This window comes from Wyeomyia smithii, chromosome 3 (assembly GCF_029784165.1).
Source record: "Wyeomyia smithii strain HCP4-BCI-WySm-NY-G18 chromosome 3, ASM2978416v1, whole genome shotgun sequence".
In the NCBI taxonomy this organism is placed as follows: Eukaryota; Metazoa; Arthropoda; class Insecta; order Diptera; family Culicidae; genus Wyeomyia; species Wyeomyia smithii.
Window position 1 is genome coordinate 276,138,941 of NC_073696.1, and position 144,179 is coordinate 276,283,119.

A 144,179-nucleotide genomic window follows, 5' to 3' on the forward strand; every position below is an offset into this window, starting at 1 on the left:
GGAACGTTCAAATAGTACGATATCACATTTAAATCATGTTGAGGCCAAATATATTGATCAAAGCAGGTATAGTGTTGAATAGTCTTTGAATTTCTTTTCTTTTCAAAACTCTTGAACAGCATATCAAATTGTTATGAAGTTTGTTATGTGTAAGTCTCATTGTAAGTCAATGAGAGATGACTCATTTGTATGACACTAGTTATGTTCAAATAAGTCGTGTAATACATGAGATAATAGACTTTCGTTGTTTTAACAATTTAATACATAACGGTTGCTTAAGTTTGATAACAATCAAATGAAAAGGGAACGTATAGGGCAGCCAAACTTTGAAACCACGTGTTCAATCATAATTCATCAGTTAAGCATTACCTAGCCCGTTCATCTAATAGCAATATTGTTCAAATCGGTTGTGTAGTTTCTAAGATAATAAAGTTTCGTGTTTTTCACATTTCGATACATTACAGACTAAGTTACAGTCCGATTACAGCAAAATTCAATAAGGTGTTATGAGGCAGCTAGACTTTTCATTTGACACTAATTTTGTGAAAATCGGTTCAACCATCTCTGAGAAACATGAGGGAGATGAAATAGTCTCTAGAACACGTTTTTTTCCATAACTTTTGAACCTCATGTTCAATCTTCATAAAATTCAAAAGTTAAGGGTTTTTCAGGTAGCCCGTTCATTTGAAACCAAATCAAATCGGTTGTGTAGTTTCTGAGATATTAATGTTTCATGATATTTACATTTTGATACATAACCTCTAAACAAGAAATCAGATTACAATAAAATTGAATAGGGTCTTATAGGGCAACTAGACCTTTCATTTGCAATTAATTTCATTGAAATCGGTTCAGCCATCTCTGAGAAAATCGAGTGAGATTGGGAGGACGTTACACACACATATACACACACACATACAGAAAATGCTCAGCTCGTCGAACTGAGTCGAGCGATATACGACATTCGGCCCTTTGGAGCACTTTTATACCATTAGTTTTTGCAGTGATTGCTATACCTTTGTAGGAGAAAGGCAAAAAGTGAAATGATAGAAATGACTTTTAATTTCAACTTCAATCCCGAGCAAGGCCGCAAGCATTGAAATAGTACAATATCAAATTTAAATGATGTTGAGGCCACATATTTTGATTGTAGCTATAGTTTTAAACAGTCTCCGGGTTACGTTTCTTTCTTTAACTTTCAAACCACATGTTTAAACATTATGAAATTCATTGTTTAAGGGTTCAAAAGCCCATTAATTTGAATTCAACTATTTTCATAGCTTCTGAGATATAAGAGCGATTTTCACATTTTGACGCAGCGCTAAAACTAAAAGTTTGATTACAATGAAATTCAATAGAATTTTATTCGGCACCAAGATAGAAGGAATCGGTCAGACCATCTATGAGAAAAGTGAGTGCGAAAAAAAGGTGCACATACACACGTACATATCTACTCACAAATATATACACCTATACATGCATACATGCAGAAAATGCTCGATTCGTCGAACTGAGTCGAGTAGTATATGACATTCGGCCATTTTGATCACTTTTCTACCTTTTAATTAGCCAGTGATCGTTAGGAGAAAGTCAATATGTTTACTTTCATTATGTGATTTCACATTTTTATGAACAACGGACAGAGTTACAATCCGATTACAATGGAATTAAAAAGCAACTTATGGGGCAACTAGACCTTTCATTTGACACTAATTTTGTGAAAATCGGTTCAGCCATCTCTGAGAAAAATGAGTGAGTTTAAACAACCTCAGGATAACTTTTCTTTACATAACTTTTTAATCACTACGAAATTCAAAAGTTAAGGGTTCTGGAGACAGCCCGATCATTTGAAACCAATTTTATTAAAATCGGTTGTGTGGTTTCTGAGATATTGATGTTTCGTGATTTTTACATTTTGATACATAACCTCTAAACTAAAAATCCGATTACAATGAAATTCAATAGCAACCTATGGCGCTACTAGACCTTTCATTTGCAATTAATTTTATGAAAATCGGTCCAGCCATCTCTGAGAAAAGTGAGTGAGAAAAAAAAGTTGCACATACACACACACACACACACACACATACACACATACATACATACATACATACAGAAAATGCTCAGTTCGTCGAAGGGGTCGAGTGGTATATGACATTCGGCCATTGGGACCGCTTTTATACCTTTGGTTTTTCCAGTGATTGCTATACCTTTCTAGGAGAAAGGCAAAAAGGGATATCAAACTGTCATAGAAATATTTTTTGCTTCTTAAATCATTTACATGCCAAGTTTGGTTCCATTTACTTGATTAGTTTTCAAGTTATGCGGAAATTCGTGTTTCATTTGTATAAGAGCCCTTCCTTCTAGAGAAGGAAGGAGTATTAAACTATCATAATCTGGCTCCAAAAACCCCTACGTACAAATTTTCACTCTCTCTCTCTCTCTATCAACCTACAGGGGATAGTCAAAATAAGTAGGATAGGCAAAATTTTGATGAAATTTGAAATACTATAGCTTTGCTAAACGTTATTCGATTTTAATAATTCGAACACCATTGAACTGGAAAACTTTTGAAGTTTCATTTTCTGACCCCAGATCTGGCCTAGGTCATCGGATATAGGAAATATTCCTGAGTTCCGGTAGGCATGTCAAACCTGCTAATTTTTGGATGGAATTGGTAATGGGTTACCTGATAAAAATGCCCATTTGCATCATTGGCATAGATGACAAAATCATTTCTGAAGCGAATGGTTCATCAAGATCCGAAATCGGCCAAGAACTCATCGAGAAATGGCTATTTTTCATCCGGAAGTCCTCAGAGGAACCTTTAGTAGGGGACATTTACGTTTTTGCACCAAATATAGCGTGTTACACCTCTATCTTCAGGATTTTTTATCAGGAATCTTTTAAAAGACATATATCTGAATATAGGCTGCATTGGCCACTTCCGGAACGACCTGGAGGCCCCGAAGGAACCCGTAGTGGGAGAATTCACATTTCTGCATCAAAATATAGCATGCGACACCTCTATCTTCAGGATTTTTCATCAGGAATCATCCAAAAGACATTTCTTTTAAATACAGATTACGTTGGCCACTCTCGGACGATCTAGATGCCCCGGAGGAACCCGGAATGGGGACATTTACATTTCTGCATTAAATAAAGCGTGCGACAGCTCTATCTTCAGGATTTTTCATCAGGAATCATCAAAATAACATATTTTTGAATTCAGACTGCATTGGTCACTACCGGCACAACCTGAATACCCCGGAGGAACCCTGATGAAAAATCTTGCAGCTCTATGCGCACGCTTTATTTGATGCAGAAATGTAAATGTCCCCATTTCGGGTTCCTCCGGGCATCCGGATCTTCCTTCGGGGCATTCAGGTTGTTCCGGAAGTGGCCAATGCAGCCTATATTAGGAAATATTTTTTTTGTAAGATTCCTGATGAAAAATCCTGATGATAGGAGTGTCGCACGCTTTATTTGATGCAATAATGTAAATGTCCCCATTTCCGGGTTCCTCCGGGGTATCCGGATCATCCCGGGAGTGGCCAACGTAATCTGTATTCAAAAATATGTCTTCTTGATGGTTCCTGATGAAAAGTCTTGAAGGTAGAAGCGTCGCACGCTTTATTTGATGCAAAAATGTAAATGTCCCAATTCCGGGTTCCTCCGGGGAATCTGGATCGTTCCGGGAGTGGCCAATGCAGCCTATATTCAGATATATGTCTTTTAAAAGATTCCTGATAAAAAATCTTGAAGATAGAGGTGTAACACGCTATATTTGGTGCAAAAACGTAAATGTCCCCTACTAAAGGTTCCTCTGAGGACTTCCGGATGAAAAATAGCCATTTCTCGATGAGTTCTTGGCCGATTCCGGATCTTGATGAACCATTCGCTTCGGAAATGATTTTGTCATCTATGCCAATGATGCAAATGAGCATTTCTATCAGGTAACCCATTACCAAATCCATCCAAAAATTAGCAGGTTTGACATGCCTACCGGAACTCAGGAATATTTCCTATATCCGGTGACCTAGGCCAGATCTGGGGTCAGAAAATGAAACTTCAAAAGTTTTCCAGTTCAATGGTGTTCGAATTATTAAAATCGAATAACGTTTAGCAAAGCTATAGCATTTCAAATTTCATCAAAATTTTGCCTATCCTACTTATTTTGACTATCCCCTGTATCTATCTCTCTATCTCTCTCTCCCTCTATCTATCTTTCTCTCTTTCTCTCTCTCTCTCTCTATCTATCTCTCCCTCTTTCTATCTATCTCTCTATTTCTCCCTCTCTCCTCTCTCTCTTTCTCCGGGACCATGTTCAAGATCGGGAATCTGCTCCGAAATGGCCACTTCGGACAACTTATCATATGAACTCAAAATGAATGAAAATCAGCTCCTGGAGTGGTTTCATGGATTTTGATCCGAAGATCCGAAATTACAAGAACCAGATGTGTTCACTGGTTCATGTCGGCTTCGGATTCTAAAAGTAGACAAATTTTCCGATCTTTTGCCAGGTCAAGATCAAAAATCGGTCAAGAAATGAAAAAGCGAGAAGCATTTCCACTAGTTAGGAGCATTCCATAAGTTTCAGCTGGCTGAGTTGAGATTATCCTTGCTTTTTTTAAGCAATAAAGTCTGAAAAGATACCCGGGTATCCTGCCGAGTACATAACGGTTAACCAGTTTGAAAATATATCAACGACTCCATTTGAACCCCAAATATGCAAATAGCCCCCGTGGTTTTGTGGTTAGCGGTGTCGGTCGGCTAGCTCTCCCACACGGTTGTGATATCGGGTTCGATTCCCGATCGAGTCCAGAATCTTTTCGAGCTGAAAATTTTCTCGACTTAGCACTGGGGCACAATGTATCGTTGTACTTATCCTACACATGCAAAATGTGCCAAAAACAATATCGATAACGAATTCTCTCAACTAATCTAGTTGATCGATACCGCTATCAGCTCCAAGGCTAAGCGTGCGATATTGTATATGCAACCCAACAAATCTAAATCCGAGTCACCTAATCGAAGATTTTTTTTCTTCAACTATAATTTATTTGACACGGCACAAATACAAATAATGTTTAACGGCGCCAATTATATCTGGTGTCTTACTCTCTAAAGTATCTTAATAACTAAAAGCAATTTTTTTTTATCCTCGCTGCCGACTACGAGCTGAAATTAAATCTAACTTAAAGCTAGAATTTCGGGATTTTGAGTTCCCTGGTGTACGAAAACAACTGGAGAACAGAAAAATGTAAACAGTTGATTCGTAGTATCAAGTAATGCATTCAAAAAGTAGACGTGAAGACCGCACAACGCTCTTGTTCCGGCATCCTTAGAAAGCTTCGTCAGAAGACCGGAAAAATAAACCACTTTTTCTTCAAGTTCATCCATCTTTTTTTGACAGCAGTAGTAAAAAAATCCAAATTCTTAGTTGTCACCGATTAGAATAGATCACAACGTGAGGCAGCAAGCTACGGGTAGATTCAACAGGGCGCTTGGGCGCTTGAGAGGATTATCCTGGCAAGTACCTAAATCTATGTCCAGAAGGACAGGTCCACTCTGGATGCTATTTTTTCGTCACCAAGATGGCTGAGGTAGCACTCCAGCATAAGAGAAGAAGTATTTGTTTTTGCGCAATCGTTACGCTCACCTTGGAGAAGCGTTCAACAGCGCCAGGACTCCATAGCGCTTGCACTCAGGAACATCTATGTCCCGGTATCGCTGTACATGATTCTGGAAAACTTACAGCACGGAGCAGGGTCAGCAGTACGTCCCAATAACCGCAAGAGTACCGTGTTGAAGCTAAAGTTCCCTGCAGGGGTTGTGATCGTCGGCTTTGCGGACGACTTAACGCTGAAGGTCTACGGCAAGTCAATCTCTGAAACTCTTGGGGATTATGTTGTACGACGCAATCTGCATCTTGTTCGGCATGATGCCTATCGAAATATGGACTCTAACGAGTGCAGAATATGTACTACAACATTAGTTACTTACCTGATGGTGAAGCTTGTTTTTCTCCTAACAGAAAAGATTTGACTTTCGTTGGACAATTTCTCACCAACCTGTTAGATTATTCGACGACAAAAAAAAAAAAACAACAAAAAAGGATGCTTACATCTGAAATAGTTTTTAATGCATTGTTTTCCACTTTGGTCTATATTTACACTGAACAGCCAATGCTCTGCTCACTGGCTTTGATTCTGTGACTAGAAATTTTACTGCGTTTATTCTTGTTTTTTTTTTTTGCATATATAATATATAGATCAACTAACGGTTCTTTACCACATTTCTTTCCTCTGTTGCTTATGTTCATATGTTTTAGTTAGTTTGTTTTTTGTTTGTTTTGCTTTCACTTTCATCAAGTACAAATTAAATAATTTAGCTAGATTAGTTTCAAAGTTTCCTTTTTTGTGGTTTGCCGTTTGTTTGTTTAGCTTACTTTTTTGTTGTATTCATCCTGATATTCACGTTTTTCTTACGCGCTAACTTGTCCTTACACTAAATTTGCTCATTCTGGATGAATGGATTGTTTTGTTGTTCTGGTTTTCTTTTTTTTTCTCATTCGCAGCTCGTATTCACTCTGTTTTATTTTCTTTTTTAATTTGCAATATCAAATTAACGCCTATTAATTTCACGTAACTGGTAAGATTTGATTCCGTGCCGTCCGTATTTCTTGTTTTCTCGAGCCAAGCGGCAAATTGATCGTATTTCCAATTTACGACGATTATCGGAAATGAAAATTCAGCGCCCAGCTCGGTTATATAGACATATGTACAACTTTTTTGTTTGACTATAGTTACTAAACTGTATTTATTCTCTCGTTGGAGAACGCTTAAAATTTATATTAGTGTTCTGGGTTCATCGTTGGCCGCTTGCATAAATTAGTGGCCTTTAATCGGTCTATGAAAAAAATTTAATAGCATTTTTCCGGGGTTGTGTAAATGAAAAAATGAGCTTCCGATCATGGCCACCGAAATTTGGGTTGTTTTTTTCGAGCGCTCTGCTGTCAATCGATTTGATTAAATATTCACGAATGAGTGGAATAATGAAATTTTCAACAACTTATTGTTGGCACCTCTACGAAAGAATGGTCGGTCAGTAAAACATGGCGAGCGGCTCCACTAGTGGCTGCCACTGCTGAACGTTGACTGCGCTCGGATGCTTCCCGGAAGCGCTCGGAATGCAGTGAATCGCTCAGCAGTCGGGGGGGAAGGGTTACAGTTGATCCTACATTAATTATGTCTGGTACTGGAGCATCGGTGCGGACAGATTCGGGTGATGTGAGCTGTTCATTCGGAGCGCCGATAGGCTCTTGTTGTACCATTCATCCTCGGCGGACATGCCTGGAAAGGAATAGGGGAAAGAGAGATAAAGAAAGATATATTTTTTTCTTAGTAAATTAAAAAAACTTCATGACGATGTCACTTTTTTTTTTTTAATTGCTCAGCAACCTTCGCTTGGAAAGTGTCGCATTTATTTACAGCTGCTACCGTCATTAATTTTCTTTATAATTGCAGATCTGAAGTATTGATTCAATATTGGAAATACCAGGATTTGCAACTCTACAGGATACCGCCATCAGTATTCAAGAGATTTGAAGATTCCAAGAGATCCAGAGCTATTCAAGATTTGCTGCTCTACAGGATACAGGAATCAGAGTTTTCAAGGGGTTCGAAGGTTTCGAAAGATCAACGACAATTCAAGTACACCAAGAAATTTAAAGATCAAGATTTCATTTATTATAACAGCTAAGTATAAAACTTAATTTATTATATTTGTATCCATTTGCATTTTTTGTTGCCCTACCATAGTGTGCTCTTTTACACACAATGGAAGTGGATGAAAAAAATTTGGCCGATCCTGTTTCTATTACACCTAAACCTCCTGACCCTTTTTCCACTGTTTCCTCAATTCCCTCACGCGTTAAACTGTATCCAGACGGATCGACTGGTCATTTGTTGTTTATTTCCGACCAAATTAAAGCCCTTAAACATCATTCAGATATCTAAAGATTTAGAGTCTCATTTCAAGTCTATCATTGAAATTTCTAAGTTCAGACCTAACAAATTGAGAGTTGTGGTTAAAGACCTTACTCAAGCTAATAAAATTGCTACTTCGGAGTTTTTCACCCTGGATTATCATGTTTATGTTCCCGCTCGAGATGTAGAAATTGACGGTGTTGTTACCGATTCCAGCTTATCCAGTGAATTTCTTTTAAAAGACGGTGTTGGATATTTCAAGAACACTTCCATTCCAACGGTTAAAATTCTCGATTGTCAACAATTGAGATCCGTGTCCTTTGTAGAAGGGAAGAAAATATATTCCCCCTCAGATTCATTTCGTGTCACATTCGCTGGATCTGCTTTACCATCTCACATCTCGATTCACAATGTCCTTGTACCCGTTCGCCTGTATATTCCACGAGTCATGAACTGCACCAATTGCAAACAGTTAGGCCATACTTCTGCCTACTGTTGCAATAAAAGTCGATGCGGTAAATGTGGGGGTAACCATCTTGATGACTCTTGCAATCAAGAAAATAATAATTGTTATTACTGTGGTGAAACTAAACATGAACTCTCGAATTGTTCCTTATTCATTCAACATAAAATTAAAATGAAACGATCTCTTAAAGACCGCGCTAAACGCAGTTATTCTGATCTCCTTGAGCAATCGGAAACAAATTCTCTTATTTCTTCTAATATTTATGATTTATTGTCCTCTGATGAGACGGACTGCGATGTTCCTCTTGCTGGTCCTTCTTTTTCAAACCCTGGTTGGTCTAGAAAAAGGAAAAATCTTTCTTCCCCAAAACTTCCCAACAAGGGGCCTAAAATATCACTTAATAGAAATGGTAATGTTCCCAAATCTAATCACGATACTGAAAAATCAAATCAAACTTCCTCTAGAATTTTAAATTTAAAGTCAACACAAGAGTTTCCACCACTAACACCCAAAAACTGTGATAGCTCATTCACACCTTCAAATAAACAAACAAAATCAGGAATTCTGAAATTTTCTCATGTAATAAACTGGATTCTTGAATCATTAAACATACCGGACCCTTTCAGCAAATTTATTCATTCATTACTCCCTGTTTTCAAAACATTTTTAAAGCAGCTTACCTCTCAATGGCCCCTCATTTCTACTTCAATAACCTTCGATGACTAACTTATCGTCTGAGACTAATGATTTTATACATATTTTACAATGGAATTGCAGAAGTATCATACCAAAACTTGATTCATTCAAAGCTATGATTAATAATTTGAAATGTGATGTGTTTTCTATTTGTGAAACATGGCTCACTTCAGATATCAATCTCAATTTCAATAATTACAACATCGTACGATTAGATCGAGATATTCCTTATGGAGGTGTACTTTTAGGGTTTAAAAAGTGTTATTCTTTTTATAAAATTAATTTACCTTCAATTCAAGGCATCGAATATGTAGCTTGTCAAATTAACATACAAGACAAAGATCTCTGCATTGCTTCTGTATATATCCCTCCTAAAGCACTAATTAGACAACAAATGCTTTCTGATATTGTCGAACTTCTACCCTCACCCCGTTTAATATTGGGAGATTTTAACTCTCATGGTGTAGCTTGGGGTTCATGTTACAACGATAACCGCTCCACTTTGATTTTTAATCTTTGTGACAATTTTAATATGACTGTTTTGAACAATGGAGATATGACACGTGTTCCGAAACCACCGGCTCGTCCATTGGATTTATCATTATGTTCAACGTCATTACGGTTAGATTGTAGCTGGAAGGTTGTCTATGATCCCCATGGTAGTGATCATTTACCAATTTTAATTTCAATTAATAATGGGTCAAATAGTACTCGACCAATTGACATTCCGTATGACCTTACATTAAATATTGATTGGGAAATTTATAAATTAAAAATTACAGAAGCTTTAGAGGCATTGCAACACCTTCCACTTCTTGAAAAATATGATTCATTTGCGAGTTTAATTTTAAATTCTGCAATACTAGCCCAAAGGAAAAAATATCTTGGCGTTTCAACTAAAAGACGACCTCCTACTCCTTGGTGGGACAAAGAGTGCTCAAAAATTTATGTTAAAAAATCAAACGCGTATAAGATTTTCCGGAAAAAAGGAAAAATCGAAGACTTTGTACGATACATGAAGTTAGAATCCATGTTTAAAAACTTGATCAAAGCTAAAAAACGTGGTTATTGGCGACGATTCGTTAATGAGCTTTCCAGAGAAACATCTATGAATACTCTTTGGAACACTGCTAGAAGAATGAGAAATCGAGTAGTGGGTAATGAAAATGAAGAATATTCAAATCAATGGATATTAAATTTTGCAAAAAAAGTATGTCCAGACACTGTTCCTGTTCAAAAAATTATTCGTGACAATTTTTCTGAACAATCGGTGATGGAACTACCATTTTCTATTACTGAACTGTCTATCGCTCTTCTCTCTTCCAATAATAATGCCCCTGGTCTGGATAAAATAAAATTTTATTTACTGAAAAATTTACCTGACATTGCTAAAAAAATGTTGTTAGATTTATACAATAATTTTTTTGAACTAAACATCATTCCACATGATTGGAGACAAGTAAAGGTGATTGCTATCCAAAAACCTAGAAAACCTGCTTCTAATCATAACTCATATCGTCCAATTGCGATGCTTTCTTGTATTCGTAAATTGTTTGAAAAAATGATTTTATATCGTTTAGACCATTGGGTTGAAAGTAATAATTTATTATCACATACCCAGTTTGGCTTCCGTAGAACTAAAGGAACAAATGATTGTCTCGCATTACTTTCAACAGAAATCCAGATTGCATTTGCTCAAAAAGAACAAATGGCTTCTGTATTCTTAGACATTAAGGGAGCCTTTGATTCTGTTTCTATAGATGTTCTTTCTGATAAACTTCATCAAAAAGGACTTCCTCCTAAATTTAATAATTTTTTATACAATCTACTATCAGAAAAACATATGCATTTCTCTCATGGTAGTTTGTCAGCGTTTAGACTTAGCTACATGGGTCTTCCACAAGGCTCATGTTTAAGTCCACTGCTCTACAATTTTTATGTGAGTGAAATTGATGACTGTTTGGTAAATTGCACTATCAGACAATTTGCAGATGATAGTGTGATTTCTGCCACAGGTCCCAGGGCATCCGATTAACAAAGATCTTTACAAGATACCTTGAACAACTTATCCAATTGGGCAATACAACTAGGTATAGACTTTTCAGTTGAAAAAACTGAATATGTAGTTTTTTCTAGAAAACATGAGCCAGCTCAGCTCCAACTTATGTTAGTGGGTGAACCCATTACTCAAGTTTTAGTTCATAAATATCTTGGCGTATGGTTCGACTCAAAATGCACTTGGAAAAGTCATATTCGATATTTAATACAGAAATTTCAACAAAGAGTTAATTTTTTGCGCACAGTAACTGGATCATGGTGGGGATGATAATAAATAACTTTGAAAGACTTGTTGAACTTCAATCTCAAACTCGTTTTATGACTGTTTATTTCAATTACATGTCTCAAAATATCAACCCTTCTTCATTTCCTTCAAATAATATTTACTCATTAGATACCTTTGATTCTACCCTATTTTTTGATACATCAATGTTAAATGAAATTCGTAGTATGCCTGATCAACTACGTATACAACAGATTCCAAATCTATTTCGTGAAAAATATCAAAATATAAACTGTAATAATTCATTTTATACCGATGGTTCTTTTCTCAACGGATCTACTGGTTTCGGTGTTTATAACAATAATTTATCCGTCGCTTACAAACTCGAAAGCCCTGCTTCTGTTTATGTCGCAGAGCTGGCTGCTATTCAGTACACATTAAGTTTTGTTGAAAATTTGCCTAAAGACAATTACTTCATCTTTACGGACAGCCTCAGTGCTATTGAAGCTCTCCGATCGATAAAAAGTATAAAGAGTTCTTCGTATTTTTTGAATAAAATACGCGACCATTTGAGTACTTTATCCGAAATCGCATCACAGGTTACATTAGTATGGATCCCTTCTCATTCTTTAATTGAGGGCAATGAGACGGCAGATTCATTAGCTAAGATCGGTACGGTACATGGTGACATTTATGAAAGACCTATTGAATTCAATGAATTTTTTAGTTCTATACGTCGAGAGTCGCTCATGAACTGGCAAAACTCTTGGGACAATGGAGATCTAGGAAGATGGTGTCATTCAATTATTCCTAAAGTTTCTTTAAAACCTTGGTTCCACAAATTGGACGTAAGTCGTGATTCATTTGTATGATGTCTCAGCTTATGTCCAATCATTACTGGTTTAATGCTCACCTTCGTCGTATAGGACTCACAGAGGATCACCTTTGCACCTGTGGCGAGGGTTACCACGATATTGAACATGTTGTTTGGTCATGTCCGTTATATCGTGAAGCTAGATCCAATTTAGAAAATTCTTATAAAGCTCGGAATAAACAACCAAATGTCCCTGTTCGTGATGTCTTAGCAATTTTAGATTTCCCATATATGCGTCTGCTATATTCCTTCCTTAAATCAATTGATGTTCCTATTTAGTACACTTTTGTTTTCATTTCAGATTCTATTTACGCGCTTAACCAGGAATAAGACGTTCCCGAAAATATATTTGGCTCTTGAAGCTGCAGGAACCATACTTATCAAGATTGTGTTTTATGATTTGTAACTTATTTATAATTGTATTATTGTATATGAAAAGATGAGAGGGTTTTTATGCCTGTTTGAGGAGAAATATTTATTAATTTTACTCAAGCAGGCTTTTCCCTACTCCAATAATTATTTCGGCCCCGTTATGCTCTCTGCGATTGGGCCTTTATCTTATTACATTTAATTAGATGTCACTTTTGGGCCTGGCCAAATGGGTAATTTTTAAAATTTACCGGTGATCATCAACTTCGTCTAGAACCACTGTTAAAAACTGGTAAGTAGACTGTTATAAATATAGAAAATCTAATGTGCTACCAATAGAATCAACAAGATTGGTGGTTCGGTATAAACGCTCATAGTGCAAGATTAGGAAACCGTAACCGATTTCACGCTTGAAGCAAATCATTTGAAAGGTGTCGAACAACCTGTCCTTTAACGCCATACGCCACGAGTGGCCAAACGTCGTCAGCAACAAATGACACGCGGCAGGCAGGCGCAGAATCGTGCCGTCAATTTATTATACATTACCGCCCTGCGGAAATGACGAATTTTCCTCAAGACGAAACGAGATGATGTTCTGTGTGGTTCCCAACGAGCAACGTTCCGGACATCAAAACGGTAGCGTGTTTCGCTGCTTCTTCTACTTTTTTTTCGTCTGTGTGTGGATCGAAAGTCTCCGAGCAGCATCTTACCTTCGAGCCAATATCTTCGGGTGCAAATATCGAATTTCCTTCCAGTTTATACATTTATTTATTTCGTGCGCGCTCTGGACCGACTGGAAGCCGATAACATCAGGAAGAGAGATGGTGTTTATCCCGTTTTTGCACCTGACTTGCGGCCCGGATTCCGGGTCGTCAGCAATCTTTATAAAGGGCTAAAGGAAACACGAGCGGAAGCAAACAAATCGAGCTTCGCTACTACCGCCAGCAGAAGGGAAGGGAAGGCGGTGTGAAGAGGTATAACTTTTCGCAATGCACTACAATCGCGTTTGAGAGGTGTAGAGGAAAGGATGAAACAGCAGAATGCTTGTTGCATTTGTGTGCCACATTTTCGGCTGGGAGGCAGGCGATGACAGAAGTTTCTTCATTGCAACTTTCATTTTGGAACACTACGCCGCCAGTGCCTGGAGTTCGTGTTGCGCAAAACTCTGGCACTAATTCAATTAACAATATATATTCGAAGAAGATGAAGCTCGGAAATAGTTTTCTTGCAAGATGCTGGATGCGGGATTGTGATGCGGGCGCACGGTCACCGGTAACAGCGTGCTGTACTTTACTTACCCATGGAATCCTGGCGAACGCCAACTGAGCCCATGTTGGAGCTGTGCGTCATCGAGAATGGCTGCGTCATGCCAGGATATGAAGAGGCACCCATCTGGAAGAGATCCTGTTTGGAATGGGAATAAACGAAGGTGTAGGCGATTAGTAGTCGAAATTAAAGTCACCAACCGTCAAATGAACCGTCGCCCCTGTCACGTGAAATGGCCAACCAACGAACAGGGTCAATAACGCGTGAACAGTGGCTGCCTGGCTGGCGTGCAGAAAAACCAACCGTAAACCGATTCTCACCTGCGGATATCGATTGATTGAGTTTGGATGGGGATACGGTTGATAACCTCGGGACACGCTGTAGCCCTGTATGTTGCGCATCATCCCGTTGCAGGACGGTATCACCGAGGGGGCGAGCGCTTTCTGTAATTGCTTTTCTTGCTTGCGATATTTGGCCCGGCGGTTCTGAAACCAGACCTGGAATGTACGGAAGAGATAGAGGTGAACTGATGAGAGACAGTGAGAAAGCTAGTGGAGGGGATGGAACGAAGAAAAAAATATCCAAATTAACCGTGAAATTACTTTCTACGGTGGCAGACTAGGTTTGATGGGGCTATAATTTCGCTAGCAGACGCTGTGAAGATTCAATTTTACCATCTTCCGAGCATTGTATTCGTTGTTTGTATTTTCATGTATTCCAGTCACTAAATGTTTTCTAGCTTTTTAAAGTTTTGTTTGAAAATTATAGGCAAAAATGTAGACTTCATCAGACTCAATCGATTTGGATTGTAGTAAATGATGGGTCTCGTAACCACAAAACGTTCTGTTAATTAAATACCTTAAAAACTATACCATGTTCTTGTTCATTACCTCAATTGTCATGCTAAATATGGTATTGAAAAAGTGACTATGGCAGAATTATTAAAATGAGGTGTACCACTGAAAAAGATGTCTTGTAAAACACTACCATATCCACATATCCATCTGTTTATATATACCTAGTTTATTTTTGAAGTGGGACACTTCTTTGTTTACTATACTGGGATGCATTCTGTAAAATTGGAAATGAAACGGGCAAATGTTGCGTCAGATTTCAAACGTTGATTACAGCATAACCACATGATGGATAATAATAACCAATATATTGTTGAATAGATAAAATGTATAACAATTTTTTAATATGCTAATTATCACTCTAATTTCATTGCTAAGCGGTAAAATTGATGAAAAATTTCAATAACAAATTTACGCGAATAATGAACCAATTACATGCGAGCATTCCTAGCACAGACGACGTGAATGGACACCATCCGTTCCCTGTGATATTCCCTGTATCAATTTCGAAATAAAAATTGACAGAGTCTCCCCGTCCCAATAGGTCAATTTATTTTTGTTTCCATGAGCTTAGACTAATATGATGTCTCAAAGGTGAAAGGTTTCTTAAAAGTTTGAAACAATACCCATCCTTGAACAATTTCTAAACCTGCGTGTAAGGTTCTGAAGAACCTAATAAAAACTGATGTCTTGAAAGAAAACATGCCGGTAAAAGCAACAGTACCAGTGGAGTAAAGAACCGCAGGTCTCTCGTCGTCTATGATTGCAGTGGTACTCTTCTATTCGTACATTTCAGCGGCACACTTCTATTCGTACTGCAGCGGTACTATTCGTATTGCAGTGGTACACTTTTGTTCGTACATTTCTATTCGTATGCAACTGAGGAAAAACTGCAATGCTACTGTTGATGGTGATTGAAAGTTTATCTCATAAATATGAATACCATAAATTACTCAAAAAGAATTGTAAATTTTTGCAACGAACATTTATTTAATTTTATCTTCGATATTCACTAAATAATCGTGACCGGATAGTATCGAAAGAGTAAATTCCTAAATATATACATTTATAGAAGAGTAAGAGCCTGCGAATGCTTGTGATTTTTTTGTTTATTTAGTAAGATTCGTACATATTTTCTTTTACATTTCAAAGAAGTTAGATGATATATGATCATTCTAAGCTTTACCATAATAAACGTAATTTTCCTGTCTTCGTAATACAGCGAATGTAGTTGTAGGAAAATGAAAAAAATTGTCAAGCAAAAAAAAAAGTGTATTTGTGGATTGCTACGATATTTTGCTGGAACTTGTCAATAATTTTGTTTAAAATATTTTCTTCTGTTTGCCAATTGATGAACCTTTGCAAAGGCTTCCATATTATTGTGAAAGTAAGATCCATACTATAGATTTGATTTAATTAGAGTTAAATAAGACAAAACCATTCATTATGATAACGTAAGTATTATTGGATTTGGTTTTTGAGGATATAGAGTTAATTCTGACTTTGACGCATTACGAGAAGTTCTTTGTGCTTTGTGCCTTGTCATATACATATATTTTGCACAAAAAAATACTACAGGCATAATATCGCAAATATAAATGATATTCTTTCGAGTGTTGTTGAATATATTCCAAAAATTGATTTCCAGGGAGGCTGAAAATAAAAATACGTACAGTCGCTGAGCAAACACATTGATTCTGTTTGCAGACTCTGTATATTTTGTAACACAAAATCCCCTAATTACAGTGTTTAGTCCCACGTCACCATTTCATACAACCCTAGGGCTGTATACCTTGTAGTATTTCTCAAACTTGACGAATTCTTTCGCAGTTCAGTCTAACAGTGCTATAATATATGTAAAAGAATTCAACAGACATTTTTTCATTTGGGTAATGATTTGGAGACAACCATCAACCCTTGGGAATTCCAATTAATTTGTTGTATAGTTCTGTATCAAACTAAAAATGTCATCGGTGTGTACGCATAGTCGACTATAAGCCACTCGAATTGGATGTCGACCTGCCGTCGAACGCGGTAACCTCTCCCAAAAAAACTGATTTCCTCGGCTGATCGAAAACATGAGCTGCAGGAAAACAGAGATACTTCACACTTTCCTACCTTTTTCCTATCTGAACCGACAGCGTCTCGAAAATATTCAATTTTAAATGCTCATTAAGCAGTCTATTTTCAATGGATTTCGACCTTGCAGCATTCCATTGGAAAATTAGTAACGCGTATACTAAAATGCGAAAATAGTCACTTCTGGTTTCTGAAAAAGAGCCTATAATGATCAAATACCACCCAATATGGGTATTTCCGTCATCGGGATGGTACACAGACACCATAAATCGAGCTCAGATACCACTTTGAAATCGAAACGTGTGCAAATCGAATGGGAATTACCGTGCTCACTATGATGGTCACTTCTTCAGTTTTCACTGTAAAATGAGTTCTGGAGCTCGGAAAGCTACGATGCAAGTTTATTCAAAGACACTGATTTATGCGATGCTTCACCACTTGTTGTAGTCTAGCAGCTATCCGAAACTTGAATAAGCAATAGAAGTATCTAAGGGAAAAACATAAAAATGCTGCAACGTAGCCTGGCCAGACTTCAATAAACAGTTTTGTTTAATTTGATCCGCGATTGTTTGTTCAATGTCGAATTCGTTTTTACGGCAGGACTATCCCGACCCGGACTGCTCTTTGCAGCTGAAAAAAAAACACTTTCCGAGCAGTTGCAATGGTGTGCGTAATACCAGAGGTAACTGTCACTTTTGTTTTGGTCATTATCGCCATTGTCTATTATCGCATTTGTGCTACTGTACGAAAAATTTACTAATTTACTGAAAAATGACAAAGTAACAAAATAAAATAAATAAAATTCAACCTGATGTTTGACACGCGAAGAACGATAATCAAAGCAATCCGATTTTGACACGTTTTTTTTTTATATTGACACATACGTGTGAATGTGTTGGTGTCTTCAAAACTGCACTCTGTTGCTTGTGCGGACTGTCTGGGACAGAAAAAGGGTAGTCCGGGATAGTCCGGAAAATGTAAAAAAAAACAGTGATAGGACAAAGTGTAGTCCGCGGGGTAGCTACACCGCAAAAAAATCACTGGAGGGTTGTGTGCAAAGCCACGACCGCAAGGTGGAAGTAGAATACTTTTACGAAAAAGATAACCCGGATGCTTGCGTGTCAGTCATTTTTTTTTTTAATAAATAAATGTTGACTAATCAGATCAATCGAATTTTGCGCTTCAACAAGGATTGACCATTTTCAATATAATAGTAAGTTGCTGGTCATGATTGGGGCTTGACAATTTTTAAATTTTGGCTATGCGAAAAATTAATTTTTATGCAGATAATGAAAATTTTCGGATGTCTTGCTCATGGCTGAAGGAAAAGAGAATTCAGTTCGTTCAAAGACACGGAGATAAAGTAAAATTTATAACTATTACAAATTTAAAAATGTAAATTAACTCAAGAGAAAATATTGACTCTTCAATCATCAGCTTTTTTTCATCCTGAAAAGGACAATTTGTTGTTCAATTCAATATCGGATAAGTTACCGATCACATCTTGGCGTTATCACTGACAGCGCGAGTTGAGTATTTCTTGTGATAAAATAAATAGTGAAAAGCTTATTTAACACTCAAAACTAGACGGCTCACGTGTTGTCAAAATGAGTCAACTTTCCATTGAATGCATTTACTAGTGCCCGCTATCGCACAGAGACTGCATTTTACTAAAGTGCCTCACTGCATCAGCTGCTATCGATACTGATACCCGCTGCAACTGCTACGCTATCCGTAGCCATGCCACAGTTGTGGCCGCTATACGCTACCATTGGTATCCGCTGTCCCTGCATCAGCTGACCCAGCTGCTATCGATGCTGAGATCCGCTGCACCTAGTGCGCTATCCATTGCTATGCCACAGCTGTGGCCGCTATCCGCTATCGCTGGTATCCACTGCACTGCTACTGCTGCTGCTGAGGGGGGCCTGCTGTTGTCGATATCTAGAACTATTATGAGCGGCTTCGGCTGAAACAGGCTCTTATATAGGCCAAATAGCATATTTTAAAATTGCAAGGTATATGATTCTGTCGACCGTGCTTGGGAAACAATCATATAACGACCAATCAGAGGTCGAATATTTCGTTTTGACAAGGCTTGACTATTTTCAACAGTACAATAGTTTGAATAATAAAATTACAATTATCTTCATCTGGAAAGAATCTTAGAAGATTTTCCAATCTATTGCTGCAAGAACGAAGGAAATCCATTGAGTACTAACCGATTTATTAGCATTTGAAATTGAACATTTTTTTCACTTTTTTCGGTTTTAGATTTTCATTTCACATCCCTATGTAGCCGAACTTCCTGAAAGAAGTATTCTACTTCAAAAGAAAACGACATAAGTTGCTATGCTACGTTACGACGTTGTTATACTTTTTACTCCGTTACTGCGATTGAAAATTACCTGAGCTACAGACAATGTCAAAATGGGCTGCGTGCACTGTCCACCATTACCGCTCGTGAAAAGCTGGATGAGATAACTTCTCGGCTTGTTTTCGCTTGATATAAAACATGAGCCATGCGAGCCCAAACTCTGTCTGTTTCATTATTGATCGCCACACGGATAAGTTGAGCTGGGCGCAACAGATTTTCCACAATGGCGAACATGACAGGTTAGTTTCTGTTCTACAGAGAAACAAATAATTTACAAGTGCCTTCCAGTTCTAGCCATAGCGGAGAATCAGCCGTAGAACACATTCAGGAATTGGATTGTGTGTTGTTTTTCAAGCTGCGGCTACGGATAGTGTTTTTAGTTAGCAAAAAACAATAATTGTGTAATATTGTGATGACTACTGGATTCTGGTGGTAAGGTCAAAGGTTCCAGATCGACTTTAACTGTCCTACAGTATGGTCGCATTTTACCAACAGCTCGATGCTAAGTCTTAGACTACCGAGAGTTATTGAAATTTTGTTTTTCGCTTTCAACAGGCAATCTTCTTGAAAGACTACCTGTTGAAACGCAAAGTAATAAATTTGTTTTTAACGTTAACGAGTGTTTAGTGAGTAAATTTGGTTTGAGATATTTCTAATTAAATTCTATAGTGAAGTGAAAGTGTAGTGAAGTTTTCCAGTTATGCCTGGAAAAAATAAAAAAGCTCGCTTTGATGCGGCTTCAAGGAAACGTGAGGCATCTCCTCCAAGTGACACTGAAATTTCAACTAACAGGTATGATATTCTTTCTTTCGTTGAGGATCAAGAAATCCAAACTTCTCATACTGAGCATAAAGCCGTTATGAAGAAGGTTAAAGTTCCACCTATGGTGGTATTTGTAGCAAATTTTAAAGCATTTCGATCAGAGCTTTCATCGTTTCTGTCGGATGTGAAAGTTAATTTTCAAATTGGCCGCCAAGGCGAAATTCGTATTTTGGCCGAATCTCTTGATGGCCATAAACATCTTTCACAGTATTTGACTGAAAAGATGTATAAATTTTGTTCTTTTGATGCCAAAAATGAGAGACCGTTTGAGGCTGTTTTGAAAGGTCTTTCAAATGACCAAACTATTGAGGAAATTAAAGAATGTTTGTCAGAATCACTTGGTTTTGCTCCCAACCAAGTAATTTTGATGAAACGAGAGGCAAATGCCAAAATTAATCAAACTGGAATACACCAGGAAAATTACTTAGTACATTTTGATCGTATCAAAGTAAATAATTTGAAATGTTTGGAAAAAGCACGTGTTTTATTTAACGTGCGAATAAAGTGGGAAAATTTCGAAAGACATGGAGAAATCCATAATCTTACTCAATGTCGGAATTGTCAAGCCTATGGTCATGGAACTCGAAACTGCCATATGGCAGCAAAATGTATGATTTGTGGTGACACTGGTCACACGAAAGATATCTGCCCCGTGAAAGAGACCACTAATAGTTTCAAATGTGTAAATTGTGGGGGAAATCACAAATCTAATTTCTTTAATTGTCCTGTAAGGTCAAAAATTATTGCTTCCAGACAACGTAGGAATTCTAAGCAACCTGTTGTCAATGTGGGTATACAAAAGACTTTCAATACTGTTCAGGCATCACCAGCACTTTTATTAGCAGGTGTGTCTGTAGGTAATAATTTAAATTCAGATAACAAATTTCAGACAAAAAATCCTGTTCAGGCAACACCAGGCTGTTCATATGCCAGTGTCCTTACAGGTAATATTTCAAATTTAAACAGTACCAAACCATTCGTGTTTGGTGCTGAAAAGTCAGCCAGTATTGATTTAGGTAGTCCAACTCCAGAAAAGATTGAACACCTACAACAATCCATGCTGCAGCTAATGTCCGTTTTGTTGAACTGTAACTCGATGTACGAGGCTGTTCAAGAAGGTATAAAATTTACAACTAATATTGTTATGAAATTGAAATTCAGCAATGATTTTAAATAATGCTGTAAATTTTCTAAATTGGAATGCTCGCTCTTTAAAAGCGAAAGAAGATGAATTTTTCAATTTTTTAACAGTCCACGATGTGCATATTACAGTTGTGACTGAAACGCTTTTAAAGCCAAATATTAAACAAAAAAAGAACCCAAGTTATATAGTTCATAGGTTTGATAGAATTGATGTTGCCGGTGGTGGAGTTGCAATAGTTATCCACCGTCGAATAAAACATCGTGTTTTACCCCATCTTGAAACCAAAGTTATCGAGAGTTTGGGAATTGAAATTGAAACAAGTATTGGCATTTTATTTATAGCCGCAGTGTATTTGCCTTTTCAATGCACTGGTGAGCGAAAAAATTATTTCAAGGGAGATTTGCAAAAACTCACAAGAAATAAATCTAAATTTTGTATCATCGGTGATTTTAATGCGAAACATCGATCTTGGAATAATGCTCAAAGCAATTCCAATGGAAACATATTGTTTAATGATTGCTCGGCTGGATTTTATTCAGTTTTATTTCCAAATGGTCCTACATGTTATTCTTCTATTAGGAATCCATCTACAATTGATTTGGTACTAACAAATCAAAGTCATTCATGCAGTGATTTATTAACTCATGCTGACTTTGATTCTGATCATCTTCCCATAACATTTTCTATTTCCCATGAAACTATTTTAAATCCCACTAGATCTGTGTTAAATTATCACAATACTAATTGGGATAGATATCGTTCTACGATCGAAGAAAATTTGAATGATGATATTATTTTACAAAATAGTGCTGACATTGACAGAGCATTAGAAAATTTTAGCAGCTTTATACTCAATGCCCGGAATTTATCAGTTCCTAAGGCTCGAGTGAAATTTAATGCACCAATTATTGACAGTGAACTTCAACTTCTTATACGTTTGAAGAACATACGGAGACGTCAATACCAAAGATCTCGTGATCCTGCTTTGAAAATTATTTTTCAAGAATTACAAAAGGAAATTAAACATAGATTCACTCTCTTGCGAAATGAGAATTTCATGAGAGAAGTTGAACAACTAAAACCTCATTCAAAACCTTTCTGGAAACTTTCGAAAGTTCTTAAAAAACCTTCGAAGCCCATTCCAGTCCTTAAAGATGGTGATTGAATTTTTCTAACGAATGAACAAAAATCTCAAAAACTTGCTCAGCAGTTTGAGAGCGTTCATAACTCCAATTTGAACGTAGTAAGTCCTATTGAAAATGAAGTAAACCAAAAGTATGATCAGATCACCACCCAAGAATTTCTTTCTGAAGAGGTATTGGAAAAAAACTTGACTGAGGTGCGAACTATTCTCGAAAAATTCAAAAACATGAAAGCACCAGGAGATGATGGGATTTTCTATATCCTTATTAAAAGACTTCCCGAAAACTCTTTAAATTTTTTGGTAAAAATTTTTAACAGATGCTTTGCATTAGCACATTTTCCTACGAAGTGGAAAAATGCCAAAGTCACTCCAATTTTAAAACCCGAAAAGATTCCAGCTGAGGCATCAAGTTATCGACCAATTAGTTTACTTCCCTCTATTAGCAAACTTTTTGAAAGAATAATTCTTAATAGAATGATAACACATATTAATGAGAACTCAATTTTTGCAAATGAGCAGTTTGGTTTTCGCCATGGGCATTCCACTACTCATCAGTTACTTAGAGTAACAAATATGATTCGAACTAATAAATCTGAAGGCTATTCGACTGGAGCAGCTCTACTAGATATAGAAAAGGCATTCGACAGTGTTTGGCATGAAGGTTTAACCCGTAAAGACCCGGGACGGAAATTATATTTTGAAAATGCTCTTTCTCAGCACTGGAACGGCCGATTTGGGAAAAGTTGGACTTTTATTCAAGGGGAATAGTTGCTCTAAGTTTTGGTAAAGATGTCACCTCTCTGGACCCCTCCCCGTTTTCGTAAGACGCAAATATGTCTGTGATTTTTTCTAATTTTTCAAACAAATTGAGCAAACACTGGGAATTTTCATACGTATCAATTGCTCCATGTATCAAATCATGTCAGGTGGATGAAATATGGTATGTAAGAGTAAATTTTGGAGTTTCTAAATTATTTCAGTACAAAATCACAAAACTACGTATTTTCATAAAAGTTCAAATAAGAAAATCGTTCTTCAAATTTTAAGCCCAACATTTTTGAAATAAGGTCTCCTGAATCAATATGCGATGAAATATTTATTTTAGCATGCAAATGAGAGCATGCATTTTGAGAAAAACGAGTTTAAATTCACTAAAGTACGTATTTTCTATATTCTATATTTCTATATTTCTAGAGTAACGTCTTCTGAATCCAAAGATGCTGAAAGATTCATTCTAGCATGCACAGATTTAGAGAAAAACGAGTTTGAATTCACTAAAGTACGAGTTCTTATGAAAACTTGATTTTCTCCAAATCTGTGCATGCTAGAAAAAATCTTTCACTATTTTTGGATTCAGGAGACGTCACTCTGAAAATATAGAGCTTGAAAATTGAAGAGCTAAGTTGAAACCTACCGTGGGAGACTGGTAAAATCAGGTTTCCATGAAAATACGTATTTTGGTGAATTTAAACTGGTTTTTCTCAAAATGTTTGCATGCTAAAATAAATTTTTCATCGCGTATGGATTCAGGAGATTTAACCGCAAAAATGTAGAGCTTAAAATTTGAAGAACGGTTTTGTTGTTTGATTTTTCATAAAAATACGTAGTTTTGTAAATTTGTACTGAAATAATTTGGAAACTCCAATATTCACTCCTACATAACATATTTCATCCACCTGACATGATTTGATACATGGAGCAATTGATACGTATGAAAATTCCCAGTGTTTACTCAACTGTTTGAAAAATTTGAAAAAAAACACAGACATATTTGCGTCTCACGAAAACAGGGAGGGGTCCAGAGGGGTTGCACCTTTACCAAAACTTAGAGCAACTATTCCCCTTGAATAAAATTCCACGTTTTCCAAAATCGGCCGTTCCAGTGCTGAGCACGAGCATTTTCAAAAAACAAGTTTCGTCCCGGGTCTTTACGGGTTAATAGCGAAAATGTCAAATTTCAGTTTTCCGCTTTACCTTACAAAAATGATTCAAAGTTATTTAACTGACCGCACTCTTCAGGTTAACTATCTAAATGGTAAATCTAATAGATTGCCTGTTAGAGCTGGTGTGCCTCAGGGGAGTATCTTGGGCCCAATCTTATATAACATTTTTACTTCTGATCTTCCTGATTTACCACCAGGCTGTGAGAAATCTCTGTTTTGTGACGATACAAGCATTTCCGCAAAGGGAAAAAGCCTTCGTGTTATATGCAGTCGGCTACAAAAAAGTTTAGATATATTTTCTTCATACTTGCAGAAATGGAAGATTTCCCCTAATGCTTCTAAAACACAGTTAATTATTTTTCCTCATAAGCCAAGAGTTTCATTTCTCAAACCCACCCATAACCACGTTATTAAGATGAACGGTGTGGTCTTAAATTGGTCTGATCAAGTTAAATACTTAGGGCTAATTTATGATAAGAATCTTACTTTCAAGGAGCACATTGAAAATATCCAGTCAAAGTGCAATAAGTATATCAAATGTTTATATCCTCTTATCAACAGGAATTCTAGACTTTGTCTCAAGAATAAACTGTTAATTTACAAACAAATTTTTAGGCCAGCAATGTTATATGCAGTTCCCATCTGGACAAGTTGTTGTACAACCAGAAAGAAGACACTTCAAAGGATTCAGAATAAACTTTTGAAAATGATTTTGAAGCGTCCTCCCTGGTTTAGCACGAACGAGCTACATAGGCTCACTAATGTAGAAACATTAGAAAATATGTCAAGCCAAATTATCAACAAATTCCGACAAAAATCATTGCAATCCTCAATTGCAACGATTAGCTCACTTTATAGTCAGTAAGATAGTTTTAAGTTTATTTTAAGTTTTGTTTTATTCCTTTTTTTTCTCCTTGACAAGTATGTTTAATAATTTTCCTACAATTACATTAACTTAACTGCGAAAGCTAATAACATTCAATAATATAAAAAAAGCGTACAAATACATATATATATATATATATATATATATATATATATATATATATATATATATATATATATATATATATATATATATATATATATATATATATATATATATATATATATATATATATATATATATATATATATATATAATAGTGTTGAAATGTCACCATTTGTGGCAGAACACACAATAATAATTCTGAATAGATATTAGTACATAAATAAATCATTACAAACATTCCCCCCTATTAAAAAAAAAATCACAGGAGGGTTGTGTGCAAAGCCACGACCGCAAGGATGAAGTAGAATACTTTTACAAGAAAAGCCGGCTGCTTGCGTGGCAGTCATTTTTTAATTTGTTCAATTCGATATCAGATAATATACCGATCACATCTTGGCGTCATCACTGACAGTGCAAATAAAGTATTCCTTGTGATAAAATAAACAGTGAAAAGCTGATTTAACACTCAAAACTAGACGGCTCATGTGTTGTCAGGATGAGTCAACTTCTCATTGAATGCATTTACTAGTGCCCGCTATCGCACAGAGACTGCATTTCACTAAAGTGTCTCACTGCATCAGCTGCTATCGATGCTGAGATCCGCTGCAACTAGTGCACTATCCATTGCCATGCCACAGCTGTGGCCGCTATCCGCCTGGTATCCACTGCACTGCTACTGCTGCTGCTAAGGGGAGACTGCTGTTGTCGCTGTCTAGAACTATTATGAGCGGCTTCGACTGAAACAGGCTCTTATATAGGGATGAAAAACCTATCGATAGTTATCGATAGTAATAGGAAAACATCGATAACTATCGATAGCCATTTCAGTCGGTAATTCCCATCCTTACTCTTATACAGCAAATAGCAAATTTAAAATGGCAAGGTCTATGATTCTGTCGACCGTGCTTGGAAAGCAATCATATTAACGACTAATCAGATCAGTCAAATTTCGCGCTTCAACAAGGATTGACCATTCTCAATAATATAGTTGCTTGTCATGATTTGGACTTGATAATTTTTGAATTTTGATTATGCGAAAAATTAATTTTTATGCTGATAATGAAGGCTTTTCGGATATTGTGCTCATGAATGAAGGAAAAGATAATTCAGTGCGTTCTGAGACACGGAGATGAAGCCGAATATATATGTTCCAAATTTCTTGAAAGTGTAAATTGATTTAAGAGAAAATATTAACTCCTCAATTAGGTTTTTATTTCATCCTGAAAAGGACAATTTGTTGTTTAATTCAATGTTTGATAAGATGCCGATCACATCTTTGCGTTATCACTGGCAGTGCGAATAAAGTATTCCTTGGGGGAAAATAAACACTGAAAAGCTTTCCAGAACGTTCTTTTCATTGGATGCATTTACTAGTGTGCCTGCTATCGCTCAGAGACAGCATTTCACTAAAATGCCACACTGCATCAGCTGGCCCTGCTTATATTGATGCTGAGACCAACGTCAACCGCTGCGCTATCCCCGTTGCCACAGTAGTGGACGCTTCCGTTGCCATTGGTATCCGCTACCCTGCATCACCTGGTCCTGCTATCGAGGCTGAGACGCGCTCCGCTATCCGTTGCCATACCACAGCTGTGGCCGTTGTCCGCTGCACTGCTACTGCTGCTGTATCCACTGCTGCTGCTAAGGGAGGACTGCTGTTGTTGCAGTCTAGAACTATTCTGAGCGGCTTCGGCTGAAACAGGCTCTTATATAGGCCAAATAGCACATTTCAAATGGCAAGGTCTATGATTCTGTCGACCGTGCTTGCGAAGCAATCATATAACGTCCAATCAGAGGCCGAAGTTTTCGTTTTGACAAGGCTTGACTATTTTCAATGGTACAATAGTTTGAAAAATAAAATTACAATTATCTGCATTTGGGAAGAATCTTAGAAGATTTTCCAATCTATTGCTGCAAGAACGAAGGAAATCCATCGAATACTAACCGATTTATTAGCATTTGAAATTGGACATATTTTTCACTTTTTTAGGTTTTAGATTTTCATTTCACATCCCTATGTAGCCGAACTTCCTGAGAGAAGTATTCTACTTCAAAAAAAAGGTCAAAAGTTTATTGAAATGAGAGGGAGAACTCATATTTCAGTGTGTCATGTGTGGAGTTTCGAACTGCTCGTGTTTTTTCTCCCATCTTCCAAATTCAGTTTTTTGTGCTTTTTGCAAGAAATGAGTAACCGAGACGTTGCTAACACAGTTAGAACCAACAACCACGATACCAAAATGGGTATTCAGGCTGCCACACGTGCTGAGCCTTTTGGCATTACGCGGCCCCCCCTCACGGTTAAAGATGGAAGAATGGAAGTCAGGATTGCTCCAAGTCACCAGCGCTTAACCTCGAAGAGGAACACAAAGCAACGAGGACGCGGCTATGATTGAAACAAGCTCTCGAATCGTAGTGGTACGTACGAATTTCAGATAGGGGGGGGGGGGGGGTCAAGTTCTTCAAAATTTTCAAAGTAGAAAAATGGTATTTTGAACAATAGAAATAAATACTAGTGTTATGTTACACCAAGGCAACTAGTGAAAAGTTGTTCTTGACATCAGAATGGAAAATTTGCCTATTCTTTGTCCATCCTCGAATAGTTAAAACTCTTTAGTTAAAACTCTTAAGTTCATTTAGACCATTGGACATATCGACATGGCGACGAGGATCTCAAGAATCCACGAACATGGCAGAAGATAGAGTTGATCGGCAGCCGCAACCAGGAATTAAAGATATGATTCTCAAGATGACCCAACTTTTACAGCAGATGGCGGCCTAGCAGCAGCAGCCTCAGCCACCAACCCCGGAGCAGATTTTGGAGTCCCTTTCATCGAAAATCACCGAGTTTGTCTTCGATGAAGAAAACGGAGTTACGTTCGGACGTTGGTTTAACCGCTACCAGGACTGCTTCGAGTACGATGCAGGCGAGCTGAATGATGCGGCGAAGGCACGTCTATTTCTCCGGAAGCTGGAGCTTCGGAGAACCTAACACCGGACCATTTCAAGTGCCTCATTTTCGTCAGCCACAAAATATGCAGATGTCCGGGCAAGACTACTTTTCATGCTAGGGAATGTCCAATCGTTAATTGGTGAGTATCAACGCTTTGTCAACTTAAAGGAAGACACCACGATCAACGAGCAACAAAGCAGCGGCTCGAAATCTACAGTTCACGCCGTCAGGAGTAGAAGAGTTCACCGTATCAGCGAAATTATTCGAAGTAAGAAGGTAATGAACCGAAGACACCATGTTGGTAATGCAATATTGGCAATTCGAAAATTATAGCCAGTTATTTTTAATTTTCACATCCAATGAACGTAGCACCCTTTCATACTCCGATGAAATAATTCACGCACATTGTTTACGGTCACGCAATGAAATTTCCCAAATGATCTTCACTGTTCGTTTGGTAGAGCGAAAATGGCGTTATCAAATTGACGCTTGCTGTTGTTATCAAAATGAATGACAAAACTTTTTTCGGTGTATTATTTTTCCCATCCAACAGTAGTCGCGTAATGCCACTGTACAAACCGAATTTACGACGTTAACACAATGAAACTCAGAGTAATAAATTTTCAGTAAATTTAAAACAGTGAAAATCTAACAAAATCTTTTCGAACGAATTTAATTTTCTGTTATTTGACCACATTTTTACAAAAACAAAAAATACTTCCATAGACAGTGTGTGTGGTTGATTGAGGCGTGTTAAGAACGGGACACAATAGTAGATTGTGATCGATATTATTCTTAGGAGAAATCACCTTCCCAGTACACTGGTGTCGCTTTTTACGCGGGTTGTTTTTATGCATTTTTTAAAACGGGATATTTTTACAACAACGCGGATTATTTCTACTCGATTCAAAAGATCATATGTTCGCGGTATCAAATAAGTTTAGTATAAGTATATCTAATCTAATCTTTTAAATGCGCTACAATCAACCGCGTAAAAAGCGACCCCAGTGTAGTTTAATTGACAAAAAGAAACACTAACGTTTATGGTTGCTATTTGTCACTTTCATGCAAAAGCGCTGAAAAATATCAGCCCTGGTTGGTACTGTCGTTTCGTTGTACGAATTTGGTACGAAAAAAATTAAATTCAAATAAATTATTTTCCATACATATTTTACAGAAAATTTACCAGCAGAGAAAATAGTCAAAAATAATCGGAAAAATTAGCGCCTTGGTGACGAAATTGGTGACGATAATTAAAAAAAGCTGCTGGCAAAGTTAGCACGAATTTGAAGTGTGAAACATTCTGTGCAGCTTAAAAAGAATATGACCTGGAGTCGAATCTCTATAAACGTTTTCTCGATGAAAAAAAAAGAACAGAAAGGATGATGATAACAAATATAAAAAGCTTTGCTAGAAGTGTGTAGTCCTTTCGAATCGCTAATCTGTGAAAGTTAGCTATCTGGTTTACTTTAATTTGCAGCTTTTCTGGAATTTGTTGTCTGAACAGCATTTTGAAAACGTAATACGAAGGTATAGCTATACCTTCGGCCGTACAGCATTGTACAAAATGGTGATGTGATTTCTTCTGTCGCATTGCGAGGGTGCCCCAAACTAACTCTCCAGTTAAAATTTACTACAAACACCGTACACAACTGCACGGGTCAACAAGAAGATGCTCAATGCCAATGTTCGTACTGCGAAGGCACTTCTATATCATTTTCTGCAACTGAATCCAATGATGATTGTCTATATGTCCATGTGCTTGGTTCAGTTTCATACACTTTTTTTATGCTTCCGTTCAGGAATGGCAATATCTGTATTTTCCTCAATTTTAATTTCGTAGTTATAAGAAAACTATTAGCTTCCAAAACCTCACTCTCTCAACGTTGCAAGCTTATTCTATTTTTCATAGAACCTAACCCAGTATACTGGTCAAGACTTACTCCTACGTCAAAAGTATTAATGTAAAAAAACTCCAAAACTCTCAGGAATAAACAATCGAACGCACCCCATCAGACTGGTTTCGTCATTGAGCGTCATGTATAGAAGGGGAGAACTGTACAAAACGCACCAGTTGGGTAAAATGGCCCATGCTATTGAAACCCCAACATACTTACAAATGTGGCTTCAAAAGGTGAATTTATTCGTTTATTTCATATAAACCCCGCTCTCCTAAAGTTCTCTTATGAAAAAGTACACCATAATGACTAAAATACTGGAAAAACTGTAGAAACGTGTGGGGCACTGCCTAACCTGTAATTATTCATGATTTTTATTTAAGCTTTTACCACTAACTGACCTACAATATATAATGAAACTGAGGTTCCTCTAACTCTAACAATTATGGAGTTTATAAAACTATAAATGTTTCAATCTATTTCACTATTTTTTTATAAAATTTACCTAAAACCAGTCAAAACTAAAAATGGGGTAGAATGCACTATGATGCGCTGTAACGATTGCTTGACAACTTACTGAAAAAGGCGCATTCATAATTCTACACATTTGATATTTGAAACATAATTGCGCGTAAATTTCCATGTCAGAATACGATACAATTATTGTATTACAAGATTATCAAAAACTTAAACTCAAATTAATGAACCGGTCCCTAATATGACATAAACCAATATAAAATACAATATAAAATATATTCAATTTTCATGCCTTCGCCCTTTTCGTCATATAGTCGAGACACAAACACAATCGAGAAACGCATTTGTCAGAAACCAAAAAGCTTCCTCTGGTAGGGATGAGCGATACCAAGTATCGACTGATGAATTTTGATACTTCCAGTACTATTGGTATTCGGTTTGCACTTTTTTCAAATTTTAGTAAAAAATAACAAAGCAGCTCTCGTTCCTGGTGCAATGCCACGCGATGTGAGATTCGACATGTCAATATTGCGTGACCAACATTCAAAGCCAAAACGAACTCAACATGTTAGAGAGAACACGGAATAATGCGCATTCATGTGCATATTCATTTCAAGATGTAAATAATGTACAAAACAATAGCATGAAAACTGAGTAAATGCAGCAAAATAGTATTTAATACTAGGGGCAAGACACTGATGGTATAAATAGAAATATTTCCAATATTCAATATTACGATATATATCGTTATATTTTTGGCACCTCTCTATCTATATCAAAACTTCTTGACATCACATTACCGTCGATGTGATGTCAATGTGATCAATTTATATCAACCAATATCGTATATTACCGAAATATTTTTCATGGAAATAAAATTTTCTATTTTCTAGATTTAATATATGAGGTGGTTGACGGCATCCCAACAAACAATTTTGTTAGATATCGGCTTGTTATGCTATAGTTCAGCCGAAATTCACTAAACATGCGCTTACTAAGCTGCAAATCAACAAAATTGTTTGTTGGGTAGTCTCTCGTAACGAATATCGATGCTGCAAACGAACGTATTGAGACCATCAGTATCGATACGAGTATTGTCCATTCCTTTCATCTAGCTGTTGGTTTTGCTTTTCTCATTGACATATTTTTTTTCGTTTGAGAAGAAGTTAATTAAAATTGAAAATGAGATACGTGCGGAAGACTACGCTGCAGACGTGCACAAAAACAAGCTTAGGAGCGGATATTAATGCAGTCAAATTGGGTGTATCAATCTCTGCTTCAGCTAAGCTGCATGCTATACCTGAAAGAACGTTGCTCCGCTATTTGGACAAACAAAACGAAATTGGGAGACTGAAACTCTTTCGAATGGACCGGTTTAAAACCGTATTCACCGAAAACCAGGAAAAGGATTTTGTGAATCACTTCGTTCATATGTCAAATTGTGGATTTGGATTAACACATAGACATCCGAAGAGAAACATTTCAAAAGGCCGAGAAACTCCACATTGCACATCCTTTCAATCGAGAGGAAGAATAAGCTGGTTGGTTACGATCTTTCCTTGGGAGACATCCGGGTCTCAGCCTACGAAAGGCGGAAAATACATCGCTAGCTCGCATTAAAGGGTTTAATAAGGAAGCGGTCGACTCGTTCAATCAGCTTCTACGAAAGATGTATACAGAAAATAATTATTCCTAGGAGCAAATTTGTAATGTTGAAGAAACTGGCTTTAGCACAGTATGTTTAATACAAAAAAAAATGAAAAAAAAATCATAATCAAATTTGTATTTTTAGGTTCAAAATAAATCCGTCAGAGTGTTCGCTGAAAAAAAAAAGCGTCAGATAGCGGGAATTTCATCTGTGTTTTGCGTTTGCTCGAGCCAGAATGAACAAATACTTCAAAATTGGAGCCCCCGAGAACTCCTTGTTGATGCGCCATCCCAGCGGCTGGAGCAACTCCAATACCCGTGGTTTGTAGTTTGAGCACTTTCTGGAGTTTGTAAAACAAACAGCTGATGCTGTTAATGATAGTTTTCGCTTCATTTGTGGGGATTTGTTCAGTTCAACTGGAAATGGCAATGGATGGAATAGATGCCTTCGTTGCTATTCTTAGTTCTATCAGGTTACCCTGAAACACAGTACATTTTACTGAAATATGAAATGTTACTTCGCTTAGAAATAAAATATTGTTTTATTTTTCATGGAATAAATTGATTTTGATATGACATAACTCTCGATACTTGTTTAGTTTTGAAATTTGATCGTAATCATAGACATCTTGCTAAAATTGAAAAAAAAAAAAATTAATGAAACTATAAGTTCAATTCAGACACTTAAGGTCCGAGTAGACACAAGGCGTAATGACACCTTCTCCATACGAATTAGAAGGCATAATCGCGGCTTCCGTTGGGATGCTTTGCTTGCCTGGATGGTCGCCCACCGTCTTCTACTGCGCACTTGATTGCCTTCCGTGTAAACGCGACGTGCTTTCACACGGCCTTGCGCCGCTTTCGATTGGTGAAGGCGCTAGCAACGCCGTGTTGTATCATTTTCCGCCTGCTGGTGTTTTAAGAAGTATGTTGTTTTATTTTGGAATGGTCCCCGTGGCTCTGTGGTTAGCGATATCGGTCGGCTAGCCCTCCCACATGGTTGTGACGTCGGGTTCGATTCCCGATCGAGTCTAGGATCTTTTCGAGCTGGAAATTTTCTCGACTCAGCACTGGGGCACGGTGTATCGTTGTACTTATCTTACACATGCAAAATGTGCCGAAAGCAATATCGATAACGAATTCTCTCAACTAATCTCTAGTTAATCGAGACCGCTATGCTATTAGCCCCAAGGCTAAGCGTGCGATATTGTTTGTTGTTTTAATTTTTCCTCCAATAAGCATGAATAAACATAATTTAGGAAGCACGCCAACAAGAAAGTGTGCACAGAGCGGAGCTCAAGAAAGCGCGGTTGTGCCTTTTTGTGTAGACGAGTGGAAGGAGTAAGTAGCTAGGAGGCACATTGGGAGGTTTCAAGAAGGTACTGACAATTTTCGTCAGAGAGGCGTTGAATAGTTGGGCCTTTACTCTCACATGGATTAACTCTAGGTACCACTCAATAACGAATAATGATTTATTCTCTTTGATTGCCAATGAATTCTTACACTTTCAATTGACTCGTCACCAGAGAAAATTAACTATGAATTGGATTTTGATCCAACTTATTATTAAGGCATAATTATGTTCAGGAAAATATGATTGAAGTTCTGTGGTTGCGTGGATTGTTTTGTCTCTATTAGCAAAAAAAATGCTGTTTGCTTCGATTTGTCCTAAAATTGTTTACATAAACAGACTTAATGTTTATTTGAAGGTTGTTGTTTATGATTGGGTGCATTTTACCCATTTGTTTTGATTCGTTCTACCCTTTTGTTGTGGTGCGTATTGGCAACGATTTTGGGCATTTTGCCCAATGGTAGGTTTTGAAGCAATGGTACTTTTTATCAAAAATAACATTGATATCGAGTATTTTAGAATGAAATTTAGTCCTAAACATAAATTATAAAGATCCTTCGAGCATCCTACACGTTCAACGGTGCTTAAAAAAGATTAGAAGCACTGTAAATTGCGTAAATGCTTAACTGGTGCGTTTTGTACAATTCTCCCCAACATATTATCTCCACCAGGAAACGCACGCCATCTCACAATTTGTTTGAGCCCATGTTTGGCGCAAGAAAAATTTCCCCTCCCAAACGATTTCAGGCAGGAAGCAAAAGAAACGAACCGAAATCGTACGTAACGAAGAAAAATGTCAGAGGGGAGGTTGGTTTGATGAGGAGATGAGTCTGATTATGGGTGCACGCAACCGACGATAGGCAGGCATGCAGGCACACAACTCCTGTTGTCCTTTTTTGCCAGCCACAGTGCCTTTGTTTGTTTGTTTTTGTGTTGTGTGTTGAAAGTAACATGTCTAAGCGAACCAATACCACTTAATAGTATGTTATGAAGCAACCAGCGAATGTCAAAATTTTACATGCACACCAATTCTTGTCTTCAAAATTCGTACCCTTCCTGGCATCAGGGGATTCTCGATTCTCGACTGACCGTAATATTGATTGTATCAGTAATTCGATTGATTTTTTTTGTTTTTTTTCTTACATACAACGTAAAAGACAGTGCGACAGCTTGTTTCGAGTCTAGAACGGTGCCAATAAAAGTTGGAAATCGTATCCTCTTGGCGTTTCTGTCAGTGCCTAGCAACGGAGCGTTAGCGTTGTTGATTGAGAAAACTCGCGAAAATCTAGTATGCGAGGCGAACCGAAACGAACGCGCAAATCGAAAAATCTGTCTATCTCTTTTACACCAGCTGCATTATACTGCTGCTGCTGATACGTTCATCGAAGGACGCTCGGTCGGTCGGTCATTTCGTCTACGATCGGAAGATGGAATCGCGGCATGCTGAGGTGCGCCACAGGAAAAGTTGCCTTTGAAATATTAATATTCATTCATAATGCATAAAGAGGTATTGATTTTTATCAGCTTCACACCGTTCCGACTCCGACTTTGAGTACGATATGACGGAAGAGATTTGTATGCACCGGTTGGTACGCGCGGATGAGTAAAGGAACGAACGGACCAAGAATTGATGCTCGATACCATCGTTCGATATGAAAATAGATTTGTTATTATATTTCCAACAGCGTGTGTGGATGTGTGATAAAGGATTATGATTTAGTTTTTAGCGTGCAGTGCCAACGACGGCTTCTTGCTTGCCAGCGAACTGGATACTGGATGATGATGACACACGCAGCCTGCTATATGGGTTCGGCCATTTCGTGACATGTTTCCTAAATCCTGCGAATCCTGCATCGAAGTAGGTGTATCCTTCACTACAATTGAGACGGTGGAAAAGTCTCGTTTTCGATGGACGGATAGGATAGGATACGATAGATAGTTTTGTGTTTTCCGTCCAACGGCGCACATATTTGTATAACAATCGTGTGGGCGTACGTGTGGGTGGTTCAGGCTTTCCGAGCGCTCTAATCAAGGCTCGTATTGAAAGCTTAGTCTTAGCCGCTGCTGCTGCAGAGGTTTGCTGATAATAGGAACAATTGAGTAAGGTAGAGTTCTCTTCAAAATTCCAAAACGCTATTGAAAATGGTTATTATATTTTCATTTGTACACCAGCGTTTTGAAGATTATCTCCAAAATTCGAGACTGACGTGGGTAAGAGGATGGCTTTGATAGAATTCTAAACACCGCAGGATCGATGCCGGTGCTTATGCTAAACCCGGCCAGCAGCAATAGGCAACTGGCTCCGGGTTTGTCTAACGTTTTGGGAATATACGAGCATAATCTCGTTAATTAGTCGTTTCGTGAAAGCGGAAAAGCTGTAAAGTGGTTAAATTTTTGTTCCAACAGATAGTCCAATAAGGATAGGCAGTGAATCGAAATAGAAAACACATTAGAATGCTGAATGTTTCAGCAATCTTATGTGTTTTCTATTTTGAGTTTTCGCCGCATTTTGCCTGAACGGGGAATTTTTAAATATTTATATAACAAACTTCTAATAACAAACTAATAAATGTGGATTCAAACTGAAATTAACATATCACATTTCCTCTAAGTTTTCTGTAATAGATTTGAACAAGATAAGTTGCAAATTGCAAATAAAACTTTTCTTTTCAAAAATGTGTTGTTAAAAGTTATTAACAAAATTTAATAATACTTCAATTTGAAAATAGACAGAATATGACTTAATGATGATCAGATGATATAAAACTTATACTATTCAAACAATATTCGATTTTCACCATTATGATAAGAAAGGCCAGGTCAAGCTGCTAGGTCGACTAATTCAGATCATCGACGGATTTATGATATCTAGCTTAAATTGTTCAGGACTAATAAAATGGCCTTAATGATTTTTTGTAACAATCCTTGACTGCGATAGAACTGTTTAAACAACATACAGCAACAAAAATCCTTTTTTGTAATTTTTTCGTATCAAATTGTGCTTCTTGCATAGCTTATTAGCATTTAGCGGCCTTTAAGAAGGAGAATTTGAAGGGAATCATATTTATAAGTGTATCTTGTTTTGTGTGCTTCGTATTAAAGATCTTAACTTTTTGGGAAAGTCTGCAGCACTCTTTGTGCCGTAAAAGCAATGAACTCATGAAAAATAATTCGATGGCACAGAGTAAGAACAAAAGTTTTTGGTTCCGTATCGGGTCTGAAATAATCCTAAACTTACCAGAAGTCGATTCCTCGTGCCTCCGCTCGACGCATTACATAGCAATAAGTATGAAAATTAGCATGGAAAAACCTTCTTTTTTAATTTTCTTGCTTAGAGAGATCATATTGGTGACTTAATCGTTACTTTTCAATCATTAAAATCATTCAACGATTAACGAAACGTTGCAATTCTTCGAACAAACTAGTCTGTTGTTGTTCTGTTGTTTTTATTGTGAACAAAAATCTTTATTCAGTAAGTTATTGAAACAAATAGGCAATGAATGACCAATACACTTCATTGGTTGTAAATTGACATATTTCGAAGCCCCTGAAAATATATATTACTACCAGATCGCCCTATCCACGGTTCCAGCCTCAATTTTCATTATATTTGTGATGCATAAATTAACATTTACCACGCGGGCACTGTAATGGAAATCACAAAATTATTAACGTCAATGTCTCTCGGCTGATGAGAAGACAGGATCATGACTTATCTGCCTGCTTCTTTACCGAACCGAACCGTGCTGCCATTATCGACTCAAACCGACGCAGCTCCGTTATCATTGTTTCAGCAGTAACAGCAACAGCAGCAGCAGCAGCAACGGGAAGAAAAGTTTGTCGAAGTATAATTTGCTGCCCCCCACCGCTGCGCCCTCTGCCACACTCTGCCACGACACGACGGTAACGTGGGGCGGCCCACCGGCTTACTGTGTTGTGTTTAAATTAAATGTGTATACCGCTATTCGGCTTCATGGCCTACCCCGGTGCGTTCACCCCGGTGTTTTCCACCCGGAGAACGCCCGAGAGCGCTCCGTCCTAATTTTCCTTTCGCTTTCGCCCTTTTCCTTGGGCCACGTAGAACCACGCGGTCTTTCGCCTTCGCAGCATACCGACGACGTTGGGTTCCAGAAATTGAACTTTTCCGAATACTTCACGTCACGGGCGGAGGAGGAGGGTCGAACGGTTCTGCGGCTGGTGTGACGTGGTACAGCATACGAGACGAAAGTCTTGCTTCCCTACTTTGGCGAACCGAAAGACCCTTCTTCAGATCCCGGCCGGAGGATTGGAGGAATTTTCAAGAAGGCGGAGTAATTGAATTACGGATCCATTTGATGTTGTAGATTACACACTAACGGCAGCGGCAGCATCAGCAACGTGGGTGGTAAGGGCGGTAGCGGCAGGACGAATTCGTCCGTTCGTTTACTGATGCTGCGCCATGTAGTCTGCGTTTGTTGTGTGCGTATTATGGCCTAACCCTTGGATGGTCCGGGACGCGTGGAACGGAAAAGTAGGGAGACAGCTTGAGGGTGTGGGAGACTGAAAAAGGGGACAAGAGAGGGATGTAAAGGTTGCTTCTTGAGTCTTTTATTTTCTTCTCGTCTTTTACCAAGATGGTGTCTTATCCAAAGATGACAGAAAAAAATTCAAGCCAGCTCTTTAAACTAAGCACCATTGTGACGTCGTTCGGCTAGGGGGATTAATAGAAACTGCTCATTTTTACCTTTTTGCTAGAAATGTATAGCAATCAATGTGAAAAAATAAGTTTCAAATACCCTTCGAATCAGTTCGACGAACTGAGAATTTTATGTATGTGTTTATCGAATCAGCAAATGGGTCATTCCATCTCATGTGTGCACACCTCATGTATGCAACCTTCTCAGATTTGGATCAAATTTTATGGAAAGGTGGATTTAAGGTCATTATGCAAAAATCCCAATTTTGGTGCCGATCGGTTCACCTCCCGCCCTGTGAGCCCCTCCCCGTTTTTGAAAAAAGTGCAATTTTTCATCACAAAGTCTTGTTTTCTTTTAATTATAGCTTCAAAAGCATGATGTCCAGAAATAAATTGATACATGAATTTTGAAGATAATTTGTTGAGGATTCCAAAAAAAAAATATCAATTTTGAGCGACAGTATCGCAGATATGTTATTTTTGTATTTGCACCACTGTTTTTTTTTTTTTTTTTTTTTTTTTTTTTTTTTTTAAGGGGGGATTCGTTAGTAGCTTAAGTATTTATGATAAATATTAGTAAATAATGAGTATGTGTGTCCAATCACAAATGGTGACTTCTCAACACTGTTAGAAATTTGTAATTTTAATTGTTAGGATTTGTTTGCTTTCGCAATTAGGACTTATCATTCGTAGAGATTTAAACCTACTTGTCAGAAAAGGGGAAGTAAACTTACAACTAACTCAATTGCTAACTTATTGGCTATAAAGAGAGCTTATCGTAGCAATTGAGGATTGCAACGATTTTTGTCGAAAATTGTTAATAATTTTATTTGACATAGCTTCTAATGGTTCAACACCAGTAAGTCTATGTGATTCGAGTGTACCAAACCAAGGAGGACGCTTCAAAATCATTTTCAGAATTTTATTCTGAATCCTTTGGAGCGTTTTCTTCCTTGTTGAACAGCAACTTGACCAGATCGGTACAGCATAAAGCATTGCTGGTCTAAAAATTTGTTTGTAAATCAAAAGTTTGTTCTTGAAACAAAGTTTAGAATTCCTGTTAATGAGAGGATATAAACATCTCGTATATTTGATGCACTTGGCTTGTATACTCTCAATGTACTCTTTGAAAATAAGTTTTTTATCATAAATTAGTCCCAAGTACTTAACCTTGTCGGACCAACTTAAAATAACCCCATTCATCTTGACAACGTGATTATTGTTTGGCTTGAGGAAAGAAGCCCTAGGCTTATGCGGAAATATTATCATTTGAGTTTTAGAAGCATTGGGAGAGATTTTCCACTTTTGCAAGTAGGAAGAAAAAATATCTAAACTTTTCTGCAATCGACTGCATATGACACGAAGACTTTTTCCTTTTACGGAAATGCTTGTGTCATCGCAGAACAATGACTTTGTGCATCCTGGAGGCAAATCAGGAAGATCTGAAGTGAATATGTTGTACAGGACTGGACCCAAGACTGAACCTTGAGGTACACCTGCTCTGACAGGAAATCTATCAGATTTTGAATTCTGATAGACAACCTGCAGAGTTCGATCAGTAAGATAATTTTTTAAAATTTTGATTAGGAAAATTGGAAAATTAAAAGTTTGCAATTTCGCAATCAAACCTTTATGCCAAACACTGTCGAATGCTTTTTCTATGTCTAAAAGAGCAGCTCCAGTGGAATAACCTTCAGATTTGTTAGCTCGTATCATATTAGTAACTCTGAGCAATTGATGAGTTGTGGAATGCCCATGGCGAAATCCAAACTGTTCATTTGCAAAAATTGAATTTTCGTTGATGTGTGACATCATTCTGTTAAGAATAACTCTCTCAAACAGTTTACTTATTGAAGAAAGCAAACTGATTGGTCGATAACCTGAAACTTCAACTGGGTTCTTATTCGGTTTTAAAATGGGAGTAATTTTTGCATTTTTCCATAATTTGGGAAAATATGTAATTTTGAAGCAGCAATTGAAAATTTTCACTAAAAAATCCATTGTGCTCTCAGGGAGATGTTTGATTAGTATATTAAAGATTCCATCGTCACCAGGTGCTTTCATATTTTTGAAATTTTTAATAATTGATTTAATCTCATTCAAGTTAGTTTCAGTTATTTCTGCAGGTAAAAAATTCTGGGAAGAAATTAAATCAAATTGACGTGTGACTTCATTTTCAATTGGACTCACAAAATTCAAATTTGAGTTATGAACACTCTCAAACTGCTGAGCAAGTCTTTGAGCCTTTTGTTCATTGGATACAAGAAAACGTTCACCATCTTTTAAAACTGGAATAGGCTTTGAAGGTTTCTTAAGAATCTTCGACAGCTTCCAAAATGGTTTTGAATATGGTTTCAATTTTTCAACTTTAGTCTCAAAATTTTGATTTCTCAGAAGAGTAAATCTATGTTTAATCTCTTTCTGTAAATCTTTATAAATAGTTTTAAAAACAGGGTCACGAGAACGTTGATATTGACGTCCGCGGACATTTTTCAAACGAATTAGAAGTTGAAGATTTTCGTCAATTATTGGTGAATCAAATTTCACTTGAGCCTTTGGAACAGAATAATTCCTGGCATCAACAATTGCACATTTTAATGCTTCCAAAGCGGAATCAATATTCACTTCGTTTTGCAAATCAAGCTCATTATTGAAATTTCTCTCAATATAATTTTTGTATCTTTCCCAATTAGCTTTGTTATAATTAAAAACAGAGCTCATAGGGTTTAAAACTGATTCATGTGATAAAGAAAAAGTTATTGGAAGACGGTCAGAATCAAAGTCAGCATGTGTGATCAAATCACTACATACATGACTTTGATCTGTCAGCACCAAATCAATTGTTGAAGGGTTTCTTACAGAAGGAAAGCATGTAGGACTATTCGGAGACAAAATAGAATAGTATCCTGAAGAACAATCATTGAATAAAATTTTGCCATTGGAATTACTTTGAGAATTATTCCATGAACGATGTTTAGCGTTAAAATCGCCGATTATGAAAAATTTCGAACGATTTCTGGTGAGTTTTTGTAAATCACCTTTAAAATAATTTTTGAGCTCGCGTGTGCATTGAAATGGTAAATATGCTGCGGCAATGAATAAAATCCCAAGTTCAGTTTGAACTTCAATTCCCAAAGTTTTAATAACTTTCGTCTCAAGATGGGGAAGAGCACGATGTTTGATTCGGCGATGAATAACAATTGCAACTCCACCGCCGGAACCCTGAATCCTATCATATCTATGAACCACGTAATTGGGATCATATTTTAATTTTATGTTAGGTTTCAAAAATGTTTCAGTAATAATTGCAATATGCACATTATTTACTGTTAAAAAATTAAAAAGCTCATTCTCATTGGCCTTCAATGAGCGAGCATTCCAATTTAATATTTTAATTGTTTTATTTAAAATCATTGCTAAATTTTAAATTAGAAACAATTTTAATAGTAAAATTTGTGCCTATTTGAATGGCTTCAAACATTGATTTTGCCTGCAACATGGCGTTCATAAGATCGAACATTGCCTGTTGCAAAAAAGAAAGTTTACCTGCCGTAATAGGCCTCAGGCAGTTGACATTAGAAAAAATATTTTCGGCAGCAATATTAGCTGGAGTAATAGGTGTACAATTATTTTCTAGCGTGTTTTGCTTACCCATATTAACGGTAATTTTCGAACTACCAACACTAGGCGGTATAATGTTCGAACTACCTGTAACCTGTGCATAAGTTAAACGGGTATGCAAAGGAGTAGGTAAACTATGCGTCACTGGTACGCTTGGAGAATTTTGTTTTGAAGTTGGTTTTAAAGAAATTGAATTTTGTTTACCTTGCCTTGCCTTAACAATTGCTAAACGGACTGGGCATTGATAAAAATTTGACATATGGTTGCCGTTACAATTCGCACAGCGAAAATTTTTACTCTCTTTCACAGGACATGTGTCCTTTTTGTGAGAAGAGTCTCCACAATTAAGACATTTTTGGTCCATGTTACAGAATTTGGAACCATGGCCATAACGTTGGCAAGTACGGCATTGGGTGATATGCTTTTCACCTCCGCCATACTTCCTATAAGTTTCCCACTTTACACGCACATTATACAAAGCATGTGCTTTTTCAAAAAAATTTAAGTTGTTAACCCCATTGCGGTTAAAATGAATTAAATAATTAACAAGGGAAATTCCAGTTCTCTGACTGTTTTCGCCTCGTGATTTTTGTTTCATTAGAATTACTTGGGTAGGGGCTATGCCAAGTAATTCTGTTAAAGTAAGTTTGATCTCATCAACGGTTTGATCGTTGGTGAGACTTTTCAATACGACCTTGAACGGCTTGGCGTTCTTGGTGTCATATGTAAAAAATTTGTACATCTTGTCAGTTAAATACTGAACAAGACGATCACGACCCTTTACTGAGTCGGCTAATAAGCGGCATTCACCTCTACGGCCAATTTGATAGGTAACTTTAACGTCAGAAACAAACGTTGAAAGTTCCTTTTTGAATATATTAAATTCAGAAGAAATAGTTACCACAATAGGTGTAACTTTCTCCTTTTTTAAAGATTTTATATTTTGTATAGTTTCATTATTGGTAACTTCCATTTCACCAGCTTCTTGCTCAGGCATGATATCAAAAGGATTGTCACTACAGACACTCGATGTGTCAGAAAGAGATGCCTCTCTTTTCCTCCCCGCAGCGATGCGAGGTTTCTTTTTCCGTCCAGCCATTTCAGGTGATACGAAAAAGGTTAAAACAAATGTTAAATTCAAAAGTAGGTAGTCTTGAGAAAGACTGATGGGAAATAACTTTCAGGTAGTCTTTAAAAGACACACTGACAAAACACAAACTTTGAAGCTATAGGCAGTCAAAGACCAGTCCACAAGCAACCGAAAAAACGTCTGATCTGTAGGACAGTTAAAGACGCACTCATTTGCACCACTGTGATGTAGTTTCTTAAGAATGTACTGTAACTCGAGTTTTCTTCTGTAACTTTTCTCAGCTACATGATGCAATTGTCAAATTTGAAATCAAAATATACTTATTGACCGAAAAATACAATTTAATTTTTAACTGTAAAAATAACATATTTGACAACACTGCCAGACAAAATTGTTATTTTTTTGAATTTATTGAAACTTTTTCTTCAAATCGCATTATTCCATAATCCATAATCATGCCAGTTTTGAAGATATTAGCAGAATAATATTACGAAATGCTCGAGTTTCGCTCATAATACCTCTACGTAATAGATGTTTTTTATGTAGAATTTTCTCAGGAACACGATGCAATTGTTTAATTTGAAATCAAAATATGCTCATTTGCCGAAAAATGCAATTTCATTTTTCAAATGCAAAAACAACATATCTGGCAGCACTGTCGCTCAAAATTGATATGTTTTTTGGAATCCTCAACTATTTTTCTTCAAAATCATGTATCAATTTATTTCTAGACATCATACTATTTGAAGCTATAATTAAAAGAAATCAAGACTTTTTGACGAAAAATTGCAACTATTTAAAAAAATGGGAGGGTCGCACGGGGCGGGGGTGAACCGGTCGGCATCAAAATTGGGATTTTTGACCTTAGATCAACCATTCCACAAAATTTGAGCCTGATCTGAGAAGGTCGGTGACACGTTTGTCTCTTTTTTTTGCGCACTTAGGATGGAATAACCCATCCGATTCCCATCGCACTTAATTTTCTTCAAGATGGGTGGACTGATATTTACAACCTTAGTGTCAAATTAGAGATTTATCTGTTCATAAATCGATATTTTTTTTCTTGTATGCCTGAAGGGCACGGGGTACTGAAATGCCACTGCGACATTCTTGCTGATTGTCTTTTGTGGCGGGCCCCGCGCATTTGACGGACTTAAGTGCTAGTAGTGCTGCTTGACTGTCCGAGAATATACCGATTATCGCATGTCTGTAGTTGCGTTTCAGACATATTTTTGCGCAAATATATATGGCATATACCCAGGGCCGGATTTGGATTTGACCCGGGGCAGATTTTTTCGTGGGGCCCTTTTTGTTCACAAAATTTCGACGAAAAACTTTTGCAAATTGTGTAACGCATTCATACTTCGCTGGAAGGTGATGAGCAAAAAAAAGGTCTTTACTTCGTCTTGCCGTCTGATATGCTTTTGAATGTTTCTGGCTTAGGGCTAGGGGGTCCCTCGTGTCGGGAGGCCCGTGGCATTTGTCCTCTTGGCCCCACCTCAAATCTGGGCCTGCATATACCTCTGCTTAAAAACCGGTGGGCCATTTACCCAGGGAAAACGTTTCCCTGATACCGGGTTCGTATATACCAGATCCCGTTAGGGACCATATTTTCGAGCCATCCGTATAATAAGTAACGATGCCATGTGGGAGATTATGTCCTCCATTGTTCCACATAGAGCGGTTTGTTTCCATCACTCTATACGGAATATCCATGTTGGTCCTAACGTCCATCCAGTCGGAGACTGTAGTTAATACCGGAGTTAGTTTGAACTCCCTAAGTATACGAAGGTGGCCGATTTGGTCCCCTTCGGGTATTGTTTTCCTCCTTCTCAACCTTAGAGCGCCAAGCTCTGCTTCCTTTTTCACATGAAGATGTAGAAGCAGTAGGCAGAGCATAGCTTCCGTGGCTGCAGTTGGAGTTGTTCGCATAGCGCTGGTAACCGAAAGACGTGCAAGTCGTTGAACTTTTTTGAGTTTGGCTTGCGCAGTCACTTCGTTCACCTTAGGCCACCACACTAGGGCAGCATAGGTGATTCTTGGTTGGGCAATGGTCTTGTAAGACCAGAGTGCCAAGTCTGGTTTCAGTCCCCAGGTCTTACCGAACAGAGTTCTGCAGGCCCAGATCGCCGAGGTCGCTTTCTTAGCGGCATGATCTAGTTGTGCAGACCAGTTCAGTTTCTTATCCAGAATTATTCCGAGGCATTTGATTTCATTCATGAAGCTCAGTCTAACTTCATTCAGTGTTGGAGGAGTGATGGAGATCTTCCTTCGTCTACTGAATGCAATTAGGACTGTTTTTAAGGGGTTTATGTTTAGACCCTCTTGCAGACATCATAACATGGTGGCATTCAGAGCCGCTTGCATTCGGCTCGACAGAGTTGCGACGTGTTTACCTCTGTCGATAAGGACGATGTCATCAGCGTATCCAATGATTTCGTAACCAAGCTGTGAAAGCTTATTGAGAAGTGCGTCGACACTAGTGACCATAACAAGGGCGAGAAAACTTTTCCTTGGACATCCCTTGATCACCGACATTGTAATAGGCGAATCCCCCAAGGTTGCTGTGATCACTCTGCACAAGTGAAGTGTAGTCGATTCCCTTATTGAAGTGTTATCGAAGGCCCCATCAACATCGAGAAAGGCACATAGCGCCGTCTTCTGATAATTCAGGGACTTTTCAATCACCGTCACTAACCTGTGAAGAGCAGTTTTTGTTGACTTGCCGCTTTGATAGGCATGTTGGTTTCTATGCAGCGGGGAGTCTTTAAAAAACTCATCACGGATACATTTATCCATTATTTTCTCTATCAACTTGAGAAATGATGAAGTCAGACTTATGGGTCTGAAAGTCTTAGGTAGGGTTTTGTCCTTTCTTCCAGCTTTGGGGTTAACGACTACCTTCACCTCCAGCCAGTTATCCGGAATAGTGCCCAGGATAAAACTGGCTCTGAAGAGGCTGATGAGTTCGGATATGATAGCTGCGGCCGATTTTTGTAGAAAGATGGGTAGTATGCCGTCTGGATCTGGAGACTTCATAGGATCGAATGAGCTTAGAGCCCAACCTATTGAAGCTTTCGTGAACAGTCTACAAGCCTGCAGGATGGACTCCCGAGACCCCATATGTCTCGAACTGTCCCGCCGCGACCCATCACTATTCAGTACTTCGGTCTCTGCCGATCCAGGAAAGTGGGTGTTCATAAGAACCTCCAACGTTCCCTTGGTAGTGACAGTGAGGCATCCATCCTCTTTCCTTACTTGTCCTAAACCGTTAGTATGGTCTTTGGATTTCGCCTTTTGGAGCCGCGTAGCTTCCGGCACAGTTAAGATTCTTTCACAGAAACTAACTCTGGATTTCCGTTTAGCCTTGCGTAGCTCGGCGTTGTACTTAGTGAGGGACGCTCTGTAGTCGTCCTAGTTAGACGTGACTTTTGCCCTGTTGAACAACCGCATTCCATAGTATTGGCAGTATCACTATTGAAGTAAGTGATACGCTTATCATTCATATCCGTGCTTGTGTGTAAGTTTTACCTTTTCGTTTCAAGCTTACTGCTCTACTATACCGAGCCTCTGTTCATCCTAACAATATCACCTAGTTAAAATTTCCTGTAAAGAACTTTCAAACGTTACTCACACCGGTTTTATTATAATAGGGACTAATTTTTGTTAGAAGGAGAGTACTGTAGAATTTAGTTTGAAAGAAAAGTACGTGGTGGGAAGCCTAATAATAAACCCATGCTAAAGTCTTTTGACAATCAAATGGCCTGATTCTACTAAGATTCGAACCCACGACCACTTGCTTACCAAAACGGACTCTGTAACCTTGCGGCTACGGAGCTCTCCTTAGCTATCACTTGGCGTCGTTTGTCTCCATCCCTCCAGCGCAAAAACAGCTACCTCACCCCGCGCCTACTTCTTGATCAAACCGTTACAGCATGTATCTATACATCATGTATGTAACCAAAATCATGTTCATGTCCAACACAACTGAACTTTCATTCAAAAATATTGAAAAAATTGAGTTTGAGATCCTTTAATCAATTTCAAAATCAAAAAAGATTTCAAAAAAAATAATTGAATTGATATTTTTTTTTTTTTTCAAAATAAGTTTTTTTTTTTTTTTTTTTTTTTTTTTTTTTTTTTTTTTTTTAGATATAGTTTACTGAATGTGAAATGTCTTCCACAGTGCATGTTGTCTGTGTATCTTAATTCCACCAATGTTGGGGCAGCTCAAAGGTTGTAATTTGCAACCGATTTTGAACAGCAAAATGCTTTTTTGAAGGCAAATAAAAAAATAATTGAAGGTTAATAGTTTTCTGGCACCGACAAAAGCAGACATTCTGTGCGGGATGCAATCAAATTCTGTTGTAGTTGTCTAATTTTCACTTTATTTAGTAAACCCCCCACTGTGGGGGCAGCGCAAAGGCGCGATCAGCATAACCGACACTGAGTAATTAACTGCCCTGTTAGCACGCATTCACAGAAGCAGTTAGTTCGACTGTGCAGAGCTAGTATGAGCTCGATTCAATCAATCAGTATAGACAGAGTTTCGTCGTCTCCCAGCTGCCAAGTTGCAGCATGATGCAACACGCAACAGCGAGCAAGCGAAGTCGCTTGATGTTGCAAACCGCAATAAGATGCGGGTTAAAACCGTTGCGTGTGTGACTGACACGCAAGCAGCCGGGTTATCTTTCTTGTAAAAGTATTCTACTTTAACCTTGCGGTCGTGGCTTTGCATACAACCTTCTTGTGATTTTTTTTTACCGAGCACTCAGTGGTGCCGTTCTCAGCAATAAATTACCAAGACCCGGCAATAAACATTAAGCGTGTGCATTGAAAATAAATACTTTTAGGATTGATTTCATAAAAATTCAATTTTTATCTGGATCGAACAAGTAGAACCATAGTTGTCAATAATTAATTTCAAGCGCATTGCAATTTACATAAGTTCTTTGAGTACCGAAAATTCAATCTAGACCTTGCGCTTGTTCTTCAAAATGCTGCTGTGGCTTGTACGATAACTGGAACTTCATTCTAGGGTAACAAGACTGACTTGCACTTGTGTCGTAAAGAGAAGAACTCTAGACAATTAAGACAATTGAACGTTTTTTGAACGAATTGAACATACGTTCAAAAATAACTCTCGCAGTGAAGTATTTTCATCTTTTGAAGCATTTTACGTACGCCATCTGAAATTCACAGTTTTTCTAAATTGTTCTATTGTCGCTTCTCTACGAAATTTAGCGAATTAGCGATTAGCGTTTCGAAGGCTTAAATTTTAGCGACGCTAACAGTTTCGCTAACCAGTTCAAAAACTAGCGAAATCGCTAAACCGCTAACTGAATATTAGCGTCGCTAATTAGCGATTAGCGAATTAGGAATGGTGCCCACCACTGGTTATAAGTGTATTTTCCATTAAAAATCAGGTTTGGCACATAAATGCCATCATTTATCAGAAACGCCGAGATTAACCCAAGTGTATCATAAGGACACTGAAACTGGTTCGAACCATGATCAGAAAACCCTAACATAAAATTATGAAGAACAAGAGAACACGAAACTTCTTTATTTCGTTAAAAACAAAATCTTCAACGTTCTAAACACAAAATAAAAAATCTTGACCGGGAAAAATAAATACCGATAATTAATTCCCAGTTTTATGTAATAGATCCAACAACTTTTCACGTTTGCTCTACCACAACAGTTTTTGGACTGAACGAGTCCGAGAAAGAAGAAGAGAGGAAGCAAGCCATGACCGAAGTCGGACGCACAAATTTTTCGCTCGCATGTTATATCCGAAGAAAAATTGTTTAATTTAGTTGTGCAGGTGCGTTATAGATGTTATCGCGGAGTGAGTTTATTTTCTAAATTCACAATTGTTTTAATTTTTGGAAAAGTTCGCGGATGGTTGTGCGAGGCCGTGATCAAGATTGGCCAGCTGGTTCCTGCTTTGAAATCATCACATTATTTGGTGATTTTCGGTTATTTTACACTTGAAGAATTGTTAAACATATATACAGGTGTTCTATTGCAATGTGCTGAGTGCGAAAAGTGTGAAGTTCCACAAAAAAAGGTGAATTTAATTGTAAAAATTGAATATTATTGCGTTGCTTTTTAGATTCACCAAAGTGTTTATTTTTTCTTGTTTTTTTTTTCTATCGCTGTCTTGGCGACGGTTTGAAAGTGTGGAGTGTGTGGTGTTATTGCATACAATAAGGAGAGTGTTTTTCGAGCAGCTGCTCCACATAGTTTTATAGTGATTGAATCATTAGGAATTTATTCGGTGGCATAGTGCAAATTATATTTGGCTTGTATCTAATTGAACTTGAAGTGAAAATTTGCCAATAAGATCAAAACCATGCATCGCCGTTTACAGTGTTAATGTGCTATCTCTTTTCAACGAATGAAATGTTGTATGGATTAAACGAGTGTGTGAAGGCATACATGCATGTTGCCACTGTACTTCCATTTAAAGAAAAGTCTAAAAATGATGAAAACAACTGGAAAATGAAGAGATGAAAGCTAAGTATACGTTTTGTCTTGTCTGTATTGTAAAGTGATATTTTGGTGCTTGTTTCTAGTTTTACTTTTTGTGAGAAAGTAGATACAGAGAGATTTTGATTTCATCATTGAAATTTTGTGCGCGGTATTTTTTTCCGCAGGGTTTCAGTAACAAGTTTTGTATTTGACCACAAAGTGTTAGTGTGGTTTGTGGAGTTTGGAGTATGTGTTTCCCAGGAATCATATGCTTTGATTTTTTTATTGTTCTAGCTTTTTTTTACAGTTACAGCAAAATGCAGGTTTCTTTCATTACCTTCAGGATAATATGTAGGTTTGAAAGCCCTACTACTACATAAAATATAGGAAACTATTCTAGAGTGCCATTTGAGATAATAAATTGATGCTGTTGAGGTTCAGCATTCTCTTCAAGAAAGATTGATGATTAAGGTAATTTTAAAACACAATGCAATCAATTCACATATGGAAATATTGATACGATGATAAAAGTGTGTTTTTTTTTATTTTAGTTATTTTCACAACATAAGATAGGAAATTATTACACCGTTGGAACTTTCAAAATGTTGAGTACATAAAAGTTAAGAAGTAGTTCTCGTAACTATCAGATGATCTTTCAATTTTTTGCGTTGTAACTTCTGGATGTCATCATTTTCACGATTTGACAGAAAAAATTGCAATTGGTAATAGCTGTAAGAATACATAACTCGAACCGCCAGTTAAACTTAGTTATTCTCCAGTACGATTGAGTGGTCCTACTAGAATGTGTCCCTGAAGATATTACCATCAATTTGTCACTTACTTTTCTTTACTTTAATTTAGGTAAAACGTTTTCCCGTGTTGGCACTAAAATTATGTTATAACATTGAACAATTTTTCACGTTTGCTCTATGCTCTACCGAGGCAATTTTTGGACTAAAAGATTTTGGTTGGATTGCGGAATGAATATAATAAGATCAAAACCATGCATCGCCGTTTACAGTGTTAATGTGCTATCTCTTTTCAACGAATGAAATGTTGTATGGATTAAACGAGTGTGTGAAGGCATACATGCATGTTGCCACTGTACTTCCATTTAAAGAAAAGTCTAAATATGATGAAAACAACTGGAAAATGAAGAGATGAAAGCTAAGTATACGTTTTGTCTTGTCTGTATTGTAAAGTGATATTTTGGTGCTTGTTTCTAGTTTTACTTTTTGTGAGAAAGTAGATACAGTGAGATTTTGATTTCATCATTGAAATTTTGTGCGCGGTATTTTTTTCCGCAGGGTTTCAGTAACAAGTTTTGTATTTGTCCACAAAGTGTTAGTGTGGTTTGTGGAGTTTGGAGTATGTGTTTCCCCGGAATCATATGCTTTGATTTTTTTATTGTTCTAGCTTTTTTTTTGGCCAGTTGTTTTACATAAAATGTTATATTTATGACTAGTTCGGCACTTTGTCAACAAATTTTAAAATATATTCTGGCTAAAATGTATATTTGCATTTTTTCAAATTGTTGAGGCTTTGGATGCATGGAACATTGCCAATTTTCATATTTATTAGGCGTATTAGGCGTACATCGTTAAGAGATAATCGACGTAAACGCCGAGTTCCTGCGCGTATGTGTCGGCCGGGGGGATTAAAGCGGTTGTTCGTAACGCTTCGGTGTAAACGTGTATTCAGCCCGGGAGAGTTTTGCTGATATATGGACTTCCGGCGTGTGGTGATTTCGCGAAGTGAACCCAGATATTTCATCATATCTTTCTCATCTTCATCAACGCCAAGCCGGAGACTGCTCGCGCGTTGCATCTAAATTATTACATCGCAAATCGAAGTAGATTTCGTTCAGTCAATAAATATCATTTCAACCTCCGCGTCGATACCTTTCATGAGGTCGTACTATCTACAGATAGATCAACAACGCGCAATAGTTTTAGGTATAAAGAGCATCACCTTACGAGGAGATATACGGTAGTTTTAAGTTATCTCGGTTTAGACAAAGGTCCTGTATCCTCGCGTACGTTTTATTGTTGCGGTATTACATTATCAAACTAAATAAGTTCGTATCACATTATGAATATCGTGGCAGATGTAATAAACTTGTAGGCGCGACACTTGTTCTGAAGAACCCGACATTCGAAATTAGCGCATCGTTTACCAAAACGAACCCTGCTGTATACCTTTTCCCTTTCTCCAACATCCCAGTGATTTCTCGTGGAAGTGCAGAGGTGTTCTCGGCTTCCAATAAAGCGAGTATCACGTCAACATATTCCTATACAAACTCCTTCTTTGACCTGCATTCGGATGCGGCCGGCGCTGGTATTGCCTAATATAAAGATTTAGGTTACCTGTTTTTACACATTGAGGATGCATGTTGGTCCCAAACATCATCTGTTGGTTCTTTGTGTAATTACAGCTGATCTGGCAATAACGGAGTAGCAACCGCGGGCGGTCAATCATGCTCATGCTCATGCTCATAAGTTTTTTTTAGATATAGTTGCCTGAAATTCTTGTAAACAAATCAAAGTGAGCACTCTCGAGGAAAAAAGTTTTTCTATCAAAAGATTTTTCAAACGGTTCCTGAACGACTATGACTATTCGCTAGAAGTCTTCTCTTGTCAATTTTTTTCTGTCTCTTGTTGTTTAAACATAACTTTTTGAGTGTATAATCAAAAATTCAATTTTGTTAATATTTTTCTGTGAAAGTTTAAACCCTTTCCTAAAAGTCATCCCTTGGCTCTTGTAATTATTCAGATATATTGATTTGAAATAAAAACCGAAACCATCGAGAACGTCACGGAAATTGTCCATTTTATAATGGTTTATGCTCAACGGATTGCCTTTATTTTGCAGTACTTAATTGAAAAATTAGGCGGGGCCTGGCGTAGTTGGTAACATCTCCGCCAACCACGCCTAGGCTCGAATGCTAATGCCGACAAAAGGTATCGATGGTTGTGGCGTGGCGTGATCCACTGTTAACCATCCCAACTGGTCTAGATTAAGCCCTAGCCGACACCGGGAGATTTTTTGAAGGCAAAAAATCTCTGGGATCACGCCTTCCATCGCATGAGGAAGTAAAGCCGTTGGCGCCGGTACGTTAATCAACTGGTGGAGTCGCCTCCTCGGCATCGGTTATTGGCACAACAACTAGACCGACGGAAAATAAGCGAGATAAAAAAAAAGAATTGGAAAATTAGATATGCGTTCACCAAAATGCAAAAAATTTGGATTTTGTGAGGCTAGTATTTGTACTATTGAAAAATGTAGAGTCTTGTTGAATGCTTATTCCGACCATTCAGAGCTGAAAATTAAGTCAAATATCAAGCAAAACTCTCATTCTCAATCCAAATCAAACTAAACAACCAATCATTGATTTTATCTCCAAAACAGCCGACACTAAAGTATACAAACGATTTGACTACTCGTGAGCGATTTTGTGGCATATATTTTTTATATAATTTCCTAGTTTACGGGGCTCTTACTCCACTGAGAGGTTTCCTCGAAAGTTCATCTTCATTTCCATTCCTAAGACGGTACCACACGGACGATAACGTTGCGTTTAACTAATCCAAATCCAAGTATATTCGCTATTTTCTTAGGAAGGGATTTACACTGAGCGTCGCCGGCTGTTCCCCGGCCAAAGTGCCACCTATTCAATCTGTTACATTAATCAAGAATACCTATCAATACTTATTAGACTGTGCGATTAAAAATAGAAACTTCCTTCGTAAATAAGGCTGCCTGATGCTCCTCCTAACGAGGTAAAGCCAACTGCTTATGGAAGTTCAAAACTATTTCTAGTGCTTTTTGAGCGGCTTCAACCCATTTTTTCTAATTGCCCTATTTACTTCGACAAAGAGGGCCACTGGATCGTGAACTTACAGCGGTTCCCAAAAAGTTGTCACGGTGCTCCTAATTTCAAAAGCAACTTTAAGAAACTAGTGATTAAACCCACTGCAAGAGAACAAATAAACTGAAATTGTTACTTGGTAAATCCTTCATATGTTCAAAAAACGTTATGAAAGGTGTAAAACGAATAGCGCAGATATAGAAGTGCATGTGCTGATCAATTTAAACAAATAATTGAGTTCATACGAGAAAAGCCAGATCACACCACTAGGTGAATTAATTCGTATTTTTAAAGTTAAAATTACTTATGCTCACATTCTGGTTAAACTCTTTACACTAAACGCAGCTTAAAATAGGGATAATACCCTTCGTTACAGTCGACATCAAAGTCAACGGCATCCCGCAGTCTGCAGTCGGCTCTGCCCAGGAATTCTGGTGGCCAGCAGCGGTGATTGCATTGTTAACACCTGATGCACTTCTAAGCCTAACTAAAAAGACCCTTGAGGATTATCCAATTCGAGGGTTGTTAAATGTACATAAAGTAAGTAGCGTGGCTGGTCAAAACAGCCGGGAACTGCTGTTGCTAAACGTCAACGGAACAGGAGGGGAGGGGAATGAAATGCACACAATGATTGCCTCACCCGTCGAGCGGCCGGGATTAGCATCATTCGATCGTATCCAGCGGATCATGGGATGTCCCTTCGGGGTACGATTCGCAACCCGAGGTGCGGCACGTATGTGTAATTTTATCGCACCTAAGAATCTCCTATGTGTGGCAAGGCCACTCCAGGGGTGGAAGAAAATCGAAACCCAAAAGCAAACTGACAACTGTCAACATTTTTACTGAGCAGATTTCACTTTGTTACACTTTAAAGTCGAAGATCTGCGCTGTTCGGAATAAATTGTCTCAGGGAAAATTCTTCCGCTAATCACGATTATTCCACCCTGTCCAAGGGGGGCAAAATGCCTCCGGAAATATTTTTCAAGATGTCCTCCAGCTGCTGTTCGAGTTAAGAAGCACTTCATCATCGTCGTCGCCAGTCCATCCTTAGAAAACGGTGACAGATCGGGATCGAGCGCGTTCAGCGGTCGCTAGCTTAAGCGTTGTTTAACGAAAATGCTCGAACGTCATGAATATCAATTGTGAATATTAATCAGGTGAGATGAAGGAAATTAGCATAATAGCCTGTCGCTTGCGCGCGCTCGCTGTGTTTCCGCCGTCGCTGTTGCCGCTGCGTTGACGAGTTTTCCCTGGCACAAGAGGCGAGACGCTAGGGGAAGGTGTTCTTTCTGGATGGAAATTCCAATTGTCGCGCGCTGTGTCAATTAGCATACCAAATTAAGCTCAGCCAACCGCACGATTCGCACGATGATGATGGCGGTGGTACTCGAGTTCTTTTTTTCTTGCTTGTTCCCGTTGGTTGGTAGTACAGATGGGAAATTCCATCATCCTTCAGTGTTTCGCGGGCTTGGCTGATCGTCAAATGTACCCTTGTTTATGTATGTGCATGTAGACCCACACAGACAGATGGATGGATGGATGGATGGTTGGATGGATGAGCTAAACCTGAGCACTAACCTGTATCCTTGCTTCGTTCAGTTTGGTAGTTCGCGCTAATTCCTCCCTACAGTAGATATCGGGGTAGTGGGATTTTGCAAAGGCCGCTTCTAGTTCTGCTAACTGTTCCTGTAATTGGCAGAGAGAAAGAGGAAGAGCGAATGAAAATGCGAGAATACAAATTTTAGTTTCGACTAGTTCGATGCTTTTCTAAGTGGTTATGTAAATTTCCATGTTGATTTGGTTGGTGCGAATCCGGTTTGGTTGAGTTTTGTCAAAAGCTTCGACGGTCTACAATGAGAATCGTGGCAGCTTGAATATGTCATTGAAACCGTACTGGAAACTGCACTTTAAACAATTGCTTTCGATACAAAATCCATACATTTATTAGGAATTTTCAAAATTTTACTGAATTGCGCTTAGACTGTACAGAATCACAGTAGGCGATTGTTATCGAGAAAGGTTTTTTTTGTTACCTCATAGAGTAACCAAGTAACGTAACGAAGAAAGACTTAAGGAAACTCTACGAGAATTGGCTGGTGAATTACGATTACATTGACATGGAAGATGAAACATTCTGCTAGGCCGTTTGCACTTTTTTTTTCTTCATCTATAGTTTTGACGTGGGACTACGTCTTTGTTTACTATACTGGGATGCATTTTGTAAAATTAGAAATGAAACTGGCAAATGTTGCGTCAGATTTCAAACGTTAATAACAGCACAACCACATAATGGATAACAATAACCAATATGTTGTTGGATAGATAAAATGTATAACAATTTTTCAGTATGCTAGTTATCACTTTAATTTCATTGCTAAGCGGTAAAATTGTTAAAAACTTTCAATAACAAATTTGCGCGAATAATGAACCAATTACATGCGAGCATTCCTAGCACAGACGACGTGAATGGACACCATCCGTTCCCTGTGATATTCCCTGTATCAATATCGAAATTAAAATTGACAGGGTCTCCCCGTCCCAATAGGTCAATTTATTTTTGCTTCCATGAGCTTAGACTAATATGATGTCTCGAAGGTAAAAGTTTGAAACAATACCCATCCTTGAACAATTTCTAAACCTGCGCTGTAGGTTTCGAAGAACCTAATAAAAACTGATGTCTTGAAAGAAAACATGCCGGTAAAAGCAACAGTACCAGTGGAGTAAAGAACCGCAGGTCTCTCGTCGTCTATGATTGCAGTGGTACTCTTCTATTCGTACTGCAGTGTTACTATTCGTATTGCAGTGGTACACTTTTGTTAGTACATTTCTATTCGTGCGCAGTTGAGGAAAAACTGCAATGCTGCTGTTGTTGGTGATTGAAAGTTTATCTCATAAATATGATTACCATAATTTACTCAACAAGAATTGTAAATTTTTGCAACGGATATTTATTTAATTTTATCTTCGATATTAACTAAATAATCGTGATTGGGTAGTATCGAAAGAGTAAATTCCTAAATATATTCATTTATAAAAGAGTAAGAGCCTGCGAATGCTTGTGATTTTATTGTTTATTTACTAAGATTGATACAGAATCTATTTTTATATTTCAAAATTGTTAGATGATACATTATTATTCTAGGCTTTACCATAATAAACGTATATAAGCTGTCTTCGTAATACAGCGAATGTAGTTGTAGGCAAAAGAAAAAAATTGTCAAGCAAAAAATAAAAATGTAATTGTGGATTGCTACGATTTTTTGCTGGAACTTGTTAATGGTTTTGTTTAAAATATCTTCTCATGTTTGCCAATTAATGAACTTTTGTTAGGGCTTCCATATTATTTTGAAAGTAAGATCCATATTATAGATTTGATTTAATTAGAGTTAAATAAGACAAATCCATTCATTATGATAACGTCAGTATTATTGGATTTGGTTTTTGAGGTTATAGAGTTAATTCTGACTTTGACGCATTAAGAGAAATTCTTGGTGCTTCTTCAACAAGCGCGATATGCTTGTGCCTTGTCAAATACATGTTGTTTGCACGAAAAAATACTACAGGCATAATATCGTCAGATATAAACGATATTCTTTCGATTGTTAAATCTAGAAAATCTATAACGAGCGTCTTAGCAGAGTGATTGAGATCAATCAAAGAAATAGTTATCGGTTTCCGTTATACTCTACTAAATTTTTTGGAAATAAATATTGAAATTCAGTCCGCAAATATATATGTGACGTACAGTCTTCCTCAGTGCTTTTGTGGACTGGTAAAGAGCAAAGCGTAAATCCTGTTTTTTTATTTGTAGTAGGTAAAAATTAAAATTTAGCACCCTTAATTGGAGTTAGGTAGGGAATTATGCGGTCGATTGTTTACCGTACCATGTCTGGGGTTTTTGGGAAGCAGATTGAATAGCCATGAGGGGTGGTTACCTGCGTCTTTATTGAGAAGCGTGCATGAGTGTTGTTTATAAATTTCTAAACTTTCAGCTACGTCTAATTTCCATAAATTATTAACGGGGCGGAGGAGGTGAATGTTATCCGAAGTTAGTGGATGTTCCTCGTTAAAAATATGTTCAGCCACTTTTGATTTGAAATGGTGTGTTGGGGCATTTGTTGAAACTTTACTTGCTTTGGTCACTTCTGCGAAATGTTCTTTGGAACGTATCAATAGGTTACGTTTAGTTTGTCCAATGTAAACCATGTCACAGTGACTGCATGCAATTTTATAAATTCCAGCTTTGTTCAGGGTATCAATAGGGTCTTTGGTAGACCCTAATTTTGTTTTGAGTTGGGTATTTCTACTAGTGTAGACAATATCCATCCCAAGTTTTCTAAATTTTGAACGAAGTGGGCGTGTCAAGTTAACGTCATATTCAACGGCTACCCTTTTCAGATCTTCTGTTATTGGGGTGAGTGTTGTAAAAGATTTCCGAATTTGAGCACGCTTCTTTTTATCGACAATGGCTTGAATGATACTTTCATTGTAGCCATTAAGTTTAGCAATTTCGAAAATATATTCCAGTTCCTTTTGCTTGGCTACTTCACTTAGAGGTAAAGTTTCCATGCGGTGGATCATATGATGGAAGAATGCCATTTTATGCTGGAAGGGATGGTTTGAAGTGTTAGGTATTACCCGTTTTGTATTCGTGGGTTTCCGATAAATTTCAAATTCCAAGTCCGTAGACTTTCTGACTACAACGACGTCCAAGAAAGGGAGTCTGTTGTTAAGTTCTTTTTCAATTGTGAAGTTTATATTTTTATGGGTATTATTAAGGGATATGAAAAAAGTTTCAAGATCCGCCCTTTTCAAAATACAAAAAATATCATCCACATACCTCCACCATCGAATCGGTAAGATGTTCCTCTTCTCTAATGTACTTTCTATATTTGCCATGAAGAGCTCACATAGAAAGGGAGAAAGAGGATTCCCCATTGGTGCCCCTTTAGTCTGTTTGTAAAATTTACCACGAAATGTGAAGTAGTTTTCTTTTATGCAAAGGCGTAATGTCCACGCTCCATACAATTTTTGTTGAATTTATATGGGCAGTTGTCCACGGAGGGGGAGGGGGGGGGGGTCAAAATCGTTAAAAATCTGTCCACGTGGTATGTGGATGGCCCCTAATTACAGTGTTTAGTCCCACGTCACCATTTCATACAACCCTAGGGCTGTATACCTTGTAGTATTTTTGACACGGCACAAATCCAATTCAATGTTTAACGGCGCCAATTATATCTGGTAGCTTACTTTCTAAAGTATCTTAATAACTAAAAGCAAATTTTTTATCCTCACTGCCGACTACGAGCTGAAACTAAATCTAACTTAAAGCTAGAATGTTTTGCATTAAAAGCACTGATTTGTTGTTTGATGGTTTTCCATCGCCATAGGTAAGCAGCATATTGAATATGTTCCGCTGCTGGGCCAAGATATCAGGTACTGGCATATTGGGTTGTCTCCCTCGGGACCTGAGAGTATCGTGCGGGTCTAGTTGCTGTTTCCGGACCCGGGGTCTTAACGTGTTCTTGTCGTTTGGTTGGATGTAGGCGGAAGGGAATAGGATTAAACTGGGGCGTGGATGGATTTCAGGAAAACGTATATAAGGGACATGTAGGATAGGTCACGGCTCGCCAAGACATCACGAACAGGAACAGCCGGCTGCCTACTTTCGGCCTGCAGGGAAGCTATTAATTTAGACCTGGCGTCACGGTGTACAGGGCATGACCAAACCACATGCTCTATGTCGTGATAACCCTCACCACAGGCACAGATACCACTTTCCCCGAGCCCAACACGACGGAGATGCGCGTCAAATCTATAGTGATTGGACATAAGCCGGGACATCACGCAAATGGAATCCCGACCTACATCCAACCCCTTGAACCACGGGTTCGTCGATACTTTGGGGATTATGGAATGTAACCACCTTCCCAGTTCCCCCTTGGTCCAAGAATTTTGCCAACTGATGATCGTATTCTGACGTACAAATGCAAAAAATTGATTAAAGGCAATTGGTCTTTCATAAATATCACCGTTTGTTGCGCCCACCTTAGCCAAAGAGTCCGCTTTCTCATTACCCGGTATCGAGCAGTGAGAAGGGACCCACGCTAAGGTAATCTGAGTAGATTTTTCGGATAAAGCACTCAGATGTTCCCGTATTTTCCCCAGGAAATACGGAGAGTGCTTAACATCTTTCATCGATCGGAGAGCCTCAATGGAACTGAGACTGTCCGTAAAGATGAAATAATGGTCCGTGGGCATTTTTTCGATAATCCCTAGGGTGTACTGAATTGCAGCTAATTCTGCGACGTAAACAGAAACAGGATTATCGAGCTTATGGGAGACGGTTAAATTGTTATTGAAGATACCGAAGCCAGTGGACCCATCAAGAAGTGATCCGTCAGTGTAGAACACATTGTTGCAGTTGATATTTCGATATTTATTGGAAAAAAAATTGGGGATCTGCTGCACGCGTAGATGATCCGGGATTCCACGAGTTTCTTCTATCATGGATGTATCGAAAAACACAGTAGAATCAGAAGTATTTGATAAGTCGACACGATTTGGAATATTCGAAGAAGGGTTAATATTTTGGGACATGTGATTGAAATACAATGTCATAAAACGGGTTTGAGAATTAAGTTCGATTAACCTTTCAAAATTTTCAATCACGGGACGGTTCAAGACCTCACATTTGATTAGAATACGAGAAGACAGGCTCCAGAAGCGGTTTTTCAATGGTAGTACTCCAGCTAAGATCTCCAAACTCATCGTATGGGTCGATTGCATGCAACCCAAGGCGATACGCAAACAACGATATTGTATTCGCTCCAGTTTGATCAAATGTGTGTTTGCTGCGGAGCGGAAGCAGAAACACCCGTACTCAATTACAGACAATATCGTTGTTTGGTAAAGCCTTATAAGGTCTCCTGCGTGGGCTCCCCACCATTGTCCGGTTATTGTACGAAGAAAATTCACTCTTTGTTGACATTTTTTCATCAGATACTTCACGTGACAACCCCAGGTGCCTTTAAAGTCGAACCAGACACCAAGATATTTGTGTACCAAAACCTGAGAAATCGTTTTACCCATTAATTGTGTTTGAAGCTGAGCAGGTTCATGCTTCCTAGAAAAAACTACTATCTCAGTCTTCTCCGGAGAGAATTCGATACCTAGCTGTAGAGCCCAAGCAGACAAATTGTCCAAGGTATCTTGCAATGGTCCTTACAAATCGGCAGCTTTGGCTCCTGTAACAGAGATTACACTGTCGTCTGCAAGTTGTCTTATCGTGCATGAATTTGCCAGACATTCGTCGATGTCATTTACATAAAAGTTGTAAAGAAGGGGGCTTAAACATGAGCCCTGGGGAAGACCCATGTAGCTAATGCGAAAAGTTGCCAAATCGCCGTGCGTAAAATGCATGTGCTTTTCGGACAACAAATTGTGCAAAAAATTGTTCAAAATTGGAGAAAATCCTTGTCGGTGAAGTTTACCCGAAAGAATGTCAATAGAAACGGAATCAAAAGCCCCCTTAATGTCCAAGAACGCAGACGCCATTTGTTCTTTGCGAGCATACGCCAGCTGAAAATCTGTTGAAAGCAACGCAAGACAATCATTCGTCCCTTTGGCGCGGCGGAAGCCAAATTGAGTATCTGATAGTAGACCATTTGATTCGACCCAATGGTCTAAACGACGGAGTATCATTTTTTCCATCAATTTCCGGATACAGGATAGCATTGCAATCGGCCTATAAGAGTTGTGATCAGAAGCTGGTTTCCCTGGTTTTTGGATGGCGATCACCTTCACTTGCCTCCAATCCTGCGGTACAATGTTTTGCTCCAGGAACTTATTGAACAAGTTCAACAAGCGCCTCTTGGCATTGCCGGGTAGATTTTTCAACAAGTGAATTTGATTCTATCTAACCCAGGCGCGTTATTGTTACAGGACAGGAGGGCAACTGAAAATTCTGCCATCGTAAAAGGTGATTCTATCGCGTCGTGACCCGGAAACGTATCGCGAACAAAGTTTTGCGCAGGAACTGAGTCCGGACATACTTTCCTGGCAAAATCAAATATCCACCGACTTGAAGACTCCTCGCTTTCGTTGACCGTTACGCGATTCCGCATTCTTCGGGCTGTGTTCCAAAGAGTGCTCATCGATGTCTCCCTCGATGTCTCGTTCACGAACCGACGCCAATATCCGCGTTTCTTTGCTTTAGCCAAGCTTTTAAGCTTGGTATCAAACTCCGAATACCATATATAGTCGCCAGGTATACCTCCCTTCTGGAAGGCCAAAAACGCATCGGATCTTTGCGTGTAGACATCGGAGCACTCTTGGTCCCACCACGGAGTTGGAGGCCGCTCTTTGATCGTTACGCCGAGATATTTCTTCGTTTGGGCTTGCAACGCGGCGTCGAGGATTAAGCCCGCGAGGAGGTTGTATTCTTCAAGTGGTGGGTGATGTTGAATCGACTCGACCGCTTTTGAAATCATTTCCTCGTATAACTTCCAATCGACATTCCGTGTGAGGTCATACGGAATGTCAATTGGTCGCATGCGAGTTGACCCGTTATTAATTGAAATAAGAATAGGCAAATGGTCGCTACCGTGAGGATCAAGGATTACCTTCCATGTGCAATCCAACCGTAGCGACGTCGAACATAAGGATTGATCCAAAGCGCTTGGGCGCGCTGGAGGTTTCGGGATACGTGTCATTTCACCGTTGTTCAAAATAGTCATGTCGAAGTCATCGCAAAGGTTATAGATTAAAGAGGAGCGGTTATCATTGTAAGGGGAACCCCAAGCCACACCATGAGAGTTGAAGTCTCCCAAAATCAAACGTGGCGAGGGAAGAAGTTCTATTAAATCAAAGAGCAGCCGTTGCCCAACCTGTGCTCTGGGAGGAATATATATTGAGGCAATACAAAGCTCTTTACCTTGTATTGTCATTTGACATGCGACAACTTCGATGCCTGGAATCGAGGGGAGGTTAATACGATAGAAAGAATAGCACTTTTTAATCCCTAAAAGTACTCCTCCATATGGGGTGTCTCGATCAAGGCGAATAATATTAAAATCATGGAAGTTGAGATCAATATTTGAAGTAAGCCAAGTTTCACAAAGGGAAAATGCATCGCATTTGTTTTTATTTATCAAAACTTTAAACGAATCAGTTTTTGGTAAAATACTTCTACAATTCCACTGTAAGACAGAGATAGAATCCTTCAGATTAGCAGATGAATTAGGCATCGAAGGATACGATCGCTGCAAGGAGGGGCCATTGAGCAGTCAACTGCTTCAAAAATGATCTAACTGTTGGGAGGAATGCTGTAAGAAAAACTTTTATTGGATCGGGTGCATTGAAAGTTTCAAAAATCCAGCCCACAATGTCAGAAAATTTCACCAGTCCAGCATTTGATTATTCCACTGGATGTGCAAAAGGAACAACGGAGGTTTTAGATGTTCCTGACAGTGCTGGGAACTCCTTCTGGGACTTTAAATTTGCAAGCCCAGGAGGAGTTTGCTTCGGTTTTTCCGCAGCACTGTTTGGTTTGTTCGTACTTTTCATTACACTTTGGGAAATCTTAGGACCTTTACGGGGAAGTTTAGGAGAAGAAACATTTTTCCTCTTCCTAGACTCCCCAGGATTGGCATAAGATGTTCCCGCTGATGAATCGTCAGAATCGGTTTCATCAGAGGACAACAGATCAAAGGGGCTCGATGTTATGGTAGAAGTGGTCACGGTCTTCTTCAGCATCTCAGCATAAGAACGCTTTGAACGCTCCTTAAGTGACCGCTTGATTTTATCTCTGCGCTGCATGTACACCGGGCATGTGGAGAGCTCATGCTGGTTTTCCCCACAGTGAATACATTTTTCAGCATTAACACTGCAAGAATCTTCCGCATGAGTCTCCCCACACTTGCTACATCGTGCCTTATTGCAGCAGTAGGCGGCTGTGTGGCCTAACTGCTTGCAATTGGTGCAATTCATAACACGGGGTACATACAATCGCACAGGCAGACGAACCCGGTCGATCGAGACGTGGCTAGGGAGTGCAGATCCGGCAAACGTAACGCGAAACGAGTCTGACGGAGTGTAAACTTTTTTACCGCCGACGAGAGATATGGACCGCAATTGCTTACAATCCAAAATCTTTGCCTGTGTTTCGGTATTTTTGAAGCAACCGGTTGCGCTTTTAAGGATACACTCGACAGACAGACTCGAATCGGTTATGACACCGTCGATCTCCACGTCTCGTGCGGGTATGTACACGCGATACTCGCGTGTGAAGAGCTCAGAGCAAGCGATAGCATTGGCCTGTGCCAGATCACTGACCACGACACGGAACTTGTTAGGTCGGACCTTGGAAATTTCGGTCACGGCCTTGTACCCCTTCGTCAGGTCTTTAGAAATTTGCAGTATGTTTAATCGCTTTGAATTCACTCCTGCCTTTGGACGAAAATAAACAGTATAGCTGCCCTGTTGAGATCCGTCCGGGTAAAGCCTGGGGCGAGGGGGGACTGGAGAATGAACAGGGGAGGGGGTAACAGAAGGGTCAGGGTCAGGGGGGTTCGGGGATGGTGGCACGGGAGGCGAGGGATCTATATCCATTGCGCTAAATGTAGCGCACTAGCGCACTAGCGCCGACAAGAAAACGTACCTATTTACTTCTTCCTTCCAGCAGTGGTTGTCCGATCGTTCGAAGCTGCACCCAAAGCAGCCAGCAGCACCAGTACAGCAGCACCAATACAGCCACCAGCAGTGAGCCGGGTGTGAGATCACTCAGCACAGCGACACGGCTCGACTGTCAAATGATGGCCTTGAATTAGAAAGATCTATTCACTGTGCACAGATCAAAACTGCAGCTGGTATTTTGCACCAATACAGCCAAAGTTGCGAGCCGGGTACAGAACGTAGCGACACAACTCACAATCTACTTGGCCTTTAGCGCGAATAATACACTCTTTTGTTTGGCTTAGGGTTGTCGATATTAAAAATAAAATATCGATATTCGTTTTATCGATATTAAAAGCGGCATCGATATTGAAATCGATATTACGTGTCGATATTTTCCTTCATATATTTTTTGTTTGGATTTTAGTTAGGCCTGAAACAAACTGAACGCCGACGTGAGCGATCGGGCGAGATTCTTGCCGAAGGTTAATAAACAGCCGTGAGTAGAGTTGTTCATTAACCTACGGCGAGAATCTCACCCGATCGGTCGCGTTGGTGTTCAGCATGTTTCATGCCTTAAGCAGGTATTAGACGAAGCAAATATTTGCTATTTTTTAATACAGATTTTATTTTGTGCAAATAAAAATCGTACCAAAAATAGCAAATATTTTCGTCGTCTAATACCTGCTTTAGTATTGCATATTCCGGCGAAGGGTTTGCTATTTCATCTCGTCCGCTAGGACAGCGGGCCGTTTGCTAATCGCTTTACGCAAGGTGCATTTTCCAATCAGATTAAACCGACGTTTCGTGAGCCGCGTCTCCTTATCGTCACTGATCCATTGACTAATCAGCAGCCAGTTACTGAAGCATCCTACCTGAACATTCATGTTATCGCTTATGTAACACCGATTCTTTACTGAAATTCATCGATCCTGCCATCCCAATGTAACACCAAGGCATCGCATTTGATCGGTTTAATGTGGTGGTTATTGCCCCGAGAAGTTTCACACCCAAATTTCTGGAAATTCGCTCTATACATGCTGTCAATAAAAAAAGAAAAATGGCAACCATATTTCTGTCGAACTGCTTACATTTTCCATCTAGCACTTATTGATTCTAATACCAACAATTCTGGTACCTACTTTTTAGTTTGTTTGCCCTAAAATAGCTGAAATAGAGTAAACGTCCTTTAATTTCTATTGACCTATTTTCGAATAAATATATTTATCAATGGAAAACCCAGCCTTAACCAGGGTGGCCACCCAACCGAGAAAACTGGGAAAAAACCTGGAATTGTTTGGAGCCGGGAAAAAACCGGGAATTTCACTGAATATAACAAGCCGGGGTGAGATCATGGCGATCACTAAAATTCCTTGAATAAGTTTTCTCGTAAACGACCAAGAAAGACTGGTCTTCTGACCCGGAAGAGATGGCTGACAGGTCATGGGCTGGATGGCACAATCTCACCCCGGCTGCCAGTATATTCAACTCATTTCTCACAGTGCTTATATCAGTTTTGTTTTTATTCATCTTTCTCTTGGAAACTAACTTGACCACGGTAAGCTCCCCGGAAGTAGCAGTGAAACGGCTCGAATCTTGCCTAGAGCAAATGGTTCACGAAGATAATCTCGCGGGAACTGTAGTTGACAGATTTCGCCAAGAATACTCACAACTGTTGGGTATGCATTCGACGGAGACATTGCTGACTTCCTACCGCCGTAGTGAAAAACGCCTTGATACTTTCTGTAGAGATCTGATAGCTGATTTAGGCAAGAAACGTCCTAACTTGACCGTGTTTGATCCAGCGGTTGGTGTACGATGCAGTGCAGGATGCCGGTGGTGAAGACGAAATTGGTATCGCCAAGTCCTTAATCTATTACACTCGCGTTTCACATAGCCGATATATTGAATTGTTGAAGACAAAGAAGAAGGAGAATTCAGATCAAGATGAAGAAGCCAGAAAGAAGAATGCCACGGCCCGTGTTCTTGAAGCTAATGTGTTTAAGTGTAATTCTTTTATATATTGAAACGGTTCCTACAAACTTAATTTGGCCTAGGAGTCCCCGGTAATGAGTATTATATGCGTTGTTTATAAGTTTTAAAAATTCTACGCCCCTGCGAGCGGCCTTCCGGCAGTTAACCGGAACATTCGCCATGGCGGACGAAAACCTGCGTGCAGGCATGTTTTCAAGCTTTTTCTGTGTTTTTTATTAATTCCTCCTCCGTTTTCGCGACAAAATTGTTGGAATAGATCTTGCGCTTCAAGTTTGCCCAGAAATTCTCCATCTCCTCCAAAGATCGCTTCGAGTAGTGGGCCGACGCCAAATCTGGCCAGGACACCGTGTCTTCGCCCTTATGGTATTTCTTGATAAACGACACAACTTCTGGCAGGCACTTCGTACTGGAAATTTCCTCGTTCACGGTCAGCCCGGAGCAAAAGAAGAGCAACTTTGACATCCCTTTCTCGCTGATTGTCAGCCACAGCCGCACCTTCTTGGGGAACTTGGTCTGTGAAATATACTTCACCTCGGTGCTCACTTTCTTTGTAGGGGAGGTAAATTACAAAGTGCCCTACTAATCGTTGTCATCCAGGGTTAGATAGGTCTCGTCGTCCATCACCACTGTCACATCGCGATTTGTCAGGGAAATCGACTTGACCATCTTAAACCTCTGTCGCTGCGTCATTGCCTGCAGCTCCGAGACTAGCACCAGTGGACGGGACTGCTGCTTTCTGACATGTATGCCCATGTTTCCCAACAACTTTTTCACTGTTTTACCGCATGCACCAACCTCCCGACCAAGTGCACGCAGTGATTTAGCCACTTTTCCCTCGGTCTTCCTCTTCAGCATCCTTTGAAGCTTCTTGTCGTTCAGGGTCGTTGGCCGTCCAGAACTGGGCTTTCTTCCGATGCTTTGATCGTTGTCCAATTGTGTCAAGATATTGTAGATGCCGGAACGGCATACCAGGCGTCTACAAAGTGCCGCACGATGTCCGTTTTTGACGTGGCGGGGTACCATTTTTTTTTACCGCAAACGTTATCCTCTTGAAAAAGATGACGTCCGTCACATTTTTCGAATTTCTGCAACAATATCTCTGGATTATAATAAGCCTGAACACGCTTAAAAAGTGACTATATTAGAATGTAATTCGATAATGGGATGTGAATCGACAGTCACGCTTTTTTAACCCTTAACTGTATGAAAAAATGCAGAATTCTGAAGTACAAATAACCGGGAACAATATTTGAACGAACCGGGAAAAAACAGGGAATTTAATTTCGAGTTTTGAGTGTCACCCTGCATAACGTTTGTTTTCAGTATAATGTGCACTTTTAATGAATTTTAAATTTAATTTTGATGCCATGATGAATTTATGATCGGTAGGCAAAATTTTGCCGGTAGCACTCCCCTGATGGCAACCGAGAATATCGGACAGCAATATCGAGTCGCAATATCGAAATATCGATAATATAAAATGCGCCAATATCGGTCAAAAATATTGATATTGTGACGAGCTAATATCGATAATATCAAATATCGATAAAATATCAACAACCTTTGGCTATTCGTACACACGAACCGGATTGTAATAGAACGACCACTTTGCACGTCCGTTTCTGTCGAGTGTTCGACGCGGAATGGCCGTTTGCACTTGTTTGCTGAGAAATATTTAACAAAAAGTGGTTAGAATAGTTAGGTTATACTGTACACACAAAGTTCGACGAAGCAGAAGTTAACAGTTCTACCAAGACGCACTAATTTCTGCGAACAGTCAAAAAAAGTTACAACAAGATACAGGACCAGTTGTTTATTTTGACTGTTTATTGAAGAAAACTTGCTGTTTCATGGAGAGTAGTAAGTATTTATCATGTTAACAGTATACATATTAGATTTAAATTCATGAGTTCCAGACAAAAAGTCGAACTACAACAAAAACTAGGCAAAGGTCAACGGAACAATCGAGAATATTTGTTTTTAATGCACTCCATGATCGGAAAAACAGGAGCCGACTGGATGCCTCAGAAAATTGAGTGTCAAATCAAACGTGTTTCTAACAAAGATCTGTTCAAGCCTGCAAAGAAATCAGAGATGAGCTGGGTTCCCGAGCCATCTGGCTTGGGGAGAATGGACTAGGTGGTAAAAGATCCACGAGAATTCCCATGCTCACACAGAAGCATCTTCTAGCGAGTTAGAGTTCGCTTCCAGTCGTAGTTTTTTAAAAGTCCGGTGTGCACTTCTTAATTTTTGATAATGGTGACATCCTGGTCACCGCTCTTGGATGTTTCTTTGGTGTTTTTGTTGCCCATTGTTCGTGTACGTAGTTTGTTGTGTGTGACACTGATAGTGGTAGAGGATATGGAAAATGGAAAATGTTTGAGAACCAGGCTGTCTAGATGGAATAGTAATTCGACCATGGAAAAGTGAGGGTGCGCTCCATTCGAAGATTCCTTATAAAAATGTTCTGGAAGACGATTAGCAATGTCGGCAAGATTAGTGGGACAACCGTAATCTTGCAGAGGTGCAGAGGTTCTTTCATCTATTGAGTATGATTGGTTGGATTTTATTGTTTCTTGAGGCTTTTCTTTAAAGATGTTCCAATGTGCTTCATTTTTTTCCACCTAGCAGGTCGGAATCTCTCGGGAGAAATAGTGGAGCCAATTATAATTGAAAAACGGTCGCTACCGTGTTGGTCCTCATGAACGACCCATTTGGTTTTGTTTGCTATTGCGGCTGAGCAAAGAGCCAGATCTATACTTGTAGATGCGTTTTGCATTCTGCTGGAGTTTGCTGAAAGTATAAGTGGTTGGGCTACCGTCATTGAGTAGTATTAATCTTGTTCCTGTGTTATATTCAATTCTCCTCTGTTGTCGTCTATGGGTAATAGGGTGGGGAAAAATGATCGAATTTCCAGAACCAAGTTTTTTTGGATCTTTTTGGAGTCCCAAACAACACTTAACTTACCTGAGGTCGATTGGTTTTGTCTCCGCTTGACGCATTGCATTTCAAATTTGTATGAAAATTCATATGGGAAAACCTACTTTCTTGCATTTACCTTTCTAGAGAGCTAAATAATGCTCTAATAATGCACTACATTATGTTAAAGTATAGTATTTCAGATGCCTAACAGCTTTGCAGAAGATATTGAAAAGCTAGAATGTCCCTAAGAAGCGCTATAGCTGTTCAAAGCTGAGTATGTCGATTTTAATGCAGAAAATCTTGTTTTCTGCCAACATTACCAATGTACCGGCGTCAGTAGGATTTCCATCAGAAGTAACCTGTTGTAACGAGTTTATACACTCAGCTAGACCAAGCAAACAAATTCAGGTCAATATTCTAGCCGTAAATAGAATCTACAACGTGTTTCAGAGGTTACTTCTGATGGAAATCTGACTGACGCCGGTACACTGGCAGTGTTGGCAGAAAAAATGATTTGCAACATAAATTTCGACAAGCTCAATTTTGAACAGCTCTAGTATTTTTTGGCACACCCTAGCTCTTTAGTGTCTTCGGGCAAATCATGGTCATGATGAGCGTTGAAATCTGTTCATTAATTATACGGTGACAAATATATAATTGATTCGTTGACAAATATATATTGCAGAGAGTCAATTTTCGAGACAGGCGTGTTTTTATTGCAATTGCTTTTAAAATGGCGCTCAGTGGAATTTTTGAATATTTTATTCCTTGTTTACTGCAGTGGCAACTTCACCTTGTCCTGAGGCTCGGTGACAAAATAAGTGATCATAATCAGGGATCGAATATTCGTTCGATCGGTTCGTAGTAGTCTCTTGTAGAGTCATCAAGGACGGGCTGTGTTCATTAATCAATAGCCGAAATTCTGTGCCTTGGCTTCTGATACCGTTACAATTCCATTGGAGAATTTCGGTTGATTTGATGTCGCGTGCTGTTGAATTGAAGGACATTGTTATTTTGTTTCGGCCTTAGCTTTGCATATCTTCACCTTCATCTGCACTGTTTTTGGACCCTTCATCGTTGTAGTTTGATTTAGAGCTAATGTATTCCAACTCCCCGTAAGGTCCAAGGCTGGTAAGAGACCATCTTGCTGTCTTGTTTTCCTTTTTACTTCCTTTTCAGGCTTTCGATGTGTTTGCCGGATGGTTTATGGACGAATAATCTTAGCGTGTGTTAAAGTTTATTGTAGTTCTTTCGGAGAGTTTCCAGCCCCTTTTCAGCCGTTTTTTGTCTGATTTTCTTCCTTGTGGGCTTGGACAACTTCTTCTTACTCTATTTCCATTGCCGAGAATTTTGATTCAAATAGTTTTTTTGTTTCAAGTTCAAGTGCTTCTTGAGAGGATTTCCTCTTTTCGTTCATCTGTGTAATTTTTTCGTCAAATTGTTTCACCTTTAATGCGTTCGAGAATGAGGTTTGATCTTGGTTTTCGTTTCTATTGTTTATCCACTTTCACTTTGACGACAGCGACTTCTTTTTTAAATGCCTTTTTAAATGAAACACCTCAACGGGTTAGGATACCACAGTTTTGGGCGATGTCGAGTTAATAACAGTGAGAACAAAAATTTCCGTTGGGATTTTATCCTCTTATCCTCGGGATTTTATTCACGATCTGTGTAACTTCAATTATTCTTTTTTTCGATAGATCTTCAAGTAAGACCGCGAAACTTTCATGTTTCACGTCCTGGCAGAAGACCACTACTTTACACGAATTGAAAGTTTTGTGCTTATACACTTTTGCGTTAATTCCGTCGGCTTGTTTTTCGATGTTTGCCAGTTTTTTCACTTTGACGAGAATTTTCCCGACATTTGTTTTTTTTTGCTGACGACTCTTTCACCACAGTAGGCCTTGATCACTTCTTCGCGAGCATCGGGAAGACACCGTGGTAGGATTTATTCTCCTCTCCATCAGCAAAAATTTCTTCTACACCTGCGCCTGAGTTTAAAGCTAACTGGCGGCAAAACAAGTGGCACACCGGTGTTATTCACACTCGTGAATCGGTGTCATATCACTGTTAACCTCGTGAACAGTTGGGTAAAATAACACTTTCCACTCACTTAATCAAAGGCAAGTGAATTGAAATAAGACGACTGAACTCAACCGTGGTCGAGCTAGGAATGAATGGCTAGGGCAAATTAACATATAGTGGACCCATTTCCTGAAGTCTTGGCTTCTGGTGTGTTCGTCGGATGGTTTTTGGTCGAATAACACTGGTCAACACAGGTGTGGCTCTAAAGCTCAAACTAGGAAAAAATAAAAGAATATCTACATTTTTTCAGAGGGCAGCTACATATTTCGAGCTTTAGGACAGTATTTTTTCGCTTTTGTCGACCAGTGTAATCTAAGCGTAGCATAAATTAACCTATAGTGGACCCCTTTGCTTTATTTACCTATAGTGGATCACCAGTCAGATTAAATCAATTTCTCTTAACATAAATTTCTCTTAACTTATAGATGTTTGTGATGCAGTTTGACTGGATAAGATGTTTCCCGATTCTAGAAATCTCTCGTGTTTTCGCATAAATTAAGTTACTCTGGCGGGTGGTCCACTATAGGAAAGGGGACCACTGCAGGAAGGGGTCCTCTATAGGAAAAGAATCTACTATAATAATTTACCCTAGACAGTGTATTCTTTTAATAGGAACCTGGAAGGCAATCTTCTCACTAACAAGTGTGAGGTGACTGGAAGGTGGAAGCAGTACGAAGTGGTAGTAGATCTCGGTGTACGCGCAGTTGACGACAGAATTCCAGCCTCTTACCTACGGGAGGTGAGCGAGGAGATCGGCCGGCTGAAAAATAATGAAGGCGCTGGAGCTGACCAATTCCCCAGCGAGCTGTTAAAACACGGTGGAGAATCACTGGCTAAGGCGCTACACTGGGTTATTGCCAAGATTTGGTAGGAGGAGGTAGTACCGGAGGAGTGGGTGGAGGGTACAGCGTGCCCCATCTACAAAAAAGGCATCAAGTTGGATTGCTGCAACTACCGCGCAATCACGTTGCTGAACACCGCCTACAAGGTATTATTTAAAATTCTGTGCCGTCGACTATCACCGTTTGCAAGATAATTCGTGGGCCACCACCAAGCGGGATTTATGGGTGCCCACGCCACCACGGACCAACTATTCGCGGTACGGCAGGTCCTACAGAAGTGCCGTGAGTATAACATTCTTACACATCAATGGTTCCTCGATTTTAAATCGGTATACGACACAATCTATCGAGATCAGCTATGGCAGATTATGCACGATTACGGTTTTCCGGATAAACTGACACGGTTGGTCAATTCGACGATGAATCGGGTGATGTACGTAGTTCGAGTTTCGGGGACACTCTCAAGTCCCTTTGAATCTCGAAGAGGGTTACGGCAAGGTGATGGATTATCGTGCTTGCTATTCAACATCACTTTGGAAGGTGTGATACGTAGGGCTGGCATCGACACGAGTGGCACGATATTTAGAAGGTCTGTTCAGCTCACCTTTGGCTTCGCCGATGACATTGATATTGTAGCACGAACCCTTGAGAAGATGACAGAGACGTACATCAGACTGAAGGCTGAAGCCGGACGAATTGGACTGGCCATAAACGCATCGAAAACTAAGTACATGAGAAGAAGAGGTTCCAGAGAAGACAGTATAAACCTCCCGTCACGAATTCATAGTAGCGGTGATGAAATCGAGGTGGTATACGAATTCGTGTATCTGGGCTCATTGGTGACTGCTGACAATGACACCAGCAGAGAAATTCGTCGACGCCTTATGGAAGAATATCGTGCCTACTTTGGACGCACAAGGTTAACCATCTACAAAACACTGATCAAAGCGGTAGTCCTCTACGGCCACGAAACTTGGACCATTCTCTCCGAGGACCAACGCGCCCTTGGGGTCTTCAAACGGAAGGTACTGCGTACCATCTGTGGTGAAGTGCATCAGCTGCTGGAAGAACCACTCATCGTACAAACGGCGAAAATCGGGAGACTACGGTGAGCTGGGCAGGTCGTTAGGATGTCGAACGACAACCCGGTGTAAATGGTTCTGAAATAACGATCCGACTGGAACGAGGCCACGGGGCGCGCAGCGAGCAAGGAGGCTAGATCAAATGGAAGACGACCTACGGGGCCTGCGCAGATAACGGCCAAAAATTCGAGCTCTTCATATGAAAGCCCTAGATGTTTCCCGCATAATGGCGTGTTGTTTGTAGAGAGTTTTGGAGCAAAATTTCAAGATATAGCTCGATGAAAACTTAAAAATTTCATATTTCTATAATCTTTTTTGGAAAAAGTGGAATCCACCAACTGAAAAGAATTTATGTGCATTATTTTTTTACTGCATTTAACTAAAACAAAAAATCAATTTTTAAAGACTTCTTGTCACTAGTGGGTTTCAGCAAGAATTGCCCCTATAAATTTTTACCTTTCCTAGTAGTTTGGGCTGATTTAGTATGATTTAGATTTATTGACGCAGCATAGATTTTTTTGAAGTAGAATACTTTTCTCAGGAAGTTCGGCTACATAGGGATGTGAAATGAAAATCTAAAACCGAAAAAAGTGAAAAATATGTCCAATTTCAAATGCTAATAAATCGGTTAGTATTCGATGGATTTCCTTCGTTCTTGCAGCAATAGATTGGAAAATCTTCTAAGATTCTTCCCAAAATAAGATAATTGTAATTTTATTATTCACACTATTGTACTATTGAAAATAGTCAAGCCTTGTCAAAACGAAAAATTCAACCTCTGATTGGTCGTTATATGCTTGCTTCCCAAGCACGGTCGACAGGATCATATACCTTGCAATTGAAAACATGCTATTTGGCCTATATAAGAGCCTGTTTCAGCCGGAGCCGCTCATAATAGTTCTAGACAGCGACAACAGCAGTCGTCTTTCCTTAGCAGCAGCACTAGCCCTTTGGTTGGTCACCACGTCTCAGGAGCAGCGCGGTTTTTCTCAGCGTGTGTCGCCAGACAGCCATTATTCCCCCCGTGTTGGGGCAGCATGAAGATTGCCATCAGGAAATCCAATTTTGGAAATCAAAATGCCTTTTTTAAGGCAAATAAACAAGTCATTGAAAGTTAATAATTTTTGTCAACGCAAGCAAGTATTCTGTGTTGCATCCTAGCAATTTAAATTTGTCGCACCCGTCTAATTTACTAAATGTGAAATAGCTTCAACAGTGCATGTTGTCCGTGTATCTTAATTCCCCCAATGTTAGGGCAGCTCAAAGGTTGTAATTAGCAACCGATTTTGAACAGCAAAATGCTTTTTTGAAGGCAAATAAAAAAATAATTGAAGGTCAATAATTTTCTGGCATCAACACAAGCAGACATTCTGTGCGGGATGCAATCAAATTCTGTTGTAGTTGTCTAATTTTTACTTTATTTAGTAAACTCCCCACTGTAGGGGCAGCGCAAACGCTGCGATCAGCATAACCGACATTGAATAATAAACTGCCCTGTTAGTACGCATTCACAAAAGCAGTTAGTTCGACTATGCAGAGCTTATATGAAGTCGATTCAATCAATCAGCATAAACAGAATTTCGTCGTCTCCCAGCTGCCAAGTTGCAACATGATGCAACACGCAACAGCGAGCAAACGAAATCGCTTGATGTTACAAACCGCAATAAAATACGGGTTAAAACCGTTGCGTGTGTGAGAGCACCATCGGTGTTTATTCGCTGGATACACTATCTACTGTCTACTGAACGCAATAATCTGCTTACATGCGACATGGGGACGGGAATATTTTCATCCAAGCTACACAACACGACACAGAACATGTTGTTTTGTTGCTTCAATGAGAGTGCTATCGGTCCGGCTCGACAAGAAATCATTTTTGTGCATCCGTGCTACGAAACTGAGGAAAAACTTTAGAAACTGGAAAGAGGTGGAGCTTATCAAATGATCGCTCTGAGCCAGAATGAAGTCACACATATTTTTCAAGTTATATCATTCCACCACGTACGTAAAATAATTCATTCCTATTTTCATCCCTATATAAGAGCCTGTTTTGGTCGAAGCCGTTCATAATAGTTCTGAACAGCGACGACAGCAGTCCTCCCTTAGCAGCAGCGGGAGCAGTGCAGTGGGTACCATCGATAGCGGATAGCGGCCACAACTGTGGCATGGCTGCGGATAAGCGTAGCAGTTTCAGCGGATCTCACCATCGATAGCAGCAGGGCCAGCAGATGCAGGTACAGCGGATACCAATGGCGGCCACAACTGTGGCATGGCTACGGATAGCGTTGCAGTTGCTCAGCAGTTGGGCCAGCGTATAGCGGCCACAACTGTGGCATGGCTATGCATAGCGTAGCTGTTGCAGCGGTTATATCAGCATCGATAGTAGCAGGGTCAGCTGATGCAACGACACTCCCTTCACTAAAATGCTGTTTCAGTGTGGTAGCGGGAAGCATCAGCAGCAGGCTTGCATGAAGTGAATACATCAGCCAGCAACTTTCTCTAAGGCCTCTGCCATAGTAGACGCGATAAGCGGCGCGAACCGATTCGCTCGGCCGTAGGTTGATGTACAGCTCTACTGATGGCTGTACATTAACCTACAGCTGAGCAAATCGGTTCGCGTCGCTTTTCGCGTCTATTATGGCAGAGGCCTAATGGGACAGTTGTATCAGTTTGTTCAGAAGAATATTATTGTCGGTAATATTACAGAGATGCGATTGCGTAAATCCGATTTTGAATTGAACAATTGTTCTTTTGAGAACAAATAACACACTTATTTGAAGAGTTAATAGCTTTTGGTACCAATAGCAGTATAGTGACAGCCTCAGCGGTAGATGCAGATGCAGCCGGTACTTCCCTGAGGCCGATGTAAAGGTAAATGGGAGCAGCACGGCGAAACAGTTCGGGTTATGCTGAGACGCGCGTCATTTTTCGTTGTTGACGTTCCCCACATGAAACGACGCGATTTCGTATGATAGCGGTGGTATTAGCGGTAGATGCATTTGCCAACACTTCCTCCAGTAAAGCCGTGTCTAGTTTTCAATGTGAAAACACCTTTCTCATTGTGTTGACCGTGCGCCTTAGTCCTCACTATCAAGGTAACACAGAGATGTAAGATAAACACTACATCCTATGTTAATTGAACAATTGTCCTTATAAGGACAACAAATGAATAAATGAAGATTTAATTTTGAATTAGAATACTTCTCTCAGGAAGTTCGGCTACATAGCGATGCAAAATGAAAAACTAAAACTGAAAAAAGTGAGAAAATTTTCAAATGCTAATAAATCGGTTAGTTTTCGATGGATTTTCTTCGTTTTTGCAGCAATCGATTAGAAAATCTTCTAAGATTCCTACTAAATGCATGAAATTGCAATTTTATCATTCCAAATATTGTACTGTTGTAAACTCTTAAGCCTTGTCAAAACAAAATTCGACCTCTGATTGGTCGTTATACCGCGCTTTCCCAAGCACGGTCGGCAGAGTTATGGACCTAGTAAATTGGGAATGCATCATTTGGCCTATATAAGAGCTTCATCAGATAATAAACAAACATTTCATCGGATAATAAATTGAACAACTGAAATTTTAAGAACACAAATGATTATTTGAAGAGTTAATATTTTCTCGTTTTGCGCTTTAATCCAAAGTTAATTATCTTCATCTACATGCATACTCTGACTATTATTACGTGTTTGCGTCGCTCAGTGTTTGGCTACGGTCATGCAGAACGCAAATAACGGCGCGATGCGATTCGGCAAGACGAAATCTGTTGAAATGTATTGCTCTACTTCGCCTTTAAAAGAGCTGTACATTTCACCACGGTAAGGCGAATCGCATCGCGCCGGCATTCGCGTTCTGCATAACCGTAGCCTTCGTTCCGTTCCCGTTTAATGATGTCGTATTAAATGTGCATATGCAATTTAAAAATATTCAATGAACTTCATTCAAAATATCAGACAAAAAGAAATTACAATACTGCCAATGAACGGTCAACGTTTATTTACTAGAAAAAATGACTGACACGCAAGCAGCCAGGTTATCTTTCTTGTAAAAGTATTCTACTTCAACCTTGCGGTCGTGGCTTTGCATACAACCTTCTTGTGATTTTTCTATAGAAAATTGATTGATAATTAGTGATATAATATACCCTTCATTTACACAAACTGCGTTAAGTTTGATACATTTAGAATCCGAAATCACAAAACCAGTTGTATCTCGGAATTGATTAAAAGTACAAAGGAATTTTCGTATTTTTATTCGGATACCTTCAATCAAAATCTAAACTCTCTATTGGTCAACCTCAACAGAGACTGCAACATCCCGAGTCACTCTGGCTCTCTTCTTCAATCTCCGATTGATATACGTCTCTATCAATGTAATCGATCTCAGCGTCACGATACCAATTGAGCAACTCTCAACTGTAGTGGCAGCTTGCCAAATCGGACCAAAGCTTTACCGGACATATCTTTGAAGGCACTCATCCTTATACATTTTCTAGTCTATTGTCTCATTTGCGATAAGAACCTGATTTTCTGTCACCAGCTGCAAATCCCGTACTTAATCAGAAACTGTCTAGCAGAGTTTTCACTAAAAATGGATTTAAATTTGCTGGAGACATCATCTCTGGCGGATGCGTTCTTTGTCTATACAAAACAGTTGAACCTTCAAAACAATATTTTGCCACATCATACACGGTCGATTAATCCATTTCACGATTTTCGTACCTGACCACGCCTGATTTTGAATATGGGTGTTCAAAATTAAATTTCTTTTCTCGACCTTTATCCTGTAAAAATTTTTCAAAACAAAACTGATCAATGGGAATTTTTTACCGTCGAAAAAAAACGGGGTTTCCAAACCACTCGCTGTAAAAGTTTTAAAATACGTCTACTATGACCGCCGCTATAGACGGAATAGTGATTCCGGATTCTAAATGAATCAAACCTTACAATACCGAGCCTTGTTCCTTCTGTCAATGTTATCACAAATTAGTTTTCTAAAAAGGTTCCAGCTATACATTCCTGTGATCAGCTTTATTGTAAGAGGAAGTTATTTTTTCATGGGAAATCATCGAAGTATAGTAAATTTAACGTTGAGAAAAGATTAGTGAGGATAGGATATAAAGCCAAAAAAAAATCTCCAAGTCTTATAAAAGAAATCCAAGATCTGGTTGTCGATGAACGTTATTGCGAAAATTTCCTTTTAAATTTGTTGAACAAACCTTGGTTTAACAATTTTTATTGCAAAACAGAAAATCCTGCATTATGAGAAACCAACAGGGATTTCTTCAAAATTCTTCGGAATCAGTTAAAAATCCTAAATTTGTGAATCTGTTATCTAATTTTTGAGTAAGGATGAAACTTATTTGTTGTTTATATCATACGAAACATATCGGAGAGCTCTGAGAAAATAGCCGATCACGTTCTACATGTACGGATTAAAGCCCCGAATAATATCTTCAGATCTAGTCGCCGATCAAACATCTTTGATGCGCACTTATCGTTCTGATTCTGAACAGGGACTCCTGCACTTACCTGAGTAAACGTGGTCCGGTGCCGCCTCCGCGCCGGCGTCGGACAGGATGCCGTGGTGGGCGTATGACCGGCGTGCTGAGGCAGGGATGAGATTCCACTTCCGGGCGACGAGATGCCACCGGACACCGACGAAAGTCCTCCGTTCGGTTCGGGTTTTAGTTTTTTAAAAGCACCTTCCGCTGCGCAAACCGGTCCCGGTATTTTTGGTTGGCCAAGAGAGGGGGAGAAAGAGGAAAAAGAAAAGTTAGCATATAAAGTATTAGGGCCGCAGTTGATGATGATGCTGATGCTGATGTTGCCACACGGGCGGCGGAAATTTTAAACCTAAATGCAAAAGTTGAGGAAATGACAAGTTATACGTTGAGGGGGAAATGATCCGATCTAACATCCGATAGAGTGTGACAAACTCTCGGAAAGCAGAGCCTGCTGCCTTATAGGTGCGATGTGGTACTTCAGAGCGTCAAGTCAAGTGCAATTCGCAATTTGTCCTGTCGCAGCAGGCCGCTTTTTCGAAGGGGTGATTCACTTCATTTTTCGTCATACAGATTCTTGGGGTGTGTGCGTGTTTTTCGTGCGCCACAAACAACAAGTGACATACATTAGAGACAGGGGCTGAAATCTGATGACCGAGTGAGGGTTACTTTTGGGCTAACAACTGTGTAGCAACTCTATTAATAATGATGGGTCTACCATATGGATGATAAATAATAAATACAATTTGAGCAAGGGTTTTTAAGCAGGACTGATTTATCTGCTTTTAATGATGCTGCGATAAGCTAGTGCCTTTGAAGTGGTTTCTTCGGGAAGTCAATTTAAACTTTTATCGTGATTTTAGCAAACCCATCCAGCTAATTTTCGATCGAGTTACGTTTCAATTTTACCTATCAGAACAGACGGTCGCTGTTGGATGATTGTAAAACTGTCTGATGCTGAGTGAAAATTGATACTTTTGTGTTAGTGATTTTGATGTTTGATTTGTAGATACAATTCTCATTTTTTTTAATAATAATAAGGCAATCTACTTTTTCTCAAAATTCTCATAAAATTTGCCTTTTTTCTTGTTTGAGATGTAAAGTAAACCATTTTCAACTTTTACTTGATCGAACACATTCAAAACGCATTGAACGTCATAATACATCGATTAGTGCTTTTTTTCGCTCTCATTATCAAATAACCCACGTTCACCTGGTATCCCCCACTCACACACACACACCCACAGTCACCACACCGTCTGCGGCTAGACTTTAGCTGTGTGACCTGGCAAGGATTAGAGTCAGCAGCAGCGATAACAGCTGCTGAAAGCGTCCCCGGATCGGCATCGGATAATCGTGCGTGCAATCAATTGGCGGTATCCATTTAAATAATACTAATTAATAAATTAATTGTAATTAAATTGATAATTATCGACGCCGGTAATTACATAGTAAATAGGCTACACCTCTAAATTCGGTGTGTGCTGGCCGTTATTCAACCAGGAAGGCATGAGGCAGGCGATCAACGTTGATCCAAACCAAAGTACATACAAACTCAATACGGGGAGATGAGATGACGGTGAATGCCACCCATCAGCAGCATAATAGGGAGAGTAATTGAAACATCATCGGGTTTTATTTTTTTTTTGCTTGCTCGCATGTTTCATGGAGACAAAAACCCACATAATACGAGAGAAAAAAATGATAAAAGCTGCATATAAAGTTTGTTTGTCGATTCATAAAGTTGTTATCAAAAGCTTTTTAGCTCTTTATTACTGGCGTTTCTTCGTTAACAGACTATAAAGAGCAGCAGCAGGAGCGTCAGGGCCGCATTAGGGATAACCATCAGCGAGTTTCCAACAACTATAGGAACTATACTGTAGCGTACGTGTATTGCTTGCTTCAGGAGGATGAGTTGGTTGTTGGACGGACCAAGCCGTTTTCGGGATAAAAGCCTGACTGTTGTTTTTCTCCATCACACTTTAATGGAATCTGCTGGCACTGTGGATATACGGTATGGGTCTTGCAGAGAAGCGCCATCATCAGCAGCATCATCTCGTATAGAAAGCCAAACTCGAGAAGGTGGAGGAGGATAAACGCACTTTTCCATTTAGCTTGATGCTTTTGTTGTTTCATTATGTCCTTTCAATGAACTCTGTGTCGATTTTTTTTCTCTCTCAATTTTTTTTGCTGCTCTCGGCTATTTCGTATAGATTGGCAGTATAGATGACTGTTTATGTTGAAAAAAATGTTCTACAGTAGGTTTCTTTCCGAAATTCTACATCTTGTTGTTAAAATAAACTACGTGTTATATTTGTAGAGGGTTTAATGGCAAATTTAAGAGAAATAAATTAATGTCTCTCAGTTGGTCTCGAGGTACGATGCTGGCCTAACAAGCCAGTTGTCGTAGGTTCGAGTCTTGGCTCGGGAGAGACTGTTAGGTGTCGGTTATAGTCACTGTATACTTTACTAGTCTGGCGGACTGGATTTCGGGAACCAGTGTGAGCTGTCAGAACGGGAACCAGTCGATAGTGCGTCGATTTTCGCATTTAAAGTATTGTAATCGTGCCGTAAAAAGATACAGAATAAATTAGACTCAATAATTGGGCTTTTTGTGACAATTGCTATTTTTTTGAGAATAGTTATTGTAATGAATTAATGATATTTTATAAATTATTGTTTATTGATAAACAAGGATGGAAAAACTCGTATCGCATAACAATCATTTGGGTATCATTTCTGAAGTGCTATTTGAAAGCTTTCAATCCTAGCAAACCATCGCTATTAAAAGTTATACATTCTCAAGCTTGCAAGAGACAACTTAGAGCAAAGAAATATATGGTAGCTTTCTTTGATGATTTTGTTTCAGTATTGCCTGCTTTAGGCGGAGCGAGCAACATATAGCGAGTGTTTCACGAAAGAATCGTAAACGATTGCACTCAAGCGATCGCAATGATTCTTTCAAATGTCGGTTGCTTGTAGGCGTAATTCGGCTACTCCACGTCGTGCTTTCACCGTGATATACCATGATGATTCTTAGTGATTTCAAGTATCAGATGCTAATGCACCATGCTACAATTTCCGTAAGCATTGATGATACCTATTTGCTCCGACAAGCAAACAATTGAACGCAATCTAACGTTCATTTGGATTCATAATTTTGTATCACTGGCGATAATATCTCAAAGTTTCTCGCGAAAATGTTGAATGCGAGTGAACTTGGATACAATGAATACTATCGTGTTTGAATCATTCAGTCTCCTTCTATGGTATTCGACACTCTTAGAAGCGAAAAACAATCAGCAGCGTTTCTATGGAAAACTTGTACGCGAGTGGAAATAGTTGAACGATAACTGATAAATCAAAGAACACATTTGCATGAAATATTGCTAGTGAGTGAACTTTTCCATGCTTGTTGATAACATTATACTGCCATAGATAAATTATCAGGTAACTCGCAACTCCGCCTGTTACGATTCTCTTGGTTCAGTTTAGCCTTTACGAATAGACTTGAATTATTGAGAACTGTAGCAGAGGGTCCAAAGCCCCTGTAAAGGAGGATGGTTGCAACAGCTCTTAACCATGGCTGTTGCGTAAAATCCAATGGTTAAAACCCCTAAGCTAAGGTGTTATGCGACCCGTGCCGATGGATGACGTGGTGGGGGGGGGGTTTAAGAAATACCCAGCCTCTAACGGAGCCTTGTGGAGTACCAGGGCACCCTTCACAGTAATTAGCCCTTACTGCATCACGCGGGTCACTGATGCAGCGGACTCTTCTTTACCCAGCGACTCGTGGGAATTTTATGAACGACAAAACTTCACAAAATTCGGCCACCGGCAGCCTTTCTTTGCCGGAACCCATGGGCTCATCGGAGCGTAGTCCAATAAAAACAAACGCACCGGGCAGAACGGAGGAGATGGAGCATGAGGATGATTTCAACCTCGACAGCGAATCGCTGGACGGAGGACCCTCGGCTTCATCCTTAATCCTACTTTCTCCACAAGGGAATGACGAAAGTCAAATGGACTTAGTTCCCGGTCCACAGACAAGGCCCGATGACGAAGGGAAACCCGAATCATCGGCACCCCTTGTCAAGCGACTTTCAAATGCGCAAAGGCGGCGACTGAGCAAAAATCTTCGCTCCGGTCTCTCGTACGAAGAAGCCAGGAAGCTGGCCTTCTTCCAACAGAGCAGCCTGCTCAATCGAACCAAGTTGCCGTCAAGCGACAGCGGTCGGACGACTTGGTGTCACCAAACACCAGTACTAAGTGTCCACAGCCTAAAAAACTGCGGAACGGCACTGGTTTGGGGTCATCGGGTTCGAAGCCGCTCCCGAAGGCCACATATAGGGACATGGTGGGAGCTATAAGCCTTGCGGTTACTTCTGCTACCCACCCCAGCTCCCTACTCACAACGGACCAGCTTCAGGCTGTCCGGACCTCCATCCTCGATCACATTGCGGACCAGGAAAATCCAACCACCAAGCCCAAGTTTAACGGTTGCCATCTAAAAAATGGCTTCCTGCAACTTGCCTGTGCCGACAACGACACAGTGCAGTGGTTGGAAAGGGAGGTACCTTCTCTCGTACCATGGGAGGGAGCACAACTTCGTGTATACCACATGAAGGATCTGCCGAAGGCCAGACGGTATGTCGGTTACTTCGCGGACAGTGCGAACTCTCCGGACGAGAAGATTCTTCGTTCACTCCAGAATCAGAACGACCATCTCTCTACCAAAATGTGGTGAGTCTGTAACCGCAAATTGGTAAAGACCTTGGTCGAACTAGTTCTGGATATTGACGAAGAATCGGCCAAACTCGTTGAGAGTAGAAATTATGAACTGCACTACGGTTTCGGCAAAGCACGCATCCGAAAGGTAAGCGGAAGGCCGAACGTCACAGGCGGGAAAGACTCCGTCGCAATGTCAGGGAAGGTACGTGCGGGTAACTCCTCCGGGAGTACTCTGCCACCACCCAGGCAAAACGATCCTGCGAATGGGCTAAAGGTTCGCGTGGGAAACTCCTCCGGGAGTGCCCCACAACCACCCAAACGCAACCCTGCGATTGGGAAGGTACGCGCAGGATGCTCCCCCGTGAGTGCCCTGTCACCACCCAAAAAACGCAACCCCACGGCTGCTCGGACGGTTCCGCCGAAGACTCGCAAGAGTGTGAAGCATCAACCACCGAAAAGTCGCACCCCCCGGAGTCAAAAACCGCCACAGTGTGCGCGACGACCTTCTGTTGCCAATCGACTGCTGCAACCGAAGCCGAACAGTGAGGAAGAGCAACTTCCATCAACCAGCCAAACCGCTGTTGGCAGCCGTCAGTCAATACCAGGATCATCTTCCGATCCGGACAAAGACGGCAACTTCACTGCAAAGTGAGCAGCCTTCGCTGCGTGCAAGCGAATCTCCATCACGCAAAAGGCGCCTCGGGTGTTCTTTGCAGGAGATTCGCCAAAGAGCAGCTAGCGGCTGCTTTCATCCAGGAGCCGTGGATCAACGAATCCAAAGTTCTCGGACTTAACGCTCCTAACGGTAGGTTAATCTACTGTGACACGCAGTCCAAACCAAGGACTGCAATTCTGCTAAATAGAGAACTAAATTTTTTTCCTATTACAGAATTTATCCAACGCGACGTCGTTGCCGTCACGGTTGAAGTACCGACAACCAGAGGAAAGCAGGAAATGGTTGTCGCGTCGGCCTACTTCCCGGGCGACCAAGGTGATATACCGCCACCCGAAGTTGCTGCGCTCGTGCGGTACTGCAAGGCCATCAACAAGCCGTTTCTGATCGGCTGCGATGCCAACGCTCACCACACGATCTGGGGCAGCTCGGACACCAACACCAGGGGTGAGTACCTACTTGAATACCTTACCTCTAACGATGTCAATGTATGTAATGTAGGGAATAACCCCACGTTTATCAACGCTATTAGACAAGAGGTCCTTGATCTCACTCTGTGTAGCGCCTCTATTTCTGAAAGGATTAAAAATTGGCATGTCTCCGATGAAACTAGTTTGTCGGACCACAGACACATCGTTTTTATAATAGAGGCTAACCCTCTGAAAAGAGAGCTGTTCAGAAATCCTAAGAATACAGATTGGGAATCCTTTAAGGAACGCCTGATCGATTCACGAACTTTCAGTTACAGCAACATTCGAAATTCTGTTGACCTGAATTCGGCAGCAAATGATCTACAAAACAGAATCATGGATGCTTTCGACGCTAACTGTCCACTAACACAGCGGTCAGTATGCCGTGACGTACCCTGGTGGAATGATCAACTTAGTGACCTTCGTCGGGAAACTAGGCGGTTGTTCAACAGGGCAAAAGTCACGTCTAACTGGGACGACTACAGGGTGTCCCTCACTAAATACAACGCCGAGCTACGCAAGGCTAAACGGAAATCCAGAGTTAGTTTCTGTGAAAGAATCCAAACTCTGCCGGAAGCTACGCGGCTCCAAAAGGCGATGTCCAAAGACCATACTAACGGTTTAGGACAGGTGAGGAAAGAGGATGGATGCCTCACTGTCACTACCAAGGAAACGCTGGAGGTTCTTATAAACACCCACTTTCCTGGATCGACAGAGACCGAAGAACTGAATAGTGATGGGTCGCGGCAGGACAATTCGAGACATATGGCGTCTCGGGAGTCCATCCTGCTGGCCCGTCGACTGTTCACGGAAGCTTCAATAGGTTGGGCTCTAAGCTCATTCGACCCTATGAAGTCTCCTGGTCCAGACGGCATACTACCCATCTTTCTACAAAAATCGGCCGCAGTTATCATGTCCGAACTCATCAACCTCTTCAGAGCCAGCTTTATCCTGGGCCATATTCCGGATAACTGGCTGAAGGTGAAGGTAGTGTTTATCCCCAAAGTTGGAAGAAAGGACAAAACCCTACCTAAAACTTTCAGACCCATAAGTCTGACTTCATCGCTTCTCAAGTTGATGGAGAAAATAATGGATAAATATATCCGTGATGAGTTTCTTAAAGACTCCCCGCTGAACAGGAACCAACATGCCTATCAAAGCGGCAAGTCAACAGAAACTGCTCTTCACAGCTTAGTGACGTTGATTGAAAAGTCCCTAAGTTATCAGGAGACGGCGCTATGTGCCTTTATTGATATTGAAGGGGCCTTCGATAACACGTCCCTTGCATCAATCGATACGGCTCTATCTCATAAGGGAATCGACCAAACTTCAAGGAACTGGATACACGCAATGCTCTCTAGCAGAGTGATCACAGCAACCTTGGGAGATTCGTCTGTAACAATGTCAGTGATCAAGGGGTGTCCGCAAGGAGGAGTTCTCTCGCCCTTGTTATGGTCACTAGTTGTCGACGCACTTCTCAACAAGCTTTCACAGCTTGGTTACGAGGTCATTGGATACGCCGATGACATCGTCCTCATCGTCAGAGGTAAAGATGACGCAACTCTGTCGAGCCGAATGCAAACGGCTCTGAATACCACCATGTCATGGTGTTTACAGGAGGGTCTAAACATAAACCCCTTAAAAACAGTCCTAATTCCATTCGGCAGACGAAGGACGATCTCCATCACTCCTCCAATACTGAGTGGAGTTAGACTGGGCTTCAGCAATGAAGTCAAATATCTCGGAATTATTCTGGACAAGAAACTGAACTGGTCTGCACAACTGGATCATGCCGCTAAGAAAGCGATCTCAGCGATCTGGGCCTGCAGAACTCTCTTCGGTAAGACCTGGGGACTGAAACCAGACTTGGCACTCTGGTCTTACAAGACCATTGCCCGACCAAGAATCACCTATGCTGCCTTAGTGTGGTGGCCTAAGGTGAACGAAGTGACTGCGCAAGCCAAACTCAAAAAAGTTCAAAGACTTGCATGTCTTTCGGTTACCAGCGCTATGCGAACAACTCCAACTGCAGCCATGGAAGCTATGCTTTGCCTACTACCTCTACATCTTCATGTGAAAAAGGAAGCAGAGCTTGGCGCTCTAAGGTTGCAAAGGAGGAAAACCATACTTGAAGGGGACCAAATCGGCCACCTTCGCATACTTAGGGAGTTCAAACTAACTCCGCTATTAACCACAGTCTCCGACTGGATGGACGTTAGGTCCAACATGGATATTCCATATAGAGTGATTGAAACAAACCGCTCTATGTGGAACAATGGAGGGCCTAATCTTCCACCTGGCATCGTCAATTTTTATACGGACGGCTCGAAAATGGGATCCCTAACGGGATCTGGTATATACGGACCCGGTATCAGGGAAACGTTTTCCCTGGGTAAATGGCCCACCGTTTTTCAAGCAGAGGTATATGCCATATATATCTGCGCAAAAATATGTCTGCAACGCAACTACAGACATGCGAAAATCGGTATATTCTCGGACAGTCAAGCAGCACTACTAGCACTTAAGTCCGTCAAATGCGCGGGGCCCGCCACAAAAGACAATCAGCAAGAATGTCGCAGTGGCATTTCAGTACCCCGTGCCCTTCAGGCATACAGAGATTAAAAAAAAAAAAAAAACTCGCAAAATTTTAGCCATTTTCCTCTAATCTCCGCATTCTTTGGAAACCGGAGTAAACTTGTTTGTTTCTTTGTCCTTCGCCAATTGCTGTTACATTTGTTATAAACGCACTTCATTTTCACATCAAATGTTTACTTTCAAAGAAGTCATATGCAACATGAATTATATCCAGTGGTGTCAGGATTTTAATGTGAAAAAGTGGGTTGCCAGTTGCATGGTTCCCCACTCCGCCAGACTAGTAAAATACAGTGACTATAGTGTCAGTAGGATCGTAGCGCTAGTCCCGCAATTGTCCTGTACACTAAACAGTCGGCTGTGAAGTCTGTGTAGAATAAACAGAAGGTCAAGTTCTGAATCGGAATGTAGCACCAAGGCTTTTCTTTACTTTTTAGATAAATGAAAAGATCAAGAATTACTCAAAATACAACTTTTTCATAAATTGTCTGACCTCTTGGTACCCGAGGGGTCTTTCAATATGAGCTATAACCAAAGTAGTTCAGTTATGGTTACCATGATGTCGATACTTTATGCTCACACGAACAAGGACCACAAAGTCTTTCAACAGCGAAAATAGAAACTTGACAAAGAAAATGGTTTGGACACTCATTATTTATTTTCAACAAATTCAATGTTTTGAATATATTTGGGAATTGTTCAAAATTCTTTATAAAATTATGTCTTGAATAAGGTAAACTGCGAGTAGCCTTCTCTCTGATTTGCATATGTTAGCTATTTTAGCACAGCATGAATGTTAAAATTACTCTTATATTTTCGTGAAATGCATATCAGTCCCATCTGCATTTTTGTTGATTTTGAGTTATGCCCACTAACGGTATATAAAAGTGAAAAATAATATAATTTATACTGCAAAGTTTTCAAAAAATATCAGGTCAGTTTGTCCCATCTGAAAAGTAATCGCAAACGAATCGCAGAAACTACCCGTAAAACAATTTAAAGTGATCAAAAATAGGTGAATCAAAATCGCAAAACGGTGCTATCAGCATATTCGTAATAAGTACGGATCAGATTTAACGAGGATATTTTGCACGAGATTAAACATTATGTCCATACTTTCAAAGTTATTTACTTACAGTTAAACAAGCAAGTTTGATAATTGTGAACAACAACGCACTGATTCAGTCTCAGTGGTCATAAAGACTGGGACTATAAGGAGCTTATTTCACACGCTGTAAGGCAAAATAAACGCATATTAGTGCCATTTTAATTGTTATGAATTAACTATTTATGAAACAGAAATATCAAAAACAACAAAAAATCCATCAATCTGAGAAAAAAAAACATTAATATTCCAAGCGGATCGTATTTTATTGAATTAAACATTTCAGTTATTCTATCACTGTTTTCTCCGTTCGATGATTTCGCAGATGGGACTGATATGCGTTTCACGGCCACGGTGTTCCAAATACCGTTATTATAAAATAAAATACGCCATCAAAACTGTTTATGCCAGTTGGTTTGTATTACTGTCCTGCACTTCTGGGCCAAATTTGAATATCATCGTTGGACTAATTTTTGAGTTAAGTCCTTTTAAAGTTTTAGGGAGGATTTCTCATACAAATATACTTTCAATAGGCGAAAATGATTACAGATTCAAAGCAGCGCTATGGATTACTTTGGAAGCTATTGAATTTAATTTGAATTGGTTTGATAAAACAGACCCTAACTGTTTGACAGCGTTCAAGGACGATATTCGAGAAGCACGATGGAATAATAAGGAAAGTTTCGCTAAAACTTTCAAGAGTTTTTTGAATGTGTGTTAGGATGAATTTTTTGGCTGCTGCAATGTTCACTAACCCCGAGATACCGCGGGTAAACGGTGCCTAACAACCAGTTGAGTAGGCTAAGTTAGAATAAATCCCCTTTCCTTTTATGTGAGTGCGCTTGAATATTTTGGTATGAATGTTTATATATGAATGATGATGGATACACGTAAACATGTACGAATGCTTTATTAACCCCGAGCTCACCGCGGGTAATCGGTCCAAAAGTTAATATTAGAATAAGTTAGGGAGGATATCGAAGAAGACAAAGGAAATGAAATATGAAAAAAGTCTGTTTTGGAATTTAGTTGTAATTTTTGTGATTGTTATTTGTTAAAATAGTTTAAATAAATTTACATATTTGAAAAAAAAAAAAAAACTTTAACAACCCTTCCAAAACGAACATAAATCATAGTAGGTATTGTTTTGCAAACAACATATGCCCATTGACGACCTTTCTGGAAGGTTTTAACTTTATTGGGACCATTGGGAAAACTTCTGAGTCAAAAAACCCCGGATAAAATAGCCATTTGTCAATCTGAACCAATAAAACATCATTCGAACCTTAGTTCACACTGTAACTCGAAAACTAGACCAATGGAAACTTCATATCTTGATGGCTTAATACGAACATGTTTAAATTATAAAAAATATACCTTAAAAACTGTTCACATTAGATGGTTTCTCGAAGATTTATTATAAGAATAATTATTCCTTATATACTACGTCTATGTCTATGTGTACCGGGCCGGGATATTTTTGACAAAGTTATAAACTATTTTTAGCCTAAATCGTCCACCTTTTCCTTCAGAGACAAAAAACCTCTTTTATTATTAGTAATAGTAGCTTTTTATTATGGGGTTTTCAGCCTGTGGCTGGTTCACCCCAGTTTTTTATTATTGATGACCGCGAGGTAAAATTGTGATTTGAATGATTTTGAGGAATGAAGGGTTTTTATCGCTCCCAAGTTATCGTGGAATAGGGTGCATATATCGTTAGTTGAATTAATGATTAGCACAATTCATTTTTTTAGCTTTTGGTTGCAAACGATGCTTCAAAAACCCGTTCCGAAATTTGCAAAAAATCAGTTGGTTGCCTCAAACCTCGATTATCATAGAAAAGATTAAAAAATGAGGTTTCAACTTATATATAAATTGCTCATAATATGTACATAATAGACCAAAAAGGTTCAATTAAAATGAAAGGTAATGAAATTTGCAGTATTCGTGGTAGTAAACAAAGAAATTTTTCGACAATAATCTCATAAAACGTGAGTTTTACCTCCCTGTCTAGTTACTACATATACATTTCAATTTTGAAAAGGATTTGTGTGCTACTTTAATGTAAGTATATGCTCCATTCATCTTGTCCTATAACTAAACATAAATAAAAAAAAGGGTTTACACAACATGTTTCTCATTCGATTCTGCTTCTGTTTCTAAAACGAAGTTCGTGCATTGTTCGAAAAAACATTGCTTTTTGCCAAATATATTCACGAATATACATAACAAATAATATTGATAGATTTACCACAGACGAACAGATAAACCTTTTCAAAGAAAAAACCTTAAGAATCCTCGGCCTCGTTCGCAACGTTATACTTATGCTCCACCATGGGAGCTTACCGCCTACTGACAAATTTTCGTAAAAACGGATTGGACAAAGAAAACATCATTGAGTGACACGTCTGTTTGTCTATGGATTCACTATAGACCTTTTTAGGAACTGACAGGTGTCACCGAACTGCTGATGTTGATGTTGCTTTTAGGTGCGGTACGTAGCTTTAAAATTCCAGTGAACTGAGGTGTCAAAAAATGTTTTGGTTCAGGCCCCGGGTAAAATGGCAATTTTTGCATTTTACCCGGGGTTTTTTAACCCAAACAATTTTCCGATGGTCCTGATACAGCTCAAATGTTCCAGAAAGGTCGTCAATGGGCATATGTTGCCTGTAAAACAGTTTCTACTATGATTTGTGTTCGTTTTGGAAGGGTTATTTAAGTATATTTGTATGAGAAATCATCCCTAAAACCTTAAAACGGCTCAACTCAAAAATTAGTCCAACGATGATTTTCAAATTTGGTTCAGAAGTGCAGGGCAGTGATACAAACCAACTGACATCAACAGTTTTGATGGCGTATTTTATTTAATAATAACAGTATTTGGAACACCGTGACGGCAGTATATAATTTGTATAACAATCCAGAAAATTTTGCGTGTGAGGAAACGGGAAAAATCAGCAATTTGTTTAAACTATTTTGGAATAGAGAAATTTTTAAAATAATAAATTTATATATGTCTGTATTTCTGGTTTCCTTTGATTTTTGGAGTATCTGAATGATTATTTAAAATTCTTGCCACATCGCAAAACTGGTATTACGAAGTTAGTTCGACTTTTAGCATCTTATTTTTTTGTGCTCACTTACAGGCCATGTTTTGCAGATTGATTTGTAGGTTCGCTATTATATATACAGGTCGGACTCGATTATCCGGAATACAAAAAAATTTTATTCCAGATAATCGAGTTTTCCGGATAATCGAATCACAGAAAAAATATTGAAATTTGCGATTAACGAACATAAAATAACCATTTCCTTTTTTCATTTTACTTGTATGATGCAGTGGCGTAACCAGAAATTATTTCTGAGGCGAAAAGGGGTAAAATTTTGAGGAGCAAAAAAAAATTATTTGGACATTGATTACACAATGTAACAAAAATTGACTTTTTTTCTGCCTTGGTTTCAATTAATATTTTTTTTTGTGTATTTCGATGCAAAACTTAACTTCCCCGAGTTTGAACATATTTCAACTTAAGGGGCAACAATGGCACTATTTGAATTTTTGAGAAATCGGAAATTTTCGGCAAAATCGATGAAAATCTGTCCACGTGGTATGTGGATGGCCCCTACAGGAATCGTTTGGAATTACAGCTGGGTTTAAATTTTTTACTCCGTCGAGAACTGAGTAGCTAAAGTCTGTGCTCACTCAATTGGATATGTGTGAGTTGATGTTTTTTTTTTAACACCATGAATCACAGTGCTCATTCTTGCATTGTGTTTCGAAAAGTTCGTTGTTGAAGAAATTGCTAGCTTAGATAATTTTTATTCATAAGAGCTGTATCGCCTCAAAAAAGAAAAAAAAAGAGTAAACTTACACAAAATACTGTAGGGAATAGTCCAAATAAGAGTGCATTAAAATCTTCTACAAAAAATGCAAAAAATTTTAGCAAGACGAAATCTTTACGGAAGGTAATGATATTTTTTCATGCTGATAACTATCAGTAGTTAATGATAGTTTTCTCATCCCTAAAATGCATCCTCTCCTACACTCACTTTTTTCATGAACTTTTAAATATTTTTTATTATTTTACGTATTCTTTTTTTCTGGCCTTAGCACGTGTAATTGAGACCCTAATGTGTTCACTCAACTCTGTACAGCGACTTCCATACGAACCTCCACAAGGTGCCGATCGGGATACGAGTGACCTTAGCGCAGATCGGTTGATTTTGGCCGTATGTTGACTGGGCAGATGGATTGTACGCAACTGTATCCCATGTTAGGAGCAGCGTACAACCGCGTCTGACCTGAATCATGAATCATGAAAAGCTGTATACCACCAGCTACATCTATCATCCTATCAGCAGGATGTAAATATCGCGTTCTGGTAAGGTAGCACATCGAAACCTCTCCTAAGCACGAACGGAATTAAAAAAAAAACGAATGGAAAAATCCTCACGAGGAGCAGGTGCTCGCCAGCGCTAAAGACAACTTTGCTAGGGACCATGGGCGAAACTTCTATCGAACAGTCAACATTGTAGCCAGGTGAAAGGAGCACTTTCAGGCGCTATCAAACTGTGAAGCGAGAGAATTAAAACAGAAACAGGATAAGAAATATGAACGTGGAACAACCCTATGGAGCCACCAACACAGAAGGAGGTTGAAACAGCGATTAGTGAACTGAAAAACGGAAAGGTCGGTGGGAAGGACGGTATTTCTAAGAGCGGGGAGCCAGCGGCTGTACTATGCAATCCACCAGATCATACTAAGGATCTGGATGGATGAACAAATGCCTCAAACTGCAAGGTCTCATATGCCCAATCAATGAAGCATAGACGCTGTGCCTCGCCAGCTTTATCAAAGACGGCAGCCCCGTCGCGAGACCAGGTATCGCGGCCCTAGTAAGGCAGCATACTGAATATTAAATACTACGAACAATCCAGATATAAATACGGAACGGAATAATCGGCATGGACCTAGGTGAACGAAAAAGGACAAAGATTATTGAAAATTCGGTTCTTGGAATGTAAGGACTCTACTCGAACCGGCACGCGCAAGTATCCTGGCTAGAGAGCTGCGGAAAGTGAATATGGAGGTTGCAGCTATCCAAGAGGTGCGGTGGCCGAAATCGGAAGAACGCGAATTCCGAGCAGTAGATCCTATTGCGGATACTTCATTTAAGTACCACATCTACTATAGCGGCGGCGTGAAAGCAGAAAGAGGAGTCGGTTTCGTGCTAATTGGAAAACAGATGAAGCGTGTCATTCGATGGAGGCCGATCAGTGACCGTATATGCGTGTTGAGAATTAAGGGCAAATTCTTTAACTACAGCCGTATAAATGTGTACGCACCGACCAACGAGAAACCCGATGACGAAAAGGAGGAGTTCTATGAGCTCCTGAAAAAGACATACAATGAGTGCCCAGGACACGATATAAAGATTGTCATCGGAGATGCAAATGCACAGGTCGGGCAGAAAGACTTTTTCCGCCCCGTAACTGGTAGGGAAAGCTTCCACTCTACTACGAACGACAATGGCCTGAGGCTTGTTAATTTCGCTGCAGCTAGGGGGATGGCTATCTGTAGCACTTATTTTGCACGCCGGAACATACGTAAGCACACCTGGATGCACCCGAATGGAGAGCTTTGCTCTCAAATTGACCACGTTCTGATTGATGGACGGCACTTTTCAGACGTAGTAGCCAAAATCCGCACTATCTCGTAGTAGCCAAAATCCGCGCCCGGCTGTCCAACGTGCTGAAATCCAAGGCAACGAGGAGGATGCAGTTGAACATCCAGCGACTATCAACTGAAGGAGTGGCTGCAGAGTACTTGCAGAAGATTGATGAACGGATTGAGGAAAGAGTTGAAGGGAACCTGAATGAACAGTGGAGGCACATCCACAGTTCGATCAGCACTACAGCGCGAGAAGTGTTGGGTACAACTGCGGCAGCTGCGCCCAATGAGTGGTTTGACGCTGAGTGCCAGCAGGTGACGGAGGAGAAGAACCGCGCCAGGGGTCACATGTTGGCCACGGCTGTGACTCGTCAGAGCATGGGTAGATATCGAGATGCAAGAGCCGCTGAAAAAAGACTGCATCATCGGAAGAAACGACAGCATTGGTAGCGTATTCTTGCGGAGGCGGAAGGTTGCTTCTCCAGGCACGATGCGAGGAGCTTCTACTAGAAGGTCAACGGAATCAGAAATCGAAACGTGTCAGCTCCTGTCATGTGCAACGATAGGGAGGGGAACCTGATAACCGATAAAACAGAGGTGGCCAGGCGTTGGAAGGAACACTTCAGTGTGCTGTTGAACGGTGAGGGAAACAGTAGAGTCGAAAGGAGCAGGATGACTTTTGAGAATGATGGTCAAGCTGTGGATCCACCATCCATGGACGAGTCGAAGAAAGCAGTGAAAGAGCTGAGAAACTGCAAGGCAGCCGGGAAGGATGGCATTCCCGCCGAACTCTTCAAAGTCGGGAGCAAACAGCTGTATCGTGCCATTCATCGGATCATGCTGAGAGTGTGGTCTGACGAAGAATTGCCCTCGGACTGGTTGAAGGGTCTCATATGCCCGATCTACAAAAAAGGCCATCGCCTGGACTGTAGCAATTATCGGGGCATAACTCTTCTCAATACCGTGTACAAAATTCTCTCCCGCATCCTGTTCCACAGACTGAGGCCGTTGCAGGAGACCTTTGTTGACGAGTACCAATGCGGTTTTCGAGGGGGACGCTCCACGACGGACCAAATGTTTACCTTGCGACAAATCCTCGATAAATTTCGAGAATACAACTTGCAGACGCACCATCTGTTCATAGACTTCAGGGCAGCGTACGATTCAGTCAAGAGAAATGAGTTATGGCAGATTATGATTTAACATGGCTTCCTAACAAAGCTGATTAGGCTGATACGTGCCACCCTTGAAGGTTCTACATCAAGCGTCAGGATAGCCGGTGAGATATCGGACTCGTTCGTGACGTTGGATGGTTTGAAGCAGGGTGACGGGCTCATTGGAAGGTGCTATACGGAGGGCTGGTGTGCAGAGCGCCACCATCATTACGAAGTCGCACATGCTTCTCGGTTTTGCGGACGATATCGACATCATTGGTATCAACCGTAGAGCTGTGGAAGAGGCCTTCGGACCTCTCAGGAGGGAAGCTGCGAGACTAGGGCTTGTCATAAACTCTGCCAAAACGAAATACATGGTGGCTGGCAGAGTGCGTGGTAGTCCGTCGGAGGTTGGTGCTGCGGTGGTGCTAGATGGGGAAACATTTGAAGTAGTCGACGAATTTATTTACCTGGGAACATTAGTGACATGTGACAACGAGGTTAGCCGTGAGATAAAGAGGCGGATAGCAGCCGCAAACAGGGCCTTTTACGGACTACGTAACCAGCTAAGGTCCCGCAGTCTGCAAATCCGTACTAAACTTGCACTCTATAAAACACTGATTCTTCCGGTGGCTCTCTATGGCCATGAATCATTGACGCTGGAAGAGGCTGATCTCTTGGTGTTTTTGAGCGTAGAATTTTGCGTTCAATTCTTGGCGTCAAACTAGAAAATGGTGTTTGGCGCAGACGCATGAACCATGAAGTGTACCAGGCATACAAATCGGCGGATATAGTCAAGCGGATAAAAAACGGCAGGCTTCAGTGGGCTGGGCATGTAGCGAGAATGCCGGATGAGCGTCAAGCGAAGGCTATATTTAGCAGGAATCCCGATAGAGGTTGTCGACTTCGGGGTAGACCCCGCACTCGTTGGATGTGTGCTGTCGACGAGGATGCACGCGAAATAGGTGTTAGGGGCGATTGGAGGATAGCAGCCCAAGACCGAGGGGCATGGCGACGTATTCTGGATTCGGCACTGGATCGATAATCGGTCTGTCGCCTTAAAAGTAAGTAAGTAAAGTAAGTAACTCATGGGTTACTATGATTGATGATTCATGAGTAGTTTCGTCAGTGCGATTAAAGGTAAACCCATGAAAAATCGGCAATTTTTGTTCATTTTTTTTACCGCAAACGTTGGAACAGAAAATAATCAAAGAGTATAACAATACTAATACCACATGATGTATTGTGCCGTGTCAAATAAATGTTGTGAAAAAAAAAACTAATACCACATCATCGTAATCGACAAGATAGTGTGAAGTTTTCAACACAATTTTTTTTTCATAGATTCAAGAATGCAGGTTCTCGCCTTTATCTTTATTATTGTTCTACTATCTGGGATTCGATTATCCGGAATATTTTTTTTGCTGTTTGTTTTTAATATTTATTTTGAAATTATACCTTTTCTGTCCTTTCTTTCGATTATCCGTAGTGAAACAATTTTCGACATTCCGGATAATCGAGTCCGACTTGTATTTTGGCCCGAAAATGTGTTCCGCTGAGCAGAAGGTCTGAAAACCCCTGACGTAGAGAGTCAAATTTTCTTTTTATTGGGCATGCGTTTTAATGTCAATACATTTTTATTTATCGTTCTGAACTCGCTGAATCCGTATAAGAGCGATTTGAGTTGTGTGAATAAATTCAATGTGTGTAAGAATTAGCCGGCAACAGTTTACCACGGAATTTTCACAGACATAGTTTTCAAAACTGATTTAGTTGGTATTTGTAAAACTGCTGTACGAGTCATGAGCAAAAAGTAGTATTTCTGATGAACAATTTACACGAAATTTACATTCGATCAAGTGAACAAAAGCCGTCAACGGATCGGCTTACAACAAGAATTTATCGGCTCAACACCACCTTGAACTAACACGGGCCGAACAATGCGATCTAACCACTCATCAGACAATCCGATTAACATCGCAAACAGCCATCGGACACCGCGCAGCCTCGCTCGCCCTCCTGTACCAGTCCTGAATACACTGTAATTGTTTTTAAAGTGTAGTATTACCATCAAATGCGACAAATCTGCCATCTGTTTGCTTTGGGTAAATTTCCCCTTCGCACATCCCGTACAGCGCAGCAAGCGGCGCCGGAAACAAGTGTCCGTAGATTGATTTGCACTCCGGGAGGGCAGACGTAGGAACAGATGATGGGCCCTCCTCGATGCTCTGCGATGTGGGTGAAAACAGCTATGCTTTTTTTTCTGCTTCAAACTGGGCCGAGCCGATTTTTGCTAGTTTGTAGTGCTTGTCCACCCGAAGTAGGCCGCATCCTAATGAGCCACCACCCGAAAAAAAAACAAGCCTACTACGCTGCTGCGCTGTACATGCGGCAAGTGTGTACCTTTTCTGCATGCAAATGGCATAATTTCATGATGAAAATGAATAAATTATATTGCAATGTCTGTTACGTGTCCATCACGACGATTGCGAACTTTGTGCTTCGACGCTGCTGCCTACCGGACTATGGACTATGGGTGGTCACATTTTCCCCCATTTTCCTTGCCACTTTCCAGCAAAAGCTGGATAATGATGATGCCGTGCCATAGGTGTCCACCAGTTTCTGCCGGATGTCATCTGTGTGATGGCGCTTTTCCTAGCTGTCCAAACCGAAACGGATAATGATGACGGATGTGTGCGTCGTGTCAAACCGGGAAATGTCACCACGACAGAGGAACCGAGGCACTGCTTTGCTGTCTCGTTATTATTTATGTAAAGCAGCTCCGCAATTTTATGCTGGGCGCATGAATAATTTAGCAGCATCTATTCGAATTAGCTCAAATGTCACACTTTAAACCGTCCAGGTGAGTATTGTATCCATCCCGAAAGGAAGGAAACCCAACCCGGGATAATTATATGCAAAAAAGGTGGTGGAGAAAGTGCTTGTTGGCCCCAGAAGATAGAGGGTGGACGATCGACCGGCAAAGTGGGCGGATAATGTTTCGGACTCTTTTCCCAAACGATGGACGACGCGCGAGGTGTGTAAGACCGACTTTCACTCTTCACCGGAAACGTGTTCGAGTTGCACCCCGGTCGTAATGATTACCATAATTGAGAAAAATAAATAATTTATTAATAAACGCTGTTGGTTTTGGACCCAGTAAGCTGTGGGCCGACCATGGACCGCAATGTTGGGGGCGCAAGGCCGAAGAAGTAATTAATTACGTCAATGATGCCCACGTTTATCTTTAATTATTGTATTTACATAATTAATAGTTCGCATTACCGGAGAGAAACAGAGAGAAAGAGCGTGGAAATTGTACAAACTGGTGTTGAATTGTTAAAGTTTACAAATAGATTGTCACTCTCTACTGTGCCTTTAAAGCTTTAAAACCCAACCACATTTGCGACCGGAGCGTGTCCGCAATAATTCCACACTAACCATATGGCCGATGCCGGTGCAGAAACTGGAACTGGAATAGAATCCCCTGAGCTCATTATTGTCCGAGGGAAATAATAATAACAAACTGCAGTCTGGACTTACTCAGCCCATCTATTCATCAAGCTACCAGCAGGGCAAGCATGTCAACACTTTTCGATTGCTCTATAATCTCATCCCGAATGAACACGAGAGGAGGACAGGCAGGAAGGCTTTTCCTGTTTTCATATGCCCTTGCTGTGTTCACCTAGTCGAGGTCGTTCCCGTCCCCTAATCTGGTGACATTGTCGACAGCACCCAGGTTGTCTTTTATTCAGGGACGACAGAGAGAAAGAGCTTTATTGATATTTTTGTTACCAGAGTGGTTCGATTGCATTGTAATCAACGTGTAAAAGGAGATGAATAATAAAAAGTCGCACCAGTGCGAGGGCGACGCACAAGTAACAGTGAGGTGATGAGGTTCCGATTCCGAGGAGGGCTTCGACACGGTCACGGGTGACAGATTTCGACTTTGTTCGATGGGTAGTAGAAGGATGGCATAATTAACAAGTGGGTTACAGTAATGATAAGTGGGTGAGTATCAGAACATTTGTTCGCGGTCCTGATTTGCTAATGAGGTGCACTTGAAGTTTATCAGAACACACGGTGAAACTGAACCAGCAATGTTGTATTTGGCATGGGTGCGGAAAAAGGATATTCTGTAGCAGTTTAAAAGAAGGAAGAAAACATGTCAATGTCATGGTGGCTGGGTGCCGAGAGATATCAAACATATTCAATAATCTGTTATTTACCGTTTGTATATATCTAGTTGACTCGGCAAACTTTGCATTCACCCACATTGTATAAAAGTGTTGTATTTCAAATTTCATTTGAACTTAGACAACTCCTGCTTTAATAAAAATGGTATATTCTCATAATATGTTTTAGCTTTGAATTATTTTTAGTTTTTTAAATCTAGTGATTGAAAAAATGGGTGACAACTAGAAATTTGGATTTTTTTGAGGCTCTCTTATTCCACAACAAACACGCTCAGAGAGGAATGAGAGTATGTATATGTAAGCTCTCTCTCTTTCCTCTTTCACGTAAAACGTCCAAAAACAAAAACTTTCCTGAACCACCACTCGACGTAACCCAACGAATCTACCTCAGTGTCGTCCAATCCAAGATTTCTTTTGTGTTTTATGTTCCTTCGGTGCAAATATTACTGGAGATCAACGAACTGCAAACAGTTGATTAGTAGAATCAAGAGATGCATTCAAAAAGTCGACGTGAAGGCCGTACAACGCATACTTGTTCTGGCATCAAAAGAAAGCTTCGTCGGAAAGCCGGGAACAGGCCTATTTCAAAAGGTCAATGATTTTTTTCGTTCAAAATGAATGAATCTTCATGTGAAATAAATCAGTTTTTCTTTAAGTTCATCCACCTTTTTTGACAGCAGTAGAAAAAAAATCCAAATTTTTAGTAGTCACCCGTTATATGGTTTCTATTTTGTTGCATCGTTCTAAGCGCACACAAAAAAATTCGTTTTATTCCTTAAATGTATTCAAGGGGCCATCCACATACCACGTGGACAGATTTTTGACGATTTTTACTCCCCTCCCCACCGTGGACAAATGCCGATATAAGTTCTTTTTTTTGTAAGGACCGTGGACATTACACAACCCCCCCCCCCCAAGCTGTCCACGTGGTATGTGGATGGCCCCCAAACACTTCTAACTGAAACTGATTTTTGGAATGCGTTTTTTGGCTCATAGCCACATGCACCACAACTTGTTTCATTCATATCTCTAGAATTTTACATAAGTCCTAAAAATCTACCCCTCACAGCATTTTCTTAGGGCAATATGACTTTGCCCATAGCAGAAATTCACCAAAAATTATCTACAAATAGTTCAAATAATCATATTGATAGCGGCACCTCCGGTAGAGAGCATTCCACAGTATAGACGGCAGAATGTAACCGGAACTAACTGAACTCAACATAAAAATCTTTAGCATTATTGTCACAACACATGGCTAGCAATCTATCATTTTTATTTAGCACCTACAGTGTCCTCTTCTTGCAAAATACACAAACAAACTCACCACAAAACCGGCACAAACTCACCGAAACCGACTGAAACCAATATTCGAATCCTTTAAGATTCTTTTGGATTTCAGAAAAAAATCAGGATTTGAAAACATAAACTACCAAAATCACAGACATAATGAAAACCATTTGGGAATGTTCTAAACACTGCTTCTACATTTGAAAACTCATCTTTTGAAAGTTACAAGTTTTTGTTCACAACTACCCTGAATATTACTTCAGCTTGAATTTATTGTCTGCCGCGTGTATTCCATTCCAACGTCATAACTGCTATGTTTTTGTAATGATAAAAGAAAAAAATTGGCTTTTCAAGTTTTAAATAATACAACGAATTGATTAGTCTCGATCAATTCCCAGTTCTCAGTAAAAACTTAAAACTGGGTGCTTTCTCTAATAAAATGATTATTTCTACCTAACGCTATATTTGTATTTTGTCTGCGACCCCTCGTTTTAGAGAACATGCTTAAACTATGAAGAAAGAACAATGTTTTCTTTTCGACATCCTAAGACCGGAAGCTAAGTATCCTTTTTGCCTTTCTCCTAGAAAGGTATAGCAATCATTCGAAAAACCGAAGGTATAAAAGTGGTCCCAATGGCCGAATGTTATATACCACTCGACTTCTTTCGACGAACTGAGCATTTTCTGTATGTATGTATGTATGTGTGTATGTGTGTATGTGTGTGTGTGTATGAAAAAAAAGAAAAAAGAAAAAAAAGTTTTTCTCACTCACTTTCCTCAGAGATGGCTGGACCGATTTTTATAAAATTAATTGCAAATGAAAGGTCTAGTTGCGCCATAGGTTGCTATTGAATTTCATTGTAATCGGATTTTTAGTTTAGAGGTTATGTATCAAAATGTAAAAATCATGACACATCAATATCTCAGAAACCACACAACCGATTTTAATAAAATTGGTTTCAAATGATCGGGCTGTCTCCAAAACCCTTAACTTTTGAATTTCGTAATGATTGAACATATGGTTCAAAAGTTATGTAAAGAAAAGTTATCCTGTGGTTGTTTAAACTCACTCATTTTTCTCAAAGATGGCTGAACCGATTTTCACAAAATTAGTGTCAAATGAAAGGTCTAGTTGCTCCATAGGTTGCTATGGAATTTCATTGCAATCGGATTGTAACTTTGTCCGTTGTTCATGAAAATGTGAAATCACATAATGAAAGTAAACATATTGACTTCCTCCTAACGATCACTGGCTAATTAAAAGGTAGAAAAGGTACTCGACTCAGTTAGATGAATCGAGCATTTTCTGCATATAAGCATGTATAGGTGTATATGTTTGTGTGTGGGTGTGTACGTGTGTATGTGCACCTTTTTTCGCACTCACTATTCTCAGAGATGGTCTGACCGAACAGATTTCAATGAAATTGATTGCAAATGAAAGGTCTAGTTGCCTTATAAGACCCTATTGAATTTTATTGTAATCTGATTTCTAGTTTAGAGGTTATGTATCAAAGTGTAAAAATCACGAAACATCAATATCTCAGAAACCACACATCTGATTTGATCAAAATTAGTTTCAAATGAACGGGCTACCTTAAAAACCCTTAACTTTTGAATTTTATGAAGATTGAACATGTGGTTCAGAAGTTATGGAAAGAAACGTGTTCTGGAGACTATTTAATCGCACTCATGTTTCTAAGAGATGGCTGGCCGGATTTTTATAAAATTAGTGTCATATGAAAGGTCTTATTGCACCATAAGACCCTAATGATTTTTTTACAAACGGGTTATTACTTTGCCTGTTATGTTTAAAAATGGAAATCCAGCTAAGAAAAGAAACATATTCCAAGACAACTTACTTGGACTCACTCATATTTCTCAGAGATGGTTGACCCGATTTCCACAGAATTAGTATCAAATAAAAAATCTACCTACCTCATGACACCCTATTGAATTTTGCAGTAATCGGACTGTAACTTCGTCTGTAATGTATCGAAATGTGAAAATCACCAAACTTCATTATTTTAGAAACTACACAACCGATTTGAACAACATTGATATCAGAAGAACGGGCTGGTTAAGGGTTAACTGATGAATTATGATTGAACACGTGGTTTCAAAGTTTGGCTGCCCCATACGTTACCTTTTCATTTGATTGTAACCAAACTTAAGCAAGCGTTATGTTTTATTTGTAAAACAACGAAAGTCTATTATCTCAAGTATTACACGACTTATTTGAACATAACTAGTGTCATACAAATGAGTCATCTCTCAAACTTACAAATAACAAACTTCATAACAATTTGATATGCTGTTTAAAAGTTTTAGAAAGAAAAGAAATTCAAAGACTATTCAACACTTCACCTGCTACGATTAATATATATGGCCTCAACATGATTTAAATGTGGTATCGTACTATCTGAACGTTCCCGGCATCGCTCGTGATTAAATTGTTCGAAATTAAGAGTCATTGCTTTTATTTCGCTATTTCTTAAGTACTAACATTACGTCAAATTTCATATTTTATACTTTAATTACAACATCAATATTTTTGAACCCAAAGAGTGGATAAACATTTATTGGATTTAAGCATTCATGTAAATCTATTTTTACAAATAATAAGTCTGACCGCTAGGTGGATTAATTTAGGTTTTTATTGCATGGTAATACATGTTTGAAATTATGGCACATTCCAGAAATACATAATTGTCGTTACAAACTAAGAGGCGCAGCAACGCGGGCTGGGTATCATCTATTTTATAGATATAGAAAAAGAAGAAGAAGATTTATCGCAAGAATTTCGCAAATCAACGTTATGCGTTGAAACATTTACATTGGACATGGTAATGATCTATCGTAGTAGTTTTTGCGAGGTAACCAGTGCAGTTATTAGCTAACGGGTGACAACTGAAATTTTGTTGCTCTCCAGTTGTTTTTGCACACCAAGGAACATGAAATCATACAGAAATCTTCGACAGGACTGTTCTGAAGCAGATTCGTTGGATTGGGTAAAGAAAGTCCGGGAACAAATTGCATCACAAAAAAATTGGTATTTTCCACTCATTCAACCAATCGCCTTCTAACCTTCAGGTAGTAAAATAAAACAGGATATTTTATATATTTTTTGCCTTTCTCCTAGAAAGGTATAGCAATCACTTGCAAAACCGAAAGTAAAAAAGTGCTCCAAAGGGCCGAATGGCATATATCACTCGACTCAGCTCGACGAGCTGAGCATTTTCTGTATGTGTGTGTGTGTGTATGTGCAGATTTTTATTCTGGCTGATTTCCAGAAACCGGAAGTTGCCATCTTACGATCTAAAATGTTGCCTAAGGTCGATTATGGATCATATTTGTTACCTCTTAAAACATCCACATGCTAAATTTGGTTCCATTTACTCGGTTAGTTCTCGAGATGTGCAGAAATTTGTGTTTCATTTGTATGGAACCCCTCCCTTCCAGAAAAGGGAGTGGCGTCCAACTATTATGGACATATTTGTAACCCCTTAAACCATCCACATGCCAATTTCGGTTTAATTTGTTTGGTTTGTTCTTAAGTTGTGCAGAAATTTATGTTTCATTTGTATGGGATCCCTCCCTTCCAGAAGAGGGAGGGGTCTCAAACTATCATAGGAATCTTTATTGGCACCAAAAATCCCTAAACAAATTTTCACGTCGATCGACTTGGTAATTTTCGAGCCTATTTGGATCAGACAGACAGGCAGACAGACCGGACTGCATTTTTATATGTATAGATTACAACATCAATATTTTAGAACCTATTATATGTATAGATTACAACATCAATATTCAAGAACCTAAAGAGTGAATATATATTCTATTTTTACAAATAAAAGTTTGAATGAGGATTAATTTAGGTTTTTCTATTTATTATAGATTGTTTTTATTATAGCTTATTATATTATTTGTGAATGAAATGATACCCTCTTCCTATAAATATTATGTAAACATGATATACTTTTGTTTTCACAGAATTTATATTACGCTACACAATTGGCCTGGCCAATGAAAAAAAAAAAAAAAAATGGAAATCATTTCTGCCTTTCTCCTAGAAAGGTATAGCAATCACTGGAAAAACCAAAGATATAAAAGTGCTCCAAAGGGTCGAATCTCGTATATCAATCGACTTAGTTTGACGAGCTGAGCATTTTCTGTATGTGTGTGTATGTGTGTGTGTATTGTGTATGTGTGTGTGTATGTAACGCTCTCCCAATCTCACTCGATTTTCTCAGAGATGGCTGGGCAGATCTTCATGAAATTAATTGCAAATGAGAGGTCTAGTTGCCCCATAAGACCCTATTAAATTTCATTGCAATCGGATTTTTAGTTTAGAGGTTATGTTTAAAAATGTGAAAATCACGAAACATCATTATCTCAGAAACTACTCAACCGATTTTAACAAAATTGGTTTTAAATGAACGAGCTACTTAAAAAACCCTTAACTATCGAGATTCATGAAGATTGGACGTGTGGTTCAGAAGTTATTTAAAGAAACGTGTTCTGAAGAGAGTTTAATCTCACTCATGTTTCTCAGAGATGGCTGAACCGATTTCCACAAAATCAGTGTCATTTGGAAGGTCCAATTACCCCATGAGACCCTATTGATTTTTTTTGCAATCGGACTATTACTTTACCTGTTATGTTTAAAAATGTGAAATCCAGCTATGAAAAGAAATATATTCCGAAGACTACATAAACTCACTCACTTTTGATGATTGAACCGATTTCTACAAAATTAGTGTCAAATGAAAGGTCTAGCTGCCTCATAACACCCTATTAAATTTTGCTGTAATCGGACTGTTACTTCGTCTGTAATGTATCGAAATGTGAAAATCACGAAACTTCATTATCTCAGAAAGTACACAACCGATTTGAACAATATTGGTATCAAATGAACGGGCTAGTTAAAGGTTAATTGATGAATTTTATAGTGATTAAACACGTGGTTCAAAAATTGTGAAAAGAAACATGTTCCGGTGACTTTTCAAATTCACTCGTTTTCCCAAAAATGGCTGAACTAAATTCAACAATCTTAGTGTCAAATGAAAAGTTTGGCTTTCCTATAGGTTCCCATTTTATTTGACTATAATCGTATTTTATTCCAACCGTTATGTATTGAATCTACTATATAAAAATGAAATTCCGTAACGCTTGATCTTATTGATATTATTCCCTCCGTCTCTGTGGTGTACAGTAATCATCATGATTTAAAATCGTTCTAAATCAGAAAAATAAGCGGTGACATAAAGGTTTTTAAACCGGAAAATGTTCGCTGATGTTCAGGAAAGACATTAGAGAAAAAATAATAGGAATCTGATTACTAAAACTTGAGATATTATTCACAAAACTACGTAAAACATGCAAAGTTATGACTTTTCAAGCTGAATTTGCCTCTAAATCAAAATTCAAAGCGATGACATGTGATTCTTTTTTCATTAAAATGTTTGTTACTTTCAGGAAAGACATTCGAGGAAAAATAATTAGTATCTGATTACTAAAACTTGAGATATTATTCAAAAAACTACGTAAAACATGCAAAATTGTGACTTTTTACACTGAATTTACCTCTAAATCAAAATTCGAAGCGATGACATGACTTTTTTTTTAATTAAAATGTTTGGGAATGTTCAGGAAAGACATTTGAGAAAAAATAACACGTATCTTATTGCTAAAAGTTGACATACTACTCAAAAAACTACATATGTTCGAAACATTTTTGAAGATGATTTTCTGCATGCAAAGAAACACCTTGAAATACTCTCTTTGATTTTTTTGAAAAATATATAATACATGCAAAACTTTGACTTTTTAAGCATAAGCTCGAATCGCATCTAAATCAAAATTCAAAACGATGACATGTGATTTTTCTTTCAATAAAATGTTCGTTGTTTCTTCAACATTTCCAAATATTTTTTTGCAGAAAAATCCATGTTTTGAATCAGTGCGAGTCGAGCATAAAAAAATTACATTTCTGATGTATTCGTAGATTTGTGAATAGTAACACATTACGGGATTCGGTTTACTTTTTTACCTTTACCCAAACTAGATCTTGGAACATTTAGCTGGGGGAAAGGTCCCATTTCATTGGTTTGAACATAGATTAAGAGGCGACTTAAGCCTTGAAAGTCATTTTTTATTTTCTACATAGTTTTGTGGATTGAAGCACAATTGTTAGTTATCAGATAACCTTCACTACTTCTAAAGTGGTATTTGGCCAACCATTTCAATAATTCCGAAAGTGGAACTCCATACGTCGTTTGGAAATCCGATATGGCGACTTCCAGTTTATGTGTGTTCTGTTCTCAAAGTATTGAAGTATTTAAAGTGATGATGAACGTATAAGATGTGAAATATTTTTTAAGTAAGTTGTGCTAAAGCAGTAATGAATTATAAAAAATGATTCTTAAATTCAAAACCTTTGATCCCGAGCATCGCCGGGAACGTTCAACTAGTTGTTAATAAATCAACGAACTTCTATTATCTCAAAGATTACACGACTTGTTTGAACATTACTAGTGTCATACGAACGAGTCATCTCTCAAACTCACAAATAACAAATATGGAGGTAGTTCGGCTTTCTCGGTCTTGGGAATCAAACGAATGAATAGTGTTTATCCTAACGTTTCGACCTTTGATTTAGGCCTTTTTCAAAGGTTACTATAATTTAAAATAAAATCAATACATATACTAACAACTACCAAAAACATGAACTTACACTCTAGTCAGTCGGTACAAACCGTATATGTTTGTTTAAATAGGCCAATCTAAACCGACGAATTAATTTAGTATATGTATTGATTTCATTTTAAATTATAGTAACCTTTGAAAAAGGCCTAAATCAAAGGTCGAAACGTTAGGATAAACACTGTTTAGTCGTTTGATTCCCAAGACCGAGAAAGCCAAACCACCTCCATACCAATCATTCCGGTCGTATATTCATTCCACAAATAACAAATTTCGTAACAATTTGATATGTGGTTCAAAAGTTATGGAAAGAAAAGAAATTCAAAGGCTATTTAAAACTATACCTGCTTTGATCAATATATGTGGCCACGATATAATTTAAATGTGGTATCGTACCATTTGAATGTTCCCGGTATCGCTCGTGATTGAATTGTTCGAAATTAAGAGTCATTTATTTTATTTCGCTATTTATTGAGCATTTACATTACGTCAAATTTCCAATTTTATACTTCTATTACAACATCATTATTTTAAAACTCAAAAAGTGAATACACATTTATTGGATTGAAGCGTTCATGTAAATCTATTTTTACAAATAATAAGTTTGAATGAGAAAGGCTGGGTCTGACCGCTAGGTGGATTATTTTTTTATATGAGCCGTTGTGAGCAAACGTGGTGCATGTGCCATTAAGTAAATTTTACAGGAGACGCGATAAACGAAAATACTCAAATAGTAAATTATTTTCAACAATTTTTTCCAACATAACTGCACTAAATCATTGCTGGAAAGGTTTCGAGGGAGAGGAATGGTGCATGAAAGCATGACGAGTTCATCGAAATGATCTTGATGTTATTCAGAAACATGCTGACTCAATTGGATTCGTTCTATCCCGCCTGAATCCCCACGACATTGCTGTTCTATTTGGAGATTATAACCACCGAGAGCTACATTGGGTACCTTCGAAAAGCAGTGGCCTTGTTGTTGGTACAAGTAGATCACGTTCAACCGCAGCTGGAAGTGCTCTGTACGACGCATTTTGTTTTAACGGTTTGACGCAAGCAAATCCTGTCAAAAACGCTCGTACTAGAACTCTCGACCTAGTGCTGGTGAACGAGCCAGCGCTTCAGAACTTTTCTGATGGAGGCCGACGTCCCTATGGGGAGAATTGACCCGGATCATCCCGCTCTGGATGTGACCGTGACGGAAGCAGTGCCTATTACACTTGAATTAGCTCCACAACATCGTGAATTCAATTTTAAGCAGGTTGATAACGATGTGTTGAAATAAGCGTTATCAGCAATTGACTGGCAATTCATCGATTCGCAAGAGGATCTGACAGACATTGTCGACATGTTTACCGCAACGATTCGAATAGTAATTGAAGCTCATGTTCCACTGCAACGACCGCCGATGAAACCTGCTTGGGCTAATTTACATCTCCGTGAGCTGAAGCGCCGTAGACGAGCTGCTCAACGAAACTATCAAACAAATCGCACGTTTCTAGCAAAGCAACGGTTCAAACTCGCAAGCAACACATACAAATTTTACAATCAATTCCTGTACTCTCGTTACATTGAGCGAACTCAAAGAAGTTTACGTCGACATCCAAAAAAGTTCTGGTCTTTTGTTCGTTCTAAACGAAAAGAAAATGGATTACCAGCTTCCGTGTTCCTCGGTGATTTGTCTGCTAGCACAGCTTCTTCTAAATACGAATTATTTGCTGAGCATTTCAAAGCCGCTTTTTCGTCTTCAGTTGCTATGCCAGATCAGATTGACGCTGCAATACGCGATACTACGCAGGAGAGTTTCGATTGTGGAGTTTTCCAAGTGAAAGAAGCGCACGTTTTGAGTGCAATTAGAAAGCTGAAACATTCCACTTGTCCTGGGCCAGACGGAATCCTGCCATCTTTGTTGAAAAACTGCTCGAACGAACTGGTGGCGCCTCTTGTAAAGCTGTTTAAACTTTCTCTGCAACAAGGGTTGTTTTCTACTAGTTGGAAAAATTCATTGCTTACACCAATACACAAAAAAGGGGACAAGTGCAACATTGCAAATTACCGAGGAATTGCATCATTATGTGCTTGTTCCAAAGTTTTCGAAATAGTCGTCAGAACAGTGCTGTTTTCATCGTACAAAAACTATATTTCTAGTGACCAACATGGTTTTTATCCTAAGAGATCCGTCACAACCAATCTATCACAGTTCTCTTCGCTGTGTTCTCACTCAATGGACGCGGGAATGCAAGTGGATGCTGTACACGGACTTCAAGGCTGCGTTCGATCGTGTTAATCACGACATCCTTCTACGAAAGCTGGATAAACTGTGGCTCTCCGCCATGCTCGTGAGATAGTTTCGTTCGTACCTGACCGGCAGAGTTGTATGTGTCAGTCACATTTCGAACCATTTACAACGTCTTCTGGAGTGCCGCAAGAAAGCAATCTGGGTCCACTTTTATTCTCACTGTTTATTAACGACGTTGCTACAATTTTACCGCGAGGTACACGACTCCTTTTCGCAGACGATGTAAAAATCTTTCGGATATTAGCCTGTCTTGGAGACTGTTAGGAACTACAAAAGTTGCTTGATGCTTTCAGTGATTGGAGCAACCGTAATCTTTTTACCCTGTGTGTAGAAAAATGTCATGTGATTACCTTCAGCAGAACGCTTCAATCAATTAGCTTTCCATACAGCTTGTCTGGGCAAGCTCTACAGCGGGTAAGCCAAGTTAAAGATCTTGGCGTAATTTCGGATAGTCAGCTTACATTCCGGGCACACTACGAAGATGTCATTTCAAGAGCCAACAAGCAACTAGGATTTATTGTTAGAAATGCCGGTGGATTCCGCGATCCACGAACTTGTTCGGGGGACGCCACCGATTCATTAAAAATTTGCTGAAATTGCTCGGCAAACAGGTTGCATTTTTCATGTTCATTGTTAGCTACATTGTTGCCCAGGAACATAGAAGTAGGCAAACCCCTTTCCTTGCGTTTTGTATTCACAAATGACCAGAATTGTTTCGGGTGTACGCGAAGATTGCTTTGTATGCGCCTTACATACCTATTATACAAATAGCGGTTGTAGTTTCGATATTGACAGCTGGCAGTGGTGAACTGATTTCTGTTATAAGCAGAACGATAACAACAATATTTCCGCAGCGCAGCTGATCGCAATCGCTTAAGCGTGCGTAGTCGTGGATTCGACCATGGTGGCTTTCGTGGCGGTTCAAAGAATGGCACTGTTTGGGCGAGCACACTTTCCAGCGTACTACTGAAAGAATTAACTGCATTGTCGATACTAATGGATGGTTCCAATACAGCATTCCAGTTTATCTCCGCAAGAGCCGCAGTAAGTGTGGCGTAGTCAGCACGTCGAAAATTCAAAGCCCTAAGTTCCGAAGGCTCGTCGTACACTATTGTCGAGGAGAGGTTTAACGAAAGAACGATAGCAGGATGAACAGCTTCAAGCTCGACCAGCGGCTCGTGTGCAGCAGATACAGAACAAATTGGCAAAGTTTCATCATTTACTCATACAAGATCCAGCAAACGTTCGTTATCAATCAAAATATTGTTGACTTGTGTCAGACCATGCCAGTAGAGTCCATTGAGAAGAGAACAGCAATAAGCGGGCATATTAGAATGCAGCGTGTCCACTGAAGGGTGACCATTGTCCGAGATAAACCAACGCAAACCAGATTGGTTGTAGTCTCCAAAAAGTAAAGCAGGAGTTTTAAGTTGTAAGCGGGATAGTACCATGCCTATCGAGTCAATGTGCTGTTGAATCACCTGAGAATCGGACTTTCGATCAGGGGGTATGTATACGACACCAATACTAATGTCGCTATTTGCCGTTTCCACTATCACCCACAACTGCTCGACAGTGTTGAAAACAGGTGCAGGATCGATGCGACAACTCAACTCCACTGAAACAGCTATTAAGACACCTCCGCCTCGCGTCTTTTGGCTGTTCAGATGAGATCGGTCGTTCCGGAAAACTGTGTAGCGGTTCCCAAAAAGTTGCGCTGAGAAGATACGGTCATCGAGCCAATGATGCATTCCCAATTTACTAGGTCCATAACTCTGCCGACCGTGCTTGGGAAAGCAATCTTATAACGACCAATCAGAGGTCGAATTTTGTGTTTTGACAAGGCTTAAGAATTTTCAATAGTACAATAGTTTGAATAATAAAATTGCAATTTCATGCATTTGGTAGGAATCTTAGAAGATTTTCTAATCGATTGTTGCAAAAACGAAGGAAATCCATCGAAAACTAACCGATTTATTAGCATTTGAAATTGGACATTTTCTCACTTTTTTCAGTTTTAGATTTTCATTTCGCATCCCTATGTAGCCGAACTTCCTGAGAGAAGTATTCTACTTCAAAACATTGTATAGAAATGTGCTTGCGAAAATACGACGGCAGCCGCCGCGCATCCAACGCCTGCTTCGATTTCCATTTCTGACATCTGTCGATCTGAGACCCCACCGAGTTCAATCGGGTTTTGCAAATGCTGTACACTGAATGATTTTCAAGGTAAATTTAGCTTAAAAAAAAACATCAAAGCTGATAATGATGATGATCGTCATCGTTGGTCGTCAAACAATAGCGTGACAATAAACGTTCCACCACCGGACGGACAACAAAAACTCGCACCTTTTAACTCCATTCATCGCATAAATCAACACAATTTACCGCCAAATGACCATCGCCGCACAATAAGTTAGTCTCATTATTGGACGGATTATCTGCGGAAATCCGAGAGAACACATTGCTAGGGGAACATGCGTACTCCCACGTGACAGAAAAAAAAGAATGAGCCACAGTTAATCCCGAACGCGTGCGGCCACTTATTGTAACCGACGGGGGGTGTCACAACAATTGTCTGCTAATCCGTTTTCCAAAAAAGCACAGCAGATGGAATCTTCCGGCGGTGGCGGCGACGGCAAAAGCAAATTGGAAAATTGAACTCACCTGTCACTGATGCGTTGTCGGACAATCGATTCGGCGGTGTATGGGCAGGCGTGTGATGATGGTGATGGTCACTGATTGGCGTTCCTGCTAATCCACCATATAGGGCACTGAAATCCTCCGGTGTGCTGCTGCACTTTCGCTGCATTGGTTTGTCCGAGGAACCTTGACCACCGCCGGGTGTTCGGTTGTCCTGCGATAATCCTAGTAGGCGATTCTCGTGGGATCCGATTCCCATAAGTCTGTTGTCCTGTAGTGACATGAATTTGCTATCCTGTGCGTTGTGCTGCAAGTTGCCATGTGACAGCGTATGATCATCGAGTAGGCCTTGCTGTAGTCCCAGCAGGCCACCCACCAGATTTGGTCGAAGGTCGTCCATTAGTTTGCCTTGTCCACTGGTGCCGCACGTGCTTCCGGTGAAGTTCAGCTGCCGGCTAAAGATCGCCGGAAAGATGTTGAACTGTTGCGAGTCCGGACTGGCCGGGCTTAGTCCTGCGAGAGAAGACGAATGAGCTCCGGATGAAGTTGCACTTCCTGCACTAGTGCCACCACCACCACCACCACCAATACCAGCAGGGCCGGAATCGGCACAGCTGTTTTTGAAATCCAACTTGGAGCCGAGCGGGTTGTAATGGCCTGCCGTCGATGAATGCTCCCTATTCACCGGTGCACAACAATCCGACGGTAGATACAGCTTGAAGTCGGTGTTCGGTACAAACTGTTGGAGTTTTAACCAAATTTATCCTACTCTTCGGGGCAGGAGGAGGGATCCGTTTTCCGTTGTAGAGTTTTAGTGTACAAAACAGTCGATTGTTGTTAATCCATACTGCGAGTGGATCAAATTTTCGAATATTGTTAATCCTCACTGAAACACACACATGAATCACGAAGTCACAAAATCACTCAAAACTTTAAAATCAACACAACACTTAAATTCGATTTTCAGCTTACTGCGCTCCAGTCACGATTCATCAAAAGCTCAACAAATTTTCCCTTTCAGCGTGTCGTCAAGGTTACCATCGAAGTTCGCCACTACCCGCTAGTATCCCGGCTGATCGTAATCATCTGAGACATATCGAATTAATTTATGGAAATCTCAAGTAGATAATAGTATCACTTCAATTCAGTTACGTATATTTTTATCAGGACCTCCTTTTGATGGTGCCGCGCGTCGTCGCTCTGTCTCGGGACGTCCTAGCAGGGCTAGGGTAGGTAGGATAGGATGTTCGTATATGTGTGATTCCCTCGGAACCAGGACACTACTGAGTCGAGTTTTAGAGTAAAGTTGGACGATTTTTTCGAGATTTGAATTCCCGCGACCGGCTGCCGTCGTTGGCGTCGTCGTCGTAGCACGATGCAAGAGTCGATCGGACTGAAAATGAAATGCTGGAAAGTAACAAAATTAATATCATCTGATGTCGACGCCGCTCTGCTATACCAGCACGAATCAGTTCCCGACTCGGTAGGGATCCTGGTGCCGCTGTGGGTGGGAGGAAGGGTGGTTGGTTGGCAGGATATGTTTATCCTTCGCTTACCAAGCTGATGGCCGATCAGAAGCAAAGTAGCGTAGAAGTAGAAGAGGGACCAGTCGGAATATGCTTTATCTATGCTTTGCGGCTAAGGGATGAAGAGTGAAAGAGTGCACCACAGATTCGAGCTGAAACGATGCAAGTGTGTGTAACAGGAGAAGCTACTGCTGTTATCCTTATTGCGCTCTTCAGGTTAGGGTGGGATGGCAGTTGCAACGGTTGCTTGGATCATGCGCCTGCGAGGTTTTTCAATGTGTGTGAAAGTGACAGAGAGGAAAGAATCCTCTGGAGGAGAACTGTCCTGACGTAAAAAATTGACCAATCATTTCAAGCTAATGTATGGCTTGGGTTGCCAGGGTAACAACACACGGTGTGCTTCGATGAGGACGTGATGCGTGTGTTGGTGGTTTGTAGTGTTTTGTAGCAAGCGCCCAGTGCTAGTGGGTGGATGACGGACGGAGGAGAACGATAAGGCATAGAGAGCTAACCGTAACAAAATGGTGGTTTATTCTTGCCAACGGCGCTTCGGGTTATGCTGTGCCGTAGTCTAATTTGAAAAATAATATATTTGTTTTGTTATCCCGATATTCCTTGTGCCGTCTACGCGCGGGAGTCGCCGTCTCCCGGGGATGATGAGATAGGAATATAGATTGAAAAATAAATATGAACCGGTGTTCGGTCGATGTGCCTTTCGAGGGATGGCGATGATAACTTCGACATCGATCCACCCGCTGACGGCGAACGGTCCCGGAATGAGAGGCTGGAAGTGGTTTGACAGTCGGACTAAGCTGTTCATCCAGGGAACAAAATTTCATATCCGAGTGCCGTTTAGCGTATCACGCACAAACCCGATAAGGATCGATTTAATTAGATTTGTATTATCCTAAATTCAACTGCGGATAACCCATCTCGATTCCATACGCCGGTACATACGCTCATCGGCTGGAAATTGTTCCTTCTTTTCTAGAACCGATGCTTGAAATGAGTTTTTTTATTTCACATTTCAAATTTCAGCTGCTTGCATTGCGCGCCCGAAGGTATACTACAATACATATTCATATCTGCCTAGGAAGAGAGCGGGTGGAAAAAGCGTCGTACTCTGTTGTGTCTATCAAACTGTATTTTTTTTCTGCTCCCCATTTTTCCGTCGGTGGCCCGATAGTGATGGTGGTGGTGAAGCCGCTGGTGTTGCTGCTTCTGGCTGTCCTGGCCCATAACTGCGAGATAGGAATGATAATTGATTTAAAGGCTTTATCCTTCGCCTCTCCCTCACTGTCACTGTCTCTTTCTCTTTCAGTTAGCCAGCCACCGTCCGACGTGTGGCGAAAACTGTTCTCCCTCATTCAGGTCGATGTTGCTGGTTTTTAGTTGTACGGTGTGGTCGGTTCTATTACAGTTTGGCGAAGCCGCCGGTTCAGGTCACATTCACAACGGATCGAACCCGGGAGCTGACACTCTAGTCGTTTATGAGGTGAGGAAGTGGGATTTACCGTCGGCTCGTCCTTGCCGACGTTGTTGTCGCGTGATGAATGTTGATGATGATATTTCTAATGATCCGAAACGGAGCGGGCAGTTTTCCACTTCGTGTCGGTTTAACTTTCTTTCGCGATGGTTGTGGCGTAGGCTGCTCTGCCGGGATGGAGCTTAAAGACCAATCGGGCCACCGACCGACGGAAGCGTGGAGGTCGTCTAAACAGATCATAACGAAATTTAACCAATTCAATATCGTTCACGTTTTGAGCTGATCGTTCCGATGGAAAGCCGCCCAGTGGGTGGATTGCAATCGTTGTGTGCTTTAAATTGGAGAATTTTTGTTGAAACTTTTCCTTTAACATGTGCTTTGTGATTGCTTCCACGAAAAATTCTTATGATTGGTTTTGTTAGAAAAGTTTAGTTTGATAATGGTGATTTCATAAGATTTGCAGCTGTATCATTTCACTGGAGTTAAAAACATTTGTTTTGTCTTTACACAAATATGATATCAGAAATATCAAATTCATTTTCTTTACAAATTTACTATACACACAGACAGATTTAATACGTTTCTGGTTGCCTAAGCCACACCGAAAATTTTAATTGTATTTCAATTTGTTTTGGTAGTAAACGGCTTTTTAAATACGTAAATGTAAACACCCTTTTAAAGATGTAAATTGTAATTTTATTGTTCTTTTTCTTGGTATTTGCCAAGTAAAAATTAAACTAACCATTAGCGGTATACGTCTGACTTTTTCCTACAAAGTCGAGGATAAAATTCCATGCATGTCAAGGAATATAGAGGCGGTCCTTAAGAAGGGTAATTATTTATCAAGCGTGTCATTCGTAACACCCATGAATATAGATCTATTTACGTACGAATGTGTTAGTGCCACTTGTTGAATTGAAAATATTTACAAATCGCTCTTTTGTTTGCAATGCTATGTTTTTAGCAGCTGGATAAATATTCAGTTGAACACTTATAATATGTTTTAAACTCGTTTCTAAATAAATTTTTTGTTCGTGATCAGGAATCGGAAGAAGCTGCTGAACATAATCTAACAAAAATGGTAAAAAGTGACAAAAAGTCGCAGCAACGAAATGCGATGATTTACAGTTTGGAGGAAACGAAAGCAACTTTACACGGGTTTACACGTTTACTGGTGTGCGTAGGTAAACAGTCATTTAGCTTCATTGGTTGCAGGATAATATTACTGCACATTAGGGGGGGTGACATTCAAGGGTCTGGGTGTGACATCAAATTTAACCCCCCGGATGTCACCCAGTCAAGGCCTAAACACAATGGATACGTTGCGGCTGCGTTTGTGGCAATTTGACAGTTAGCCCATACATTTTGTGTCAAATTAACATCAACGCTACGCAAACGTATCCATTGTGCTTGGGCCTTTACGCTACGCCACTGTCCGTTACTAACGATCAGTCGTTTATTGATTGAACCTAGATTTAAGATAGATCTTTTGTTCTATTTTCAGTAGTTCTATTGCAATGATTTTGCCTCTAAAACATTTTGTCAAGCTCTTCTAAAAGTAGCGAATTCTCTGGAGCATCCATTGATGTAAAAAACAAACTATTAAGGTGAAACTTCGTGCTCGAATTTTACCCGAATTTTGCATGATCATTCTTTCGAAAATCATTAAAATTACGTGTGTGAAACTTTAGATTGTTTGCACCGGTAACGCATGCAGAGAGTAGCAATTCAAGCGTTATTTATTAGCCGGAAGTTTTTTACGCTCAAAATCCTAACCTAACCTCAAAATTGTACAGTAAAAAGCCACCATCCAGTTTCACTTTAATCTCAGTTTTGTAACAAGTTGACTATACCCCAACACTCTCAATTATGGCCTACTCGTATATTAAGATTGGTTTATATAATTTTTTACTGTTTAATAATTTCGTCGCAATTACAAATATTTAGGATGCAGCTACTTAATTTAAGTTGTCTTGCTGTTTTACAAAGTCTTTAAATGTTGTCAGATTGGTTGCAGATACTTGATAATTGTGATTATGCATTATGATAGTCGTAATACGTCAGACGTGAAGATGTTTTTTGAAGTAGAATACTCCTCTCAGGAAGTTCGGCTACATAGGGATGTGAAATGAAAATCTAAAACCGAAAAAAGTGAAAAATATGTCCAATCTCAAATGCTAATAAATCGGTTAGTATTCGATGGATTTCCTTCGTTCTTGCAGCAATAGATTGGAAAACCTTCTAAGATTCTTCCCAAAATAAGATAATTGTAATTTTATTATTCACACTATTGTACTATTGAAAATAGTCAAGCCTTGTCAAAACGAAAAATTCAACCTCTGATTGGTCGTTATATGCTTGCTTCCCAAGCACGGTCGACAGGATCATATACCTTGCAATTGAAAACATGCTATTTGGCCTATATAAGAGCCTGTTTCAGCCGGAGCCGCTCATAATAGTTCTAGACAGCGACAACAGCAGTCGTCCTTCCTTAGCAGCAGCACTAGCCCTGTGGTTGGTCACCACGTCTCAGGAGCAGCGCGGTTTTTCTCAGCGTGTGTACAGCGACAACAGCAGTCGTCCTTCCTTAGCAGCAGCACTAGCCCTGTGATTGGTCACCACGTCTCAGGAGCAGCGCGGTTTTTCTCAGCGTGTGTCGCCAGACAGCCATTATTCCCCCCGTGTTGGGGCAGAATGAAGATTGCCATCAGGAAATCCAATTTTGGAAATCAAAATGCCTTTTTTAAGGCAAATAAACAAGTCATTGAGAGTTAATAATTTTTGTCAACGCAAGCAACCATTCTGTGTTGCATCCTAGCAATTCAAATTTGTCGCACCCGTCTAATTTACTGAATGTGAAATAGCTTCCACAGTGCATGTTGTCCGTGTATCTTAATTCCCCCAATGTTAGGGCATCTCAAAGGTTGTAATTAGCAACCGATCTTGAACGCAACATGTTTTTTTCAAGGCAAATAAAAAAATAATTGAAGGTTAATAATTTTCTGGCATCAACACAAGCAGACATTCTGTGCGGGATGCAATCAAATTCTGTTGTAGTTGTCTAATTTTTACTTTCACTTTATTTAGTAAACCCCCCACTGTAGGGGCAGCGCAAAGGCTGCGATCAGCATAACCGACATTGAATAATAAACTGCCCTGTTAGTACGCATTCACAAAAGCAGTTAGTTCGACTATGCAGAGCTAATATGTAGTCGATTCAATCAATCAGCATAAACAGAATTTCGTCGTCTCCCAGCTGCCAAGTTGCAACATGATGCAACACGCAACAGCGAGCAAACGAAATCGCTTGATGTTACAAACCGCAATAAGATACGGGTTAAATCCGTTGCGTGTGTGAGAGCACCATCGGTGTTTATTCGCTGCAGACTTCGTGAAATCTCGCTCGTACAAAAAAGAGACAATGCGCTTTGCGCTACAAGTCTCGTTTCTCATTCAGTCGTTTTGTGCTGTGCGCCACATGCGAGCGAGAGAACTTGCAATACGTACGAGCCATGTCTCGTCGCATGGAATTTCTTTTGCGACGTACACGAAGATATCTCGTCTCTCAACGTAACGAGCGCGGTGCATGGGCGTTGCGCACACGAGACAGCTTGCGCGCAAATTCTCGTGAGCTCGTCTCGCGAGCTAGTTTCACATATTGCTTTGCGCTGATGGCGCAAGGAAGAAATTGATTTTGCCCAGAGGGATAAGGCAGGAGATTTTATGTGATTTATTATTTACGGTGTTATAGGAGCTTGCGTCAGAGCACCGTTTGATTAATTCGACTTTTGTTAACAATAATGAAGAACGTTTTGTTACCATATTTATATATTATTATTTTCTTTGCGAACGGTATAAAAATGCATGGTATTTTTAACTGAAACAAATATATTAGATGCAGAGTGTTATGTTGGTTAACGTGGAGATGCTGCGAGTTTCTGTCGTCGTTTAAGATGTCATTGACTATTATATAATAGAAACCATTCCAAAGAAAATCATATTCAGTTTTGTACTTATAAGATTAGATGTGATTTTTAATTCGAGTACAAGCCTTTCGGGAGTTAAAAATAACAGAACCACTAAACTAATATAATCAATTTTATATTTTTCAATACATGTTGGGGGTAAAGGTGTTGGAGAGAATTTTCAAATAAGGTATAGATATTGCAAATCAGATATATGATTCTAAAGCCACTTCACTCTAGTGCGACTATATATACTCGTATTTATAGCAATCTGATCTTTTTTCGCTGTTAGGGGAATATTACCTTGTGCAACGATGTGAACTTTTGTAATAATCTTAGTAACATTGTTTTATGAAATTTTCCAACTAATGCACTTCCAGAAGGGTCTGAGGGCTCATACTGTATCGAAGACACAAATCTTTGAGTAACTGTGGGAGACGCGTTGCTCGAATCATGTCGCTGATACATGATGCTTTCGATACCGGAGACGAAAATGCAATTCAATGCTACGGTGTTATATTATCTAGTAAATATATGTTTTATAATGTGCAACATGGAATTTATGAATGAATTTCAACCATTTCAACGTTCGATTCGTCAAATGCGGAGTGTTAATCCTAGAAAGATAGTCTGCGTCAATTTGAGTCCTGAGTTTTATCATGCCAAATGTCCTATCCAGAGCTGCGATTAATCCAAGCAAAATGTTGACTATGACGAGAAAGAAAATATCATCGCACTCGTTTTTTTCTCTAATGAACAGCCAGTAACCATCACAGTAAGCGTGGAGATCCGACAAGTGAATCAATATCTTGTCTCTTTTGTTGCCATTTTCGGGTTTCCATTGTCAACCGTCGTGAATGTACAGAGTTTACTCGGAAATATCACTGCAATGCAAATCTAGGTGATTTTTGGAACATCAAAAATCGGTTCAGTAGCGTGATTATTTCAGTGCCAGCTTGAAGTTTGTTGCTATCAGGATTTTTTAAATTTGATTTCCTTTGCTGTATTGGGATTACTACGCTAGCGTTTGTTCTGCCATTGGTAAGATCATTGAAATGAGAATAATTTGGATGATCGATTTCAATTTAATATTTGTTTAACTAGATTTTGTTACAAAACCAAACATGACTGAAATTGAAATTGAACAGTTTCAAAGTTGAACCGTGCCAAAATTTAACAGGATCTGTATATAAATATACATACCCATACATAGTTAAAAGTTTTCTGTTTTGCCACCCGCGATTCAATTTTTGCCGCGAACTAACACTGTTTTTGGTTTAAGCTACAACAAGCACGATATTCAAGAGTCAAATTCATAAACTCAAAGAGTAACTAAAAATGGAATATTAGTTTTCAGATATGAGATTATTTGAAAAAAAAAAATAATAGAATTTGTTTATTACATTTGGTGTTGTGTTTATTACAATTGGTGTTAAAAAGCATATTCTCTACTGAGAATAAAAATGAATGATCATACAGATTCAAAATGTACCAAACTTAAATATGCTCAGTTACAAAACGTAGTAAAGGCCCGAATACACACACGGCGTGACAACGCCTTCCTGACGAAAATTGTCAGTACCTTCTTAAAACCTTTTAATGTGCCCTCTAGCATCTGCCACCTTCCACTCGTCTACACGGAAGGAGCAATCACGCTGTCTCGAACTCCGGCGTGCGTTGTCGTCATGCCACCTAATTCATGTTCGTTTATGTTTGTTGGAAGAAAAAATAAGGCAACACACTTCTAGAATTACCAGCAGGCGGAAAATGATACAACACGGCGTGCCAGCGCCTTCGCTAAAAGAAGGCGACACAAGACCGCGTGGAAGGCACGATGCGTCTACACGGAAGGCAGTCAAGTACGCAGCTGAAGGCGTACTACCTTCTTCACTAGAAGACAAGGCTAGATGGTTCTGGTTGAAAGGCGTCCCAACGGAAGGCGCGTTTACGCCTTATACGCCGTGTGTGTATTCGAGCCTCAATAGTTGTTTATTGACAACGCTTTTAGTCGGCGTGCAGCCAAACCGAACCAAGCGTCGAAAGACATTTACCGCCGCGATTGCTGTATAGGCAAGCTGCTACAGAGAATTTTTGTTATAATAGCGTTATCAAATGCTCAAACGATTTCGTTACTTCATAATAGATAGATTATTACTACTCATATCCACTGGGTGTCAATAACTCAATCTGAGAAAACGGCGCTTAGTTCAGTCTGATCGCACGCCGACCATATATCAATATCATACATAGCAATTGAAGAAAAATCATTGATTTTATGTTTGCTATCCTAATAACATCATGCTGTCAAAATGAACTTGATATTTCTGCTGGTTCAATCTCAGTACAGCCATACCCGAGTAAGGGAGAAAGATAGCAAGAAAAAAATGAGAGTGAGAGTTGACGCTAACAGAATCATCGAAACATCGCAAACTCTTTTGTAATGAACCATGCATCGTAGTTGGCTGATTCAGGTGTTGCATCATTTTGGCGTAATATCAGTAGTATGATATTGACTTTCCGCAGCTCTGGTCCTATCATCATCGAATATCTACCTTTTTTTATTTGGCTGAATCTCAGCACACGTACCTGACTTAACAAACTGAATATTTTTCGCGGGCGGGCAATTTTTTCAGACTCAAGCGAAATTTTTTAGAAGAACATAAGCATTTTTATTGAAGGTAAAGTTTTATAAAAAATCAAATTAAACATTTTGCAAACCATTCATGCTCTCATGATTTTGGGTGGAGGCGGGCATCGCACTTTTTGGACTAAAATGTCTATCTAAATAACTTATTTTGAGAAAAAAAGAACTGAGAAATCCGATTTTGTAACCCTTTCCCGTTCACATGATTTAAAAATACTTTTAGGTTAAATTAACCCAAAAGTATTTTTAAATCATGTGAACGGGAACCCAAAATACTTTGTAGACCAATTGAAGTGAGTGTAAAATATTGCATTTTGAAGAAAAAAGTTAAATTTGAAATGATGCTTCAGAGCATCTTTAAGCACAGCAGGGACTTTTTTATTCATGACTCAAAATTTTATTTATTGAAAATGATTTAAAAACGGAAGAAAACCAGATGTAATTTTCCAAGAAAAAAATAATGTTTATGATTTTAAGAGGTTTTAGTAAACATTTTCAATCAAAAAGTTCGACTAGCTTTTGTTGTCAAAGCATTTAGCAGAATGAACAAAATCTTAGAACATCTTAGAATCGTCGAAACATTACAGTAAAAGTTATGGACAAAAAACTAATTTTGAGGGGTGTTTTTCTTTCATTCAGTACTCGGTTGGATACAACTAGAAACAATTGAACTCCAATGAGTAATACATTTCTTTTGACAAACTTTCAAATGCATACAGTCTGGTTTGCTACTATCTGCAACCTTCGCAGAAATATGGACTCAAAATATGGTTATTTTCAGCAAAAAAAAAAAACTAGAAATATCTTTACAACAAATAAAAATAGCAAACCAATATATTCTACAAAAATGCAAGGTTTACCAGAATGAACAAAATCTTAGAACATTTTGAATTGCTTCGACGATTACAGAAAAAGTTATGGCCGAAAAATTAATTTTGAGGAGTGTTCCTCGTAAAACTCTGCTTCGTCATATAAGACGTACAGTTAGAAGATTACAGTGTTCAGCAATTCTTTTTCTTATATATTTTCCTACAACTTTGCTGAAGAAAGCAATCTGGTATTTTGAAAATTAGAAAAAATAGTTTTTATATCTAACTACTAGGGGGATTGATAAAAAAAACGGAAATGCCAAAAGAAAGGCCTTGTTATATGGAATAAACTTGCTGAAGACACTGGGTACATACAATCAATATTTCACAGTCGAATCTAAAACGATCACGGTTTTTCGAGTTTAGACCACTGTGGGTTGCTTTGAAAAAAATTTACTATTTAACTTTATTTTTTGCTAACCAAGATCTAGTGTTCATTAACAATTCACCCTGGCCCAAAAAGTTTTAAAAAATACACAGTTTGCCAAGTCAAACACGAGTGCAAAGTTTCATTTAACTCGAATAAAATTGACTTTCCCTAACAGAACAGCACAAAATAAGTATTACTTTGAGCCTGGTACACGAGAAAGTCTCACGAGCTCTGGCGCACGAGCTGTAGCATGTATGTACAGTACAGGCGTCTCGCTCAATTCGTAGTGCGACGAAACATCGCTTGCGCATCGCAATCCGAACCGAAAGAGAAGCGAAAGAGCAAACTGCAAATCGCATGTGACGGTGTCTCGTCTCGTCGCACGTACATGGAAATTCTACGAGCGAGAGAAAGATTTCTCTCGTCGCTTGAGAAAAAAACACGTGCACAGGAAGTCTGATTCGCTGGATACACTATCTACTGTCTACTGAACGCAATAATCTGCTTACATGCGACACGGGGACGGGAACATTTTCTTCAACCAAGTTGCACAACACGACACAAAACATGTTATTTTGTTGCTTCAATGAGAGTGCTATCGGTCCGGCTCGACAAGAAATCATTTTTGTGCATCCGTGCTACGAAACTGAGGAAAAACTTTAGAAACTGAACAAAGAGGTGGAGCTTATCAAATGATCGCTCTGAGCCGGAATGAAGTCACACATATTTTTCAAGTTATATCATTCCACCACGTACGTAAAATAATTCATTCCTATTTTCATCCCTATATAAGAGCCTGCTTTAGTCGAAGCCGCTCATAATAGTTCTGAACAGCGACGACAGCAGTCCTCCCTTAGCAGCAGCGGGAGCGAGCGGTGGGTACCATCGATAGCGTATAGCGGCCACAACTGTGGCATGGCTATGCATAGCATAGCTGTTGCAGCGGGTATATCAGCAACGATAGTAGCAGGGTCAGCTGATGCAACGACACTCCCTTCACTAAAATGCTGTTTCAGCGTGGTAGCGGGAAGCATCAGCAGCAGGCTTGCATGAAGTGAATACATCAGCCAGCAACTTTCTCTAAGGCCTCTGCCATAGTAGACAGTGACAGCCTCAGCGGTAGATGCAGATGCAGCCGGTACTTCCCTGAGGCCGATGTAAAGGTAAATGGGAGCAGCACGGCGAAACAGTTCGGGTTATGCTTAGACGCGCGTCATTTTTCGTTGTTGATATTCCCCACATGAAACGACGCGCTTTCGTATGATAGCGGTGGTATTAGCGGTAGATGCATTTGCCAACAAGCCGTGTCTAGTTTTCAATGTGAAAACACCTTTCTCACTGTGTTGACCGTGCGCCTTAGTCCTCACTATCAAGGTAACACAGAGATGTAAGATAAACACTACATCCTATGATAAATTGAACAATTGTCCTTATAAGGACGACAAATGAATTAATGAAGATTTAATTTTGAATTAGAATACTTCTCTCAGGAAGTTCGGCTACATAGGGATGTGAAATGAAAATCTAAAACTGAAAAAAGTGAGAAAATTTTCAAATGCTAATAAATCGGTTAGTTTTCGATGGATTTCCTTCGTTTTTGCAGCAATCGATTAGAAAATCTTCTACCAGATTCCTACCAAATGCATGAAATTGCAATTTTATCATTCGAACTATTGTACTATTGAAAACTCTTAAGCCTTGTCAAAACACAAAATTCGACCTCTGATTGGTCGTTATACCGCGCTTTCCCAAGCACGGTCGGCAGAGTTATGGACCTAGTAAATTGGGAATGCATCATTTGGCCTATATAAGAGCTTCATCAGATAATAAACAAACATTTCATCGGATATTAAATTCAGCAACTGAAATTTGAAGAACACAAATGATTATTTGAAGAGTTAATATTTTCTCGTTTTGCGCTATAATCCAAAGTTAATTATCTTCATCTACATGCATACTCTGATTATTATTACGTGTTTGCGTCGCTTAGTGTTTGGCTACGGTCATGCAGAACGCAAATAACGGCGCGATGCGATTCGGCAAGACGAAATCTGTTGAAATGTATAGCTCTACTTCGCCTTAAAAAGAGCTGTACATTTCACCACGGTAAGGCGAATCGCATCGCGCCGGCATTCGCGTTCTGCATAACCGTAGCCTTTGTTCCGTTCCCGTTTAATGATGTCGTATAAAATGTGCATATTACAATTCGGCAGCACTTCAACGTCTCATTTGCACAAAATTCAAAAATATTCAATGAACATCATTCAAAATATCAGACAAAAAGAAATTACAATTCTGCCAACTGACACGCAAGCAGCCGGGTTATCTGTCTTGTAAAAGTATTCTACTTCAACCTTGCGGTCGTGGCTATGCATACAACCTTCTTGTGATTTTTTCTTTGAACTAAACTCTTCATTCTTCGTTTTGTAATCTTCTTTTTAATTGCTATAGTTTTTTTTCAAAGCGTCAACAAAGTCTTCTATCAAAATATATTATGTTAGCTGTGGTATAATGTTCGAAACACAAAACCAGAGATGCCATTTTTCTTTTTAAATCCGTAGAAGATTATGAATCTGTAGTTTTTCTTCACTGTGTGCAAGTGCAATACTAAGTCATTTACTCTTCTACATGTGTAGGATGCTTGGTTTCGCTCTTATGCTCTTTGAATGCTCTTTAGGCTATTATTTGTCAAGAAGGCAGAATTCGAACAAGTCATATAGCACTTGTAGAAACACTCTATCATTACAATTTGTCTAAACATTGTAATGTTAAAATTGCTATAGTTCCATACTGCCGGTACCCGCATAACTGTCCCATAATGAAAAGCGACATGTTGAGAAAACGGCAATTGAATATTTTTGATTAATTTCGTGATTGCCAGCTATTTATAGCACTGAAATTCAGAACCAGTGGTCAAAACAGTTTCATGGTATCACAAAATTAACTTTGAGATTAAAAAACCACGGATGGTATAGCTTTTACGTTGTGGCATTCGAAAAAATCTCTATGGGACACAATATGCGGGTATATTTTGAAAGTACTCGCATGTTTTGTCCCATCACATACGAATTCAACCATAACTCGGCGGTATCACAGGCATTTTTGTTTGTAATACATTTAAACAAGATTATTCTAGGTAATCAAATGATATGCTATCTATACCTATAAAAATGCAGTCCAGTCTGTCTGTCTGTCTATCTGTCTGTCTGTCTGTCTGTCTGTCTGTCTGTCTGTCTGTCTGTCTGTCTGTCTGTCTGTCTGTCTGTCTGTCTGTCTGTCTGTCTGTCTGTCTGTCTGTCTGTCTGTCTGTCTGTCTGTCTGTCTGTCTGTCTGTCTGTCTGTCTGTCTGTCTGTCTGTCTGTCTGTCTGTCTGTCTGTCTGTCTGTCTGTCTGTCTGTCTGTCTGTCTGTCTGTCTGTCTGTCTGTCTGTCTGTCTGTCTGTCTGTCTGTCTGTCTGTCTGTCTGTCTGTCTGTCTGTCTGTCTGTCTGTCTGTCTGTCTGTCTGTCTGTCTGTCTGTCTGTCTGTCTGTCTGTCTGTCTGTCTGTCTGTCTGTCTGTCTGTCTGTCTGTCTGTCTGTCTGTCTGTCTGTCTGTCTGTCTGTCTGTCTGTCTGTCTGTCTGTCTGTCTGTCTGTCTGTCTGTCTGTCTGTCTGTCTGTCTGTCTGTCTGTCTGTCTGTCTGTCTGTCTGTCTGTCTGTCTGTCTGTCTGTCTGTCTGTCTGTCTGTCTGTCTGTCTGTCTGTCTGTCTGTCTGTCTGTCTGTCTGTCTGTCTGTCTGTCTGTCTGTCTGTCTGTCTGTCTGTCTGTCTGTCTGTCTGTCTGTCTGTCTGTCTGTCTGTCTGTCTGTCTGTCTGTCTGTCTGTCTGTCTGTCTGTCTGTCTGTCTGTCTGTCTGTCTGTCTGTCTGTCTGTCTGTCTGTCTGTCTGTCTGTCTGTCTGTCTGTCTGTCTGTCTGTCTGTCTGTCTGTCTGTCTGTCTGTCTGTCTGTCTGTCTGTCTGTCTGTCTGTCTGTCTGTCTGTCTGTCTGTCTGTCTGTCTGTCTGTCTGTCTGTCTGTCTGTCTGTCTGTCTGTCTGTCTGTCTGTCTGTCTGTCTGTCTGTCTGTCTGTCTGTCTGTCTGTCTGTCTGTCTGTCTGTCTGTCTGTCTGTCTGTCTGTCTGTCTGTCTGTCTGTCTGTCTGTCTGTCTGTCTGTCTGTCTGTCTGTCTGTCTGTCTGTCTGTCTGTCTGTCTGTCTGTCTGTCTGTCTGTCTGTCTGTCTGTCTGTCTGTCTGTCTGTCTGTCTGTCTGTCTGTCTGTCTGTCTGTCTGTCTGTCTGTCTGTCTGTCTGTCTGTCTGTCTGTCTGTCTGTCTGTCTGTCTGTCTGTCTGTCTGTCTGTCTGTCTGTCTGTCTGTCTGTCTGTCTGTCTGTCTGTCTGTCTGTCTGTCTGTCTGTCTGTCTGTCTGTCTGTCTGTCTGTCTGTCTGTCTGTCTGTCTGTCTGTCTGTCTGTCTGTCTGTCTGTCTGTCTGTCTGTCTGTCTGTCTGTCTGTCTGTCTGTCTGTCTGTCTGTCTGTCTGTCTGTCTGTCTGTCTGTCTGTCTGTCTGTCTGTCTGTCTGTCTGTCTGTCTGTCTGTCTGTCTGTCTGTCTGTCTGTCTGTCTGTCTGTCTGTCTGTCTGTCTGTCTGTCTGTCTGTCTGTCTGTCTGTCTGTCTGTCTGTCTGTCTGTCTGTCTGTCTGTCTGTCTGATCCATATAGGCTCGAAAACCACCGAACTGATCGACGTGAAAATTTGTATGTAGAGGTTTTAGGGGCCGAGAAAGGTTCCTATAATAATTTGAGACTCCTCCCTCTTCTTGAAGGGAGGGGTCCCATACAAACGAAACACAAATTTCTGCACATCTCGAAAAATAACCAAGCAAATGGTACCAAATTTGACAAGTGGGTGTTTTTAGGAGTAACAAATATGTCCATATTAGTTCGAAACCCCTCCCTCTTCTGGAAGGGAGGGGTTCCATACAAATAAAACACAAATTTCGCACAGTTCGAGAACCAATCTACCAAATACTACCAAATTTGGTATGTGGATGTTTTTAGGAGTAACAAATATGTCCATAATGGTTCGACTCCCCTCCCTCTTATGTGAGGTAGGAGTTTCATACAAATAAAACACAAATTTCAGCTTATCTCGAGAACTAATCTACTAAATGGAACCAAATTTGGTAGGTGAATGTTTTCAGGGATAACAAATATATCCATAATGGTTTGACACCCCTCCTTCTTCTATAAGAGAGGGGTCCCATACAAATCTAACTCAAATTTCGTACAGCTCGAGAACCAATCAAGCAAATATAACCAAATTTGGTAAGTGAATGTTTTTAGATGTAACAAACATGTCCATAATGTTTCGACACCCTTCCTTCTTCTGGCATGTCTCCAAATACCATTTCGAAATCTAAGATGGCGACTTCCGTTTTTTTTTTTTGAAAAACAGCGTTAAATGACCAAATACCACCCAATATGGGTATTTTCGGCATTGTTATGATACACTGAAGCCACAAATTGACCTAAGACATCATTTCGAATTGTAAGATGGCGACTTCCGGTGTCTGGAAAACAGCTGAAAATGACCAAATAACACCCAATATGGGTGTTTCTTAAACCAGAATGACGCACAAGGGCCAGAAATTGTCTCCAAATGCCATTTTGAAATCCAAGATGGCGATTTCCGGTTTCTTGAAATAACAATATAGAATGGCCAAACACCATTAAATACGTGTGTTTTGGACACCCAGAAGTTTAATCCCAAACGCCATCTTGAAAGCCAAGACGGCGGCTTCCACTTGATGAGGAACAGTCTAAATTGGTTAAATAACACCCAATATGAATATTTTCGGAGTGCATTATCTAGAAATCAAATCAAGAAAGAAAAGTTGCATGTTGTTTTCTAAAAAACAGCTCAAGCAGGTTTCCACTGAAGGTTTAAAGTTGGAAAATTATCTTAACCTTTAAAAAAGAACTGCGGAGTGGAAGTTTCTCGCAAGAAGCAACTTCTGGTGCTGTTTTGCCTCTCATCGGAGAGGAAAAAAGGGATTTCTGGAACGATTTACCTGTTAAATTAGATTAAGAATTCATTATTATTCATTCAATCTCAAATATAATCATTAAACTGTTGTATTTTCTGTGAAGAAACTTAAGATCACAAACAATCCATTCCATTTTATCGATTTTATAGAAGTTTATATTTGTTTATGTTGCTAGTTTCTCAATCCACTTAAAAGCGAGAAACGAATTTCACATTTCTTATTTTTGCATATAAAAATCCAGTTTGTTCGGCAAAGTTGTTGCACATTTTAGAATAAACAACTTTGCCGAAGACATACTTTTAGGAGAACTATTACAACTATTTTTGCAATATCTTTTTATAACGATTTACTACAGTTTTTCAATGCCATTTACTATAACAAAACATAAAATTTCACCGAAGGAAGCTTATTCTCATTTCTTATACTTCTTTAGTTATTAAAGATTGGTATTGAAACGTTGCACAAATTTAGTTAGTGCAATATTTTGATAAAATCCTCAATAACTAATGATTACATGATAATGTTACCATAAGAGATGAAAATTCACTTCCTCGAGTGACATTGTGTGATTTACTATGATGAACAAAATTGTATAATATTCGAAAATTATACAAAATTGCTATGAAAAGTTAAGTCGAAAAATTTGAAAGATTTTGACGGGCATTCTATAGAAAACTAAAGACTTGCTTTCACAAAAGCTCATTCTAATAGGCAGATAGAAATATGGTGTCTTCGGTTTCTTTTAAAACTTACCGCGAAGTCGGAACATAGTGGATTTTCATATGCAAAAATAGGAAAAGTAAGATTGGTTTCTCACCTTTAAGTGGATTTATCACAAATTTGTAACTTCTTTGAAACGGAGAATAAATAATTAAAGCAGTTTCAGAAAGACACTAATGCTCCAAAACCGATTTTATAAGCCAAAATAATTTCGAGCGCGTCTTTGAGGCATTGGAAAAAAGTGGCACGATCTCACACCGGTTTACGGTACATGAAAAGGTTTTCCTATTTTCCTCCGTAAGGGATATTCCATTGCAAGACGAGTTTCAATAGAGTATCAATTACCCAAAGTGGGTTACAAAAATACGTTATACGCACGCTCACGTATGTATGCATACACAATTTAGAGTGGCCATATTTTATATGGCCGTTTTTGAAACTATCGATCTTAATGAGCGCCGGGCTGAAAAAGTTTCCTTTTGACCTCTACAATAAGCCACGAAAATTTGAAGTTGATCGGAGTTTATTTAATGGACCCACAAAGCGCTTATATTTGAGAAATCAATTTACATGAAAATTGTACGGAGTTTTTTCTTTTTTTAACATATATCTCACGATAAACGTATTCAAATACACTTGTATTTTCACACAACAGTAATATTATCACCCTAATTTAAGTTTAAAAAAATCTATAACTTTTGGTGTTTGTTAAAAAACTCGGATTTTGAATGAGGTGTGTATTTTTTCGGCATAAATCAACAACATGCAAAATATATGTGAAAAATAAAAAAACAACATGCAATATGAACTGAAATTCGTCTTAATTATGTGTTGAAACACGGTTAGAATTTTTCATAAATTTATTATTAGTGTTCTGTGGCGTCGCTTATAGCGAATAATTTTTGACAGAAGTTTGTTATTCCTCATTGTTTTTCTATTCGGTTGGGTCACGGTCGAAAAAATCAATATGAGGTTCAAAACTCGGAAAGAAAGCATTGGTACTAGCAACTGTTCAAGATTTGAATGGTTCCCACATTCGACATCAGCTATTTAAGGCCAAACGGCATTAAAATTAAAAATGGCTGACTTCCAGCCACCATTTAGAATTTTCAAATTTTTGAAATATGAACGCTAACTCCAAGAGTTCTTTATAATCGCCGCGAACTTGATTGGATAAAATTGCTTGATTTGATTGCAATCTTCATCGAACAATTTTGAGCGAACTTTTGGATCATTGAAGCTGTGAGTAAGTTGATTGGCTGTGAATGAGTTGATTTCGTTTGATGCTCTTGTAAAACGGTTAAAGGACGGTTAAATATATAAAAACTTATTTTCAAAGAGCACATTGAGAGTATACAAGCCAAGTGCATCAAATATACGAGATGTTTATATCCTCTCATTAACAGGAATTCTAAACTTTGTTTCAAGAACAAACTTTTGATTTACAAACAAATTTTTAGACCAGCAATGCTTTATGCTGTACCGATCTGGTCAAGTTGCTCCAAAGGATTCAGAATAAAATTTTGAAAATTTTTTTGCAGCGTCCTCCTTGGTTTGGTACAATCGAATTACATAGACTTCCTAGTGTTGAACCATTAGAAGCTATGTCAAATAAAATTATTAACGATTTTCGACAAAAATCATTGTTATCCTCAATTGCTACGATAAGCTCTCTTTATATCCAATAAGTTAGCAATTAAGTTAGTTATAAGTTTACTTCTCCTTTTCTAACAAGTAGGTTTAAACCCCTACGAATGATAAGTCCTAATTGCGAAAGCAAACAAATCCTAACAATTAAAATTACAATTTTTTAACAGTGTTGAGAAGTCACCATTTGTGGTTGGACACACATACTCATTATTTACTAATATTTATCATAAATACTTAAGCTACTAACAAATCCCTCCCTTAAAAAAACAGTTAAATATATGAAGAGGACAAGTAATATTGGTTAGTTTTCGAAACTTTTTCGAAATATTCCAATCCACCAGCGTATTATAAACTTTTTAGGTGATATTTTCGCCGTAGCTTGAATCAATTTTAAGCGCGCCCAAGACCTTTGCTGTTTCACCGAAACTCATGAGAATTGCTATTCGATCAACATGAGATCTACCGACTATAGGTATTTGATAAAATTCACCGTCTTAGTGCATTTAGATCACTAGTGCTGAACTGTTTAACAGAAAATAATAATAATATTAATAATACTAAAAATAACATTAAATCCATACAAAAAGTTTTAATAATTTAATAATTTTGCTTCACCAATCCGATTGTGGCGGTTCACTTCACGCAGTTACTGCAATGAAGTACGATTACGGATATAATCACTGAATAGCAGTTTCAAAACCTCTAACGATAATAAGAGGTCATTCATTTATTACGTAACTTACTAAGAAGGGAATATTCAACGAAGAGTTCCATTGCGCGAGGCCCCCATGCAAAATTGCGTTATTTAGGGGTGGGAGGTGTTCAAAATTGCTAAAACTTAGCGTTACGTAATAGGTGAATGACACTAATGATATGATTTTATTATTAAAGAGTATTTCGACGCAAACTATACACCTATTCTAAGAAACTAAGGCAAAAAACTTCGGAAAAAGATGAAAAACAACAGTTCTAATGAGAATCTATTTTTGAGTATAAGCCTTTTGTGGGTCCATTAAATGAACTCGGATCAACTTCAAATTTTCATGGCTTATTTTTGGAGTAAAAAGGAAATTTTTCCCGCCCGGCGCTCATCGAAATCGCATGATGTTACAAAAATGGCCACTCTAATACACATACAAACACACACACAGACACACACAAGTACACACAATTGTGTTCTACAACGTCTGAGCAACTATAAGTTTGAAGTTATCCGATATACCATAATCTGGAGCAAGGTTACAGGCTCGTAGTTTGCACCACTATGCAGTGGGACTGTAATGCGGGTACTTTTAATATGGGACAAAACATGCGGGTACATTCAATATGGAACAAATTCAACTTGGTATTTTTTTTCATGTTTTCCCATACAAACGTATAAATTTTAGTTTTTTTTTTGGAAAGTATGATAACAATTAAGTTGATTTCCAATGCTAACTCAAAAGTACCAAAAATCATTATGGGACAGTTATGCGGGTACCGGCAGCATAGCCAGAGTTGTTTTATTTTCGTAGGTACCAAAAAAGCAGCTTTTCCGGTTTTACAAGCTTGGCCTGACTTTTACGCCAAATTGTAGAGATAGAGTATCTCTGCAAGTGCTTCATATGTGACTTGTTCGAATTCTGCTTCTTTGACAAAATATAGCCTAATGAGCATACAAAGAAAGAAACCAAGCATGTGTGTAGGTACCCAAATAATAATCTTTTAATATGTACTGAGGGTCAGAATAACATAGAAAAATTTCTGCATCCCCAAATCATTGAATTATTTATTTTGTTGAAAATTTTGGATATTGGAAAAAAAATAGTTGAAAATTTAAAAACAAAAAGTAGAAAGAGATTACTATGAAAACGTTCGTTCTGTGTTTGAATAATTTCACACAATTCATTCTCAGAGGAACATTTTGTGGATTTCACACACTTGAATTTCATTGCCGAATTTCGGTAATATATTTGGACATTTGGCTACTACCAGAAATTTCGGCACAAACTATCCGAAACCTCGGTAGTGAATCATGGTTTCCATTTTTGTTTTGCTGAATTAAGAATTTAGGAAGTAAATGGAGGTTAAACCTGGGTATCCAGTTTTTCACGAGCGGTAATGGCGGACAGCGCATTCAGCCCATTTTGACGTTTTCTGTAGGTCAGGGAATTTTCAACCGCAGTAACGGAATAGAAAATATAACAACGTCGAAACGTAGCATAGCAACTTCAACAAACAATGGGCGTTTTGTCATTTAAATTCGTCGTGCGCATGCGAGTATCAACATAAACAAAACTGTTTATCGAAGTTGCTATGCTACGTTGCAATTTTTTTATGTTTTTCACTCCGTTACTAATTACTCGACCAACAGAAAACGTCAAAATGGGCAGCGTGCACTGTCCGCCATTATCGCTCTTGGAAAGCTGGATAGGTTTTTATACATAACTGAAATTTTTTGACTGGAATTGATGTTTAATATAAGTGGTTGATATTTCGGCTTGCAGTCTAATGGATTGCGTTGATTTCTATCTACTCACCACCGATGTTTCGGTCTTTTTATGGGACCATCATCAGGGCCTACAATATATTAGACATTTTACGTAGAATTAGTCTTACATTAGGACAAAATTACACTATCCGACATTGTAAAAACTACTCACACGAAACAGTATACAACGAGTTGAAATATTGTAGGGTCTGTTGATGGTCTCATTAAAGGACCGAAACGTCGGTAATGAGCCAACAGAAATCAACGCAAATTATTAGACTTAAATTTTCAGAAAAAACTGTTGGAATGAAAAACGTGAAAAAGTTATTGTTAAAAAAATTCTGCACTATAAAAGTGGCTATCTAACATTTTTTTGAAGGCTCTTGGGATTCTATGAGAAGAAAATACATGAAAAAACCAGTATTGATAAAAATATGACTCTGATTTTTATTTAAATTTTTGAAGTTTGAAAACTTTCACGGTGTAAGAATTTTTGAGAGGATTTTAAGACAATTTATATACTTTCCGGCAATCAATTCCCTGCCCATAACTTTGCAGATCATACATCATCAGTACGGTAATATTTTTCTTGGAAAAAAGTTTTCAAGAAACACAGAAAATTGTTACTAAGTTATTGTGTATAATTTAGTAAAACTCGATCTCTGTTTTCTTGGACTTCCTGCTTCCTAGCGATGTAAGTTTAATTACAAGGAAACAATGTGAACTGCTTTTTTACTTGATTTTAAACTGCCATTCATTTCCGCTCCCTATTTCAGAATAAAACAAAACTGAACAATTTCACTGCTTCGATCTTCCATCATAAACTCACGGTTCATTTTTCACGCAAAAAGTCGAGTCTTTTGCAGGCGTTTTCCGAATTTTTGATACTTGTGTAGAATTTTAAGCACTTAAGCACGATAAATTGAAACATTTTTTCTGTTTCTTTTAAAACAAAACGCACTGTATTCGTCACAGAAATCGTCACAAGGAAAACTTTTTGACGACGATTTTTGCGTCGAATTTGGCGCGTTTTATTTCAAAAGAAACACAATGTTAGCGAAATTTCTTACTTTTACTTCTTACTTCCTTTTTTTCATTCATATTTGCAGCCGCTGTTTGTTTCAATTTTTATACGCATAAAGAGTTCGCATTATCAACTGTCACGAAAATATCCATTAGTTCTGAAAATAACTTTAAAAAATAGTTACGAATGAAAAAGAGCATTATGTTATAAGGAGCCAATATCTCGAGAGAAGACAATTATTTGGTGCCGCAGCTTGCTTCAATCTTTGTTCTTTGTTGGCTTTGATACGACTTGAACATAAGTCTTTGAATTTTTTGAAAGTAAATCATATCGATAATTACGCATGCTGCTATTTCACTGTTCCAGCTATGGAAATTATCGTATGAAAAGCCATATTCATTTAAAATTCGACCGCATACAATTTCCTATTTATCCATGAGGAAATAAGGCACCTACAAAATAAGTAAAAATATGTTTTGCAGGGTTTTTATTAAACTTCAAGGAAAAAATACAAGAAATTTTTTTGTCTGCTGTTCTGATGAATTCTCGAACTTTTCGTCGAATACTTCCCATCAATTTCTGCACAGTGGCAACATCTACTGTATCGACCATTTTTGATTCGCCACACTTCTTCAATTTACGCTTGACTATTGCCCAATATCTTTCGATGGGACGAAACTGTAGGAAGTTTGGAGGATTATTCCTTGTTCGATAACATCGAAATTATTCAGCTTGTACCATTCCAATACATCCTGGGCGTAGTGGCAAGTGGCAGCCACCAAGCCCGAACCCGACCCGTTTCCGACACTTTTCACTTTTCTCACAAATTAAAATCTTAGGAGGGTTGTGTGCAAAGCCACGACCGCAAGATTGAAGTAGAATACTTTTACAAGAAAGAAAACCCGGCTGCTTGCGTGTCAGTCATTTTTTAATTTGTTGTACAATTCAATATCGGATAAGATACCGATCTCATCTTGGCGTTATCACTGACAGTGAGAATAAAGTATTCCTTGTGATAAAATAAACAGTGAAAGCTGATTTAACACTCAAAACTAGTGTTGTCAAAATGAGTCAACTTTTCATTGAATGCATTTACTAGTGCCCGCTATCGCACAGAGACTGCATTTCACTAAAGTGCCTCACTGCATCAGCTGCTATCGATGCTAAACCCGCTGCAACTGCTACGCTATCCGTAGCCATGCCAATGTTTTGGCCGCTATACGCTGCTATTGGTATCCGCTGTCCCTGCATCAGCTGGCCCAGCTGCTATCGATGCTGAGATCCGCTGCAACTAGTGCACTATCCATTGCTATGCCACAGCTGTGGCCGCTATCCGCCTGGTATCCACTGCACTGCTACTGCTGCTGCTAAGGGAAGACTGCTGTTTTCGCTGTCTAGAACAATTATGAGCGGCTTCGACTGAAACAGGCCCTTATATAGGGATGAAAACCCTATCGATAGTAGTAAGAAATCATCGATAACTATCGATAGCCATTTCAGTCGATAATTCCCATCCTTACTCTTATACAGACAAATAGCAAATTTAAAATGGCAAGGTCTATGATTCTGTCGACCGTGCTTGGGAAGCAATCATATTAACGACTAATCAGATCAGTCAAATTTCGCGCTTCAACAAGGATTGACCATTCTCAATAATAATGTTGCTTGTCATGATTTGGACTCGATAATTTTTGAATTTTGATTATGCGAAAAATAAATTTTTATGCGATAATGAAAGCTTTCCGGATGTTGTGCTCATGACTGTAGGAAAAGATAATTCAGTACGTTCTGAAACACGGAGATTAAGCCAAATATATATCTGTTTCAAATTTCTTGAAAGTGTTAATTGATTTAAGAGAAAATATTAACTCTTCAATTAGGTTTTCATTTCATCCTGAAAAGGACAATTTGTTGTTTAACTCAATGTTTGATAAGATGCCGATCACATCTTTGCGTTATCGCTGGCAGTGCGAAAAAAGTATCCCTTGGGGGAAATAAACACTGAAAAGTTTTCCAGAACGTTCTGCTATTTCTGCTGCTAAGGGAGGACTGCTCCTGTTGCAGCCTAGAATTATAGTGAGCGGCTTCGAGTGAAACAGGCTCTTGTATAGGCCAAATTGCACATTTTAAATGGCAAGGTCTGATTCTGTCGAATTTTTCGTTTTGACAAGGCTTGACTATTTTCAATAGTACAATAGTTTGAATAATAAAATTGCAATTATCTGCACTTGGGAAGAAGATTTTCCAATCTATGGCTGCAAGAACGAAGGAAATCCATCGAATACTAACCGATTTATTAGCATTTGAAATTGGACATATTTTTCACTTTTTTCGGTTTCAGATTTTCATTTTACATCCCTATGTATCCGAACTTCCTGAGAGAAGTATTCTACTTCAAAATATTAACTTTCAATGACTTGTTTATTTGCCTTCAAAAAGGTATTTTGATTTCCAAAATTGGATTTCCTGATGGCAATCTTCATGCTGCCCCAACACGGGGGGAATAATGGCTGTCTGGCGACACACGCTGAGAAAAACCGCGCTGCTCCTGAGACGTGGTGACCAACGACAGGGCTAGTGCTGCTGCTAAGGAAGGACGACTTGTCGCTGTCTAGAACTATTATGAGCGGCTTCGGCTGAAACAGGCTCTTATATAGGGATGAAAATAGGAATGAATTATTTTACGTAGGTGGTGGAATGACATAACTTGAAAAATATGTGTGACTTCATTCCGGCTCAGAGCGATCATTTGATAAGCTCCACCTCTTTTTTCAGTTTCTAAAGTTTTCCCTCAGTTTCGTAGCACGGATGCACAAAAATGATTTCTTGTCGAGCCGGACCGATAGCACTCTCATTGAAGCAACAAAATAACATGTTTTGTGTCGTGTTGTGCAGCTTCGTTCAAGAAAATGTTCCCGTCCCCGTGTCGCATGTAAGCAGATTATTGCGCTCAGTAGACAGTAGATAGTGTATCCAGCGAATAAACACCGATGGTGCTCTCACACACGCAACGGTTTTAACCCGTATTTTATTGCGGTTTGTAACATCAAGCGATTTCGTTTGCTCGCTGTTGCGTGTTGCATCATGTGACAACTTGGCAGCTGGGAGACGACGAAATTCTGTTTACGCTGATTGATTGAATCGTCTTCATATTAGCTCTGCATAGTCGAACTAACTGCTTTTGTGAATGCGTTCTGACAGGGCAGTTTATTATTCAATGTCGGTTAAGCTGATCGCAGCGTTTGCGCTGCCCCTACAGTGGGGAGTTTACTAAATAAAGTAAAAATTAGACAACTACAACAGAATTTGATTGCATCCCGCACAGAATGTCTGCTTGTGTTGATGCCAGAAAATTATTGACCTTCAATTATTTTTTTATTTGCCTTCAAAAAAGCATTTTGCTGTTCAAAATCGGTTGCTAAGTTCAACCTTTGAGCTGCCCTAACATTGGGGGAATTAAGATACACGGACAACATGCACTGTGGAAGCTATTTCACATTCAGTAAATTAGACGGGTGCGACAAATTTAAATTGCTAGGATGCAACACAGAATACTTGCTTGCGTTGACAAAAATTATTAACTTTCAATGACTTGTTTATTTGCCTTCAAAAAGGCATTTTGATTTCCAAAATTGGATTTCCTGATGGCAATCTTCATGCTGCCCCAACACGGGGGGAATAATGGCTGTCTGGCGACACACGCTGAGAAAAACCGCGCTGCTCCTGAGACGTGGTGACCAATCACAGGGCTAGTGCTGCTGTTAAGGAAGGACGACTGCTGTTGTCGCTGTCTAGAACTATTCTGAGCGGCTCCGGCTGAAACAAGCTCTTATATAGGCCAAATAGCATGTTTTCAATTGCAAGGTATATGATTCTGTCGACCGTGCTTGGGAAGAAAGCATATAACGACCAATCAGGGGTCGAATTTTTCGTTTTGACAAGGCTTGACTATTTTCAATAGTACAATAGTGTGAATAATAAAATTACAATTATCTTATTTTGGGAAGAATCTTAGAAGATTTTCCAATCTTTTGCTGCAAGAACGAAGGAAATCCATCGAATACTAACCGATTTATTAGCATTTGATATTGGACATATTTTTCACTTTTTTCGGTTTTAGATTTTCATTTCACATCCCTATGTAGCCGAACTTCCTGAGAGAAGTATTCTACTTCAAAAAAAGTTTTTTGCTTTATCAAAAATGAGATTCATTAGAAATTTTGATTTAGAGCAAGAAAGTTCGAACAGACCATTTCAATCTGAAACTTTGCTTCAGTGTATTTTTTCGCGAGCGCCAATATCACAACTACATTCATAAGAGTTCACCTTGGATTCCCTTGGAGTGGCACACAACGCAGTGAAATCAAATAACCCACAAGTTTTTTTTAATGCATTGTTGTTGCTCACTTGTTCGAATCAGGGATACCACATGTGCTTTGCAAAATGCAGATTTTCAGAGTACGTGTGCAGATTTAATGACCTGCAGATGTGTGAGTTTTTTTCCTAGTTTCTGTGGATTATTGTCACGGTCACCCTTTATTTGCGCAGTCTTTCTCAAATTGTGTGCAAATTTTTGCCTGTAGATCGCAATTTTTGCAAATTGCGGTAGGTTTTTTTTCAGATACCAAGACGAAAATTTCGGTTTTCTAGCAGTTACAGACATATTCGTACGATAAAAAACGGATTTGTTTTATTTTGGGGTCCCCACTTAAAACTGGGGCCCGGGCCCCCACAACCGTAAAGCCGACTCTGGTAATCCTTCACGCATACAGATTCGACGAACTGTACTATGTGCTGCATTAGGGGTGTGCGAAACTGGCTTTGCTGGTGTCGAAACGAAACGAAACGAAATTAACCCTTAATTTCGGTTTCGCCAAATTAGCCGAAACGAAATCAAGGTGGATTTCGAATTCTCGAGACGAAACGAAATTGGTCTCTAAATTTCGCGAAATTTCGCGAAATTTCGAAAAATAAAATAAATGTTTCTGAAACATAGCATTACAATGATTTGAAACGCTGGAGCGTACGCTAACGAAGTACCCTTCAGCAGCTGATCGCAAGGTCGCAGCTGGCCGACGAAGAATAACGTAGGTATTCAGATATCGATAAACCGACAAAGACGAGAAAATCAAAAATGTTAAAAACTAAAATCTTGATGCATTCATTCATACAGATTTTATTGCAGGTAATAGTAGCGCGATTGATACAAATGATATAAAGGTCAAACTCGAAATGTCTTTGTAAATATTAATTTAATTTTAATAAACTTCTGAACTGATTCTTTTGGTTTAAATGCAACTATGTTTAAAATAGTAATCCTTCTTTCATAGCACTTTCATCATTCAAAATCCAAGTTTTGTCCTAGAGCTCGCACTGGAAAACATGAGAGATGGTAGGTAGGTTTTCAACCATTCCTGTGGGTTTTGGTGTCCCTAGCAAAGATAACTTTTCCAAAGAGTTTTTCTCTATGCAAACGTAAAAGCGACGAATCCGATAAGCAATTCCTCGGCGGCCTTCTGATGCATTTCTGCATTCTCTAAAAGCAGCAAAATTCACAGGAATGGTTATAAAGCTGTAAAACCTTTGGGGGGCAACCATTTTGAGCTTTAGGGCAACTTTTTTTTCGACCAGTTTTATAGAATTTTTTCTAACACCGTTTAGTCAGACTAGACTAAGTGACATCTTTATCAATTCGAGGAAAACAAATTAAGTTAACTATTCTGTAAACTTTGAAGTTTTCAATATGTTTCCACATTTTTTTAAAATAACTAAAAACTACTTTTTAACTGAGCAGTTCCACAAAAAATGTCCCAGTTTCAATATTTTTTGTCATTTTAGATTTGGCTTAAACTTTGCATAAACGTTTCTATAGGCTGAGAAGCTATTTAAAATGCTATTTTGGGAGGATAATTGTGATTATAAATATTTTCAGAGCCAAAAGTTTTTTGATCAAACATTAAAATTAATATAAAAAAGCTTATTTTCAAAAATCTTATTTTTTCGTATAAAAATTACAAAAAAATTACCGAAGCGATGAAGAAATCAAAAAAAAAAGTTATATTTTTTCAAAACAAAAAACAAATTTTATAACATGTTTATTTTTGAAGGACAATATTTTTATTTACAACTTTGCCAAAGGCACTATGCCAATCAAACTAACTGTTTCGATTATAAAAATATTTTAATTACCCACAGAGTGCCCAATTGGAGATTAAATTATTTTTTCAGCTAAATCGGTTTGTTTGACTAGCATAACTAGTGGTTCTGGTAAGGTTGTAGAAAATAATTTTGTCCTAAAAAAATATGCCCTGTGAGTTTCTGCGACACTAAAAATTATAAAATGCATTTGGGACCATTCCTAAACTACGTGGTCATATTTTGATCCGTTTTATACCCTCCTACTCCCCCGTGGTCTTTCGTGGTCTTTTGTTTTGTGATCTTATTCCGCATGTATGTACAATAAAGTATGAAAAATGTATAAAAAAATGAAGGTTTAAGAAAACTGATTATTAGTTATTGCGCAAATTGTAAATAGAATTTTCAGTAATATCATTTTCTCATAACCAAAATAACAAATAGATAATGGTTGTTTAATTTTTAATAATATTTCATTGTCTTTAACAAATATAACAATTTCCTTACCTGAAAGTAATTTAAAATACGCTATTCTGTTGAGTATATTCGAAATGATTTTTAATTTGTTGTTGAGTATCAAAATAAATAAAATTTGTTTAAGCAGTTTGATCATCTACGATAAATTTTTCGCTTATAGTTATGGTAAATTGTATACTCATCTATAAATCATCAATATTTAGTTGATAATAAGTGAAACCTTACTTTTAGTGATTTTCAGGTAACGGATTTGTAACTTAGTTTTTTTTAATAAATTCCAAAGTTTTTGAATGTCGAACAATATATAAACATCTTTCTTTCTTCCTTCAGTTCACGAACATCCAGGTCTTATATATTGTTTTTAAGACCAAATCGTTGATTTTTTACCGGACGTTGAGGATTAAAATATACTTCCAGGAAAAATGTCATAAATCCCGACGCATTGCAAAATAGAACTATTATTCTAAAGAAATAAATGCCATATAAGGCAAAGCCTGTTTAAAACAAAAAAAAAATTCTTCGTTCGGATAAATTTGAAATATGTTTCAAAAATGTGATTGCGGTTAATTGATGACAACTCTCAAAATTTCCGTGACACTTATTAATTATCAAGTCGTGTCAAATAAATTTATTAATTAAAAATTGCGAAAGCTTCGTCTTGACTGAGCGGCAATAATAAATTATAAGTCAGAAAAAAGACTACGTGGTCTATTCGTTAACCCACACACCCCCCGCGTGATTTTTCGTGGTCTTTTGATAAACAACCCCCCCCCCCGTTTCCCTATATATGACTACGTGGTTTGGGTACGGCCCCTTTGAAACAAACCAAAAATTATTTTTCTTTCAACCAATCAACAGTTAGAATGGAATGTTGTAATGCAACAAACAAATAGTTTTCTTTTTACTCAATTAAGTTATGTATTCGTAATCATCCTCGTTCGCTTATTTCTCGTTCTTTCTGACCTTCCTTTCCTTCTACCTTGTATATTCGTGCAAAGTCAGAATCACTTTTATGCTATAATCTGAACTTGTTTTTGACATTGTAAAATTTTGTGTCCCCTAAAACAAGAGTAACATTTCTCAGTTATGTGTTCAACTAGAGCGAACCATGTACTTTTTATTCATTCTTTGATAAAGTATACTTTTCGGTAACACGTTTAAAATATTTTTGACAAGGTATCTGGCAATTTTGAAACCTATGCTGACTTTGAAGTCAGAGTGTTTTGAAACAATAATAAAAATTCAGGCAATTACAACTTTTTCTGCTTGACACATCGATCACTCTGTCTGCACACTATAAGGCATGATATCTGGTCAGCCTAGTGATAGCAATGAACTATCTGAAAAAACACATTTAAATACACTACGGTGTGCGAAGAGGACTCATCTAACACAGAGAATCCGAAAACGCTTAAAAATTTTTACAAGTCGAGTAGCATAGAACATTTGGCCTGTAAGGTAGAGCAGAAAGAAGATAGAAATTGCTATGCCCTCCTAAACGAAAGACAAAAAGTGATCTCTTTAACCTTGTGCGCTCCAATTATAACCACATTTTGCTGTACGTAAAAGTAGAGATCCTCAGAGGGAGAGATAAGCGATGAAAAAAACCGCTGATTTGGCAACTAGGTTTCACATATCAGAGGTGCCAGATCTCTTCTCAAAGCGCAATGTTGACCAATATTTTTGATTCGGCTCGTATAGCTGATGGTGACGGTGGAAGTCCTGGGGAATAACAAGATGCATCACAAAAACCGTGAAGGTGTTAAATTTTATGTTTATGTTTAATTTTATATACTTTCATCATTTATCTGTAGACCATACAAAGGGTTTGTGAAGCACCAGTTAAAAATCACTGTGAAGAAGCAACTTTGGAGGATTCTCAATTCATGTTTTAGCAATAAAACATGGAAAACGTGTGAATATAAATATATTCTTTATAGAACCTTATTGCAATACCTTTCAATGTGTTACCTTTCTTGTTCGTTTGGCTCGAATTCTGACATGTTCGTTTGGCTCACAACACTCTCTTCGCATATCTCTCCCTCTGAGTATTGCTACGTAAAAGATGCGTAAAATTTATTCCTACAAACAAATTACTAGATACCTTGTAGCGCATTTGGACGGCTTCATATTCCTGAAATATGACTTCAGTGAAGACATGAATTAAATGCTCTGCGTGAATAAAAAATTCCTCCCGCATGATGTTACGGTTTTGTCTTTAAAAACAAAAATTACCGGCTGAGAGTTTATTTTTCTATGTCTGACTTAGTATTCCAGATATCTGTTGAGATATATTCAATTTAATTTATAGTCGCAATAAGCACAAACCAAAATAATGTAATAATGTGCATCGGAAATTTGGTCCGAAATTTCGCGAAATTTCGTAATCGTCGAAATTGGAAGTTTAATTTCGCGAAATTTTAGGCGGAATTTTGCGAAATTCAACGAAATTTTTCGGCAATTTCGCGAAACCGAAATTTCGCGAAATTTCGGGAAATTTCGAATTTTGCGAAATTATACGAAATCATTCGAAATCTCGCACAGCCTTATGCTGCATTGAACCTTTTCGTCAAATCACGGAGGGAGATCCCAGAATTATTCTGCACTGCCCTGCTCGTAGTTTCCGGTCCAATGTTCCACTTTTACGTTTGGTTTGTTTAGCGCGATCCACCGTCAAAGTGTCCCGGTAACGTTGAAGTACGGTATTCACAGTCGCCTTCAGTAGTTTGTGCGTCTTGGCGATCATTCCTCCTGACCGTGTTGGGTTTTCAACGTAGGTGTGCACAATTTTTTCTCGTCT

General features: G+C 39.1%; 1 protein-coding gene across 2 annotated transcripts; it reads right to left on the bottom strand.

Moving 5' to 3' along the window:
• Nucleotides 1-6,123: 6,123 nt before the first annotated feature.
• On the bottom strand, nucleotides 6,124-113,401 carry LOC129727045 (homeobox protein unc-42). Of its 2 annotated transcripts, none has more exons than XM_055684435.1 (6): nucleotides 112,009-113,401; nucleotides 78,484-78,656; nucleotides 54,927-55,034; nucleotides 14,264-14,440; nucleotides 13,976-14,081; nucleotides 6,124-7,355 (listed from the first exon to the last, which is right to left on the bottom strand). In XM_055684435.1, the coding sequence occupies exons 1-6, from the start codon at nucleotides 112,382-112,384 to the stop codon at nucleotides 7,249-7,251; spliced, it is 1,047 nt and encodes a 348-aa protein (XP_055540410.1). In that variant the 5' UTR covers nucleotides 112,385-113,401; the 3' UTR covers nucleotides 6,124-7,248. The 2 variants fall into 2 exon arrangements, with proteins under 2 accessions (XP_055540410.1, XP_055540409.1); XM_055684434.1 differs by having other exon boundaries at nucleotides 78,484-78,662.
• Nucleotides 113,402-144,179: the final 30,778 nt, after the last annotated feature.

Coding starts and splice junctions, on each gene's coding strand:
- LOC129727045 (XM_055684434.1), bottom strand. CDS start 112,384: ATGGACGACCTTCGACCAAATCTGGTGGGTGGCCTGCTGGGACTACAG. Junction 78,663..112,008: donor CGACAACGCATCAGTGACAG/GTGAGTTCAATT, acceptor CGGTTTGCGCAG/CGGAAGGTGCTTTTAAAAAA. Junction 55,035..78,483: donor ACCGGACCACGTTTACTCAG/GTAAGTGCAGGA, acceptor TGCCAATTACAG/GAACAGTTAGCAGAACTAGA.